The sequence below is a fragment of the Thamnophis elegans genome, chromosome 1 (assembly GCF_009769535.1).
Source record: "Thamnophis elegans isolate rThaEle1 chromosome 1, rThaEle1.pri, whole genome shotgun sequence".
Lineage (NCBI taxonomy): Eukaryota > Metazoa > Chordata > Lepidosauria > Squamata > Colubridae > Thamnophis > Thamnophis elegans.
Genome location: NC_045541.1, coordinates 89,017,214 through 89,161,392, shown reverse-complemented (window position 1 = coordinate 89,161,392; position 144,179 = coordinate 89,017,214). Strand labels below are relative to the sequence as shown.

The following is a 144,179-nucleotide window of genomic DNA, read 5'->3' as shown; positions in this document are numbered from 1 at the left end:
TGTGCTAGAGTGGACTTTTATCATCTCACTTTTCAAAATTTCCCAAGCTTGAGTTGTTTTCCCCTTGAGGATTCTCATACATGGAATCTTTCCCAAGCTCTTTCTAAGTTTATTGAAATTATCTATCTTAAGAATATGCCTCTTGTCTCTGTTGGCAGTAGCACCTGGCAGATACCTGACCTTTCAAAACCTCCATATCCTTTCCTAAATGTCCCAGAAGTTGGCAAATTTGTGGTTCATATTGTCTTTGATTTTCTTTTACAAATTGATTGTTTATTCAGCTTGGCCCCTTGGGAGGGCCAAGCTCTATTTTTGCTGGCAGAGGGTTATAGGATCCTGGCCATTCAAGCCGAAAACGGAGATTGGGAGCCCATTTTCACAGACAGAGGCACCACGGGCTGATCCTTCGTTGTTTCCAGAGTGGCCCTGCAGGCCAGATCTCCCCCCCTCCGAGCCTTGAATTTGACACCCCTCATCTAGAGGGTTAGAAGTTGAAGCTTTAGTTTGACAAGACTCTGTCCTTTAAAGTTAAAAGTAAAGGTTCCCGTCACACATAAGTGCTAGTTGTTCTGGGGGGGCAGTGCTCATCTCTGTTTCAAAGCCAAAGAGCCAGCGCTGTCTGAAGACATCTCTGTGGCCATGTGGCTGGCATGACTAAACACCAAAGGCGCACGGAACGCTATTACCTTCCCACCAAAGGTGGTCCCTATTTTTCTACTTGCATTTTTTACATGCTTTTGAACTGCTAGGTTGGGAGAAGCTGGGACAAGTAATGGGAGCTCACTCCATTAAGCTGCGCTAGGGATTCGAACCACTGAACTGCCGACCTTTCTGATTGACAAGGTCAGTGTCTTAGCCACTGAGCCACCATGTCCCACATCTCTGTCCTTTACATATAAGCAAATAAACGATTGAACTCAATTGGATCTTGCTGTCCTATCTCTGGACTTCAGCTTGACACTGGGTTAAGCTAGAGAACTTTGCTTAACAGCACTAATTGCATTAGTTACCTAGTTGGGTAATGAAATATCTGCAAGGTTGGAGAACTCCAAGGACCTTACAGTTCAACCCTGAAATACAAATATTCTCTTCTATCATTACATTAATATGTTGGGCTATCATTTTTCTTGGGGAAAAAAACCAAAAGAATTAAGGATTTATTCTGGTAGCCATCATTGGCAGTCACAGAAATGCAACACATTTTAGGGACTTTGCTAATATTCATCATAAATTTATGCGTAGTTTTTCTACACCGATTGCATCATTAATTGGTCTTATGAAGCAAGGAGTTCCCTTCAAGTAGGATCACCAATCTCAACAAGCTTTCTTCTATTCAAACATGCATCCACTTTTTTCACTTCTTCCACCCCTTTGGGCTACAGGCTGATTACTGGGGTTTCACTTTGGGATCTGTTCTTCGACAAACTATTCCAGAAATTATGAATAATCTCTTTTGTAAATTCCAAAAAAACATTTTACATGCCATCCCTGTCCTTAAGTATAATATTTTAATGAGGCATCTTTGGTCCAATAAGACATCTTTTCAGTATTGGTTCAATCTTCTCAAAGGTAAGAAATGTCCTATAGATATCTGACTATATCACAACAATCAGGAATATCTACACCAGTGGTGGGATTCAGCCAGTTCGCACCTATTCAGGAGAACCGGTTGTTAACTTTCTAAGCAGTTTGGGAGAACCGTTTGTTGGAATAAATATCCTTTTGTTTCCCCACCCCCCACACACTTTACAGGCCTAAACCTGTAAGGAAGGCAGGAAGGAAACATTCTGGTATTGTTTCTAGCCTTATCTTTATTGCCCTGCTTACAGAAACTGCCTCTCCGGTTAACCCTTATTTCATTGTAACAGCTAAGGCCAAGCGCCCGATGTGAGTCATGTTGAGTTGACCATGCCCACCCAGTCACATGACCACTGAGCCACGCCTACCCAGCTGGTCATTAGGGCAGATAACCAGTTGTTAAATAATTTGAATCCCACCACGGATCTACACATAAGTTCACACGTTGCAAGGCAAGGGGAACACATTATTTTTCGCAAGTTAACTATCTAATCACTTACATTTCTGGCTTGCAGAACAGGCATGTTCTAGTAAGTTGAATGCAGTGCAGATAGAACACTTCTGTATTAATGCAAGAAACAATATAGTCAAGAATGAATAGGTCCTGAATGGGAAGATATTTCTTTTTTTTTTTTTTTTTTTTAAGAGAACTTTTTTATTTTTCTTTAAAAAAAACAAACACAAATATGTCATCATTTGTCAATCATTAAGACATTGAAATACAATTTTTTTTTGTTGTGTGTACCCCTCCCTCCCTCCACCCCCCCCATCCCCCCTCCTCCTTCCCCCCCCGACTTCCCAGAACCCGTACACGGTATGGATTTTTAACTAACACAGTCTAAAATCTATTGAGAAAAAAGAAATAAAAAAATTAATGACAATTTTACCCCTTCATTAACTTTGCTTATTTGGAAGTTAAATGGTGATGAATCTGTTGAACGGTCTTGTTACAATGTTTACTCACTGAAACTTTTGCCAAGCCTTAAACTTCAAAATAAAAGCCTCTTTACTTAAAGCTGCATATTTAGGCAATAGAGTTTTATTAACTGCAGGCAGACAAATTTTGAAATGGCCTCAAAACCAAATATTAACTTGAAGTCGTCACCCTCTGCTTCCAGGGGCACATCCTCAGTGCCTGGTACAAAGCTGCAGCCTCCGCTTCCTACGCCCCCTGCTGGGGATGTGTTAACGAAAGAATTTTTTCTGAGTAATCTAAGCGAGGCTCTTAATGCACAGACAATTAAAATGGAAGATAAATTTAGAGATAATAGAGAGGAGAGAAAAGAGGAAATAAAAGAAATGAAAGAAGAAATTAAAAGTGAAATTAAAAGTGAAATAAAAGGACTTAAACAGGAGTTGTATGAGAAATTTGAGGCTAAGGTTGATAAAATTAGAGACGACATGCTGAGTCTTGTAACTGTATTAACAGAACATATTTCTGGAGTGGAAGATACTCTAGAGGTTCTTAATGATGCCAATGCTAACTTGACATTGAAAACAGAGGTGGTGGAACAAAAAGTGGAAAATGCTGAAAAAGAAATTATTATGATACAGTACCGACAAATGGAGTTCGCATTAAGAGTAAGGGGGCTGCGTGAGGAGAAACAGGAGAACCTGAAACAGATCCTATCGGAAGCTTTTGACCGCCTGATGGGAAGACCAGGGACCAACCAAGGCTGGCAAATTGACAAAGCTTACCGCGTTAACTCCTGGCTGGCAAAGCAGAAGCAGCTTCCTCGAGACATCGTTATATATTTTACTACAAGAGAGTTCAGAAATATGGTACTGCAAGCGTCTTATAACACTAAGCTTCAAATTGGCGGTCAAGACCTGGCTGTTTTGAAAGAGATACCACCTCAAATGTTAAGAGCCAGAAGAGACTACGCTTTTTTGGTCGAAGAACTCAGAAATCGTCAGATACAGTATAGATGGGATGCACCATTTGGCATCATATTTACATTTGATAAGCAAAGGTACCGCCTCAACTCTGTATGGAAAGCCCGAGATTTTTATTATAATATATTGAAGGCCGGACACCCTGCACCATCTGGACCTAGAGAAAGACCACAAGAAGGACAGGATAGACAGCAAACTACACAACCACCAGACAAGATGGAGCATCTCTCTTCTCTAGAAGTGCAAGGTGCTATGGAACCAAGACCTAGCCGCATGACTACTAGACGTATGGAGAAACAAGCTAAGAGGCAACAGCATCAACAATCATCGGCCATCGATCAAGGAACTACAACAACAAATCTGGAAGCAGTGGGAGGAGCTAGACCTAAGGTTAAACAGGCCGTGCAGGAAGCTCTAAAAATGCTTCAACCAACCAAAGATGACAACTAAGATTTTAACATGGAATGTCAACGGACTGAACTCTCCACAGAAGAGGAAGAAAATATTTCATTATCTTAAACAGTTTAAGAACGATGTAATTTGTTTGCAAGAAACTCATATCAAGTCAACTGATCAAAAATATTTGATCAACTCAAAACTTGGTCAACATTTTGCAGCTTCTGCTATGGAAAAGAAGAATGGTATAGTTGTATACTTAAGAAAAGATATGAAAGCTGAATTAATAGAAGCAGATCCCTTCGGAAGATATATTGCTTTAGACTTAATCTTAGAAGGGAAAAAGACATTACTTTTGGGAATTTATGCTCCCAATCAACAGCAAGATAGATTCTATAGAAATCTTCATGCTAAATTAGTACAGTGGGACTATAGTTCCTGTATACTATTGGGTGACTGGAATGGAGTGATAGACACTAAGAGAGATAAGAAGATTTCCCGCCTAAATACCAAGATGCGAGCAAAGTTACCCAAATCTTTCTTTGACATTATGGATGATTTTGAATTGAGAGATATCTGGCGAGAAAGAAATGCAGAGGAATATGACTTCACTTTCTTCTCGGACAGGCATCAATCCCTTTCAAGGATCGATTTTATTCTAACCACTAATGATTTGCTTTCTAGGGTCAAGAAAACAAAGATTGCAGCTAGAGTCCTTTCGGACCATAACCCAGTTTGGATGGAGTTGGGAAGGGTAGTGCAGGCAAGAAGGTTTTGGAGACTGAATGAAAATTTATTTAGATATGAAAACTATATTAATGATTGTAAAAAATTACTATCTGAATATTTTGTTTTGAATATGAATAAGGGTACATCTATGGAATTTGTATGGGATGCAAGCAAAGCGTATATGAGAGGAGTTTTGATGAATATAAATAAAACACATAGAAATAAGCAAGGGCTAAAACGAACAGAACTGGAAGAGGAAATTAAGAGAAAAGAGCTGGAGTTAACAAGGAAACCAGACGATACAAAGGTTAAGGAAGCTATTAATATATTAAAATCTCAATTTGACATGTTGATCTCTGACCAGGTAGCTACTAATTTATTATATGCAAAACACAATACTTTTTGTAATGCAAACAAACCTGGCAGATGGTTAGCTTATCAGATTAGGAAAAAAAGGAAAACTCGAAATATATCTAAACTGATTTACAAAGGGAAGGAGGTGTTCCAACAGGAAGAGATTCAAAAGGCTTTCTGGGAATTTTTTACAGAACTGTATAAAGGAGATAAAATTAATGGTTTAGACATAGACAAATATTTAGACAAGGAGAAAATACCTTCAGTTAGAGAAGAACACAGGCAAAAATTGAATCAACCAATAACCTCGGGGGAAATCCTGCAGGTAATTAAGCAATTAAAGCCAGGGAAAGCACCAGGTACAGATGGCTTGACAGCGGAAATGGGAAGATATTTCTTAGAGGGCATCTGCCCACATAACAGGGCATGTGTGTGACTTTTATAAGACCCAAGATAGGCTTCAGCCTCCCTGACACTGTTTCAGCAGTGGCCTGGGTAACGGGATGATGGCTTCATTGTGATGACATGACCTCAGCAAACAATGAGGTGCCTTTGCATTGGGGCAAGCAGAAGAAGTAAATGAGGCCCCTGAAAAGTTACATCAAATGTCTCCAGGTTGAGTTTTGCATTTGGTGGTTTCATGAATACATTTGCTTACCACAGTACCAAAGTAGTTTCCTATTTCCAGGATCTTTTTCAGTTTCATAATTTAGCCTATAGTCTTGGTATTCTCTGATAAGTCTCCATTCAAATCTGCTTATTTTGCTCACCCAGGGAAGGTCAGTCAGGTGCTGCCACCTGCTGAAATTATAAAGATATTATCCAATGAAATGGCATATAAAAGTATGTAATTTTTTAAGCAAAAAAAATGAGGATGCTCACCTTCTGTGGAAAAGGCAATAGGAATAGCAATTGAATTTTAGGTACAATAAGACAAACGTCTCTCTTGCATCTGCAGGCAACGTACTCATACATGCTGACAAAACAATGAATGGGCTGCAGGGCTTTGAAGAATTTGTGGTTTTGGCTGGTTATTCCTCTATGTTATATTCAAAAAATCAATATTCTTCCTACCAGGGTCTGGGCCTGAAAAGACAATTTGAGTGTAGAAGAATTCAGCTGCTGCCTACATGAACATGATTCCTTCATTTTACTTAATGGTACAATACCATTCGTGTTTGTTGAAATGTGGCATTATATTTGATCAATGCTTTCTATAAGCCTTGGACCTTTTTCTTTTCTTTTTTAAAAAAACTTTTTTATTATAACCATTTAAACACATTGACAAAAACATACACATAACTTACAAACAACACTGGAATGGAACATTCCTCCTTACAGCAGGTATCTATCAGTGCATCATTACAAATATTGTTTCCTCCAGTATATATTCTAATTTTACACTTATGGTCCTTTTATTTCTTACTCCTTTACTTAGTTGTCTGTGTTTAGTCATTTGTATCAGATGGTCCTATTACCCTTATTCTGTTGTACATCTTTTCCTACTTTTGTAAATCCTATTTTTCCTACCTTCTTATCACTGTTTCCTAATTCTTCTACAATACATTTCACATTTCCCAAATTCTTATTTCTATCATCTAACCCTTTGTACCATTTTTCCCAAACTAGATAGTACTTTGATTCCTCCTTTCCTTGAATTTCCTTGGTCAATTTATCCATCTCCGCGCATTCTAAGATCTTCTGCATTATCTCGCTTTCATTCAATACTGCGTTGTTTTTCCGTTTCTGTGCATATGCTATTCTGGCTACAGCAATACTATGTAGAATTAGGTATAGAGTCTCTTTACTGTATTTTGTTGCAGTTAAACCTAATAGAAATGTGTTCTGAACCCCCCTCCTTCTCCGTCCAGGAACGAAAGCCACAAGCAAACGTAAATCAGAATACTTTTAATCAGTTCAGACTCTTGTTGGCTGCAAGCCCAAAATAAACAGAGATAAGCATTCTGGTAGCAAGTTAGGCAGCAAATGCAAAAACAAACTCTCACAGCAAACCACTTCTCCAAGTTGGTTTCTCTGAATCATGAACGTGAATGAGAACGTTGACTCCTGCAACCAGGGCGTGGCACAAACAGTCCCTTTTATAATCAGGAGGGGATCTTAATCAGCATCAGCTGCTTGTAATCACCTCCTGTAGTTACTCCATTGTTCTTTCTGTCGAGTAGCCCTTCGTCTGTATGCATCCTGAAACAACTCCCAAATGTTTTCCTGAACATTCCCTTTGATCCAATGCTCTGCCGCCACCTGTGACCAACCAGTCTCTCCTTGCCCTGCTCGGAGTCGACACCCTGTCCAGGGTCCTCCACCTCCTCCAAGGCCGACTCATAAGACCCCTTGCTGTCGGAGTCTGGCGGCAGCTCCAACGGCTCCTGCCGGGCCACAACAGAAATGTCTATGTGGTTTCCTGTTATATCTTCCAACCAGTTTCTAATGTTAAACCATAAATTTTTGGCTGCCCTGCAGGTCCACCATGTGTGATAATAAGTCCCATAAGATTTCTCACACTTCCAGCACATCGGAGATAGATTTGAAGATATTTTTGCGAGTCTCACAGGCGGCAAGTACCATCTATAAAACATTTTGTACTGGTTTTCTTTGTATGCCGCAGACATAGGCCTTGGACCTGTTTTCATTCAATGTTTTTTTTTTAATTGCTAGGATTCTGCTAATACTGATATGATAATAAAACATTCCTAAGAATGTGCTGTACAAGTAAATGTATGCAAGTAAAGAATTAGATCAATGATAAGATAGGTAGGTAGGTAGGTAGGTAGGTAGGTAGGTAGGTAGGTAGATAGATAGATAGATAGATAGATAGATAGATAGATAGATAGATAGATAGATAGATAGATATACTTTAAAACCTCAGTACCAGAAAATGATAAAAATAAAATACTGCAAAGTAAATTGAAATAAACATCAATATAGGAAGGAGAAAGTAGGGCATCTGGAGGAAAGATTGATTTAAAATAACCGAGACAGTAAAGGGTACATTTGGATATGTAAAATACTGAGACAATATTCAAAAAGGCTGAAGTCCAGCCCTGGTTTACATACTGTGCTAAATCATGAGTCTGTCTAACCATGTACCATAAGTAATTTTGAAGAACATATTAAACCTAAATGGCTTGGGTTGTCACAGCATATTAGTCTAACCAAGAAAGCATATTGTTGCTTAGTGCCAGGTATGAATTCAGCCATACGGTTCCTGTGAAGTTATACATCATTCGCACATACAGCCATATTACATGCTACTCTCTCCAGTCAAAATGGGGGCAGTGAAACAAACCATAAATAATTCCCAAATATTTTATTAAAAAGCAAGTTGCAAAAACAATGGAGTAATGTACTTCCACCCTAAAGTGCTAGAATATAAACAAATACAATAACACACTAGATTATACAAAGTCCTGGTTGCAGTCCTTGAACCACCTGTGTTTTACTGTCACTGAATGGCCTACAAGGTTAAGGAATGCTGGTGACAAAGTAATAATCATACTGATTTAGTGAGCTAATATAGAACAGGGTTTTAGGACATGACAAAATGAAGGCAGGATCCACATCAGCAATAACAGCTGTGAATGTATCCTGCTTAAGCAATGCTAAGCATGAAAGTTATGCTGGGAAGTGTTTATGTTGAAAAGCTGAGTTTAAAGAGACTCTTCAAACCTTGGGATTGGGAAGGTCTACACATAAACTAAAACAAGGTAATAAATTACTGTAATTAGCACAATTAGTTAGCACACCGGTGACATATATTTCTTTCTGACCTACTGCTGAAAATTTGCCTTTGGACAAATATGCTACATCAAAGGACGGTCCATTTCATAACAGGAACAATAAAATTGTGATGAGTGAATGTGATTAAGGATTTCCTGATGGAAAAGTTCTGATTAATTGTATCTTACGGCTGGATATGTAGAATAGTTGTGAACAGAGTTCCCTTAAGTGCAGAACATCAAACATTAACATCTTCTACTGGGATCCGATACTATTGATACTACTTGCAATACCTGCAAAACGATTACTATATCATTTTCTGGGGCTATTGTAGACTACATAATCTCAGCCAGTCTTTCCCAGTCTGATTCCAAAATAGAAGATGGTATCAGTAATATGGGGTCAAACAACTGTCAAAAGTAAAAAAAAGAAGAAGAAGAAGGTAAAGGTTTTAAAAGGGAATATATGAAAAACAGCCCAGTGAGGTATAAAAACAGAAATACAGGTGAATGAAATAATATATTTTAAAAAGAGATCTATCTATCTATCTATCTATCTATCTATCTATCTATCTATCTATCTATCTATCTATCTATCTATCTAATCATCTGTCTATCTTTCATAGATATTACTTGTCCGTTTTATCATATATATTCTGGAGGATGTGGGGTATTTTCATATGCATTGAGCTTTTCAATAATGATTTTGTCCTATTCAAATTCATTTAATCCAAATCTTTGTTTTTATAGACTCTAACATCTGTTCCAGGTTCTGAGCTTATTTCTGGAGAACAGAGAGCAACCCACACCCCAAAAATGCAGAAGTTGTTTTGATATAGTCAAGGTTATCTATTAGTCACCTTCAAATGATAGCTTCATGGTTTGTCCTAGATCGTTGATAAGCAGATTGTCACATGAATGCTAGCAAGGTGTTATCCAAGAACTGTTGTTTGAAAGACATTTCAAGGTCCCATGCTTTCTGCAAAGCCTGCAGATGAACTGATAATTTCTGCCTAGATGTTCTGTAGATTGCTGTGACAACAGTGTATGATAATAAGCACAGAGGCATTCTCCAAGGGAATCATACCAATTCACACTTTTTGTTCAACACATAGTGTTCCTGAAATGGCAAATGCAGCCATTTTTAGCTGTTACAAAACAATTATCTAGTAATCCTGTATTGTTCAAACTGAAATACTATTTATAGGAACACTGTGAAAGTCAGGCAGTTGAAAAATATAGCATTTTATCTCAATAAAACAAACAAAATCACTCAACAGTCATGATTACATCTTTAACAATACTCAGTAACTTTTTCAGTTCCTTATTTTAATGAAGATGTCAGTTTGATGGTGCTGTGACATATCATCCCTTTCTTTTGAACTCCAACAATAAAGTAAAAGCAGAAGAATAGCTTCATGGGAATGGGCAGACTAACACCACCAGTTGACACATATGCATTTCAACTCCACAATTATCCATTAAATCAGAGGTCTCAAACCTCCGGGCCACAGATGACCCTGGTCTGTGGTCCACCAGTAACCGGGCCATGCAAGCGAGCAAAACCCTATCCATGCTATATGAGATCCAGGCAACACAAAACCACTCCCTTTCCCCAATCCATGGAAAAACTGCTCTCCACAAAACTGGTACCTGGTGCACAAAAGCTTGGGGATCACTGCATTAGATAGTCTCCCATGTTCACTACCAAAAAAAGCATCAAGAAATGCAAGTTGGTGACCAAAACTCATAATACATTCTGTGGAGTCTCTCCCCCCCCCCCCACCCAATCCCCGGTACTGTGCACAAGCACACAACTTCATTTGTTAGATGTCTGACTAACCCAAGTTTAAATTTTTAAGTGGGGAAAAAAAAGACTTGGGAGTCCTTTGCAAAAGGCTTAAACAGAGTTAGAATAGGATGTGCATGAGAATTTGAGAGAGATGGGGCCGGGGGAGGGGAAGATGAGAGAGAAAAAGGAATCACTCTTGGAGAGAATTTGCCCCCGGTGTTTTTGCAAGAAAAATAACAGAAACCTTAATGGGGAATTAGAAACAGACCATCACCCTTATATGAATGCAAATTCTCTATCCTGAAAAATCTATTGTGATACAAGATCTATAGCCCTGTTAATTGCATCTTCTGCTATGAAAACGGCTCAAGTGCGTAAGACAGGGATATCAGGTCCCACAGCCTTTTGTAGCCTGGTGTCTTCAGAATTATTAATACTCCTAATTCTGAATCAACAGGGCTTGGCAATTGGGAATTTAGGGAGCTGAAGGTCAATAAATCTGGAGAGTCATCTAGCTAGCATTTGTAAAAGAAAATAAAGTAATAGAGTGACAGAACCACTGAAGAATAGCTTGCTGTTTTTGTTTTTCTATGATGCCTGGGTATCTTTGAATAACAACAACATAGAATAAAAGGTTGTATCTTTCCCACCCATTGCGCTTTTCTAGTCTATTATATTTCGGCATATCACGAACTCCAGAAAGGCAGGGGGTGGGGAAGCCCTCTAAGAACAGAGCATAACAAATCCAAGTCGAATGGCTGGGTTTCCAAGTATTCCTATTAATGCTTTAGATAAAATTCATATGTTTAGGAAACATCTCCTTTTCTTGTTATGGTTAATTATTATGTTTCTAACCACTATCATCTCATGACCATTTACATTACTATTATAAAGCTAGAAGAATTAATTAAAAATTAAAAGGAAGCTAACGAATAAAACCATCAATAATTAAACCATGTTAAAATGTCATTTTAAGGCCTTTATAAATATTTGAAATAAGGTCAGTTCGCTCTCTAATAGGGAATGTATCTCTGAGAAAAAGACTGTTATTTTCCCTCAAAGGCACTAAGTGGCTTTTTCATTAATTACAGAGAGAAGAAAAATGGAAACGAAGAAATTGCCCTGATCTCCTATACAAATGATAAATCCAGCAAGCATGCAAACACACTGCTTATTAAAGTGCAATTGTTGAAGTATAAGTAAGAAAGAGAGTCGGCACCTAGGTAATATTTTTATGGTTTTTCAAACTCATGGAAAAGGCAATGGTGTCAGATCTAGGCTAAAAAGGTTGAATGAAAGTAGACCAGTCACATCTGGGCAGGTGAGATAGATAGGTAGGTAAAGCAGATCTAGGGACCAAAATCAAAGCATTTGAGCATAATGTAATATTTATGTTGGATGTGGCCTAGATTTCAAAAGAACCTAAGCTGAAGCTGGTTATCTGAGTGGGTTATGCAGATTCATCCAATGGACATATCAGTGCATTATACCCACCCAGAAGATTGGATTAAAAATTGAATAAATCGTGGTTAACTTGGAATTGATGTCATACAAACTACTGAATTTGTGGTTGAAGATTTTTGGACAGAAGTCATTGAGAAACAGTATCTTAGGTGGATCCAAGTGAGTTTTGAGAGCTGAATTTATTCGTGCTGAAACAATTTCTTTCTGATAACTCACTGAAGCCAAGTGAAACATGGTTAAGGAATACAATCTGTAATGTGGTCACTTTCACTTCTTGTGCTGTCTCAATAAGCCTTTGTCAATGTTGCAGTATGGAGTTTCTGGTAGAACCTTGAATCAAAGGATGATGTTATCTTCTCTGGAAAGGAAGTTCCTAAAAAATGGAAGCATCATCCTCTTCCATTATTTTTTTGTTGCACGCCAATTAGCCCAAAGATCTACAATGTGTGGATTGAGAAGTTATTTGCAACATTCCTCAGGATGTAGAGTAAATTGAATGGCAGATATAACTATCTTCTAACTTCACATAGCCACTTGATATTCCACAGCATCTGCTACTAGAGGCAGTAATCTCACTGTGCCTTAGGACAGAGGCAGGCTGAACGATAATCAGGCATGTAAATTCTGCCCTTACATATTTTTTTAATTCAGTAGTATAGGATAAAATATAACTTATGAGCTCTTCACTTGCTCTTGTGAACCAATAACTTGTATGGCATAACTATTTATTAGCATAAGTTGAGCTAATGAACAGTTATCTTTGTACCTGACAGCATGTCTTCTTGGAGTCTTGAAGATAAATGAGAAATACTCCATCATGCAAATAAATACAATTGGAAATAAGACTATATATATATGTCTTTGGATTGTGTCACATTTACAGCATCTCAGCAATGGTTTTCTGACTGCACAATGCTTTCCTGCTACTGATCACTAAGGTATGTCTCTGGGACAAATAAGATGACGTTTATCTTCATAACTTTAACTGCATTCTTCTAGGCAACTCCATCCTGCCTGGGATTCCTCTCATTGTTATGATGACATAACCAGGGCTTCAGAACTACTACGTAATGCTGTATGTAGCTCTTGAAGAGAAGGCATGAAATAGCATACAAAAGGCGGAATGATTCATATACCAACTAGTCTTCAAAATATGGCCTCTCCATGGCATGTGTACATAACCAGCACAAATAATTTGGAGTATGCAGGATCTGGAATGAGGCACTTATGAGTTGGATTCAAATACAATTCATTGCACTTTGTTCCTATTGAAATAAGTGAGACAAACCATGATAAATCACATCCTACTGATTTACCAGAGATTCACAGCTAGAATTAATAAGGCATTACATAAAAAGTATAATTTTTGGATTTTGTTGTTGGTATATTAGATTTTTTATGTTTCGAATGTAAATGGGATTCCTAGCACTTCTTGCACAGTTTATACCTTCCTTAACTACAAGCCTCCACTGAGGACAAATGATAATAAATAAAAAGATTCAAGATTGCAATATAAAGGAGAAAATCAAATATTCAGAAATAGCTATACAACAGTTTTTAAAGATGCTCATGTACTTGGTATGTGTGCTGTTGGCAATCACTTGCTGCATTCCTCATGCTGCAAGAATATCGCAGTATGTTTGAGATATATACCTGAGTAATTGCCATCTGGCAGATGGGCTGAAGTTACAAAGTCCATGGATAGGAAACTACATTCTGTCACATTTGTGCTGAGATATTAATTTATATTTTGATCTTATTCTCTGCTTGTAGGGAACTGAAATTGTCACTGATTTTTTTTTGATGAAATTATGTAAAAAGTCTTGTTTTCATACTGTAGGAAGTTATCACCCAGCCCTCTCCCAGAAAAATGAAATATCCTAGGAAATATTGAAAAGGCAGAATATTTCTCTGGATGTGAAAAAGGAAGAAACATGTTTTAAAAGACAGAATAGCTGCCTGCCGCTTCCTGACGGTTCCACCACAAAACCGCGGTAGACTAAAGCGCGTGTGACTAAAGCACGGTGACAAAACCGCACCGTCAAAACCGCGCGACAACAGCGTGCCAACAGCGCGCCAACAGAAGCGCACTGTAACATAACCCTAAAAATAACCCTAAACCTAACCCTAAACCTACCCTAAACCTACCCTAAACCTAACCCTAAACCTAACCCTAAACCTTACCTTAAGTTAAATCGCGCTTCTGTCGGCGCGCTGTTGTCGGCGCGCTGTTGTGGGCGCGCTTTTGACATTCGCGGTTATGTCATGCCACGCTTCCTGACCATCCCCCTTTGTCAATGAGCCATTAAAGCCTGAGTTAGTCCACTTTACATAATAAAGGGTTTTCTCCTTCAGCTCCAGAGTGATGGGATTAAGGCATGCTAATATTGGCCCTTTTACCCAACTCGCCACATGGCATCTGAGAACTCAACCAAACCAGGATTCAAAACGCAGCCTAGAGAGTTGCCCCTGCACGGGCCCATGGGAGTCTGACAACCAATCAGAATACAAGCTCAAGATCAAAGGCCAGAGAGGGCATAAAACCAGGGATTCTGCATCTCAGGCTTCCCTTCTCTTCTCCACCAACATTGAAGCATGTGATCACCTTTTCTGTTCAGGACTCAAGCCACATGGTCCTGTCCACCATTAAAACCATCTTTCCAAGCAGCCTCCATGTCTCCAGTGTCTTTTTCCCCACTTGGAGCTGAACCCAGAAGGACATTTCTTCCAACAATACTATAATTAGGTTTTCAGCAATGTGAAGTTCCCTCGCTTTCCATATTTTCATTGTATGCTAAATGGATACCTCTCACTAGTTTTCTTCAGGTCACCAAGCAAAGATGGTCACGGAGATGGGAGATTAACAACTAACAAAAATATAACAATATTAACAACTATCATGGTAAAAAAGCAAGACCAATTACTCCATTGAAAGAACCTCTAAAATAATCTAAGAGTGAAACAAAATAACAGAGGTTCCTTTAACCGGGGAAAGATCCTTCAGGAAATGGCTGGCCTAATTTTGGCAGAACAATTGAAAGAGGAAACAATAGAATGTTTCTTTAGAAAGTATTTGTTCAGTTAGCCTTCTTCCTTGTTTAGTGCACAAACATTGTGCCAATGTTTGGGAGCACTCTTAACACAGGTCTTATTTTAGAGTTTAAAAGTATAGTCATCTTTAGTGAACACTTGAATTGTCTAGCTGTGGTACTTACTGAGATGCTTATAAGGAGTCTTTTAGTACAAAGGTACTTGTGCAGTGTTTATGCTTCATCAAGAGGCTTCTTTTAGCTGCTAGCATAGTGAAAAAGACACCTGAGGCTGTATCATGATGATTATGCCATTGACTAGGCATGCTGCTATGGTATTTAAGAAACCACAGATCTTGTCAATCAAATGAAGATCTAAAGGTTTACTGGCTGTCTTCAGATTTCATTGTGTCAGGAGAGAAACATTCCTTAGACACTTTTAGCATTATTGTCTCAATACAACCATCCACTGTGTCACCATTTACTAGTTGCTATTTTAAGTATAATAGTGAATCTGCTAAGTATATTAGTAAATACACTTAAGCATTTGAAGAAAGCAAAGGAGCTCATCCATGAGCTGTAATCACCCTACTAATGTAGAGCTTATAGGATATCTATGAACAAATGAAAGTGTTCATAGCAAGGGAAAGCAATGGGAATGTCTGCCTTTGGAGAGATTGGTAATCCTTGTTAGCAATTTCCTTGGATAATTATCATTTCCAAATTCAACAGCGGTAATAAAGAGTAATTAAAAAAAACATTTTCTGGTCTATGAATGCCTTAAATTTCTGAGCCTGAGAACAATGTGTGCCAAAGTCAGAGTAATGTTAGCATAGCTGCACAAGAACATTTTTTTTAAAAAAGTGAGACAAGAGCAACCAGCAATCTTTGCAGGATTTCTCTTCTTTGTCATGTGATTCACTTAGCGACCATGTTTCTAACCCACCATTTCACAGAACAAATTGAGGTTGCTAAATGAGAACTACCTGTATTGATGAACTACCATCATACCCCGCTATAATACTCTGTGGTAAGTGATGAAGGGACTCGTCATTTATCAATACTTGGAAAGCCATGATTTCTTGATCTTTCAATGGCATCATCATTTTCTAAGTGCCCCAAATTAATAAGCAAAGCTTTGGGAAACTGAAAAAAGAAATAGATGCACAGCTAGCTGTATTTGATATAGTAGGAAGACAATCTAGATAAAGGTAAAGGTTCCATTCACATATACATGCTAATCGTTCCCAACTCTAGGGGGGCGGTGCTCATCTCCGTTTCAAAGCCAAAGAACCAGCATTTCCAAAGATGTCTCCATGGTCATATGGCCGGCATGACTAAACACCGAAGGTGCACAGAACACCTTCGCACCAAAGGTGGTCCCTATTTTTCTACTTGCATTTTTACATGCTTTCAAACTGCTAGGTTGGCAGAAGCTGGGACAAGTAACGGGAGCTCACTCCATTATACAGCTCTAGGGATTCGAACCGCTGAACTGCTGACCTTCTGATATACAAGCTCGGTGTCTTAGCCACTGAGCCACCAAGTCCCTTTAGGAAGGCAATCTACATCAGCACAATTGGTTCTTTCTTTTGTCACTTGGTATTGAATAGCTGCAAGTCTGTGCATCTTTCCTACAGTGCAATGGCAGCAACATTTTGTCATGCTTTGCTCTGCTGCATGTGTGAAGGTTAGTCAAGGATGCTCATTTCTTCAGTGGAAAAAGTCTTGTCAGCTCTTTCTCCTCTAGTGGGTAGCCAGCATCTTCATGCCCTATCACTATTTTTTACAAATTCCTGATGCCCGGAGCCGGTACATTCAAGAATCAAACCAATGTCATCATTACGTCTATTGTACATTTTCACATATTATTGTAGATTATAGATAAACAAACAGTGGGCTCAAAGAGATGCAATGATAAGATATACTATGCATTATCAGCTGTTTTTAATACCAAAGTGGTTTTTCTAGACACTCACAGAAATTTAAGACAAGAGATAATGATGCTGGAGGTCTCCTGATCAGGCAGCAGTTAATTAATGATTGTCACATTCAATACAAACCTTTTCTAATCATATATTCTCCATGTCCCCCCCCCCCCCATTTTTCTCATCTACTAAACATGCATTTTTGCTCCAATGGAAGAGACTGCATTTAGGCCTAAAATGTTTTCTCAAACAAGAGTCCTTTTAGGAAATAAAACATTCACGCTGAATCAATGTGTAAGAGGGAATGTCTGGAGGCTGCATTACCAAGGATGCTACTCTGTCTAACACATGTGAGTTCATTGTAGGTATCTGCAAGCAGGAAATGTTGGCCTGCAGCATCAACATAATCTGCAGCTGCGGGAGGTTCTGAATGATGGAGATTCTTTTGTATACTGAATAATGTACAAGTCTTCCTTACTGCAGGTGCATGAAATAAACACATAACTATCATAGGTGGGAGCATGTGGGCGCACATGATGTTGGGGTTACCAGTAGGAGTAATTGTTGAGAGACAGTTTGGTTTAGAGGTTAAGGCACCAGGCTAGAAACCAAAAGCCATGAGTTCTAGTCCAGCATTACTCATGAAAGCCAACTGAATGAGCTTGAACCAGTCCTCTCAGTTCAGCTCACCTCACTGGGTTGTTGTTATGGGGAAAATGGAAAGAGAAAGGTATGTTGGATATGTTCACCATCTTGAATTATTTGTAAAAACAATAAAGATGGGATATAAATAAATGTGTGGCTCTCATCTCATTCATACAGAAATGCAAGAAATAGTTGTTGCTTCTGAACGAAGTGAACATTCTGTTCATCTATCTGCATTTTTATCTTTAATATTAATGTACCTGATATGTGACTTGCATTCTATAAAATAAGGGCAAAATTTGAAAAAGCTATTCTGTTGAATGAAGAGAAAACATTGTTTTTTATATTCCCTCTAGCATAATAGGACAATTATTAGCACCATTCACAGGTAATCTATATCTTCTTTATTTATCCGGTGAATTTTACAAATAAATCATGGGTGATAGTCTTGTCCTGCTGCATTCGCTAATTTATAAGCAAATGACACAGCACCATATGAACAAAATGCCCCCCCCCCCTTTTTCCCCACGAAGCTGTAGGTATAGCTCTACAATAATCTATGCCATCTAAAACTTGCAGGAGTCTGACTGGACAAATAAAGCTTTTGAACATAAGAATTTGCTTGCAGAATTGAGACACTGACTCAAATAAGTAAATCAAGCCACCTGTTGCAGGAGAAAACAAACAAGCACAAACCTATTTTATTTTTATTTGTGGGGGAGGGCTCAGCAGTTAGTCTTTGAGGAATGCATTTTAAAAGTCCCTACAATCTTTATTAAAATTAAAATGGCAAGTACTTTTTAATGTTTTAAACATTCTACCTATTCCAAGGAAAAATTCCGTTAAAATCCCACATATCCTTATTGAGAACATTTTGTTGGGAAAAGAACAGTCCCTGGGTATATATTTGTCTGAAACAAAGTATATATCTATTAATAATTTATTTCTTTGACTACAGAAACTGAAGTTTGATATCTTCGGTCACAGCAATATCCATGTACTTAAAGTGATGCCCAATTGTGAATAATGAGCTAGATTTACAAGACTTCAAGGTTTATCTCTGATTTGTAAATTCCTGGCAATGTTAATTTTTCCAATTTTAATAACCTAAATTTAATGACACTGAATAAAGATTCCTGCAGTGGGCCACTCATGTTCTTGAACATTGGTACATCCCCCCCCCCCAATACACACACATACAAAGGTTGGTTTTTAGTCATTCCTGGATTCATTAACATTTAAAGCTGATCATTATTGCTTAATTGACATAATTTCTTTATATGCATTTTTTTCCAACCTTAAACTCAGATTCTTTAAAAGTCAAACTCTTGTGAAGTTTCCCAGGTTACTGTATTTTGCCCTAAACTTTCTTCTCTGTTCATTCAATGCCCCATTAACAAAAGCACATGATGGGTGGTACATCAAGGTCAGGGGTGTGTTCGAAAGTGACATCAACAAAAGGAGACAATAAAAGGACTCCTTAGCTACTGAGAAGTTCTATTTAAAGTTGCATTTAAGGACTCTTCTAGACCAATTAAGCAGTCTTCAAATCAACTTCTGCTTGCTGAGATTTATCTAAAAGAAGAACCAACTTAAAAAGCTATCTGGTAAGAATGCTCTATATTTTATTTTTAAAGTTAATTTTTATATATGTGTATAACATTGGATAAAAGAAATGTAGATAGGAATATGAAATATCTGAATTATATTTATGTTTAGGTTGTAGTAAAAATAATGTACAAACAGAAATTGTAAAGGACTTTACAGTTTTTCTGCTCTCCCCCGAGAAACTCAAATGGCTTTGTCAATAAAATTTCGAGTGATAATAATAGGTTTAGGATGGTATAAATGCTTTCAAGAACAGATTTTTGATGCCTACACATTTTCCGGAGGGAAAAAAATAAAACGAAATGCCTCCTACAGCTAAAATAGGAAGATTATGAAAAGGGGAAAAAAGGCGTTGCGGTATCATTTACAGCACAATGAACTTCTAAATGATGGGAGGTTTATGTTAGGGACAAAATTGGTTTGATTGCTCCCATCAAATGAATGATGCTCAGTCATTGATTCAGTGTCAATGTTTATCCAGGAAGGCAAGTTACAACCCATGGGCCAAATTTGATCATCCTACTTGATTTATGCGGTCCTTCTACTGCCAATAGCCATTTAATAGTTTAAGTGAATTTTTCATTTGAAATCAAAGTTATCTCATTCACAATACCCAAAGGTGCTTTTTCAAGAAGCAACTGGACTTTCTGGTTTTTCTTTAAAGAAGTTTCTCTTCTCATCCAAGAAGCATCTTCAGCTTCTTCAGAGCTGAAGATGCTTCTTGGATGAGAAGCGAAACGTCTTCAAAGAAAAACCAGAAACTCCACTTGTCTCTTGAAAAAGCACCTCCGGGACAACCATGAGCTGAATGACTGAGAATCTTCATAGACATTTAGTGATGTACTCAGTAATAACAGTTACTGTTCTTTTATGCCTGTCATTTTAGTTTTGACTTTGATTAAGTTATTTCACAGATAAGAGGTTACATCTGTCAAATTGTTCATTCATTGGATTGGGTTAATTTTTAAGATTAAAATTAATAGGTCTAAATGTTAGATGGGAAATGTTTCTATATATCCAAGAGTATGCATGCAATATTCAGCATATGATTTTGAACATCCTGTTCTGGATGTGTTTCCCTCACTCCCACTTTCATCCATACTGGATTAAAACATCTCAAAGCCATCTCTTAAATCTGAATTAACACAGCTGTTAAAGCAACCATATTGACTGTATCACCACATTTTAAAACCACATGATCGATTTAAGTCATGCAATCAAGAGATTCTATGAATACTAATTTTACCAAAACCCAAGATAATCTCTATTTATAAAAATATTTTTCAAAAATAAATAAATAAATAAATAAGTCTTCAATCAATGCATAACTTACGTAAAAAATTCAATAGAACAAAATGTGATATCTGCAAATTTTCAATAAGACTGAAATAATTATCTATGAAAACAATATAGAGATGTAGCAAATAAATAATGGGGAGCCTTATTAATTCCGCACTTTGTATGTTTCCTGAGAACAACTGGATGGCTGTTGTTGGAAAGAGAATGGGAGGTAAGATATATTTACGGTTTGTTACAGCAGAGTAGGGTTTATTAAAAGCATTCTGCCAATGTGACCTTCACTATATAAATAATTTCATCAACATTAGTGGGTTAGTCATCTCTTAATTAATGAATAGATGCAGAATGACTTCTCTTTTGTATGCATGATGCAGATCTGCACCAATGTAGAGCAAACTGGGATATACATAAGAGGGATTTGGGGGAGAGAAAGTCTCATCTCTCAAGTGAAAAATTGTTTGAATTGACATTTGCTATTGCTTAAATATGTGTGCATTTGCCTGGCTGATCAGGACAAGGCTTATTCTAGTTCAGCATTTTGCTCCTCACAGTAGTCAACCAAATGTCTTTGGGGCGCATGATCCGAGGAGATGGAGATGAACCCTTCTCCCACCATGGTTCCCCTGCAATTGGCATATAAAGGCACATTTCTCCCCCTCCCCCAAAACCCTTGGAAGAAATATTGCATTATCAAGATTTGTCAAGATGTAATAGTCATATTATCCATTGATTTATCCAACTCCCTTTTAGAGTAAACCAAATGGCCACCAGGTCTTGTGAGTTAATTATACACTGCACGAAGTACTTCCTTTTGTCAATTTTAAATTTATTTCTGATTAGAGACAACCTCTAATCCTAATGATTTCAGAAAACAAAGGAAAAAATATCATAAAAGAGGACGAGGGGTCACAGTCTCTTGGTTTCTAGTCTTCTAATCTTAACCATATGCTGCCAGATATGGAATTAATGAGTTAATGAAATAGTGATATTTTCTAGACTGTGGTCCTTGTCATACTTGCTGACTTCCAAATCTATTTGGATGGAGTGTTGTGAGGTGTGGAAATTATTAAACGAGTTAAAACCACTTCATATCTATTTAATGTGGATATAACAGGAGATAAAGAAAGGTAAGGAATATGATGGAGGACCATTTATATTGGCTGGATCAATCTAAATTTTTGGCAGCAATACAAATACCATATATTGTTATCTTTTAAAAAGACAGAGGCACTAAGGCAGGGGAATCTAAAGCATAACAAATATTAGACAAATATTTGTGATTAATTTAACCCCCAATTCTCTCCTTTCTTCATATTACACGAAGAAACACAATTTTCTTTTGTAATTAATTTTCCCATCGTTTCTATGATTATTTTGATTACACGATTCGGAATAATTTTATCTATGAAAATGTATTTTGACTTTTGTTTCAGTTAATATGACTTCAACCAGGGATATGACTCAATCTGCATTCATTTTATGTGCCATCTGTTTCTTCATAAATTCTGATGGAAAAGCTGTGATGTAAGTATATAACTAAGCTATACCTTTCCTGGGAGATTGACAAGTGTCAAAAAGCAACTAAAGGAAAGTTTAATCTTTGTTGTTTAGTTGCAGTAATTAGTTTAGCTAGTGCTATTTTTCATCTTTCAAGCTTTTTAAGGTGTAGTATTGGACACTGCGTTACTAGAATCAAATCTGCTTGGTCAGGCATAACAATCATTATTTTTGCTAAAATGCCTTTCTTATGAAAAGGTGGAAGGGTAGGGTGAGCAGAACACTATCTCCATCAGAACTGCCAAGCTCTTAAGTAGGTTCCTTTAGAGCAGGAGTGTCAAACTCGATTTCACTGAGAGCGGCATCAGGGTTGTGTTTGACCTCGGAGGGCTGGGGTGGGCATGGCCAGGGAGGGTGTGGCCAGCTTGATGTCACTTGTGTCAGGGGTGTCTGTGGTGGCCCATGTGCGGCTGCCCCAAGTTCTGTTTTGCAGAGGGCAGCAGAAGGCCGTCATGGCTGAAAATAGAGCCTGGGAGGGCTGCACGCAGCCCTCCCGAGCTCAGTTTTCGCTGGCAGGGGCACCGCAGGCCAGTCCTTTACTGTTTTTAGGGTGGTCCCGTGGACCAGATCTAAGCATCCCGTGGGCCGGATGCAGCCCCCTGTCCTTGAGTTTGACACCCCTGCTTTAGAGGTACACTGGACTCTCTCTTTATATTCCATAAGCCACTTTAAATTACTCATTAAACTTATGTTCATGTCAAAGCATTTATGGGTGCTCCACTTGTATATATGAAAATATATTGTTCTTTTTATTTGCTGTTGTTTCTGCATTGCTTTGTATTCATTGGTCAAAGTGTTAAATGTGAAATTATATAAACATTATAAATAAATCACATGCATAATCCCACAGTGACCCATTGGATACACTGTGAAAGTTCATGTAGAAATAAAATTTCTGTTTTCCATTATTTCTCCCTGGTAGCTAGTATTTCAAGTATGCAGCTTGCAGAATTGCCATTTTTGAAGAGACTTTCTCAGAAATCTTTTCCATTTTGTTAAGGTCTGACTAGAGCACCTTTGCCACCATACCTATCCATTTTCTGAATAACCACTCCCCCACCCCCAATTACACAGGATCACAATTACTGTAACTGTGCAGAACTAAAAGCCTAGTCTAGTCTCTTTGCTATTCCAATAGATCTTTTCTGCTCTTGCTTCATTACAGGAAGAGGTCTGTAAGTGAAGTCCAGATTATGCATGATTTGGGAGAACACTTACATTCAGCAGACCGGCAAAACTGGCTCCTTGAGAAACTGCAAACTGTGCATCATGCACCCGAGGCTATTGAAGAAATTAAGCCCCGGGAAACGAGGAGTTGGAGACTGCGCCCTGATCATGGGAAGCCAAAGATTCAGAAGAAACCAAATGATGGGAACAAAGGTCATAAAGATATCACCTTCAAAACCAAACCACAGTGAAACCTTTATCATAACCTTTCTTTCCAGTTCAGTAGTAATGAGCAATTAGGGCATTTTATTATTTATTATTTATAAAACAACAATGTCTAAGAGGATATCTGCATAATGTCACTTGTTGAAAATTGGATGTACTTATTTTGTGCATTTTATTTCTATTGCCTATACTCAGTCTTACACTGTTTCTTCCGTTGTCTATGTAGCTTACAAGACGGATTGTGAAATCACATTGAGTAATCTACATTACTAGTTATTGGGGTGTCCGAAGCTAGATGACAAAGACCTTTGCCCGGTGATTTTTTTTTTTATTGCTTTGGAAGCTTCATTTCCAGATTTAGCACATTAACATATCATAGTAACAAAGGAATGCATAAATCCTGGCAATTCTATTTAGGTTGCTCTCCAGAAGATGACAATACAAGAAAAATATGCAGTAGGAACAACTGGGACCTTGTCCTTGAAGAATCATGCCTTAATTACTTTTTAAAATCCTAACAGAATGAAAATAAATTAAGGGTTAGGGTCAAACACCTATTTTATCTCATGGGATCATATTATTTCATAATATTGAAATCTGAAACACCACTTGGATATGGAGGAACATGCAATAGTACATGCCTATCCCTTCATACTATTATAATATATAGCTATTTCAACAATGACATGATTGGGTAGTAGTTCCTCATCATTCAAACAAACCAAATGAACAACCCTATTAAAAAAAAACCAAGTTACATGAATCTGAAGTGAATCTGAAATTTTGAATATATTTCTCTAGAAAGTAATTTTTGTCAAGAAAAAAAAAATCTATGTAGAAATCTAATTTGAAACCTGTGACCAAGAACCTATTTCTTGGTCACAGATCTTAGTGGAACTAACTTTGGAATAAAGACAGTATGGATGGGCTCAAGCACACAAAGAGCCATAAAACGTGTTGGTCACTGCATTTATTCCAGGTAAACGGGGCTAGCTTTTTAAACATCAGAATCATACTCTATATTGATTTATCAAATATGGTCTCTAGAGTCCTTTCTCTTAGATATTGCATCTCAGACATTCTGCAAAAGTTGGTTAATAAATAATAAATAATAAAAAATATAATCACCATTTTTAATCTAGAAGTGAATAATCTGATAATCATTGTGCTGTATCTGCATCTGACGTTCTGGCTTCTTAAAAGCCTCTGGCAAAGTTTTTAACTGAGTCAGAATATTCTTTTGACTCTTAACTGACTTGATCTGACAACAAGGAATTACTCTAATACAGATCCTTGAATCTGCAGGAATCTACATTGCATTCAGTAGTATTTCATGGGAACAGGGTTCATATATAAAATACTGTGTGTTTATGGAAACAAAAATGCACCTTTTATTTATTCTTTTCTTGTATGTTCACATCTATCTTACACAAATTCAATTTAATTCCTTTATAATTGTATCTTGCTAATGCCTTATCAAATAAATGGACCAAAAGCTGTTGGACAGTAGTAGTTAAAAAGCAAAACTATTCAGCATTTCTGTCATTATTTATATGATTCTTCTTCTAATACAAAATAATGAAATAATTTAGCATTAACAAAGATCCTATTGCTAATTGCCTGACACACTGAAGCGCAAACAATCCAGGATTTTGGCCTAAGGTGCTCTTTAAATATGGCTTGTTATTTAATAATTTGGTGTATGCGAGAGTTTCCCAACCTTTCCGCTTTGTGGAATGGCGGGGTGGTGGTGGTGGAGTGGGTGAGAGAGGGGATGGTTCCACATGAGCGGCCGACAAGTGCATGCAGCTCCATTTGTGTGAGTGGTGGGCAAATGCCCCCGCCGCTTGCATAAATGGAGTGCAGATGCACTTACCCACTGTTCTTGCAAGTGGGGATGCGTGCATATGTGCGCTTGCTCACTGCTTCTGCGGCCTGGTTCCAAACAGCTCACGTACAACAGGGGTTGGGGACCCCTAGTCTGTGCAATCCTGAAATTTAGACTCAGTGAAACAATATTAATCATGAGTACGCATGGCATATGAAGGTAGACACCGCGCCATTCAAACTAGAAATAGCTGCCATTTTGGTCCCCGTTTACCCAAATTCTGTGATCTGTAACAAGCTCTGTAGCATTCAACAAAAAGATCTAATGTGGGAGTGTTTAACATTGGAATGTTTAACATTGGAACTAAAAACCCTGTACAATGTGTCAAGGTAGGGTGTATTACGCAAACACAACTTTAGAAAGATCTATTATAGGTACTCTTTGACTTATATATAACCACAAATGGACTGGAATTTCCATTGCTAAGGGAGGTGGTCATAAAACACATCATGTGGCAATGTCTCTTAGCAATCACAATCTTAGCACTGCCTTTTGTCATCATAACTCCAGCATGGTTGTTAAGCAGAAACTGTGGGTGTCCCAGGTAAGGAGTGGAGGTACTGCGGGAGGTGGGGAGGCTGCAAACAGGCAATGCACTAGTTGGGGGGGGGGGACCCCTGAGCCACACCCCAGCCACACAGCATAAATCTGCTGTGTCTCCAGAAAGGACCAAAGGAGTAGCACAATGCTGCCACACCCAGGAAATGCCAAATAAATGTGGCACAAAGACTCCATGTTCTAGGAAGTGCCAAGAGCATGGTGAAAAACTTTGGCCAAAAAATGCAACCCAACCCATCCACTCTCACTATCCTACAGTCCCAGTTTATCTCTGCCATCTGCTTCCTCCCACTGCTAACGAGGCTAGCTGAGCCCCAAATTTTTGTTCCTAAGTGAGACATTTGTTAGGTAAAATTTGCCCCATTATACCACCTTTCTTGCCACAATTCTTAAGTGAATAACTGCAGCTGATAAGTTAGTAACATAAGTGAATCTTTGACTTTGTCAAAAGGTCACAAAAGGCGATTACATGACCCCAGGACACTGAAACCATCATAAATACGAATCTGTTGCCAAATATCAAAATTTTGATCACGTGACCATGAGGATGCTGCAACAGTCGCTAAGTGTGAAAAATGGTCATCAGTCACTTTTTTCAATGCGATTGTAACTTTGGTCACTAAATGAACTGTTTGAAAGCTAAGGCTAGCTTGCATTATAATGCCTTATGCTAGCTTACATTTTCAAGAGAGAGAAGCTAAACTCCTTATTAGAATTGAAATAGAAATGAGTAGAGTAGAGTAGAGTAGAGTAGAGTAGAGTAGAGTAGAGTAGAGTAGAGTAGAGTAGAGCAGAATAGAATAGTTTATTAGCCAAATGTGATTGGACACACAAGGAATTTGTCTTTGGTGAATATGCTCTCAGTGTACATAAAGAAAAATAAAATAGAATACATTCATCAAGAATCATAAGCTACAACACTTAGTGATAGTCATAGGTTACTAATAAGCAATCAAATTATACTAGGAAACAAATTATTGGATTTTTAAATTATTGGATTTTCTTTTAAAGGAACCAGTATGTGCTTCCTGATTATTAAAAGTGCAAATTCAGTGTCAATGACTCCTGACTATTTAAAAAAAGATTCTATCCAAAATAAATTGAAATAAACCATTTTTAAAAATTCTATGCACAATACTTTGAAATGTATTGTGCATAGAATTTTAAAAAATGGTTTATTTCAATTTATTTTGGATAGAATCTTTTTTAAATAGTCTAAAACAATTTTAAAAAAGAATCCACACAGAATAAAACTATTTTAAAAAATCCTATGCACAATAAATAAAATATTATTTTAAAATATATTAAAAAAATAAAAGAAAAAACCCGGCTCACTTACCAGCAGGCAGAATCAGCAGAACTCCGATGCGATGGATCCTCACAGTGATGGATGGAAGCAACAGGGAGCAGGCAGGCAGAGAGGCAGCAGGAACAGGTAAGACACTGGACTGGACTGTGGAGGGACAACAAGGCTAGGGTCACTAAGCAGGTGTGGAGAGGGGGGGCGGGGGGGAAGCTAGGCCGTGGCGGCTACTGCCAGCCCGCGGCCTCGCTAGGGAAGGCCTTCCCTTGCGAAAGCTAGGTTGCCATCGCCCACCTGAAGCCTCCCGAGTCCCGCCACCAGAGTTGCTTACCTGAAGCAGCAAGAAGGCGAAGGCGAAATGGAAGACTCAAGCAGCGCGAAGCTTTTACTTAAACTTTTCTGCCCCCAGCCCGCTCACTGATTGGCTGGACTCCAGCCAATCAGTGAGTGGCAGGCTGGGCTGGCTTAGTGCGGATGGGCAGGGGAGCAAGCAAGCAAGCTGCAACGCGCCAAAAATGGGGGAGCGAGCGAGCGAGATGCAACGCGCCAAAATTAAAAATGAAAATCGGGACTTTTTAATAATGACGCGGGATGCAGGACAAATTGTAGAAAATCGTGACTGTCCCGCCAAAAGCAGGACGTCTGGTCATCTTAAGTTAGCACTGTCTTGCAGTGAGAGGAAGATGCTGGAAGTTGGCTGGGTGTAGCTGAGGGGGCATTTCTTAATGACAGCAGCTGAAATAGAGATCTGGGGACAGTTAGCACTGGCTGAGATTGCCAAGGGTCCCAAGCCTCTATTTCAATCCCTCTGCTGCCAAGTGCTGCTATGTAGGATAGCCCAAAATGGAGAAAAATGAGTGAGGGGAGCTGGAGATTCCATGTGGTTGCAAGTATGGGTGGGCAGTCAAGCACACTAATTTTGATCACATGACTGTAAGGGTATTGCAATGCTTCTAATTTGCGGATCAGTCATAACTCACTTTTTTCCATCATCATCATAACTTTGAATGGTTGCTGAATGAATGTTTGTAAATTAAAGATTACCAATATAAAACACAATGGCCAGAAATAGTTATATCTTACAATTCATGCCACCAGGGGGAGCTATAAAAACTTTTTAAAAAATAAAAGAATTTCTCTCAGAAATTTTATTTCCACTTCAGCAAGTAGCAATAGCACTTAGACTTATATACCACTTCACAGTGCTTTGCCTCTAAGCAGTTTACAGTGTCAGAATATTGCTGTCAACAATCTGGGTCCTCATCAAATGACTGGACTTAAAGGAAAGTAGCTAGCTTAATCAGAAGGAAACTGGTCCAACCTGAGAAGGGGCCCTTGGCTTTGTATCATTTTGCAGAGTTTGAAAAACAACATGAAACAAAAAAAAAAAGGATAGCCTGACAAGCTTCAAAAAATAAGATAGCTGCTCCCAAAATACGCATTGTATCCCTTGGATATTTCAGGGACTAACTCATCCTATATGCTTTAACCATTTCATTAAAGGTTCAGAATGTTATCTGAATCTAGATATTTCTGGATCAGGCTGCAAACAGCCTCAAATAATCCCAGACTGTTAGTTATCTAAGGGAGTGAGGCCTTGCTCTATTAATTTAGTACTCAGGTTTTAACTCTCCTGCTTGGGGGGACCTTAGCCATCCAGCGTCTGCGGGGAGGGGCCCCTCCTCTTGGAATGTTTCTAGCCGCTGTGATTCGGGTCGGCGCTGGGTCATCTTGTTCAGCTCCCCCTTCAGCCCCTCCAGTTTCTCCTGGATCAAACAACGTTTCTGTCTGCTTTCCTTCTGGTTCCTGGATATCGGCTTCTCTCTCCAGACCACTCTCACGGGCTCGGCGTCTCTCCCACGCCCCTTCAAAGAGTTTCATTGCTTGGGACATCATAAAGTTCTCCTCCTCAGAGTCCCGCCAGTCAGTCACTGGTCATCTGGGTCTCCTCACAGTAATTTCAGTCAAAAGTTCTTTGGGGTCCTCTTCCGTCCCACTCCCCAAGTCCATCTGGGTCGAACAGATCATTCTTCCAAGTGCAGGCCAGCCATTTGCTCCGTCTCCAAAGGGCATGCAGCTGCCCCCATATCTTCTTCTTGATCAATGCCTTGGTGGGACATCCTTCAGGTGTTGGGTGCACCCCCCTCGGAAGATGTCAGCTCCGGGATGGGTGCGAGATGAGATCCAGCTTAATGTTAAGGCTGCTTCACTTAATAGCCAAGAAAGAAACCACTCAACTCCATTTTACAGAATTAAGAGTACTTTTACTGATTATAAGTAAATAGAAGCTAAGAAAAGCTGGATCTGAGCGAAAGCGCGCGAAGCAGTTGATATCAATACATGACCCATTCCCCCCCCCTTGGTAACCCCAGTCCATATTCCAATCCAACATCTCCACAGTTATCAGGTGGGGGACATCTTCAAAAATCATCATCAGGTTGGTATGCCGGACAGTTGGCCTCGGCAGGAAACTCCCCTCCTTGCCACATGCGCAATAGATGGCAAGAACAACTCCCAATTAACAGTCCTCCGGTACAGATTATTTCCCCCTCCCAAATAGCATGCCCTCCCTCCCCGTTTCAATGGCAGCCGAAAAGCAAGCAGCAAAACAGAGGCTGACACCTAGGTTGAACAGGATTGGAACAGGGTTGCCTGAGGCACTCTTACTGAGGTTTTGGTTTAAATTTTAACAGCATTAAGGTAAAATTGAGGACAGAAGCAAAAGGTTTCTTCTTGGGATGCCTGCGTCTGACCAGACTTCATGGATTTCTAAAGTCTTTTAAAACAATTTTTTAATGATTTACGAATTTTGGAACTATTGTAACTGCAAAGGCATGTGAAATACTACACAACTTACCTACACGTTTATTTATTTTGTCAAATATGAGAGAACAGGTATAAGTATAAACATGGACATTAACACAGGAAATGGGTACGAATAAATGGGGACAATAGGACAGGGACGGTAGGTATGCAGGTGTGCTTATGCATGCCTCCTTACCAACCTTGTAGGAAAGGAGTGAGGTCCACACTAGACAGTTTAAGGTTAAAGTTATGGGGGTTTGAGGATGTACCAACAGCATTCCAGGCATTGACCACTCTGTGGCTGAAGCGATATTTTCTGCAATCCGGTTTGGAGCAGTTTACCTTGAGACTGAATCTATTGTTTGCCCGTGCATTATTGCGGTTGAAGCTGAAGTAGTTATTGACAGGTAATAACGTATGAAGGCATTATTTAAAAAATACAATATAAAACTCTTGGTTGCTTACTTGCAGACATTACATTATCCAATGAAGCAACATCAACAGGACTAGTGAGTGTGGGGTTTTCTCCCTGTTTATATACAGCAGCTTGTCCTAAGAGAGTAGGGTCTGTGTGTTTGTGTGCGTGCGCACGCGTGTGTTTCTCTTTGGCAATTCCCAGATTAGGGAATAATTCCCAGCGCGAAGAAACAAGCCGTTGCCGCGCGACCATAAAACTCCTGCTCCGCCGGCTTTGATCCGAGTCGCGCGCTATTGAGCCGGCTGATTCCCCGGGGAAATTTCGATTCGGTTTCCCCTGACTTCCCCTTTCTGGTCGAAGTATCGCGAGCGTTCGGGACGTCAGAATAGAGCAGAGTCTGCTTCTCGCGGTAACTGAGCGGACGGTTGGCCGGGCCTAGGCGTCGTACTCAACAGTGGCGGCGGTAGTCCCTCCGGTTTCTGCCGGGGGTTGAGGGTGAGGGAGACACCGCGAGTCGTTTTTGAGCCCCTGCTGACGTCGGCCGCGGCAGGTAAGGTGAAAAAGGAGGAAGGGTTTGGAGAGGGGGGGGGGCTTCGCAATTGCTTCGCGATAAAGGAATATTGGAGGTTGTCAGGTTGTCGGGAAGCCTCCCTTGACGGTTGGGAGACGGAGGTGGTGGCCATCGCCTCGGGTTCCCTTTGCCCGTGAAAAGGGAGACTTGAGTGGCGAGTGAGACTCGGAGCCACCGGAAAGATGGACGCCGGAGTTAGGGTAGTGGACTCGAGATAATAAGGGATCAGGATTTTTTTTTAAAAAAAAAACAACAAGCCAGCTTTAGGGATGACATGTGGGGTGGGGAGCCGGAGGATATTCGGCGGTGGGTCTGTTTCTTTCGCCGCAATCCAGGCGTTGTATGTCCATGGAGCCATCCAGGTCATGACTGTCCCAAAGGTGCTTTTTCCCAAGAGGCAAACTGGACTTTCTGATTTTTCTTCGAAGACGTTTCGCTTCTCCTCCAAGAATCCGAAGAAGCGAAACGTCTTCGAAGAAGAACCAGAAAGTCCAGTTGCCTCTTGGGGGGGGGGGGAAGAAGCACCCTTGAGACATTCAGTTCGTTGTGTATAAGCGCGTATGTGTGTGTGTGCGTGCGCGCACGCTTTCAATAGATGGGAAGCTCGCTGGAGCGCAGGAGAAAAAGCCCAACGGTAGGAGAAACGACAGTTTCTGAAACTGACAGTTTTGGGACTTCTTCGTAGTTTAAGGGCAGTATCGACACCAACAGGTTGTTGGCGGGGGGGGAGGCATAGCCGGTGAAGATAGGTTTCTTGAAGCGGAAACTTCGGGAGGGAGGAGTAATGAAATGTTTTTGAATATTAGTAGCTCGGGTTGGTAGTTACGTTGTTGGTTTGGGCGATTTGGTTGCAAACGTTTGGTTCCCATTGGAGGAAACACCTTCAGCGCGCTTTGGATTGTGTTTGTCTGTGTGTGTGTGTGTGTGTGTGTGTGTGTGTCTGGCGGGCGGGGGGGGGAGCACTGGCCTTTAAATAAATACCTTGCTGAGTCCTGGTCTGATTTCGGGTTGTGTGATACCTGGGAGGAGGAGTAATACCAGGGAAGGTTTTTGTAGGTCGCTAAGCTGGGCTGTGAGGAGGATGCTGGTTGGATGGCGTCGTGGGCGATGGTATCGTCCTGGTGTGCCACAACTAGAACGGCTTGCCAGGTACCCGGTGTGCGACGTAGACAAGCGTGGGAAGGATGACAGGGTATGTGGGATGGTCGCGTTGGCAAGGGAAACATTGCTGGTGGCAATGCGAGACCGGGCACTCCTTTTTTAGATGCGACGGGGGTGGCAAAGAGAGACGAGGGGAGTGATTTCCGTTGCGGCAAACGCGGAACAAGCCGTTCCCGAGGGAGAAAAAAATAGGTAATTTGACGCCCAGGATGAAGGTTTCCTGTTAAACTTCCACGCATCTGGTCACCGACGTTAGCTTTTGGAGGGCTTGTGTGCGTGGCAGTTCCTGCGAAAATTGCCCTGTCATGGCCTCACTCCTTCTGTTTTGCGCAATTCTGGACTGTGGGGCCACCGTTTGTACTTTTCCTCTTTTTTTTTAGAGTTAATGAAGTGGTGATCCCGTGTAAGAAACCGTATTAGGGAGACCAGCGTGTCACGTTTCGCCAAAAGCTTTTTGCTGTGCTGTATTGTTTCCACACTTTTTATGGAAAATTCATTGGAAATGTTGCATTTGTATTTAGATAGTTGCCCTGTGAATCGAAGGGTGACAGTTTGCCTTGTGAACATCTTGTTTGTGGTGAACATGGTGTGAACGTTTTGTTTTTGGAGTTTGGATGGCTGCTCTGAGTTAATTCCAACAGTTGGTATCCAGGGACAAGGTTTTCAATATGTTTAATATTTACCTTCATAAATTGTATATTAATAGGGTGAACCTCAGTTTATCTTAACTGTGGGACTTGCTCTATAACAAGAGTCACAAATTATATAATCCATATTAGTATTAAAAAAAATCTGTGCATTATAATGACTCTGTCATTATACTTTTTTGCATGTATTTTGGGACCCTTGAGTAACAATTTCAATTCTCTATTTCCTTAAATGTTAGTATTTTAAATATATTTAAAGCATTGGTTAGCACTCTAGTGATTCTACATTAATAGACATTTGATTAGAAGTTTCCAGTCACAAATTTTTAGTATTCCATAACCACTTTTCCCAAGGCTGCTGATCCTAAGAATGAGACAGTGTGAGAAATTTTTCATTAGACAATACCTTCCAGTGGAGAGTCATATTGGATATCTGTACTTTTGACATCATATGTACCTTTATAAAGATTTTAACTAATGTAATTCTTGTAGATTAAAAAATAGTCCTTTAGCTGGTATTGCCTACAAAAGTTGCCTATTAATCATTTATTTTCATAATACAACTGCCTTACAGGCATACAAGATTTTCCTTTTAAGTTTTTATTACTAATTCATCACTGAGTTTGCTTGATTTTTTTTAATCAGTATTTTCTTTTACTATTCCAGAGAGTCAGATTAATCATTAAAATTGTACAGTGTAAAACATAGGATTACTTTTCATGGATTAATATACAAAAATATTTTTAAAAAAATACTTAGGTACTGATGTTTCAATTCATTAAACTCATGAGCAATTCTTTGTCTTCTAAATTATAAATTACTTGTAAAATGTACAATATCATTGTAATAATGTAGAAACATTCCTTTAAATTCTGTCAGTGATTTGTGTCTCTTGTACTACTGTAATATGATCCTATTCTATTTCATACCTCTATCTTATTTTGGGTCATATTTAATGTAATTTTGTACAAATTAAAATAATGCACAATTGCTTAATAGCAAGAGGGTAGCATATAAATTTAATAAATAAAAATTATAATTATTTTCTGATAACATCTTAGATATAATATTATAATAGACATTTGCTACCTAAAGTCAGATCATTTATTTCCTGATGTGGCTTTATACTTATTTGCCTTTAATTTGTATTATTATTATTTATTTGGTAATGTGCAAAGGTTTCTAATAAGATAATTCCTAATTGCTAAGTAGCTACAACTACTGCTCTGAATGAATGCTTTATCAATTGCAATTGTAATTGTAGTATTATATGGAATATATGAACACCTAATCAGCTAAAACAGTCTTTATTCATCAGCAGAACCTATTAAAATGCAGTTTGAAGATTAAAACAGCCTCCTTTCTAAGAGCCGTGGTATTGGCCTTATGTTTGTATACATTTCACTTAATCAGAACCTAAAGTAGACCTGTTGGTATTGCCTTTATTTGATCTAAAATACATACTTATTTTACATTTGAAGTTATGTTAGGCTTGTTTGTTAATAGGCCTATATGCCTGAGTTTTGATTGGCTTACTCTGGCATTTTATCTAAGCAGGCAGACATATCTGGGCAGTTAGACAAATTTAGAAATATAGTTCCAATTCACTATTACTGTCTTGTAAGATTGCCCTTTGGACCTATGAAATTCATTCTACGAAATAAAGATAAAATCCGCAGCTTTGCTTAACAGCATAACAACCCTTTTAATTAATTGTATTTAAATTTATTTTTTTTTTTAAAAAAAACGGAATTATGTCTGAACTGCCAGGTATCAAATGCAGTCTTTATAACTTCCAGTTAGAAATAACCTTATTATGACTCATGTTTTCAAGGATATTGTTTTCTACAGTAAAGACCAACAATATGGCCAATTTGCTGTTATGGAACAAGGCATATTTCTCATGCAGACTCTGTTTCTGTTAAATAGTTGTGATGATTGAGTATAATTTTATGTATAGATAAATTTATGCTTAGATTTTTTCAAAATCCTAGTTAGATTCTGTAATAAAATAGAATGGACTATGTTTGATTTAGAACTATCTATAGCAGTGGTCTCCAACCTTGGCAACTTTAAGACCTGTGGACTTCAACTCCCAGAGTTCCTCAGCCAAAGCTGGCTGAGGAACTCTGGGAGTTGAAGTCCACTAGTCTTAAAGTTGCCAAGGTTGGAGACCACTGATCTATAGCTTATTTTAAAAACATGGTTTTCGCACCATGACTTAGTGCAGTGATGGCAAACCTTTTTCTTACGACATGCCAAAATTGCGCATCTGCTATTGCCCGTCCATTTGTACCCACTCAATTCCCTGCCCAAATGCACACGCAGCCCCCCGTGCATGCATGTACAACCCCTCTCCAGGCTCTGAGGCTTTCCTGAAGCCTGGAGAGGGCAAAAATGGCCTCCCCCGTTCCCTGGAGGCCCTTGGAAAGTCGGAAATGGATCAATTATGAACTTCCGGTTGGCCATTGGGACCGTTTTCCACCTTCCCCAGCTTCTGGAGGCTTTCCTAGACCCTGGGGAGGGTGAAAACGGCTTCCCCTGGCCCTCCAGAAGGGCGAAAAGTCAGCTAGCCTTCATGCGCATGCGCGCCAGAGCTGATGGCTGGCAGGCAACCATATATGGTGTGCCATAGGTTTGGCATCATGGGCTTAGTGCATGATATGGAACTATAGTTAATGCAAATAAAGCCCTGTTTAGAGTTAGGTGAATTCTGGTAGAAATAATTTTTAAAACAATATATTCCATTTGTAACTTCTGCTTGTAATGATCAGGTTATTAATTTTGTATTGATACTTATTGAAAACATGTTTTGTATAAATCTCTAAAGTATTTAAAACATAAGGTTTTTAACAATATTGAATTGACTTTCATTTTAATTACTGGTATATATTTGGATATTCAAAAACAATAGATCAATTTATTAGAAACGAATGGTATATTTAGTATAGAGTTACATTTTTGAAACTTGTCTTTGGTCTTTTTCCCTGTGATGGTTCTTCTGAAAACCTTGTGTTTGTGCATGAATTGCTCGAACCAGAAGACAGAATATTGTTATAATTTTTGGCTAAAATAATATGCTTAAAACTTTGATAATCTGATTAATCAAATACTTATAGCAATTTTTTTAAAATACTTGCATCATTGTAAAATATCCATAAAAGCAGCTTCCACTGGACACAAGGTCACTATCACTTTTTATTGAATGATTCACCGGTTAAATGGTTGTAATAATTGTTCACACAGCAATACCACTTCTCATAAGGTGCCAATTTGTATTTAATTAATAAAAACTGACTAAAAATGTTGGGTTACAATATGATCCGTAATCCTAGCTTGTTTATAAACATAGTCCAGCTGTATCAAATTAGGAACATTATCTTCCCACATATAGAAAATTAGATTATTAAATGAAGGATATGTTTGATGCTTCATGTTGCTTCATCTTTCCTTTAGCTTATGTGAGTTCCAGCCCTTTTTTTATTTTTAGCAAGGAATGAATAAGACTGACCACAGGTATGTGCTCATGTTCTACTTAATATGTTGTTATACGTTGTTGCTTAAGAATGGTGAAACTTGAGTGCTCTCTCTAGTGTGAAAGTCGGTACATATGATCAGGGACAATGCCCTTCCTAGTTCCTTCTAGCATTGAGTAGGTATGTCAGTAGCTGGATCCAAAAGATGGCTAAATTGCTTCTTTCTGAAAAAACATGACCCTGTCTGTGGCGGTTTGAAGAATCTCCTATATTAAAGTCTGGTTTAGCCTTGTTGGAGAATTATTGCCTTATTGCCAACTTCCCTTTCTTGGTGTTGTTATTTCTTCTTCGGGAAGTATTGGTGATTCAGGTATAAAGGACCTTTATGAAGTGGTTTATCTAAATTCTTTTCAATTTAGATTCTCCTAGGAGCCTTTGTTACTATCATGGTATCCTACTAGAATACCTTTGGGGCAAAGGGATGAAGATACCTTTCTGCAAAAGTTCCTCTCTTTTTGGATGGTTTCAGCTGGTACTGGTGAGTAAAGAGTGGTCAGAGTGGCAGTAGCTCTAGCGCATATATATGAAGCTACGGAGAAAAGTCATGTATTTCTTTGGTCCAAGGTATTTTGAGTCCACTGATGATAGTCAGCTTTTCATTGATGCCCCAAGCCTGATTGGGAATATTGTGGAACATTTCCAGCCAGTCTAACCCAGTTTATGGAGTTGTGATGGATATAAACAATCTTAGATTTAATCTCAACATAATGGATTTCTATTTTTCTAGAAACAACGTGGCTTCATGGCTGCAGTATTAGCTCTGGATAGGGTTACCAACTTTATGCAGTGTTATACCTGTAAGTTGCTTGTGTAACAATGGTTTCCATTGTTCTTCCCATGTACAATTCTGTTTATGTCCCACTCCAGAGATTCTAATAACTTTTATGCAAATGGAGGTGTGCAGAAGAGAAACATAGGTAGTCCCCATGTCCTCTTTTCTTTGGGAGAGGACATGATCACATTTATCTTGAAAAGGTAGAGGTTGAAGAAACTCCTATTGAAGAAAATCTGATCTGACTGTCTTGTTTAGAGACCATTTGCAGTTATGTTGGTAATGAAAAACTAACCTTGTAACTTCTCTTTATGTTTATGAGTTTTGTTGGTCTGAAAAGCAAAAGAAAGCTGAAATAGAATCATAAATTCATGATGCTTCACTTTGCAATCACTAAATTTAACAACCAAATTGCTGGCTCTAATTGTGGTTGTTAAATGAGGACTGCTTGTATGGCAGGTATTCTAGAAGGCACAGTGGAATACAACTCCATATATTCAAAATATTCTGAGCAATTGTGAGTGCTAAATACTCAATATTTAAATACTGTTAGGGGCTTGGGACTCCCACCTCTAGTCTTCAGCTGACATTGTTTTAACATCTTCCAGCTCTCTGCCTTCCAATGACATTAAGTAGATTAGTTCCTGTGGCCTGCTGGCCGGGGAGAAAACTGGTTTGCAGCCCCTAACCTAGTAGAACCTGTCCACCCCTATCCATGTGAGCAGATGTGGCTTTTTAATTTGCCAGCCATATTTGCCTTATTCCTTTTGCATGTTGAACTATGTCCCCTTATTTGTTTAGCATTCCTTGAAGAACTGTTTGCATCCTGAATAAAGCAGACAAATCGTAGGTATAAAAAAAGATTAGTATGGAACAGATATAAGACAGTAGTTGTGGGGCTGATCTGAAGGCTTTGATAGTTGCTGTTTAATTGGGAAATAGTCATGGTTGTTTCAATAAGTCATAGACATGTATCCCTATGTGTTGCACGGTATCTCTTCCAAATTCAGAGCTTTGCAGGTTATAATATGGATACAAACATATAGACAGCTATCATTGTGCAAATATATATTGCACATATTCTGAAAATCACACTTTCACAAACTGAATTTTGCTTGCTAGGATTAGACCAGAAACTTTTTTATTTGTTCTTTTGACTTGTTCTTTGAAATTAAAATCTTTTTTTTTTTTTGCATTAATGTAACTGAAATATTGGGAACTGAAATATTATGTTTAGAATAATTAATAATATATCTTCCTTATTTTGTACATGCAATTTCTTGACATAAATTTCTCACGGCAATTGTCTTTCTCTCCTGTGTTTTAAACAAACGGCACAGGACTTTTATTAAAAACCTTTTGCTGTGAATTCCTGTCCAGACAAATTACTATATGCTGAATGAATTCTGGTGTTTCTGCTGCAATGAAAACCTAAAGAATGAGGCATGAAAGATAGGTGACAGAAGAAACATTTCAGATGCTTTATTAGTTTATTAAAATCTGACAAGCGGGTAGGGCTAGAAATAGCTTCACAGATGGCACTTGGCAGGATACCAAGCAGCTCTTTCTTTATGCGTTCTGTACACTATCCATCAAATATGCCAGCCAATGGCAGCTTAGAAAAAAGGAAATGGTAAGCATCAATTCAGCTTACTGGAGGCTGTGAGGTTAGACGTCAGTGCTGCACTGTGCACGGCTGAGTCAGTGGCTGTGAGAAAATGAATTGAAATAATATCTTGGGGGCTTACTTCTCTGAGCACTTAATGGACTGAAAAGCTGTAATAAGAGTGTTACCCTTGAGATGGAGAAGAAAAGATGCTAGAAAGCGAGGCTAATAATGCTGTAGAATATTGAGAGGAGAATGGAAAGAACAAATATGCTGAACTTAGCAAGTAATGCCAGAGAATGCTGAACTGGCTTCTAAACCTGCAGGCTGGAGAGGAGCAGATTTCTTTTGTACTTTGTTTTCAATATTTTCTCCATGTTTTTGTGTTCCTGCCCTTTTCTACCCAAAAAGCAGGTGCGTATCTCTTAACAATCCAATACAGTTTTCAGTACTTAACTGAGGGGAATATGTAAAAGGGAGGAATAGTTCTTTGTGTAATTGATCTCTTGAAATATTTATATGATAAAAAGAAGTTTGTGACCATGAATCTAAAGTAACAGCTATAATATAAATAGAAATATTATTGAGCAAAAGCTGAATTTAGAAGAAATAGAAAATACATGAAATGATGTGTTTAAAGTTTGATTATTGTTTAGCTTTCATTAAACTATTATTTTTTCTCTATTTGTGGTCTTCTAAGGCAAACATTTATAAAGGTAATGTTTAAAGTTTCAAATCCACTCTGGTTGTATTAATAAGGAAGTAAAAAGATGATTCATAATAGTATGATGCAAGTTAGGTCATATCATCCTTACCCTTACACAAAAGTATGAAAATGAACCACATCTTTTTACAGTTTACTTTTCAATTTCTGTTAATGATTTTACACATTTTTTCAGCTGTTATTTGTGATGCTTAATTTATTGATTTGAATAGTTAGAATAAATGACAGTGTCACAATATGGGAACTGTGTACTCTCACAGAGCGCTCTAAAGTTGGCTGTGTGTTTTATCAAGATGTTTCTGCTGTATGCGATTGGCTGACTATTAAGTTCTTATCAGCAAATCGTGTTAGATTGGATCAGCTGTCACCCTGAAACAATGTGAAGAGACTGCTATATAGTAGCAACATTGTATTATAACAACAATATATAGAAGTTGAACAAGGACACCACCTATGTAGGTTGGACTTAGAAGTCAGTGCTCCATATGCCTATATATTAGAGTGTTATATAGAGGTTTATAAAGTGTTCTGCCTGGATTTATAGTTAACATGGGTTTTTTACAGGGAGGAAGTGAGAAACTGAAATCTAATCTAGCAAAATAGTTTGTTTAATAAACAAAAGCAAATGTGGCATATAATTTAACATGTTTTATAAATATCTCAAAAGTTTACTTGTCTCATTAAACAAAATGTAATTGAATTAAAATATTTGTGGAGAATGGGAAATCATAACTCAATTACTAGAATATAAATGTTCAAATAAACCAAAATATTATTTGGCAGTATTTTTTCTTGGAATGAAATGTCCTTAAACACAAATCACTTTCAGACCATACATGCTTTTTTTAAAAAGTGAGGAAAAAAATAAACACAGTAGTAGCAGTTGACTAATAGGAATTTGGCAAAAGAAAGGAATTATGCAAGATAAGATCAAAACCTAATGGGAAGGGAAAGTTGAGTAATGCAGCTGGTTGAACTTTACATTATAAAGCTGCTGTTTTAGTGTTATTTTGTAAAATTTTCCTGTGCATTTTTCATTTACCCACACCCTATAATTTTTAAAAGGTCAGGGTTATTTAATTTCCAATATAAAAGTGAAATAGATTCACTTTGAAGGTGTAGTTTACTTCTCACTTAGACAGTGAGAACGTATATTTTCATTATTATTTAAACCTTTTGGTTTTTGGAATTTTAAAAGTTAAACTGGTAACATTGAACACATTTCCCTTTCCCCTGTAAATTTCCCCAAATCTTTTCTGGGTATGTTGCCCAGAATCTTGAGTAAATTTGGAAGGAAGATTCTGCAAATGAGAAAATTTATTTCCTTAATAGTTGCCATTCAATTGGTTGATGAGAACATTGGATATAAACCTTTATACTATTGTTTTTGAGGAAATTTTTGTAGCATGATTACTATCTTGCTAGAGTTTTTATCACTTGAGTAGGAAGCATTTTATTTGAGTCATCCGGCATGCTTCCTGTAGCATGTGTTTACTGTAGATATAGTCAAGTATTAATATGCATGAACCTGCCTTGTGTTTGGACATTTCTGAAGAGGATTGTTTTTCATTATGCGGGTTTTATAAGATTGATGTGGAGCGAAATTGATCTTTCTGGAATGAGCAAAAACGGTGTGTTTCATCTAATGCTGCGGTAAGCAGATTTTTGCTCCTATAATTGTTTCCTATTTTTTTTCTTTCTGTATCACATTTCCCTGTGCTAGAGTATCTAGAACTAATTAAGTGGATAGAGGAATAAAAATAAAAACGGAAAATGCTCGCCAGCTCTTACATCAGTGGACAGCTACAAATAAATTTCATTTATGTCCAGAAATAGGTGCAAAATGTCTACTTACTTGGTGAAAATATTCTACTTCCCATGGTTAAAATGCAGGGTTTTAAAGTTATTTTTTTATTGCATGTTTTAAAGTTTGAGATTTATTTATTTCTTTTTTACCAACTAACATTTTTCCTTAAGCAGCTTATAGGTTTGGAAAATGACTTCAGAAAAGCATTTTAGCATTTAGGAAATGGATGAGAAATAATAAAATATAATACCGGCTTGAGTTTTTTCAGTATGCTTTCCCATTTTCTATTTCTTTTGGATGGAATATGGAGTGTATTTTTATAATACAAAATTTCTATGATATGATTTATTTGTGATTTGCTCATTAAAAACAAATTCTACTTTCCCAAGATTTTGTCATGCTTATTTTAGGCGTATTACATCTATCCATACAGAATATGTAAAGCCATTGGGAGGAAAATAACTTTAAAATACAGAAGCAGGAATATATACTAACTGGATAAAATTATTGCTATTTTAAAAGAAAAAAAACTTATTTTACATATGTGACAAATAAGAACTTCCTAATATATGTGTGTTCTTTGTATCTATAAAAATTATATTTATTCTTTCTAAATGGACATGATAACTTTTCCATCTTCTTTCAGCTGAATTTCCATGTTGAAACTATAACATATAGAAATATACATTATAGGTATATTCTGGTTATTGTTATATTTTAGCTTAGTTCTGTTGAAAGAAACACTTCAACTAAAATTGTAAAAATTTAAAATCATTTTAATACATTAGAAAATATATGCTTAGATGTGTTTTATTGTATGTTGAAGGAATATGTATACATGGGGGGAGGAATGCAGTCTTTATTTGAAGGAAATGGGGATACAAAAAGAGAAACTAATGTGAAATTATGTGGTTATCTACAAATTTAAAGTAACCAGTTATGGAAGTACGTAACTATATTAAACTATAACATTCCTAGTATTAAAATAACTACCTGGGAAAGAAAGAAGACAATATTACATAAATTAGGAATAGTAATTTATATAATTTTGTAATAGTCAAAAATAGCATTTAAAAAATACCATTGGTAAGTAATTGAGTTTTCCTTGCTGTTCAATATTATATGTATGTTTTCAAGTCCAAATCGTGTTTAATGGCCCCTTACTTGTGGGCTTTAGAACTGTAATGTTGGTAACATCAAGCAAAACATTGGATAATATTCATTAAAAAAATCAAATATCCCCATTTCCTTCAACTACTTAAAGTAATGCTTTAAGTAGGGTGAAGAGCGAGAGCGATTTGGAATTCACCTTGTTACCAGTGACTTTCCTCTTCCTTTCCCCTTTTAGTTGCAGAAAAATCTGTAGTTCTGGGAAGTTTGTTGCTTCCTTCAGTTGAGTCATGTTGGATTCTCACAGTGCTGGGATGAGTCCCTGCAGTTTCATTCGCAAGGTTTTTCAGAAATGGTTTGCCATTTCCTCCTTTTTAGGACAGTGTCCTAGGTTCTATTGTATGTATAGACAATTGAGACTGTAGTGATATTGATCCCAAAGTCTAATGCACTCAGTATAATTGATGTGCTCAGTAGGATAAAAATTGTGCTGCTCGTGCACTTCTATTTTTTTTTTCTAAGTGATCTACTCTTTGAATATATTCACTTTTTCAGAAGTGACTTTTTTTTGGTCCTGAATTGTATTGACTTTTAAATATTATTGTAACCAATTTCAGTATTTTTATAACATAGTGTTTGGATTAGTTTGGTTTTGCTAATCCTCAGGTCTTCCAGTTGTGGGCTTTCTGCATGTTGTAGAAGGCCATTAAAAAAAATCCTGTTGCTACTATACTGTATACATGGGGGGAGGAATGCAGTCTTTATATAAGAAGTTATATAAATTCTGAAAAATTTATAGCACCTTAATGTAAAGTTTTTTGAAATAGTCAAAAGCCTCAAATATGGAAAACAATTGATTGAATTTGCTGCTGATTTCACAGTTGCTTCAAGTGAGATTGCAGTTAGAGGTTATAGGAAAATAATGTGAACTGGAAGCCAAGTACATTTCCTTCAGTGATTGTGTATAGAAGAGGCTATTAAATTTCAAAGGCAAAGTAGTAGTGTATTTTCTGGTACCCTTTGTACTGTGTTTAGTTGGTTTAATAGAAAGCCAAATATGATTTTATTGTTCTAGTTGATTAGCATTTTACTTTGATATTAAGCAACTAGTAAAAATTTCAGTTTGATGTAGCCTGAAATATTCATCTGGTTTTGATTTTTTTTCCAAATAGAGGAGTTTGAGATTTCTGTGGAAAAGGGAAGAATATGAATTCCAAACTTTGAATTAAACTTGACATGCTTCATAATGTCAAATGTATTTACATTTCACGATTTAGCCAAAAAACTAACTGTGGCTTACCTATTCATTTATAACATTATTTAAAAATCACAAAATAGTTAAAAGTTAATAAACATAGTTGATAATATATGATAACAAAATATGACCACAATTAATATTTGAAAGACTGGAGAAAGAGGGAGAGCTGTTCATATAAGGATGATATCAGGTTTCATAGGAAAGACAATTTTTTTGATCCCTCAACCCTTAACTTAATAAGGGTTGAAAAGACAAAACATGCAATCACAATTCAAATGTTAGGACAGATTCTACTTGGAACATACCATCTTATAGGTAATAATCAGCATTTGACTTATTCTCAGAAACCTATTAGCAGCCAGTATACTGGTTAAATTTGGGTTACTATTTTGTGAAAGAGTTTTCATCTGTTTGTACATGGTCTAACACTTTGTACAAACTTAAGAATCTTATCAGGCAACTCCATGACCCAGGATGTTGCAATCATTGAGATGTGATGCAGCATGAGTTTCTGATAGCCTTCAGGCATTCGATCCAGACATACATTGCATTTCTGGCTTGGCTCATTTTGTTTCCAAGGCATTTCCCAACTCCTTATGTACATGTTGTCAGGATGTCATGAAAAGGTGAAAATCTTGTCATATAAATATGACTTTCCCACAAACAATGTGCCTCTTTCTAAACTCTTCAGGAAAGAGGTTAATATTAGATTACTATTGAAATTGAAAAAAAAAATAAAAACTCACAATATAAGATCTATTTTATATTGACTGCTATTTAAAAATTCTAAATACTATCTCATGTTCATTTATCTTCTAGTACTTCATCTCGTCTTGTTAAGGGTGATTGCCGCAAAATGAGTCTTCATGGGGCTAGTGGTGGGCATGAAAGATCAAGAGACAGAAGAAGGTCAAGTGATAGATCACGTGATTCATCCCATGAACGTCTTGAATCCCAGCTCACTCCATGCATCAGAAATGTTACTTCACCAACAAGACAACATCAAGGAGGTATATCATGAGAAATCCGTATCTGTTTTACATATTTACTCTCTAGCTTTTATTAGAAAGTACATATCTTTATCAAACATAACATCTTTTCACTTGGTTTCTTGTGTCACAAACCTAAAATATGAAAGCTCCAAAATTAACATGATGAAGAATCTCATTGGAAATTTTTATTAAATATATTCACTGCCCATGTCACAAAGCACTGGGTGGCTTACGATCTGGTAAAATAATAGAAAAGATTAAAATGGTAAAAGAATAAATACATTACAAATAAGGATATATCTAAGATAGTGGAGAGTATACAAGAGAGTGAAGAAGGAATCGTTTAATGCAGTAACTGCCTCCAGGATGGAAGAAATATATCGTATTTTTCAGAATATAAGAGGCACCTTTTTCCCTCAAAAAAGAGGCTGAAAATCTGGGTGTGTCTTATACACAATACAGCATTTTTTGCCTCCCAAACCACGCTCCCTTCACCAAAATGGCTATACAGAACCTGAAGAAGGCGGAGCTCCTGGGGGTTGGTGAAGGCAGAAATGAGTGAAAAATGGGCCGTTGCTCAATTTTGCCCCTCCCCCAGCTCCCAGGAGTACTCTATAAGCCTCCACCAGGCTATGCATGCAATTTTTTGACAAAAAAGTTCTCGTTTTCATGAAAAATGGGTCATTTTTTGCTCGTTTTGGGGGGGACCCACCACCCAGGAGCACTGTGCAAGCTCCCTAAAGGCTATTCATGCCTTTTTTGGAAAAAAACACGGGCCCATTTTTGCGAAAAATGGGCTGTTTTTGGGAGGTCTGCAGAGAACAAAAACTTTTTAATTTGCCTCTTCAAAACATTGGAGCGTCTTATACTCTGAAAAATGCGGTAAATACTGATCACCATTTAATATTTATAGTTTGTGTCAAACTAAAAATTACCAAGAAAATTATTTAAGCCTCAATTACATAAATGTTTAGGTACAATGTTACATCTGTATGTTCAGTTTGATATGCTGAATTGAGGCTGAAGCATGTAAACTGGTTGTGTGGCATTTTTCTTCAATCTATCCCCTTCCACTTGTTTTGGATGCTGGCAACCTTTTGTGATGGAATATGTAATCCAAACTATCTGGAGAGCACCACATTAACTGGTCTATGAAACCTCAGATTTTAAAATAATTTAAAGTCTTATAATCCTGTTGCTGGATTATTTTTTAATTAGTTTTTTCCCCTACAATTATTACTTTTTAAGTAGCAAACATATTTAATGCTAGTGCCAGGAGACTGCCTCTTTTCTCTGACACATCATGAGATAGTACCCTGAGTTACTACTGGCACCAAACCAAAATCCAAAAATAAGTTTGGCTTAATGTGGAAAAACTGTTGCCTTTGTAAATATGTTTTTGAGATATAATATGTTCTGATACCGCAACTCAGTTTTAAATACTTGTATTACTTTTCATTGCAGAACGTGAGAAGGATCATAGCTCATCTCGACCAAGCAGCCCTCGTCCTCAGAAAGCTTCTCCGAATGGTTCCAGTAGCAGTCTAGTAAACAGTAGAAACAACAGCCAGTCAAGTTCGGATGGGAGTTGCAAGAATGCTGGAGAAATGGTTTTTGTGTATGAGAATGCAAAAGAAGGAGCACGGAACATAAGAATGTCAGAGAGAGTAACACTTATAGTGGACAATACTCGATTTGTTGTAGATCCTTCAGTTTTTACTGCACAGCCAAATACAATGCTGGGCAGGTTGGTGTGGCTTTTTATTGCATATATACCATCAGATATCCCTGTAAATCATGGCAAAACACAAATGTCGTCTTATTGCGAAATATTTTTGATCTCATTATTTGCTGCTTCTGTCAAAGAGCCCTAGTAGCGCAGTGGTTAGAATGCAGCACTGCAGACTAATTCTGCCGACTGCCAGAAGTTCAGTTCTCATTGGCTCAAGGTTGACTTAGTGTTCCATCCTTCCGAGGTCAGTAAAATGAGGATCCAGATTGTTGGGGGGCAAAATGCTGAGTCTGTAAACCGCTTAGAGAAGGCTGTAAATTACTGGGAAATGATACATAAATCTAGGTGCTATTGCTATTTCTGTCAAATACTTGAGTGTAACATTTCAGGTGTAGTTTAGTCTCCTTTAATTTGTATTACTGTATTTTTCATGAAGTATAATTTAGCTGTTGTGTGGTTTCTTTTTAAACCAGTCTATTCTTCCTGGAAATAAGACACTTCATGACTGAATAATTACTTTTAAAATAGCACTCTTGTTATTTTGAACTTACCTAATGTAAAGTGTCAAATTCATTCTGGAGTAGAGTGTGTGATAATGAGGATGCATACAATGCCATTTATCTATAGTAAGAACCTTTTTTTAAATACCAAGAGCCATAGTTGGCCTTTTAATGATACGTGATGGGCCTGATTGAAAAAGTAATAGGGGCAGACAAGGGGAAAGCAAAAAGTAATTAAACAAAACAGCTGATTTAATTTATATTTAAACTTAAGTAAAATGTAATACTGCTATTATTGTTACCTATTTAATTATATTCTCTCAGGTTAAACATAACAGTTGGGCAACTTCAGAGAGGCTCTTGTGGCTAAGGCCAAAGTTTGGGGAAAGAGTGGTGCTGAACAAGATATGAAGCTTAACGTAATACATGTTCAGTATATGCTAACTTACTATTTTGAAACATGTCAATTCAACATTAATTGCAAATTTGCCAAAAAGCAGATTGGTTGGCTGTCTAAATGTGGGGAACTTTTTTTAAATTTACTGTTTCAGCTTTAGTTTACTTAAATACTACTAGATACTACTCATGTGGAGATCAGTGTTTTTTCTTACTCATCCATTTCCACACATATATTATTAAAAATTGCAAAACACTTCTATTTTAAACTTTGAAGTTCAGAATGTTTTTGAATTAATTCATATTTTGCATGGATTAAAATTAACATTTCCAAAAAATGTTTTCCTTTGGATATATGAACATAATGTAATCTCTTGTAAAGTCTGCAAGTCCCTTAACAGTGCATATTCTGAATTTCCTATAATTCCTTCTAAAGTTTTACCAAATTGAATTCAAATACTAGTGAACTATTTGCGCTGTGTGGATTTTGAATAACATGTTTTTTCCCCTCTTCTATATATAGGATGTTTGGTTCCGGAAGGGAACATAACTTCACACGGCCCAATGAAAAAGGAGAATATGAAGTGGCTGAAGGAATTGGTTCCACCGTGTTTCGTGCTATCTTGGTGAGATTTCATAAGATACTATGTTTCCCACCCTTTCACATTTATGAAATTTTTAAAAATGGAACATCATTCCTATAAAAGCTTATCATGAACTTCTATAATTTATTTAAACAATATTCTCAGTACTATTAGTTCATATTGCAATTTTACAAAAACTTGGAAAATTCAGGAATAAAGAATTTAGATATAGGTCTGTGACTTACTGTCTTTTTTGGAGTATAAAATGCTCCAAAGTATAAGACACACCTAGCTTTTAAGGAGGAAAACAAGGGAAAAATATCTGCCTCTGCCTCCCAGCAATTTGCCTTCTTGCAACAAACAGCAAACAGTGCAGACAATATACACTGTAGTGTTACATTTCAGACTATACTTGTACAGATGCTGTTAAAATTGATGTGATTTCTGGAAGTATAGTTATTTTCTGCTATTTAAAAGAAGATACAATAGCACTGGGCCTTTTCAGATCGAGCATTTATTTTAAAAAAACTTCATTTTGTTAAGCTGTCTAGAACAATAATAAAGCAGTCTTTAAAAAATAAGTCTAATAATTTGAACATTCTATAGGCATTTATAGTTATTGAATTACCTCCTTGCAGCAAACAGCCTGATTAGCACAAGAAAAAATATCTACCTCTGCCTCCCAGCAATTTGCCTCCTGCAGCAAACAGCAAGTTTCACTTTCAGTTTCTCCCGATCATCAGCTGTTTCAGGCTGCAGAGATTGCTAGAGGCTCCACAAGCCCCCATTTGCTGCAAGGAGGTAAATTGCTGGGAGGCAGAGGCCAAAAGGTTGGGGCTGGTGGGTGGGACTACATTCAGTGTATAAGACGCACCCAAATTTTCACCCTCTTTTAGGGGGAAAAAAGGTGTGTCTTATACTCTGACAAATATGGTACTCTGTTTAGACATCTCATTAATATATCTGAATGTTAAAGGATTCTCAGTTTAGTTAAGATACTGGCCATTCCTTTTGGACTTACCATCTATGTACCATCTTCTGGAATATGGCAGTGCATTGTTGGGAAAAGGCAGCAATAGTGAGCAAGCTATTTTTCATAAAATGTGCTTATGATTACTAATATATTAATTAAAAAGACTTTGCCCACGAAAACACCAGAGTTCCTCAACTCCTCAACTATGCTATTTGTAAGCAAGGAAGTAGACGACTGAAGTTGAGAAACAGAATGAAGACATTAACATCTTTGTATGATAACATTTCTGAGGGGAGATATTTCCTAAGATTCATTAAACATAATGTTGTTAGCCAAGCAATTTGAATTGCTCTCAGAATTTAATTGTTGTTCTAGTTCTTTGGGGTCTCTTTTCAGTCTCCATATGACAGGAAGGAGATTGCTTCATTCCGTTACCACTGGACACCCAATTTGTTTGCAGTAGCAGCAAAACATATTAGAAAAATGAAAAGTTATTCTGTACAAATTAAATGTTTTCTCACAAGTCTGCTTTTTTCTTTTTTAATTTAAGGATTATTACAAGACTGGGATGATACGTTGTCCAGATGGAATATCTATTCCTGAACTACGAGAAGCGTGTGACTATCTATGTATTTCTTTTGATTATAGTACTATCAAATGTAGAGACCTCAGTAAGTATAATATTGCTGTTAACCTCATATACCCATATGTACATTTTTAAGATGCTGTTTTCTACCCATAAACTACTTCAAGTAATATTTCAGCATCTACCAATTTTAACATCCTAAAATAGATTATAGATTGGGTTGATGATTGGGTTTAGTAATATATACTGTAGTACCCATTAAGTGCATAGAGATTTTATATATAAAATTTTATTTCGCTCATAAGCAGCAGCATATAGCACATAACAATGCAACTTATAACCAACAACTCCATATATATATATGGACTGTAGAATGGAAGAAATATTTAAAGTATTAGCATTACTATTACAAATTTCTAACATTAAATAGTTTTACAATTATATAGAAAGAAGATGCAATATAAATATATTTTAAAATATGAATAGATTACAGAACCACAAAATGTGTTACTGAACATAATCTATCTAAGCTGTGGAACATAGAGATAAAACTTTGCATTAATAGCCAAAAACTATGAACATCGTAACTCTAAAAACTACATGCAGGAATCATAAATAATATTAAAATGACTAACCTGTTATAAATGGATTCTAGCCTAATAAGCAGGCATAGCTTGAACTGTTACCTGTAAACTTTTCAATTATGAAGAGGTTGGAGTATTTCTAATGTATATGTATATGTTGAAGGAGAATCTGCTCAGTAGATTCAGCTTCCCTAAGCTTTCAGAGACCTAAATGTTCCAAGTATAGTATTTTTCTTTCCAAACAGTCAAAGTAGTGTCCCTTCTACATTTTGGATGCTTTTAATTGAATAAGCTATGCTGCAGGTGCTACTGTATGTCTGTGCTGTCAATATTAGGGAGAATTGGAGCACTACTTAGATCAGACTTTATAACTATTAATATTATTATATGAGTAATGTGTAATTGGATTGAGAGTTATTATTATGTATGTGTGTATTATCAGATCAAGATGGCTATCATACTAATTACTTCCTTGTTTTTCCCACAACAACAACTCCATGAGATGTGTTGCGGTGTGAGAGAGAGACTGATCCAAAGTCTCCCAGCTAATTTTCATACCTAAGTGTGGGTTGGTCTCCTGATTTCTAGCAGCACTTTAACTAATACATCACATTAGCTTTCAATATTTGCTGGTTCAGCACCGACCTGGCTTGATCAAATCTCAAGAATAGTAAATAAGGAATGAGAGAATTCTAGGCAACTTTATTTATCTAACAGGGAATTACTTCCAAACAGACTGGAATTCAACGTCCATAGTTAAAAGGGACTGAAACCAGAAGACAAAAATATATTTTAGCTAATAGTTTAATATTAATATTTTAGCCTCTATTCACAGCATCCTCTAAAGGTAGTGTACATTTAGTGAGACAGTAGAGGGCCTGGATTACTGAGTTTAAACCTTTAGATTAGACTTTCTGTAAAAATCCAAATTGAAATATGGCCTGAAGGTTCCCCATAAAATGTTGATGCCAGTATTTTTGCTCAATGTAGCAGGTAAATTACTAACCCCTTTTATTTGCTATATTAAGGTTGGCAAATACAACCCATTTGAGTTCTTTGAGTAATATAGGAAACATGAGACTTCCTTCTACTAGAACAATGAAAAATATTTAAAGGATGTTACATGCTCAAATAACTATCTTGAATATTTGAAAGGAATAATTTTTAGGGGCCTGCAAAACTTTAATGATTTTGATGTGTTGATTAATTCTCAAGTTACACTATTTTGATCCAGCTTATTTAGCTTTATATGCAAGTCAGAGATACCTTGTAAACAGCAATTACTATTCTAAGCCCAGAAACTAGGAAGTGCAAGGTAACATATTGAAAATCTTTGAGCATCATTTAGCAATTACGAGAACTATGAGAAGTTGCACCTCTGTTGTGCCAAAAGTAATATTTTTATTGAAGCAATTAATAATGGATCATCTAACATTCAGCTAAGTATTCTTATGTGCAGAGAGTAATGAATTTGATTGCTTTCATTTCAGGTGCTCTCATGCATGAATTATCAAATGATGGTGCTCGGAAACAGTTTGAATTTTACCTTGAAGAAATGATACTGCCACTGATGGTAGCCAGTGCTCAGAGTGGGGAAAGAGAGTGTCATATTGTAGTGCTCACTGATGATGATGTTGTTGATTGGGATGAAGAATATCCACCTCAAATGGGAGAAGAATATTCTCAAAGTAAGTCAATTGGCATTCCGGTTGAATTTGGCTCATTCCCTTTTCTATATAATTAATTGTATATAAATTGTTTAAATATATGCACTACAATACGTCTGATCACTCTGAATTGTGCAGACCTGCATCATTTAGTAGACATAATTTTTATGGCAATTCAGCACATTGATTGTGTAATGTGTCCTGTCAAATCTGTCATTTGGAGAACTATAGCTATATCTGGCTTACGATCACCTTGTTCCATGTGTGTGTACAAGGTCATAATGTAGTCTGTGCAGGGGCATATTACCATGTCGGATCACTCTTCAATCTAGTAATACATGGATTCTTAGATGATATAAATAATACTATGCATATTTTTAAGTTGTTTCCAAATGCATTAGTTTGGGGTTTTTTATACTGACTGAATGTATATACAGTTTATTGATTTCATGAAATGTATTTTTCCCCACAGTTATTTATAGCACAAAGTTATATAGGTTCTTCAAGTATATTGAGAACAGAGATGTGGCCAAATCAGTACTGAAGGAAAGGGGTCTTAAGAAGATTCGATTAGGTATAGAAGGTAAGATAATTTAATCTTACTGTCTAATCTAACATGCAGTGAAAAACTAGGATGTAGACACTTATGATCTAAAACCACAGTGAAATAAGTGGGAGTACAGGTAGTTGTTAACTACAACAGTTGCGGCCACCTTCTGGCTTCCCTGTTTTGCTTATCAGAAGCTGGCCATGAAGGTTGCAAATAGCAGTCATACAAATGTAGGGATGCTGCAACAGCCAGAACCTTGGGGAGAAGGTGTAAGTACCCTAATTCAATGCTGTCATAAGATCTAACAGTCACTGAACAAGTGATTCTTAAACGAGGACCACATAATACTGCAATTTGGTGACTTCAAAAAAAGAGATAAGCAGTCACTGTGTTGTCCTTTCTTCAGTACCATGTCTTAATTCAGGTAGACAGTTGTTCTGCTTAAGTTTAAGCTTTATTCTTATACGGAAACATAGCTTGAAATTTCAACTTAGAATGAATAATTTATCGTGAAGTGAATCTTAATTACAAAAAGTATTAAAAGTAGAGTGCCAATTAAACTGCAGTGAAAAGCTAGATGATGGATTTACAAAATGATATGCCTTAAATATGCCGAATAAATAGCATATTTTGTTGAATAAAATGCTGTATTCTACCTCAGAGTCCTCAAATGTTGAGTGAAATAAAATTTATAAATGTTATTGATAATTTTTTTTAGGTTATCCCACATACAAAGAAAAAGTTAAGAAGCGACCTGGTGGGAGACCAGAAGTAATCTATAATTACGTCCAAAGACCTTTCATAAGGATGTCATGGGAGAAGGAAGAAGGGAAAAGTCGCCATGTTGACTTCCAGTGTGTGAAAAGTAAATCGATTACCAACCTAGCAGCAGCTGCAGCAGACATTCCCCAGGACCAGCTAGTGGTGATGCACCCCACTCCCCAGGTGGATGAGCTAGATATTCTACCAATTCATCCTCAACCCAGCAACAGTGACACAGATCCTGAAGGACAGAACTTGCCACTCTGATCCAAACTGTGGGTTAAACAAAAGCATGCTATTATTAAAAAAAAATTGAAGATGCTGTAATGAGCTCATACTGCACTGCAATTCCAGCTTCTCTCCATTGTGTAATGAACATAAAATGTTTCAGGATATTGCAGTATGGACTTCACAAAGACCAAAGTGGGATCTGATTATGGTTTGTAGGAGTACATATGTAACATCATGAGGTTCAGTTGCATACCTGCATTTGTTTCCCAGTAAGTAGCTTTTGTGGTATTGGTTGTATGGTGGACTGTTACTAGCCTCAAACTCTTGTCAAAAACAGCAGGATTTGGAAGCTATGGTTTCTTCAGTATTTTGGTACACAGTGAGCAAAATGAAGACTTAAAATTGATAGTGGCACTTTACAAATGGTGGACAAAAATATTCTCAAAGCCATTTTTATAGTCTGGGTGCACGTTGTTGATTCTAACAGTGCTGCTTTCAGAGATTCTCTATTCAGCGAAATGTAAATAGTTTGTTCTGAATAGGGGTAATAGGTTAATTAACTTGTTCTCTAATGAATGAGCACAACATTCTTGCCACTGGGACATTTGGGTTGTGATCCAACAGCCTACTTTTTTCAGAATTATCCAGTGAAATTTTTTTTTCACGTTTTGATGTGAGCCATGTTGAAGGGTCAGGAACAACTGATATGGGCTTTATCTTTAAAAAAATGCCTTATCTTAAATATGTTCACAGAAATATTTATTTACTGAGAGGTTTTTCATATGTGTCATAGAATAGAAAAATGCAAATTGTTCACTCTTCACTTAATAACGGATTGTAAACTCAAGTTTTTCATTCAAATAAAATTTCCATTATTTTAATATTAGCAGTAATATAATTTATTCATTCTTCTGAAATTGATGAATAACAGTCTACATTTTACAGAAAAAAATCATCAGGTCATCTTTCCTATTATTTAATATGGAGTGGCTTGCTTTTTCTATGATTCCCCATTTTTTGGATTTTTCCTCTAAAAACAAGGCAAAATGGGACAATTCATGAGAGTTTGGAAATTCTCATGATATAGTTGACTAACTGCTTTTGACTAGAATTGACTTCAATCTTTTGTAGAATTAGACTAATACCTTTGGATTTGTTGACAGGGTCAATTGACCTTTCTTGATATTTGTGTAGCATATTCATGTCATCTTCATTGACCAATTAAATTTGTTGGGAACAGGGGTATTGTTTTTAATGAGGAATAAATTGAGCTGGCAGAATTTGTCTAATTTTGGCACAATGTAAAACCACTTATATTCTTTTGAATAATAAGTTCAGGCTTAAAGGTATATTTAAAGTATGAATGGGAAACTTAAGTGCCTTTCCATAATGTCTGTAAGGTATTTCTGAAATAAGTTGGAAATGATGCTTCAGAGCATGCGTAATCATGAATATAGCTTATGCCTGCAACACCTTAAAGCAACCATAGAACCCTGGGAATAGAAGTGATTGTTTTGAGTCATTGATAGATGCCATGGTGAAGTGTTGCATAGCTCTGTCATACACACTTCCTGTAATTTATAATCATTAGGTAATTAGTATTCAGAATGACAGAAAATAGCATTCATGTGCACATAATTAAAAGTTCCATTTAAGCAACACAAAAGGAAAAACATGCATTCTGTTTTGTCTAACTGATGTCTGATACTTTGTACTTCCTGAATTTTTCTATTCAGAATGAATGTTATTCTGGCAATTTGACTATATATTATCAACATGATTCATTGTTCCCAAATTTGATAATTGACATTTGAAACCATGATGATCAGTGGTTTTCTACATGGATATGTAAAAGCATAGCACTGGAAGGGATCTTGAAGGAAATCAACTTTATTTATTTAATTTATATTTATATCCTGCCTTTATTTTGTATAAATAACTCAAGGCAATAAACACACACAGTACTCCTTCCTCCTCATGTTTTCTTCACAACAATAACCCTATGAAGTGAGTTGGGCTGAGTGTGAGTTACTTACCAAAAGCCATGCAGCTGGCTTTCATGCCTAAGGGAGAACTAGAATTTACTGTCTTTTAGCTTCTAGTCTAGTGCCTTAATCACTAGACCTCACTGCTCAGTGAAAAAAATTTTGGAACATCTCTGAGAACCATATAACCATATCTGAATATGCCTAAAGGAGAACTTAACATTTTATGGCAGCTCATTCCACTGATCAACATTTCATACAGTCAAAACGTTCCTCCTGAAGTTTAAATGTCTCTTTTTAGCTTTAATCCATTGGTTCTGGCTGTGTCTTCTGTGACAATATAGATTAAGTCCCCTCTTGTACAATAATTCTTTACATATTGAAAGATTACCATATTCTAGTTTTTTCTTATAGATCCTTTAATCAGAATCAGGGGTGACATTCAATTTTTTCCCTAACAGTTCTGTGGGCATGGCTTGGTGAGGAGGGGTCCCATGACTGAGTGGGTGTGGCCAACTCAATGTCACTCATGGCAACACCCCACTCAGTCACATGACCCACCACCACCAAGCCACGTCCATAGAACCTGGTTGGAAAAAAATGTGTGTATGAGCACGAGAAGGGCTCATAGTGAATGCTGCGGCAGAGAGAATCCAAATGATTCTCCCTCCATTCCCAGCAGAGCTGCTGCAGCCTGTCCCTTTAAGATAGTCCCCAGGAGGAAGGGGGCTGGGGGGATCTCTGCTGTGAATAGAGGGAGAAACATTCAGATTCTCTCTGCTGCATTTAATGTTGAATTATGTTGCAGAGAATCCAAATGTTTCTCCCTCCGTGGAGTTGCTGCTCCCTTTATGGTCTCCCCCAGGCCCTCTCCCTCCCGGAGACTATCTTAAAGGGATAGGCTGCAGCAGCTCTGCTGCGAATGGAGGGAGAAATGTTTGGATTGGTTGGGCGGGTTGAGCGGCTGGAAGAGGTGAGCGGTGACATGGCAACCAGATGAGGAGGCAGGCGTGGGTTGGGCCACCAGGGATTTTTGCCACCAGTTCAGCCGAACCGGGAGGATTTCACCCCTGAACAGGATCCTTAATCCTTTAATCATTTCTCTTAGAGCCTGGTTAGTAAAGAGCTTAGTTCCCAGGTTCTTCACCATCTTAGTAGCTTCTTCTGAATTTTTCACTGTGCTTTCAACTTTGTTCTCTAGAATTCGCCACAAAGGGTCTTACTAGGACAGAGGAAAATGGAATAAATACTTCCCATCACCTGGATTCTGGATTCCTATTAATGTACAAGATAGCATGTGCTATTCTAGCAGTTACATCACATCGCGAACTTTTGTTTAATTGTAGTTGATAAAAATGCCCAGATTCTTTACATATGTACTACTAGTTAAGACTACATTTGTGTTTTACATTTTTTTCTTCCAAATGCAGGGTTTTAATTTATTCATTAAAAATCTATTCAACTCTTACCAGTTCATTGCCGAATCCTATTTTTTTTACTCTAAAGTAGATGCATCTCAGCGCTATATCCTCTGCAGATTTGTTAAAAAGTCTCTCATCAACTTCCTCATCCAAGTCATTGATAAAAATATTGAAGAGCTCTGAAGAGGCCCACTTTATATTGTCCTCAAACTAAAGTAGAATAACTAATGAGCACTGTTTGGGTGTGGTCATTCAGTCAATTATAAGTCCATGTAACATTTATCCATGGTTACAATTTTAAGAATATTTATGTAATTCTAAGCTAGTTTATCAAAGAAAAAAAAATTGTCATGATTTGTGAGAAACCCATCCTTTTAAATGTAGCATGCCTGTCCAAATGCTCACTGATATGCTGCTTGATGATCTATTTTAGATCCTTGCCCAGTTAGACATCAAGGTCTGTAGTTATCATATTCCTTAAAAATGAAGGTTACAATTGCTCTAGTATTCCTTAAAGAGACTGAGTGTGATTCTATAATAATTTCTGCTTGTTCCTTGAGTATTCTGGGACATAATTCAATTGACTCTGGAGAATCACATTCATGTAAATTAGCTAAAGGTTCTTATCTTTTTCTCCCCAGTGGCATAATGATGACCAGCTAAGTTTTATCTTTTTTTAACCTTATAAGAGGGCAGAAGCCCAATAGAAATTACTAAGCTGCTTTCTGTTTCTCTCCCATTACCAACATCATCTCTTGTAAGCTTCAGTACTTTTTGAACTTTAGCTTTTCTGAAAGGTTCCTGCAGCTTTTGGGTACTACCTTGTATTCGAGTTGTTTTCTTCCTCCTGCTACCTGTAAATATCCTTTTCAGTATTTGTGAGATCATGCTGGTCTCTTAAAGTTCTTTTCCTTGTGGAGATTGTGGTTGCGTTCAATATAGAACCTTGTTTCACATTCCATTCAAAATTGGAGTTCATCAAAATCTGCTTTTCTGCAATGCAGGATACAAGCTTGACTCTTCCCCAAAACAACTCTGGATAGCACAAATTCAAGGGACAATGTGTTCAGTTTCTCCAGTTTTCTTCAGTTCAATAAATTGCTATTACTGGGGTTGGGGGTACAAGATACTAGACTCCCTTGTTCTTTTTAATACTTTCTTGCAAATGATTAGGCTGCAAACTGGGCGGTACCTATAAATTTGACATAACTTCCTTCTTAAGGAACCTCTGAGGTTTCTTCAGCCCATGGGGCTCCCAAGTTTTTTTTTTAAATAATGGTCATGTTTTTAAAAAAAATATGTTGGGAGCACTTTCAAATTGTAGACATATAACATTTAATATTGAGCAAATAAAATCAATGATTTGGATTAGCGGACAAATGGGGAACTCATCAAATTTGCAGATGACAACAAGCTGGCATGAATAGCCAACACTCCAGAAGACAGGCTTAAGATACAGAAGGATCTTGACAAACTTGAACATTGGGCACTACCTAAAAAATGAAATTCAATGGTGAAAAAAGGTTCTACATTTAGCAAGAAAAACAAAATGCATAGGTACAGTATAGGTGGTACCTTGCTCAATAGTAATAACTGTGAGAGGGATCTTGGAATCCTAGTGGACAACCATTTAAATACGAGCCAGCAGTGTGCAGCAGCTGCCAAAAAAGTCAACACAGTTCTAGGCTGCATAAACAGAGGGATAGAATAAAGATCACGTGAAGTGTTAATACCACTTTATAATGCCTTGATAAGGCCACACATGGAATACTGCATCCAGTTTTGGTCACCACGATGTAGAAAAGATGTGGAAACTCTAGAAAGAGTGCAGAGAAGAGCAACAAAGATAATTAGGTGGACTGGAGACTAAAACATATGAAGAACAGCTGCAGGAACTGAATATGTCTAGTTTTATGAAAAGGATTAGGGGAGACATGATAGGAGTGTTCCAATATCTCAGGGGTTGCCACAAAGAAGAGGGAGTCAAACTATTCTCCAAAGCACCTGAGGGTAGAAATGGGTGGAAGCTAATCAAGGAGAGAAGCAGCTTAGAACTGAGGAGAAATTCTCCTGTGCGCTGCTTGGAGAGTCCAAGCATGGGTTAATTCTGTCTGACTGCCCTGGACTGAATTGAAAGATCTTTAGCCATGCCTCCGCTGCTGCCACCTAAGATTTTTTCAATTCAGTCTAGCCCAGTGGACATATCCTAACGTGGTTCCTAGGAAAACCAGTTACTTGGATTCTCCAAATCAATAATTTTGTGTGTTTCTTTCCTTCTTACCTCAATTCCCTTCACAGAGAGCAGATTGGTGAGCTTTTAGAAGTTTTTCTCTTCTTTCCATCTCACCGAGCCGTTGCTAACGTATCCTATGCTCTGCTCGGGCAAGCACAGCTGTCGGGCGGCCAGGAGGCGCTGCAAGAGGGTTGGAGTGCTGATGCCCTCGTGATTAGCGGTAATCCGAGTGCAGTGGTCAGCGGTGTGAGGACCCAGGCGCTTACAATACAATACAATAGCAGAGTTGGAAGGACCTTGGAGGTTTTCTAGTCCAACTCCCTGCCTAGGCAGGAAACCCTATACCGTTTCAGACAAATGGCTATCCAACATCTTAAAGACTTCCAGTGTTGGGGTATTCACAACTTCTGGAGGCAAGTTGTTCCACTGATTAATTGTTCTAACTGTCAGGAAATTTCTCCTCAGTTCTAAGTTGCTTCTCTCCTTGATTAGTTTCCACCCATTGCTTCTAGTTCTACCCTCAGGTGCCTTGGAGAATAGTTTGACTCCCTCTTCTTTGTGGCAACCCCTGAGATATTGGAACACTGCTATCATGTCTCCTCTAGTCCTTCTTTCTATTAAACTAGACATATCCAGTTCCTCTAATCGTTCTTTATGTTTTAGCCTCCAGTCCCCTAATCATCTTTGTTGCTCTTCTCTGCACTCTTTCTAGAGTTTCCACATCTTTTCTACATCGTGGCGATCAAAATTGAATGCAGTATTCCAAGTGTGGCCTTACCAAGGCATTATAAAGTGGTATTAACACTTCACATGATCTTGATTCTATCCCTCTTGTTTACGCAGCCTAGAACTGTGTTGGCTTTTTTGGGAGTTGCTGCACACTGCTGGCTCATATTTAAATGGTTGTCCACTAGGATTCCAAGATCCATCTCACAGTTACTATATTGATCAAGGTACCACCTATACTGTACCTATGCATTTTGTTTTTCTTGCCTAAATGTAGAACCTTACATTTTTCACCATTGAATTTCATTTTTTAGATAGTGCCCAATGTTCAAGTTTGTCAAGATCCTTCTATATCCTAAGCCTATCTTCTGGAGTGTTGGCTATTTCTGCCAGCTTGGTGTCATCTGCAAATTTAATGAGTTCCCCATTTATCTGCTCATCCAAATCATTGATTTTACTTGCTCAATGTTAAATGTTATAGGTCTACAATTTAAAAGTGAAAAATGGGTCATTTTTTGCTTGTTTTGGGGGGGGGACCCACCCCCCAGGAACACTCTGGAAGCCCCCTAAAGGTTATTCATGCCTTTTTTTTGGAGAGAAGAAAAAGGGGCCCATTTTCACGAAAAATGGGCCGTTTTTGGGAGGTTTGCAGAGTACAAAAACTTTTTTTTTAATTTGCCTCTTCAAAACCTTGGAGCATCTTATACTTTGGTGAATCTTATACTCCGAAAAATGCGGTAAATACTGATCACCATTTAATATTTATAGTTTGTGTCAAACTAAAAATTACCAAGGAAACTATTTAAGCCTCAATTACATAAATGTTTAGGTACAATGTTACATGTGTATGTTCTGTTTGATATGCTGAATTGAGGCCGAAGCATGTAAACTGGTTGTGTGGCATTTTTCTTCAATCTATCCTCTTCCACTTATTTTGGATGCTGGCAAGCCTTTTGTGATGGAATATGTAATCCAAACTATCTGGAGAGCACCACATTAGGGAAAACTGGTCTATGAAACCTCAGATTTTAAAATAATTTAAAGTCTTATAATCCTGTTGCTGGATTATTTTTTAATTAGTTTTTTCCCCTACAATTATTACTTTTTAAGTAGCAGCAAACATATTTAATTCCACAAGGAGTGCCGCATCCACAGCAACCTGGGCAACCCAAGCGCCCATAGAAGAAATCTGCAGAGTGGCAACGTGGGCATCGCCGTCTCAGTTTGTGCGAAATTATAAATTAGACAAGTTTGCGTCAGCGGAAGCAGCATTCGGGAGACGAGTCCTTCAGGGTATTCATTCCACTGGAGATACCATTAACTAGCTTACTCCCTGCCCTAGTGACATTTAACTTGGGTATGTCTCATGCTTGGACTCTCCAAGCAGCGCACAGGAACAGCGTTGGCTTACCTGAATGGTCTTCTCTGTGTGCTGCGGGAGAGTCCAACCCCACCCTAGGGTCTCTTGCTGCCGCCAGCTTTATAGATGTGAACTATTTTTGAAGTACGACTTGTATGATCTAAATTTGACTTTACGCCAGACAATGAAACCACGGCTGAATAGACTTACAGGTCCACGCCTTCATCGAAAAAATCTGAAGTGCCAGCAGCGGAGGCATGGCTAAATATGTTTCAGTTCAGTCCAGGTCAATCAGACAGAATTAACCCATGCTTAGACTCTCCCACAGCACACAAAGACCATTCAGGTAAGTCAACGCTCCTTTCCTGACTGAACAATTCATCAGTGGAACAATTTGCCTCCAGAAGTTTTGAATGCTCCAACACTGGAAGTCTTTAAGAAGATTTGTCTGAAGTGGTGTAGGGTTTCCTGCCTAGGCAGGGGGGTAGGCTAGAAGACTTCAAAGGTCCCTTCCAATTCTGCTATTCTATTCTATTCTATGTATAAAACAGGTCATAGAATGTAGCATGTGTAAAAAGTATGTTACATAAGATTAATAGTAAATGATATTTACCCAATATCGGGCCACATCGACAGCACTTTCTCTTTCTAGTATGAGGTCGTCCTCTGTATGGGTTCAGTGATATGATTTGCCCAGGTGACTATTAATACTCCTCTAGGAGAGCTTGGCACCAGTGATTCTTTTATTTTACATCACATTCTTCCATGTACTTGCTTGTACCAGAGAGGTTCTCTCCCTCACCAATTGGTATTTATTCCAATACATTCCTTTTGGAGAGTTTCAAGAATAGTCGGAGAGTAGTCAAGAAACTTATATTATTTCTGATCCATTGCAGATTTACAACTTTTTTCTTTAGCAACCCCGCCCTTTTTTTTTCTAATAAAGGGAGCACGTTAGCAGGAATACACTCTGGATGTTTGTAGACAGGAACAGAAACACTACATATTATTTATGAATTACAATGATGCTTCCCTCACTTGTTGCTTGGAGCCTTCTCTGTCACCTTCCTTAGCTGAACACAAGATTACCTACTGTACTACTGATGGAAAAAAATAGAAGAGAAAAAGCAGATATCTCCCTGTACCTTCCTCTTATCTTGATGTGCTCAAATTCCTTTTTTTCCTTGCTTGTTGATCTTGTTTTTTGGAAACTGGGTTGTTTATATATTCCACTGGAGCTGCCCTAGGTAAGTTAGCAAGAACAAGACTCTAATAAGGCATAGTCATTATCTCCAGAAATGATTGGCAATCATTCAGTCAATACTCTGGAAACTATCTGCATCAGCAAACAGTCCACAGTCTCCCGCTCCTATCTGATTCAACTTCCTTTACTCTCCTTCCATTTCAAAAAGGAAACTATTGAACTATGAATATTAACTAATACTATAATAACTGAGTATTAACTAGGCTGTGTTTCGGTATGAGCCCACTCCAAAAAATCATGTTTGATGTATGCCTCTGGTATTCTGTTGGTTTCTAGTAGGATAGTTTATCTTCTAGGATGAGAAGGTTCAAGGAACAATCTTCATTTTCCAAATACCACCACACTTAAGCGTCATTGTTCTGTGACTTACTCTCATACTCTTATTTTGCCAGATGTAGAAAGAAAGGAGCAAAGCAACCGAGACAAGGTTCAAGGTCTTGCATATATTGGGTTGAAGGAAGGAAGAAAATTTTCCCGTTTTAAAGTTTACCCAATTTAAGTATTTCAAGTATTCCTATGGTGTTACAAAATCTGTGGATCGAATACAATATACCCACCCAAATTGCAGTTGATAGGTTACATCGCAAATAGTAAAGCTATATTCATCCTGGATTTGGCTTATTAGGTAAGTCAACCAAGTTGCATAAAACAGCTGAAGCCTGAGTACCCTACTTTACAAAGTAACTCCAATTTAGAACAAAGAAAACATTTTATTTTAAAAATATTTAACTGTCTAATACATTACACTTCAACAATATTTATAGTAAAGGATCTTACAAGAAACAGCTTTGATATATTAGTATAAGAAATATTCCTTATCCACATAGGGATTTTCTCTGTAGTGTAAAAACACCAAATAGCTGAAATGACATTTGCATATAAAAGCTACCAGTGATGCTAGTGCTTAATTTGCACAGTGATTTTTTTTTTAAAAAAAAGTCAACACAAAAACAATACCCAAAATATACAATTAATGCAAGCTATACACAGCTAACAAAAATGATAGGAACACCATTGCAAATTCATCTCCACTTGGTCAAAAAGTACACACGGGAGAAATATGACTGTTCTCTGATATGGCTTATCAAATTAAAACACCAAAGCAATTCAGCAAGCTTCACAGATTGGAGAACTCCACCAATAATGCACTTTGATATATTCTGTTGTCAAAGCTTATGGGCAGCATTTATAAGGGCCATGGTAAGTCACTAAAATCAACTGGGCCACCAAGCCCTGCATCTGCTTCCAAAAGGCTCATGATGACTGCCATCGCTGCCTCATCATTGCTGGGGCTGCTGGATCCTTGGTCATTGTCTATCATATCAATGCCTATATGGGGGTTTTCCCCTGGAAAGAGAATAGGAAAAATTAAATGTTACAATAATTCTATTCCTAAGTTAATTATTATACTTAGAAAAGTATACAGTATAAAGGTAAAGGTTCCCCTCACACATATGTGCTAGTCATTCCCGACTCAAGGGGGCAGTGCTCATCTCTGTTTCAAAGCTGAAGAGCCAGCACTGTTCGAAGATGTCTCCGTGGTCATGTGGCTGGACACCAAAAGAGCACATGGAACGCTGTTACCTTCCCACCAAAAGTGGTCCCTATTTTTCTACTTCCATTTTACATGCTTTCAAACTCCTAGGTTGGTAGCTGGACAAGTAACAGGAGCTCACTCCGTTATGCAACGCTAGGGATTCAAACTGCTGAACTGCCAACCTTTCTGATCGACAAGCTCATGTCTTAGCCACTGAGCCACTGCATCCCTCTATATAGTATAATTGAGAGCAATGTTAAGAGCAACTGCATATAGTATGAACTCTCTTATTTCATAGCTGATTTTATCTCTGTCAACTGTACAAAGAAATGAAACATCCATATAGTATTGTGTAACTGATGACATTATAGTAGAAATAATTAAAATTTGGATAAAATACTACTAGTTAGTGTTTAGACTATCTTAAGAATTTTTCCGGGGGATGAGGTAGATTAAAATTGAAAAAAGAACCTAATTTTAGTAAGATTTATTAAAAATCAATATAAAATATTCTAAATAGTAATATTTAAGATATTAATCTTACATTTTATCATAGTAACTTGTAAAATTACTAATATGGTACCAAAGTTGTAGAATTTCTTTTAAGAAATAATGTTGGAGCTAAACTAAAAACATCTTCCAACAAAATTATCTTCCAAAACTCTAGAGCTTTATTAATACAATATTACGTTCTACAATATGCTCATCTTTTAATTTTCTATATATTTTCTTAGAAATTCTATTCATTTATGTAGGGCAGGATTCATCCTTAAGGATTTCACCTAGCTCCACAATGAAAGGACTCTACTCTCCTATTCCTCATTTTAATCTTCTAACTTTCATGAATTGGCTTACCAAGAATGGAGTTGTTGTCAGAATATGGATAGACTGCATTGTCTTGTATCTGGCCAGGCAATATACTGGCAGGAGGAATATCTTGTGTTCCACCATTCAAAACCTGAAAGAAAATGAAAACAAAATGTCAGTTGGTCTTACCTTAACTGCATGTCTCGAAGGATGGCGTGGGAGCAGTTACAGCTGGGTATTGTCACGGCCGATCTGCCCGGAGACTGAGGTAAATCTTGAGGGCACTCCCTCTACTCCTCCTCTGACTCTCCAGATTAATTGATGGTCCAGTCAAGGTGAATCTAGAAGGAAGGGAACAGAGCAAACCCCCCATTCCCCCCGATCCCTGACTGACTGGTAACTATCTGAACTCAGGCCCACCCTCCGCGGGGCGCACTATGGGTGGGAAGTGACTGCTCCCACGCCATCCTTCAAGACATGCAGTTCAGGTAAGACCAACTGACAGTCTCCAAAGTGGGGCGTGGGAGGAGTCACAGCTGGGACATACCAAAGCTAGGTGTCCCTGGGAGGGGCCATGGGACCTGAGTCTCCCCGAGTGTCTAGCACTCTCTGGAGAACTCTCCTCCCAAAGGATGCTTCCGCGAAAGCATCCAACCGATAGTGTCTGATGAATGGAGAGGGCGAAGCCCATGCTGCCGCCCTACATATGTTCTCGATGGGGGCCTGGGTGGCCCAGGCCGCCAAGGTGGCTGCACTCCTGGTGGAGTATGCGGTGATGCCCTCAAGCACCTCACGCCTCATAGGCCTTGGAGATGGCTATTCTGATCCATCTACTTATGGTGGCTGGGGAGACCTTCGCTCCTCTGGTTGCAGGGTGAAAGGAAATGAAGAGGGCCTCTGACCACCTAATGGCCGACATGCACTTCAGATAGATGCGCAGCACCCTCCTCAAGGCGATGCCAGGATCTCTTCCTTCCTCTGGAGGGAGATGGACAAAAATCTGGGAGAACAATCTCCTGAGCCCTGTGAAAGGGGGAATTAATCTTGGGCATGAAGGCTGGGTCGAGCCTGAGTACAACCCTGTTGCTGTGGAATATGCAGAGATCCGCCCTAGCCGACAGCGCGTTGATCTCTGACACCCTCCTGGCAGAGGTGATGGCTACGAGGAACACCACCTTGAGGGTAAGAAGCTGAAGACTCAACTCCTCAGAGGCTCGAATGGTGCTTCTAGGAGTGCCTGAAGCACTGTGGGTAGGTCCCAAGAGGGAAAACTGGATTACTGGGGGCCGGAGGTTGGTTGCTCCTCTGAGGAATCGCTTAATGATGGGAAGTTGTGTACCCACTCTCCCCAGGATGGTGGCCAGGGCTGAGACCTGCCTTCTGAGGGTGCTAGGGGCCAGACCTTCCTCCAGTCCATTCTGGAGGAAATCCAGTATCTGCGGGACTGTGGCCGATGCCAGTTCTACCTGAGCAGACTGGCACCAGGACGCAAAGGAGACCCAGGTCGCATTGTAGATACGAGTGGTGGATCTCCTCCTGGAAGCCTCGATGGTCCCGATGACCTTGGTGAAAATCTGAGCCTCCCTTAATTGTTCCTGCTCAATCGCCAGACGGTTAGTTGGAGCCAGTCTGGGTCTGGGTGGACCATGCTCCCCTGGAGAAAGGACACCTCCCCCCGAGGCATCTTCCAATAGAGAGAGGTTTTTCTATCCGATCTGTGAACCAGGGACGTCAGGGCCAATAGGGAGCCACCAGGATGACCTCTGCCTTCTCTAGTACTAGCTTCCAGGAAGGAGAGGGAGGAAAGGAGTAGAGAAGTCCTGATGGCCAACTGAAGCACAGGGAGTCGTTGTCCATTGCTCCCTGTATCGGGAACCATGACATGAACCTCGGAAGCTCGGTGTTCAATGGGGAGGCAAAGAGATCCACTGCCGGCCAGCCGAATCTCTGGCAGATCCGGTCAAAGATGCTGGGGTGAAGTTGCCACTCTCTGTGGTCTACTGTCTCCCTGCTTAGCCAGTCCGCCTGATGATTCTCCTCCCAGAGATATGTTCTGCTCGGATTGATAGAAGATTCCATTCTGCCCAGTTCCCCAATCTCATCGCCTCGTCATGAAGTGCCATGGAGTGGGTGCCCCCTTGCTTGTTCACATGCACCTTGGCCGCCACATTGTCCGTCAGCACCAGAACGTGCTTTCCTGATACCGTCGCCTTGAAGCGCCAGAGAGCCAGGTGGATCGCTCTGAGCTCCAGCCAGTTCTTGGAGGAGGAAAAGACCTGGAGTCTATTTGCGGGTTGGGAGCAAAACTCCAAGCGTAACCAAGCCTGACTGTCCGTAGCACCCATGCATCCATGGTGATGCAATCCCAATGATCCACGAACAAAGTAAGGCAGCCACCGATGGGGTGATTCGATCCTGAATCACTTGTTTCTGCGGAAGGGGCGGCTGCCCCCCCCCCTCGAAAGGGACGCTTGCTAGGCTGTTGAAACCTGTATCTGTCCCTAAAGAACTGTCTATCCCCCTGCCTGGAGAATCTGGGAGCAGATTACCTTGGCTGTTGGAAGTCCTGTTCAGGTGCTCGATAATTGGATCTTCTGGGGTAGGGTGCCAAGTGGTGATCAGATCGCTTGGATGTAGATGGGGAGACCTTTCACTTTTTCTTGTCCTCAACGAGGATGGGGTCCAGAGATGGACTGAACAGCTTTCCCCCCGTGTATTCTGTGCCTGCCAAATGCCATTTTTCCCGGAACTCTGCCTGCCAGTTGCGCAGCCACAGCAAGTGTCTCGAATGCCACTGAAGAGAATAGGGTCCTGGAAGAGTACCTTACCGCATCCAGGGTGGCATCCGCCGAGAACTGGGTGGCCACCATCACCTTCGTAATGTCCTGCAGGAGTCTAACGTCCAACGCTGGAGTTCCGTCTTGGAGTTGTCCCAGCCATAACAGGGTGGTCCTGTTGAAAAAAGAGGCTGCTATGGCAGCCCTAATCGCCCATGATACCGCCTGGAACATCCTGCGCATAACCAACTCCACCTTTCTGTCCTCCGCCTTCAGGCAGTTGGAAATGTCTCCCGTCACCACACAGTCCAAACACGTGAGCCAACTCCGACTGAGTCGCTCTCCTCATTCCTGGGTCCTGCGATCTCTGCGGTGAGCCCGGGATCGCTTGCAGCCGCAGTTGTGTACGGGGCCTGGGGCTCCCCCCCGTGCCACCGGACCATGGCTCGGGAGCCTCTCAGTAGCACTGACCGCTTCTGTGTACAGGCTGATTACAGAGCGCACGAGAGGAGGTAAACTTAGATGAAGCAAGCTAAGCTGAGAAATTCAAAGGTAAAATCTCGTACCAAGGAGAGCCAGCTAATTTAGCTCCTTCTGGGACGAAGACTGAGGTTAATCTGGAGAGTCAGAGGAGGAGTAGAGGGAGTGGCCTCAAGATTTACCTTTCTCTGGGCAGATGGGCCATGACAATACCCAGCTGTGATTCCTCCCACGCCCCACCTCGGAGACTAAAAAGGCTTTATATTCAGCCTATTTTACACATTTGATCTTCCTGGAAGTTATAAAAGTCTAGCATAAAATTAACTCTTCAATGAAATTTATAAATAGTAATATTTCTATACATAAAATTTCATCTACATTATATAGCCATGTAGCCTCCTCAGTAATTTGCTTTGTACAATCACCTGTCAACTTAGTGACAAAGAAGTCCTACTCAGGCAGAATACATGCTTTCCTATGTAGTTCATTACTGCTATAATTACAATCATTCTAGAGCAGGGGTGTCAAACGCACATCACGGCAGCATCACGTGAAGTATCAGGACTTCCCCCCTACTCGGTAAATGGGGCGTGGGCATAACACACATCCATTCCACAGCCATGGCCCAGGAGTTTGACAGCCCTGTCCTAGAGATTTCTAACTTGGGAACCAAATTTTGGTGAACTTTAGCTACACCCTATGTTTCACAGTTAGTTAAAAATCCTATGTGGTTATTTTCCTTATCAAACCTTGTGTTGAGAAATAAAATTGATTCATTATGTTACAAAGCTTCATATGCACATGCGTTCTGTAATATCATACTTCAAAAACAATGCTGTCACCAATATTACCCTTACACGTGTCCCAAGTGATGACACTACATTCCAGATGATGCTCTATGTAGACAAAGTGAAACTAGGTGTAATTATACCACTTATAAAAATCAAATGTGACTGCATAAGATAGTGTGCCCTATCTCTTTAATTTCTGGGAAGTTGGAATCTTATCAGGGCTACATTGTTTTAAATGGAAGAATGGATTAATTCTTCATATATAATGGCTACACCACACTCTTTTATACTACTAGATAACCCATGACATGTTTGATCATTTCAGAGATATTGCCTTACATAATCAAGGAAGGATGATCAAGGGTAAAAAAACCATGTAAGTGGGAGCAACTTCTGACTTCTTGCGAGCTTGACTTGGCTCACTGCCCTTTGGCAGCTGATGGTGGGAATGGTCTACCTGGTCTCTTGAGGACTAGGATGGGACTGGCCTACATGATTTCTAGTGGGCAAAGGAGGGGCCAGTCTATCTGGCCTTCAGATGGCCAGAAGGCTAGGGCAGGACCAGTTTACTAAACCTCCAGCTAGCAGCCCAGCAACACTGAGACCACAAATTTTTCAAATTTCAATTCACTTTGGACGAGAGGGGAGAGATCACATTCAACCAGACAAAGAAAGAGAATGACAATCTGAGAAAGAATGTCAGTTACCTTAGTGGTAAAGTAATTATAAAATATGAGGTAGAAATAGCATATAAGATTATCACTAGCCATATTTAGCAAACATATAGGACTGCACACCTAGCAATGTAGATTTCACCAGAGGGAGAAAGCTTTATTTTGCTAGTACTGCAGAGAATGGCAGTTGGTCTTACCTGAACTGCTATTTTCAGGGCTCGGACAGGAGGCTCCAGTGGATGGTATTGACACACCCATTTGGCCACGAGACTGGGATGAAGCTGAAGACACGCCTCTGTGCTCCACCCTTTCTTCTCCAGTTCATCGAAGTGAGCTCCCCTCAGACCTGAAAACAAGGCACAAGGAGAACTCCCACCACCACAGCTATCCTACTACCTAGGACGGGAACTGGAGCCTCTTGTCCGAGCCCCGCAAATAGCAGTTCAGGTAAGACCAACTGCCATTTTCCAGAGGGACAGGAGGCTCCAGTGGATGGGACCTACCAAAGGTAAGTCCCATGGGCAGGGAACTCCTGCTCTGCTAACCTGCTGTAGCACCCTGCGCCCAAACGCTGCATCAGCCAATACAAACGTGTCCAACACGTAATGTCGGATAAACAGCGATGGGGATGCCCATGTAGCCGCTCTGCAAATGTCTTCTATGGGGGCCTGGGAGGCCCAAGCTGCCGAGATGGCAGGGCAACCTCTGGGATTCGTATGCTAGGAAGATGGCTAAGCGGATCCACCGGCTAATGGTGGAAGGCGTTACCCTCCTACCCAGAGACGACAGTTGGAAAGATAGGAAGAGTGCCTCTGACCTCCAGACGCTGTCTGCTTCAGGTAAATATGCAGGGCCCATCTGATGTCCAAACAGTGCCACTGCTGTTCCCGTTCCCTAGCTGGATTAGGGCAGAAATCGGGGAGAACACGTTCCTGGGAACGGTTGAATATGGAATTCACCTTAGGAAGGAAGGCTGGGTCCAATCTCAACACGACCCTGTTGTTGTGGAACATGCACAAGTCCTCCCTAGAAGAGAGTGCTCCTAGCTCTGACACCCTTCTAGCCGAAGTGATGGCAACTAGGAATACCATCTTAAGGGTTAGGTGTTTCAGGCTAACTGTTCTCAATGGCTCAAAGGGCTCCTCCATGAGAGCCCATAACACAGTGGGAAGATTCCACGGGGGGGATCTATGCACCACTGGGGGTTACAGGTTGGAGACCCTCCCCCGAAGGAACTTCTTCACAACAGGAAGTTTGGTGCTCAAAGGCTCAAAGGCCCTTGCCCAAGAGGGCAAGGGCAGCTAGTTGCCTGTTCACAGTCCCCTGGGCAAGACCCTTGTCTAGGCCAGCCTGGATGAATTCTAGGACCTGCGGTACCGAGGCCCTGGTGGGCTCAATCCATTTTGCCTGGCACCAGGAAATGAAAGCCACCCATGTAGCATCGAGGTGGCATTTCTGCGAGAGGCCTCTATGGTTCTAATCACCTGCAGAGAAAATTGAGCTCCATTTAGGCGCTCTCGCTCAATCTCTACATGGCTAGTTGTAGCTAATGTGGTTTCGGGTGCATCAGCTTTCCTTGGTGCTGCTCTATTTCCCCCTCCGGTATCTGCCATGGGGGCTGGACTGACAGGATCTTGAGGTCCGCGAACTAAGGTCTCCTCGGCCAGTGAGGAGCCACCAGGATCAGCTCTGCCTGCTTCCTGACGAGCTTCTGAACTACCCCGGGAAGGAGGGGGAGGGGAGGAAAAGCGTACAGAAGTCCCCTTGGCCACCTTGCACGAAGGGCGTCAACTCCTTCCGTTCCCTGAACTGGGAATCCAGAGAAGAACCGCGGACGCTGGATGTTGTCCGGAGTGGCAAAGAGGTCCACTTCTGGCCGTCCGAACCTCCGGCAGATGCTCTGGAATAGCTCCTGGGACAGGCTCCACTCTCCGTTGTCCACCCTCTCAACTGAGCCATTTGGCCTGATGGTTGTTGATCCCCGTGATGTGTTCCGCCCGGATCGACTGCAGATGTCCCTCTGCCCAGGTGCCCAGAGACATCGCTTCAGTGTGCAGTGCCTTGTAACACATGCCGACCTGCCGACTGATGTGGGCTTTGGCCACCATGTTGTCGGTGAGAACCAGGATGTGATGACCCTCAATAGCGGTCCAGAAATATCGAAGCTCCAGATAGATCACCCGGAGTTCCAGCCAATTGATGTTATGTCGTAGGACCATTGGCCCTGCACCAACTGGTCACCCCCCAGTCAAACAGGCTGGCGTCCATGGTGAGAATGAGGGGTTCCTGGTCTCTGAACTTGCATCCCTTGAGCAAGGCTGGGGACAGCCACCACTTGAGGGAAATCCGTATCTGAGGGGTGGCCTCGACCTTGGCCAGTGAGCTGCTGGTGTTGGCTCTCTGGAAGAGTAGGAGTCGCCACTGCAGATCATCTACATCCAGGCAAGCCCAGTCAGAATTCTCTGGTTCCTGAGCTACCCCAGATTGGGGAGCTAGAATGGACCTGGGCAGGGCCTGATCCTCCCTAGGATACTTGTGGGCGCAGGAATCTTCCAGGTCCAAATCCTGGTCCTCCAGGGAAAGGGGAGAAGGAGACCTTTCCCCAAAAAATCTCCCTGGGGAATCTGGAGAGAGTCCAGGCTGGAACTCACCCCCCAATGGGGATCTGGAATGGGGGGGGAGGCACTAAGCCTACCTTGCAAGGCCCTCAGTTTTTCAGCCCTGGAAAAGGTCTTTGAGAGAGCCTTGTGCCTCCTCAGTTCATCCCTCTCGGTGGCACGAGAGGGGCGGGGGTTTGCAGCCTTAAGGGCCCTGGGATAAGCAGTGGGTTGCTGCCTGTTTGAAGGTCCTTCCCCAGGAGAGCATGGGGGAGAAGGAGACCAGCCCACTTCCTCCGCCATCTTGACCACGTGGGGGAATAAGGAAAATAAAGAAAAAACTACTCACCCTCCTTGTGAAGCCTCCTGGCTCTCCCTCTCTTCTGCTGCAACAGTTAAGGAGAAAACAAACTGCTTTCTCCCCTTCTGGGCAGTCCCTGCCTCAGCACCGAGAATGGTGTGTTTGGGGACTGCTGCCGAGGCTTGCCTCGGCCCGGGTCGCTTTGCGTGCTCCCCTCCGCTCCGCAGTGTCCTCACAGTTCAAAAAAACTTGTTCACGCTCTTCCCAGTGCTCCATGCTCTCCGCGGTTCGATTCCAACCACCGAAGCCGTTTCCAGTAGATTGGTGCGATGGGGGGCCCTCTGGGCTGGGAATCCCTAGCCTCTAGCCTCCCGATTGCATAAAAAACCCCAGGATCAGCACCATGTGCTTGGCAAAACCGGAAATGGCTGCTGCGACCTCAGCGCTCTCTCCGATCCCAAGATACAAAGTAACACTCCCTGGTGGTTAGAAAGGAAAACCACATAGAGCTACTTACAGGCTAGAGCAGAGAGCTAGCTACGGTGGCTGCAGAGGGAAGGAGGTTCCAGTAGAGATAGAAATCGCAGGAGACATTAAAAATATGACTCGTCTTTAGCCGGACTGAGATGAAGTGGAGAAGAAAGGGTGGAGCACAGAGGCGTGTCTTCAGCTTCATCCCAGTTTCGTGGCCAAATAGGCATGTCAATACCATCCACTGGAACCTCCTGTCCCTTGCTCCGAAAAAAAAAATATTCAAAAAATTCTGTTTTGTCATTTCTAACTTACAGGATTTATTATTTTGTTGTTGCCAAATACAGGGAGGTGGGAGGCGAGAAATGAGTACTGTAAAGGAATGCAACTTAAAAATGAAATTGTTTTCTGCTTTTTATGGTAGCAGAAAAGAGGGGGGAAAGTCACAAAAAGTGTTAGGTGATGTTTGTATCTTGAAAACCCCAGGAGCCCATAATTCAATGTACTTCTGGTCCCAATTTTTTAATTATCAGAGCATTCCAACATCACACATCACATTTTTGTAAAACCCCTCTAATGTTTAGTGAGAAGACTACTTTCCTAGCCAGAATTCCCCAACTCTAGCAATAACAATAGACCACAAACCCACAGTCACATTTCACCAGGAATTATCCAGAACCAAAGACATAATGCAGAAGGATGAAAGAAACAATGTAATTTACAAAATCAATTTTAACAATCACAATCAATTCTTCTGGGACAAGCATCACTTCAACTTAAAACTAGAATCCATACACATCAGCTGGCAGTCAATTGCTGCGATCCCAAATCCCTGGCATTCCACAAGCAATTCTATCAACAGACATATCTACCTACAATCAACTTACAAGAACCCCCCAGAATTAAAGTCAACTACACAACCAACCAGTGATAGCTCTAACCCTTAACCAACCCCCGCAACTCCCCCAACTAGCACTACACCTCCCAAGGACTCTCACCTGATGTAACCTCCCCATGACAAGACCCTCATCTGATGGAACCCTCCATTACAAGATCTAATGACTACACAAAGCCTTTATAAACTGAAGAACATCAACACTGACTTTCCCTAAATTCCACTGAAAATGTTAATTAGCCTGGTAACAAAATGTTCAGAAACCAACCCTCAAGCTTGGAGAATGAACTTCTAGCCTCATCTTACCCTTGAGTTACAGATATTCACCATTATCACTATTTCCCTCTTCTAAAATGACATATTAATCATCTGCATGACTAATACACACAGTTCAGCAGTTTGAATCTCACCAGTTCAAGATGGACTCAGCCTTCCATGCTTCCAAGGTCAGTAAAATGAGTATCCAGATTGTTGAAGGCAATATGTTGACACTGTAAACCACTTAGAGAGGACTGTAAAGCACTGTGAAGCTGTGTATAAGTCTAAGTGCTATTGCTACTTAAAATCTAATATCCCTCCCCATTTTGAAATAATCCGAGAAATTCACGTTAAAAAATTCTATATAATCTATTGAATGACATCAATGTCATAAGACATCCAAGTTGTTGTTCTCAAGGCACAAAATAAAAAATAACAAAATATCAGTATGTTGAAAAAGCTTGGTGTCTTTGTTTTAGAAGAATTGTATGGATATGTATTAAGATATTATTTTAATCATATTATTAAAAAACTACCATTTAATAATATGGTTTTAATTAATAACTGTTTTTATAGTACTGCAGGTAGTCCTTGACTTACAACCATTCGTGTAGTGACTGAAGTTACAATGGTGATGAAAAAAGTGACATGATCATTTTTCACACTTAACAACCGTTGCAGCATCTCCATAGTCACGTAATCAAAACTCAGACACTTGGCAATTTAATCATTTATGATGGTTGCAGCATCCCAGGGTCTTGTGATCACCTTTTGTGACCTGCCAAGCAAAAGCAATCGGGAAGCCAGATTAACTTAACAACTGTGTTACTCGGGTGAGTTCCGGCAGCCATTACTGCCGGTTCGCTTTGTGGTTGCGCAGCACGTGCACATGATGTACGCTGCATATACATACACAGTACTATAAAAATGTACATGTGCAAAAGCCAAAAACAAGATGGCGGCACCTATGGCGCTATCGGGAGAACCGGTTCAAAGGCATGGCAGGTCTATTTTGCTGCTGGTTCCAGCGACCCAGGCTGCCAAACCACTACCAGTTTGGCCGAACCAGCCCAAACCAGTAGGAACCCACCACTGGTGTTACTAATTTAACAACTGCAGTGATTTACTTTACAACTATGGTAAGAAAAGTCGTAAAATGGAGCAAAACTCACTTAACAACTGTCATGCTTAGCAACAGAAATGTTGGGCTCAATTGTGGTCATAAGTAAAGGACTACCTATATTTTATAGATTTTTTTATTGTACACTGCCCAGTGTCATATTTCGTGAAATGGATGACCATAGAAACAAGAAAATTAAATGCAGTTAGGTGATAGAAAGTGATAAACTTTGTTATATTTTGTCCTTCCTTTTTTTACTTTAGATCCCATTTAATGCAGGGATACACTGAGATATATTGGTAAATTTTTGATGATAAGATACAAGTAGCTTTATATTCATAATTCAAACATAATCACACAGCAATGAGCAATAACTGAAAAACCTATTTTACAATGTTAGGCACCCTGGTTCATAGGCATCCTATATACTATAAATATATCTGGCTCCATTGAAGATTTAATAAGACTCTGACAGATATACAGCTCCAGTTTTCTGGATCTCTGCCACACAAACTTGAGGCTTTTTTAATGATACCCACAAAGAAAATACTGTAACATGATCAATAGTTACATATTGTTCCTACTTAGAGCCAGGATACCATTAACCACAATATACTTAGGATCCTACCTCAAGTGTATTTAATAAGCTCTTCAAATTAGTGCATGGATACTTGTCATCATAAATCAGTTTAATGGTTCTCAAATTTGTTACCTATTAACTAATGGAAACACTGGTCAATAAGGGAAACATTATTTATATGATAAGCATGTATTAATATTAACTTATATTAATATTAAAAATATTAACATATTTTTATATGAAAGTAGTTTTGATTCTTTTGAACAATGAAGATCAAATTTTTGCTATAGCTTGAATTCTGAAGCTTTCATTCGTAGGGCAAATTATGTTCGTATTTTGTGTTTGTACTTTAAAATCCTTTAAACAACTTTTTAAAAACTCCACTTGGAATTATTATATTATTATGCCAGTCTATCGTCTATTTCAACAGACTGCAAATGCTGCGATACATTCATTTTACAGATTTGTTACAACAGTTAAAATTAATTTATATGGTGAAGTCTGACAATATAGCTTTTTTTAAAAACTCTTTAAAATTCTCCCATCTCACCTTTTTTCCTCCTGGTGATGAAGTATCAGGGGGAGGCGTGCTGGTCATGTTCAATGGGCTAGAGCCACAACTTGAAGGGGAAGATCCTCGTATCCTGTTACACCAACGACAGCCAAATTACAAAAGGCATAAAAAAAAAATAAAGTCATTTTTTTTTAGGATGACATATTATCAACAACCCAAAATTATAATATGAAACCCTATATGTGTGCTTATTTTTGGAATGTAAACACAACTAAGGAATTATTTTTAGTAAATTATATTGATAAAATATTCCAGTAAATCATAATCTCTGTTCTTAAGACTGCATGGTTCTTCCTCACATTGTTTATGGAGATTCTCAGTCATCCAGGTCATGGTTGTCCCAAAGGTGCTTTTTCAGGAGGCAACTGGACTTTCTGGTTTTTCTTCTCTTTGAAGACGTTTCACTTCTCATCCAAGAAGCTTCTTCAGCTCTGACTGGATGGTGGGGAATAGAAGGATTCATACTCCTTACTGACAGCTGGTCATTTGCATTCTTTTAGTGACAGCTGTCTGCAAAGAGTATAAATCCTTTTATTTTCCACCATTCAATCAGAGCTGAAGAAGCTTCTTAGATGAGGACCGAAAAGTCTTCAAAGAAAAAGAAAAAGCAGAAAATCCAGTTGCCTCTTTAAAAAGCACCTTTGGGGTTCCTCACATGGTGTTCATTGTGAGACAGTCACAGCATTCTTGTCATGTTTTATGATTTAAGTTTTTGATTTTTATCTCCTAAGGAATATGCTCCAATTTGCTATTGTACTATATATGCCTGGATATGGCAAAAGGAAAATAAAATTGGCAAACAAACTACATTTCTACAAGTTTAGTCTATTTTGCCTCTCTGCCATTACTATGATTTGGAAGACTATATGTTGAATATTGCTCATCATAATCTTGGAAGTTACATTGGGTTATTTTATTAAACTTCTTTCACAGTTACTGCTTACTTATTGTAGATAAACCATGCTAAAATACTTCACTGTACTAAGAAACATACAAGCGGGTTATGCTTGTTTTGTCTTGAAAGGAAACAACTGACCAGCCTATTTAGAAATCAATTTATTGGATTTATATCCCATGTTTCTGTGAAAGATTTAAAAATAGGAATGAAATAGAACTTTTCCTAACAAATTAAGAAACATATACTTAATAATTTTAAAATATGAGCTTTTCCTTACCTATGGATCTCCATTATTTCTTCAGCAATCATCCTGCCAATTTTACCAGCACCGGCTCTCGTTCCACCTGGAATACCAGGAACTGTGGGAAGGGCCCTTTTTGGACCACCTTAAAAAGATTTTCAAAAGAAGAAGAAGAAAGGAAATGAAATTAAATGAAAGGGAAAGAAAAAGGGCACACAAGCTAATATATACCTGCAATCTACACATTTATTCTGAATATAGGTACTGGTAGTTCTCGATTTATGACCACAATTAAGTTCAAAATTTCCACTGTTAAAATGTCAAGGGAGCTTTGTCCCATTTTACGAACTTTCTTGCCACAGTTGTTAAATGAATCTGACTTTGTTTGCCAGGTTGCAAAAGATGATCACATGACTCCAGGACACTGCAGCCATCATAAACGGATGCCAGTTGCCAAGCAGTTGAATTTTGATCCCATGTCCACTGGGATGCAGCAATGGTCGTAAATGTGAAAAACAACCATAAATCACTCTTTTCAATGCTATTTTAATTTTGAACGATCACTAAACAAATAGTTGTAAGCTGAGGATTACCTGCACTTGCACCTCTGCACTTAACATACCCTTTGCAATTGTTATAATTCTATTATAATTTCTTTTTTGTTTCCTTTCAATCTCATCTTATTTCACTAAACATTCATTTCAATGCAGTAAAGTTGCTCTAACATTACACGAAGAGCAAGGCACTGTATGTTTTACTACCTACAATGTGATTTTAATATATTTCATGGTCACTGGCATGCATTACTGCCTGACCCTATTAATCCTGATTTTTGAGAGCTGCTGAATGCATTTTTATGTATGACCTTTTTCATCATAGGAGAAATCTTTCAAAACTCAGATTATGTTTTTTCCAGGGATAAAAGTTCTTCTGCCTGTTGAAAAGAAGTAATTTCTATTTCCTGCTACAACTCTTATGTTAACAGTATTCAATTTTCATTAAATGGCAAAGAAATGAATTTTTTTAAGCTACCACTTTTTGTAGGTAGCCCCTGGTGTACTTATGAGAGGTTAAGTGCCCGTTAAAAAAAATAGCTTTGCTACATGGGATTTAAAAGACTGCCCTGGGATATAAAGTCATTTAATGGGCTTTTCTAGTCAAGTTTATTGCATTTCACAATGAGTTTAAAGGGTATTGCAAGCCTCTCACAGGAGGAAATCATTGAAGACGGAGAACTTTCAGCATCTCTATTGTTAAGATAGATACAATATGCCTTGTATGAGAAATGCAAGCTTACAATTACAATTACAAAGTTAAAATCTCCTTCAAAACACAATTTTCTTCTCTATGTTTCACATACCTAACATACTAGGTACACATACTCCTTAAATTCTTTAGCAACGCCAAATGGCTGGGTTACATTTGGGAAAAATGTCTGCTCCTCTTTCAATATGATGTTGTAGAGGCTACTTCACTTGATTCCAAATCATCATACAGGTGAATACATATATATATGTGTTTGTGTGTGTGTGTGTATGTATATGTATATTATATATATATATATATATATAATATATATATATATATATATAATATATATATATATATATATATATATATATATATATATATAAATAATATATATATATATATATATATATATATATATATATATATATATATATATATATATATATATATATATATATAATATATTATATATATATATATATATATATATATATATATATATATATATATATATATATATATAAAAATAAAATCAGTGATGGCGAACCTATGGCACGCGTGCAGCCATATCTGCAGGCAAACGAGTTGTCAGCTCCAGCGCACATGTGTGTGCCGGCTAGCTGGTTTTCGGCCTTCTGGGATATAAAGCGCACCGGAGTATAAGAGGCACCAGTTTTGAAGAGGCAATTTTTTAAAAAAAAAAGTTTTGCACTCTGCAAACCTCCCAAAAACGGCCCGTTTTTCGTGAACCCCCCCCCCTTTTTAAAAAAGGGCATGAATAGCCTTTAGGAAGCTTGTAGAGTGCTCCTGGGGGGGGGGCAAAAATGAACAAAAAAGCCCAATTTTTTGCAAAAAACGGCCTGTTCTTTGTCAAAAAAAGGCCATGGATAGCCTTTAGGAAGCTTATAGAGTGCTCCTGGGGACTGGGACGGCAAACTTGAGCAAAAAACGACAATTTATCGCTCATTTCTGCCCTCCCTAGCCCTCAGGAGCTCTCTGAAAGCCTCCTAAAAGCTGTGCACAGCCATTTTGGTGAAGGGGGCGGGGTTTCAGGAGGCAGAAAATGCTGTAGTCAGTGTATAAGACGCACCCAGATTTTCAGCCTCTTTTTTGAGGGAAAATGTTGCATCTTATACTCCGAAAAATACAATATATCTAAACATGCCCTGCAATTTTATATAAGCAAGTACAAAATGGACAAGGTTATGTTTTAGAATACTATAATTCAGTTGCCTGAAACAGCAGATAATCCATAATTACTATTAAAAATATGCTTTGAATCTCAAGTGTTTTTTGCTGCTATCAACGAACTGCTAATTTAAGACAGTACTTCCTAGGAGACTACAGAACTGAATGCTTGGGTCAGATTGAGAAACAGAAATCATCTGAATTACTATGTATTAGACTTAACACAGAAACATAAATTTATGAGCTCTTAACAATATTAGTACTGTTTGACAACACAAAGGCAGCCTCTTGGACAGAGGCTTAAAACATCTCTGGGTTCCTAGCTAGCTTCTTACACTGAAACTTCCTTGATTATTAAAGGAACAATAATTATTGGTCCATTTAAGGATCTTATCATGGAAAGGAAAGAAGAGAGAACTATTTCCATTATCTGTTGTTAGTATACTGTTGAAGGTTACAGTTAGGGAGACAAAAATATCCTACGATAGGTTTTTCAATATTCACAAATGATTCTGGGCCAGGGAGACATTTCAACACAGAATCTAGAATATTGCTGAATCCAGAGAGAGAGAATTCTTGCTAATCTGTATCTCTGTTTATCCGTAGGGAAGGACGCATGTATGTTTTTCCTTCTGTCAAAGGTTTGTAGTGAAGTTTGGTATTAGTTACCAAAGACACCACCTAGGGGTGGGTTGCTACCTGCATTACTGCTGGTTCAGCACACAAAAAATTTTGTGCATGCATGCATGCCAAACATGTTCCACATGTATGCGCATTTGCAGCTAAAAAGGTCTGTGCATGTGCAGAACATTAGAAAAGAAAAAAAATACATTTTTGCAATAAAGATTGTTCTGGCATGTGCAGAACCCAAAAACAAGATACACTGCCGACAATAGAACCAGTTTGGGGGCACAGCAGGCTGATTTACTACCTATTCAGCCAAACCGGTCCAAACCAGTAGGAACCCACCTCTGGCACCACCCTAAAAACTGAGAGACTGTAAGTTCTCATCCTGCCTTAGAAACTTTGGGCCAATCATTCTCTCTCAGACCAGCCAACCTCACAAGACTGTTGGTGTGGTGGTAATAGGAAGAGGAAGGAGTGTTATATATGTTTATCACCTTGAATTATTTACAAAAAATTATAAAACTAGAATATAAATAAAAATTAATATAGATCTAAAATAATGGTTCTATCTACCATGCATTTAATTTCATCATGTGAGGAGGGAAAGGAGAGGAGGAAGGAAGGAAGGAGAGAAGAAAGAGAAGAAAGGGGGGTAGGAAGAAGGGAGGAAAGGAGGGAGGGAAGCAAGGAGGGAAGGAAGGAGGGAAGGAAGGAGAGAAGGAGAGAAGAAAGGGAAGGAAGGAGGGAATGTAGGAGAGAAGGAAGGGGGGAAGGAAGGAGGAAAGGAAGGGGGAAAGGAAGGAGAGAAGGAGAAAAGAAAGGAGGGAAGGAAGGAAGGAAGGGGGGAAGGAAGGAGGGAAGGAGAGAAGGAGGGAAGGGGAGGGAGGGAGGGAAGGAAGGAGGGAAGGAAGGGGAGTAGGAGAAAAGAAACGAGGGAAAGAAAGAGGGAGGGAGGGAAGAAGAAGTAAAACCGTTGTAAGATAAGATGGATCTATGGGATGTTAAGAAAGCAATCTTCAAGTATATTGTCAATTGTAAGGAAAAATTGTTATAAATACATATTATTAATAACAGTTATGAGATCATATAATTGTGAATGTATATATGAAATTGATAAAATAAAAAAAATAAAAAAAAATAATTTCATCATGTGCTAAAGGAAATGGATATTATACAAATATAGCATGGGGATTTTGGTGGGAAACACCCAGTATCCTGACATTTTGCTTTATACTCCAAATTTGTTATGTTTATTTTTGGATTAGTGATTAATTTGGGCTGTCATCCTCACTGATCAATGTTCTTGACATTTCTTAGCTCTTTAAATTTTCACCTCCTTGACATTTCTTCAGCTTCTTGAGTGGGATATAGAAGGAACATGCCGTTACAGGCTTTAGATATTAAGCATTTTAAATTGCACTATGTTCAATAAAACAAATTCGAAGAAGTTTGTTATAGTCTTCTAATTACCTTCTCCTGCTTGAAGTACACTATCCATGCTGTGAGGTGAAGCTGCTAGTTGTGGAAAAGACGTATCTCCACCATCAAGCGTATTAGCACTGGGGATTCAGAAGAAACATAAATGTATCATTTTATGTAACTAATTATTTAGCATAGCAAAATACTTAATTTTTTTACCGTCAACTTCATTACTGTGCAACATATGAATTGTTGTGGATTCTTACCAAATTTAACAAACTAATATTTGATGTATCCCTTCTTTGATACATGGAAGGCAGTCAACTGTATTTTTTTCCCCACAAGAAAAGAAAAAAACTTACGAAACCACTGTGTTTGTTGAGACAATATATTCTACTTCTTTGGTCCAAGGGTTCATGAAACTGAACCAACAACTCCTCAGCGTAAGAAAAGATCCATCTTTGACTTTAAACTTGTAACAATTAGTACTGATTTTCTCTCTTGACTGTAAAACTGAAAAGAGACAGAAAGGATTAGGCTTGTACAATTTTCGTGTGTGTAGTACGTACATGTACAATGGTAATGGTAATTTTTTTTCAAGGTTCCTAGATCATTTTTCTACCCCGGAGGGGGGGGAGGGGGGGCAAAAAATCCGAATCATTTGGCTACTCCACAGATAACATTTTACCTTGTCGATGACATTCTGCTAGATGTCCTATATCATCTTGATGAAAATATTCATAACATGATGTGCCTAGAAGCTCCTGTGGTAAATATGCCAAAATTGCAGTTGCCCTAAAACAGACAAATGCTTCAGTGTTTCTAATTAATTACTTAGAAATTAGTGTAAAAGTAGAAAGAAAATCACTTTTTTTAAAAAAAATATCCTGTATTTTTAAGAGACACATAATTACAGAAATCAGGATGCGACTTCTTCAAAAATATCCATTGGACAATGTTCACAAATTAGACTGATATTGTTATGCTATAGTCCATAAGGAAATCAAAAATTCTTTAATATACCCAATTTGTTATGACCCATCATGGTCATAAATTATTATGACAGTCATGGCTGAAGAAAATCAAAGTGCAACTAGAAGATAAAAATCAAAATACAACTAACATCTCACTATTTTTGAAACAAAAACTCAAATTGGGAGTTCAATTATAAAGAACTCAAATTCTTCTCTATAAACAAAAGAATTGATGGTGCTTACAGCTCAAATTGAGAACCATTTCAGATAACACAAAAAAGTAGTTAAAAACTAAGCTACATAACTAGACTCACAAACATAAAATGTGCCCTAATACAGATGTGATGGAATATGTACAAAACTTAAAATATATTCAAATATTAACTGCAGATTGGGGTTTGGTTATTGACAAAGTTAAAATTATCAAGATAATCCATGTAACATAATGTGAATGTGTGTCAGTGTGTGCATAAAATACATCTGTGTGTGTGTGTATGTGTTTGTGTGTGTGTGTGTGTTTGTGTTGCATTTGTGCAGATAAATAAATAATCTGGGCATACCAGGGGTTGTGACATAACACATGACATAACACACACACACACACGTATGTATGTATGTATGTATGTATGTATGTATGTATGTACGTACGTACGTACACTTAATAGTGCTATCCTCAGCATTGTACATATGCATGAAATGTGTTTCCCCATTTTTAATTTGCATGCTGTATTTTGCTATTAGTAATAATGTCTTCTTTGTTGCCATTATATTGGACATTTTTATAAGCAAATATTATTTTGGCAGGAATATTCTATGACTAAAACTTTAGATATCAATTTTTAGCAACTATATTTCAGAGCATTCAAATAAATGTTACCAAGTATTTTTACCCTAGCTGTCATCCTTAAAAAAAAGAGATTACTTATATAATTATATAAATTTTAAATAAACATTTGTTTTCTATTAAACTTGCACAATATTAGCTTCTTATTTAGTGGTATAAGAGACCACATCCCGGTAGATACATATAAACAATATGATAAATAGATATATTCCTTTAAAAAAATACCTTATCACATATAAGATTTATATAGTTGAAAATATTAATAGCCTAAAATTCGCCCACCAATTCTGCAGTGTACATAAAATTGAAAATGCAATGTAATACAAGGAATTCTTACACAAGAATACATGAGTTATGAGAGGAAGAGCTCCAAAATGAACTACATTCAATGCTTACATCATTTCAGGATGAAAGAGCTATGTACGAGTTTTAAATAGAATTTTATGACAACATTTAAAAGAATTTTAAACTTAAACTAGTAGTTTATACACAGAAATTTATCTAAGGTGTATTTTTATTATGTTATGACAATACACCAAGTCATTCATAGCAAATACATAAACAGTTATATCCCACTACACAACTGTAGCTGTGGAAATGACAATATGATAAAAGCATACGCATAAAGTAGGTCATAATTGGATTCCATCTTGAAAAACCTGACTATGCAAAATTGGTTTTTTCATTCCTCTACACATAACCATTTCATTATAATCTGATAGAACTAATCTGCAACTTTATCATTCAATAAGGGGTCATCAGGAAGATTTTCTAATTTGCTGATTTGATCTAGGAGTATTTTGCTTGACTGGAGAAAGCTAATAGTGGCTTCGGCTTACCCTCCATATTCTAAAAGCTGAGAAAAGTTCAACAGGTATTAGGACAGAAAGGTCTGTCTAGCAACAGCTAAGCAGAAAATACCAATAATCTGTAAGCATTCTCTGAGCAATGAATAGTGCACATTGGCCTAAATCCAAGTAACTGGTTTAGCTAGGGTGACTACATTGATTTTAACTGGAATTCCTTGGATATGAGAACGCACGTTGGTCCTTACCTGAACGTCTCTTCTCTGTAGTGTAGGTGGGAGGGGCTACAGCAGGGTTTGATACAGCCTGATTGGTCCAGAGACTCAGGGATTTTTCTTTAACATTTCCTCCTTTCCCTCCTGGCTCCCAGTTTCATGAGGTCAAATGGAACAGCTGATAGCATTATGTAAGGAAAACAATATTCCAAACGAAGGACAACAAGAACAGAAACACAACCAAAAATTTTCCGACCACTCCAACCCCTTCTAACTACCTAGGGTGGGAACATAGCCCCTCCCACCTACACTACAGAGAAGAGACATTCAGGTAAGGACCAAGGTTCTTTCTCCTGTAGTTCCGGTGGGAGGGGCTACAACAGGGACATACCCAAGCTAAGTCCCAGGGCGGGAAGATGACCCCGGAGGAGGGGGGTCATCACTTGTTGGAGCACCCTACGACCAAAGGGCGCATCCGCCGAAGCGAAGCAGTCAAGGTGGTAGTGTCAAATAAAGGGAGAAAGGGAGGCCTAGGTGGCTGCCTGACAAATATCCTCCAGTGGGGCCCTAGTAGTCCAGGCAGCCATGGTGGTCGCACTCCTGGTGGAGTGGGCGGTGATGCCCTGTGGAGGTACCTAGTAGACGGCTTGGTAAGCCTCCATGATGGCTTGCCTCACCCACCTGCCAATGGTGGCGGAGGACACCTGGCCCCCAATGACCTATCTTGAAAGGACAGGAACAAAGCCTCTTACCACCTAAATGTGGATGTACGTTTGAGGTAGATGCGTAGGGCACGGCGTACATCCAAACGGTGCCAGAGAACCTCCCTCTCATGATAAGGAGAGGGACAGAAATTGGGAAGGATAACCTTCTGCGACCTATGGAAAAGGGAATTCACCTTCAGGAGAAAGGTGGGGTCAAGCCTCAGGACAACCCTATCCTGATGGAACTGACACAAATCTTCCTTAGACGACAGGGCACCCAATTCAGAAATGCGTCTGGCTGAAGTGACAGCCACTATAAAAATGACCTTCAGGGTTAGGAACCTGAGGTGGACCATCCTCAGCGGCTTGAATGGAGCCCCTGTAAGAGCCCTAAGCACCAGGGGAAGGTCCCACGAGGGGAACCTGTGCACCAGAGGAGGACATAGGTTCGCCGCCCCTTTCAGGAAGCATTTAACCAAGGGCGACTGTGCTAACGATCCAGTACTCTCTCCTGCTAAGACCGAGGAAAGGGCAGCCGCCTGCCTCCACAAGGTATTATGGAAGAGCCCACGGTCCAGACTGTGCTGTAAAAACTCGAGGACCTGGGCAACCGAGGTGGAGGCCGGCGGGATTTGGAACCTTTCACACCAGGACGCGAACGCCGACCACATCGAATTGTAAATTCAAGTGGTAGAGGGACGCCTGGCAGCCTCGATGGTGGAAATGACCTTGGCCAAGAGACTGGCGTCTGCTTAAGTGCCAGACAGTCAGTTGGAGCTACTGGGGCTCCAGATGGACCAGGACCCCCTGACACAAGGCGACATCCTCCTGGGGAATTCTCCAGGGGGGGAGAAGCCCTTAAAACCTGGCTGTGCCGACAGGCCTGGGGCTGACAAGTTCCCATCCCCGCTCGAGCTGTGTGGCTGTTGATTGTTTTTAAATTCTTTCTGTAGTTGTTTGTTGTGCTGTCTTTTTTTCCCTTGTCTGTATTTCCCTCCCTTTGAATTGTGAGCCGCCCTGAGTCCCTCCGGGAATAGGGCGGCATATAAATGCAATAAATTCAATTCAATTCAATTCAATATGGACAGCTGGACCAGGTCCGCAAATCAAGGCCGCCTCGGCCAAAAGGGGGCTATCAGGATGATGTGGGCCCCCTCCAACACTATTTTCCTCAGGGTTCCCTGGATGAGAGGAATGGGGGGGAAAGCATAGAGAAGACCGGGAGGCCACGGGCTCCGGAGAGCATCTGTGCCTTCCGCGTTGCGTGCAGGAAAGCGGGAATAGAAGTGGGGAAGCTGGGCGCTGCTTAGGCTGGCAAACAAGTCCACTCGTGGATCACCGAATCGGAGGCACATCCTGTGGAAGATCTCTGGGTCCAGCTGCCACTCGCCATGATCCACTGTCATCCGGCTCAACCAGTCGGTCTGGTGATTGGCTACACCTGAGATATGTTCCGAGAGGATGGATGACAACTTCCTCTCCACCCATAGCCCGAGTCTGCAAGCCTCCTGCCACAGGCTCCTGGAATGGGTCCCCCCCTGGTGATTTATGTGGACCTTGGCCGCCACGTCTGTCAAGAGGAGGACATGTCGGTTGAGGATGGAGTCCCGAAAGTGTAGTAAGGCTAGGCAGGCTGCCTTCAACTCCAGCCAATTGATATTGTGGCGCAAGTCAAACTTTGACCATCGACCCTGTACCAGGCTGGTCCCCATCACCGCCCCCCAACCGAAAAGGCTGGCGTCCGTCGTGATGGGGATGCGGTCCGGCTCCCAGAACTCGGCCCCGTGGTTCAAGGACAGGGACAACCACCACTTCAGGGACCAGTGGAGTTTTGGCGAGAGATGGATGAAGTGCGGGGAGTTGCTCATACGCCCCCGCTGGAACGGGGTGAGAGTCCACTGTAGCGTCCTGGAATGCAGATGGACCCATGGGACAATCCCTATGCATGACAACATCTTGCCAGGCAGCTGTGCCAACATCAGGATGGAAGCTGACCGACTTGTGCGGACATGTCGTGCCAATACCTGTAGGCTTGAGAGAAGTTCTGGTGAGAGATGAACCAGTCCCGTTATCGAATCTATGACTGTGCCCAAGTGCAGGATCCTCGTTGAAGGGGAGAGGTGACTCTTGGGAAAGTTGATGGAAAACCCCAGGGACTGCAATGACCGGATGGTGATCTGTAGGTCCAAGGTTGCCTGCGTGCAGGACTGGGCCAGGACGAGCACGTCATCTAGGTTACAATGGAGTCTCACCGGCCGGGAGCGCAGGTGAGCCCACATGACCTTCGTGAACGTTCAGGGGGCTGAAGCTAGACCAAATGGGACAGCCCTGTACTGGAAGTGACGACTCCCGTGTGAGAAATGGAGAAATTTGCGGTGTAACTGCCGGATTGGGATGTGTAGGTATGCGTCTGCCAAGTCTATGGACACCATGAAGTCCCCCCGTTTGATCCCCAACAGGATGGACTTGAGGGATGACATCTTGAATTGCCTATAAACCAAGTAGGAATTCAGGTGTTTCAAGTCCAAGACAGCCCTCCATCCCCCGGAGCTCTTGGGAACGACAAATAGGTTCGAGTAGACACCTTGTCCCTGCTCCTCCATAGGAACCGGTTTGACTGCCTGAATGTCCAGCAGGTGTTGGATTGCTAGGAGCATAAGGCACCACTTTTCCGGATTCCTGGAGGATGGGAACGTCCAAAAGAGCGTTGGGGGAGGGGAGAGGAACTCCAGCCGGAGATCGTCTCTGACCGTCGACCTGACCCATGCATCTGTTATCTGATCCCACTGGTTCCTAAAGGATGCCAGGTGGCCACTTATGGTGAGACCCGGTTCGAGTCATTTCCTCCTGCGGAAGGAGTGGCCGCCGCCCCTGCGAAAGGGCCTCTTGAGCTGACCCTGGTATCTATTCCTATCCTGGTAGAATGGCCGTTGGTTCTGCCTATCGTACCTAAAGGCAGGGGGAGGAAAGAAAGGCAGGGGTTCAGAAGGGGCTGCATCCTCGTCCTATGAGAACCCCAGGTCTGGGTGTGTGGCCTCCCCCAAGATGGATCCCTCGCTGACCACTGAGTGGGAGGGCGGCCTAGCAATCTCGTGTCTGCTGGTGGAAGAGAAGGACCTCCACCTGGCCTCTGCTGTGGGTCTAGATGCCCCATGGATGTTATCTCTCTGAGCCAGGCCCGAGGAAATGCCCCTCGATATTGCAACAGAAATGAGCCTCCTGATACTATCTGGTAACTGATCCAGGTCCTCTAGCTCCTCATCTGATGGGCAACGTGAGGGAGGTCCCTGGGGAGCCAGTTGTGAAGCTGGTAAGAAGTCTCGGGATCCCCCCTCCCCCGGATCCTCCAGCCTCCGCCTATAAGCTCTGTGCGAGATGGAGGGAGAAGGGGAAGTCACCTCCCTTCGGTTCCTGGCAGGGGAGATGGAGGGAGAGGAGGGGCTGAACCCCTGGTGGGGGAACCAGAAGCTTGGGACCTGGCTTCGATGGGAGATCTGGATCTGCTGGGGGATTCAGGCCTAGAGACCTGAGCCAATCTCTCTGCCCTGGCCAGCTGCTTCTCCAGGGCCTTCTTCTTCTAGATTCATCCCTGGTTGTAGCCCTAGAAGGGCATTGGTTGGCTGTGGGCCTGGAGGCCGCTGCTCTGGACCTAAGCCCGCCCTGGGCCTCCTCTACCAGATTCCTTGGACTCTTTCAGGATTTGTTGAGGCCATGTCTCACTCACGTGTCTTCAGGCCTCTGTGCCTCTTTGTTGCATGGAGACCTCACTTGATGTGGCTCTGCAGGAAGCGCAGGTAATTTTCAAGCCCACAAGGTTGTTCCAAAATGGCCGCTGCGCCTCCTGGGGATGATTAGGCCTGCGGATTAATGGCTCTGAGGGGTTAGCCTTGCGACGAGCCTTCGTCCTCTGACCCTCAGAACTCATGGGCGTTCTGAGGCCACACCTCACAGAGACACTTCTCTCGGCTTCTCCCGGGCTCCATAGGCCCCGACGCTGAAAATAAAAGGCGGCGTGCGTTCCTCGCGCCGCCCAAACTTTTCCAAACTGCTGGGCTGGCTGGCGGCTGCTGCTGCACTGCAGATTGCTGCTGGGCGCTGCGCTTGAGCCGCAGATGATCCAAGAATGCTGGGAAATGGCCTCCGCTTAGCATGGAGGGAAACAACCCTCTCCGGAGGTTGTGGAGCCGCGAGGCACACCTTGGTCTCCCGGGAGACCCACTTCCCCCTCTAGCTGAGCGCCAAGTCAATAAACCAAAATTTCAGAATTTTACCGTGTCCAATTTAATCTAATCAATTCAATTTAATTTCAATGTATTCTAATTCCACTCTAGACAACTAAACCTTGCTTGGAGCCAAATGATTGGACCAAAAGACTGAGGGAAACTGGAAGCCAGGTGGGAAAAGAAGAGATGTTAAAGAAAAATCCCTCAGTCTGTGGACCAATCAGGCTGTATCAAACCCTGCTGTAGCCCCTCCCACCGGAACTACAGGAGAATGTTACTTTCTTTCGTTCTCCTCGGCTCCCCTTACCTCAAGAAAACTTTTATTTATTGTGGATTGGTTTAACACTGGAATTTCATTGGTTTTAATAAAAATAATGCTAATTAAAAGCTTCCTCATGAGAATGCAGCATAGTTATTCATAGCTATCCCTTGTGTTTTGTATTTTGTGAATTTTGGGTGGGGCAATCCAAAACATCTTCCCCTCTGCTTTTCCCCCTCATGGCTGCATTGGAAAGAGAAGTTCTCAGAGAAAGAGCTCAGAATTTCAGCCTGAATGATTACAACCTATTGTAATTAATTATTGGAGACTTTTGAAATAAGGGTTCTTGTCAGTGAGGTTTTAAATTATCTTCCCTCCAAATACACACACACACACACAAACACCTTTCTTCAAAATAACCTCAACTTCTGCCAATCTAGAGTTAGGTTGCATATACTGACATATATTTTTATTTTGCATTTTTATAGATACATAAAATACCAGTTCCAATGCTCTCAGCAATACATCTGGCATTGGCTTAATACAGCTATTGGTTGGCTTAATATAACTATTGAAAATTAATTATAGCTGATACTGAACACATTCAGTAGCCCTCTGCATTTTGTTTAATTTCCTCTGCTTGCCCCTTTAGAAAAGTAAAATAAGCTCATTCATAGAACCTTTTACTCCCTCCTACATAATTATAGAGCAACAGATATCAGAGGAACCATTTTTAAAAAAAATCTATCAAGTGTATTTTTACAATCCAATTGAGGACTGTGTATTTGTATCTCTAGGCAGAGACCTCTTGTGACTCCTGTGATCAGGCCTATGTCAGTTGATGCTGCTCTGTGAAATTATATCCTCACATTGGCTTCTTGTGCTATGTTGGGAGTTGGGCAAGGGTAGGTAGTTCAAAGTTCACTTCAGCACAGCAAGGAAAAAAATGTGGATTGTGTCAGTATTTCCATTCAGCCATTTGTCAATATCCTTAAGCATTTTTTTCAGGTTTGCATTTTATGTTACAAAGAGTAAAACAATTAGGATACTCAGTTCATTTATATTTGTAAGAGCTGAAGTGTTTTGCTATTTGTTCATCATTATACAAACATTCTTCGAACAAGCCACCTCCAACCATCTCAAAAGAATAAGAACTATTATCCTCAAAGCAAGAATTAAATGCTGTTCTTACCTCTGATCTACAAATACAAATTTGCCATCAATTGCATGCCGAGAAACATATTCTGTTGGCTTAACCCTGATTTCTCCATTTAATGGTTGAGGAACTACGTGAGGATGCAAACGTCCTATTGCAACAAGGCAACTTAAGTTACAGCCTTCATTATCAGGCTCGTTGTCTTCATCTAGTCCCATTTTTGTTGGTGGCCAGCTTTTTAAATATCCTGTGCTGTGGATGGTGCAAAAGCTTTTGCGATCTGCTACAAAACAAAATAAAGTTAAATAAATAAGCAAACAACTACATTCACAGATTGGAATCAAGAGAAACTGCAATGTTGTAAGCCAGCAACTGGAGACAAAGATGGAGTCTATAGGAAGAGAATCTTGCTACGAAAATTGCAGGAACTAGTTCAGGCAGTCACCAAAAGTCAACACTAACTCGAAGGCACCAGAAAGATAGATACAAACAAAATAAAATGAAATCAGCACTGCCCTTGATTCGGTGGCCACAGACATGCTATATTGTTCTGAAGCCAGGAATAAACCATGATAGTTGACTGATTGCCCTAGGAAATCAATTGCTAAAATTGAATGGGGAGGACTTCTTGATTGTGTCCAGAACCACAGAATGTCATATTCTCATTATTTGTTATCAGGCATTCTCAGCATACTGCCTTCACTTTGGAAAGCATTCCCTACATGATTGTGAGTTACCAACAGCAATATTTTTAGATGCCTGTTGAAAACCTATCTCTTCATCATTCTCTATAATGAAGATGTAGTAACGGGCTTTGTATTCCATATACTTTAAATTGAATCCTATTTCTGTATCATTTCCACTTGCTTTGCATTTTGGCTTTTAATTGACATTATTTTACTTAAAAAACAAACTACAAGTTATATCTATTCTTAAATTCAGTGTGTGGATTTATTTAAACTGAGGTAATTTTAAGTTCCATTCATAAACCTAGTTATTTTTAAACCAGATCAGCAAGGAAAACTTATTATCCTGCCACTCAAATAAACATTACAGAGTTATAGTTATATTTTGTTTTTAAATTTTTAGTTAAGTTGGTATTTTACTCTTAATAAATATCATTTGAAAGATGTTTTCCAAGGACACTAAGGAAAACCATTTTTCCCAAGAACTTTTCTTCATTCAATATGCAAGCTTGCATAAATCACAACAAGAAGTTAATTCCCATTTTCTATATAACACCAAACAATTTTGATTTTTCTGAATTCAGTGGTCTGAAAAGTTGTTGTCTGAGTCTGTAAAAAATAGCTTTTTATCCTACTTTGTATACAACTTTGCATCACCTAATGCTAGTTAAATCTTCATAATACCTTTCTTTTTAGAACAGGTGGAAGGAAAGTCTTTGTCTTCTACTTTCACTGAGGGTCTGTTGCATTTCATCCTACAAAAGAATGACCGTCTTGCTCCAGAACACAATCGTGATGGCCCAGGTGTAATATCTGTTTTGACTGGAAGTCCAGCTGCATGGAGAGAAAAAGCATTAATTCCAAACTGTTGAGTTTGTCTCATCCAAGCTTTAAGCTTGTCTGACGGTTCTAGCTGGGCAGCACAGCTCTCAAACAGCCTTGACTAAAAAAACGAAACCCTCCTCTTATTCAAGATTGCTTGGATCTCTCATCAAGAGCACAGTGGGAGGGACACACATGGAGCAGTGAGAGAGGAAGGGGAGATCCTCCTAGCCAGCCAGAATAGCCAAGTAAATCCTGGTGATCAAGGGGGTGATAGAAGTTTCAGTTAGATCAACCACACATCCGATAACAAATATCAACTCAAAAACTATAGGTAGTATAATATAATATTGATATATTAAATGACCATATACAGTCTTTTGTAATTCTCAGGGTTTTTTTTTTTAAATAGATATTTACTGTTATAAAGCATTTTATTCTTGGCTATTCCAAAAGAAAATAAAAATAAAAGTTGGATAAACTCCTCAAGTACTCACTTTTTGCATCTATGAGCCTTTCCCGTGGGGCAGTATCTGAAGAAGAGAGTTGTTCCTTAACTTTGGCAATATCTTTAGGATGCAGGTAATCAAACAGGCTTTGGCCAATCAGATCATTCTATCAATAGAAAATACATACAACTAGTAAAGTCATTATAATCGGCTATGAAGCTTTCAGCAAAGAAAAGCATTGATTTCACTGTTTATTGATATTCAAAGTAGTGGGAAAATAAAACACGATTGCTTAATATATTTCGTACCAAGAATAGGCTGATTTATTTACCTGATTTTTATTCTTTCAAATTTGAGGGCCATAGTGATGAAAAGAAAACAGAATATATCAAGAAGAAAAGACAGCTGACAAAAAAATGACATCAACAAAAAACAAAAGCCAACCAACTAATAATCAACCAAAGGGAAGCATCTGAAGAACAACCTAGTCTTAAGTTTGCTAAAAGCCCTTCCAACCATAAAATAGAGATAATCATGATTCTTTAAGCACATATTTGATTATATGCACCATTAAATTTAGAGTCATATTCCAAATGTTGCTAAATTATAACTTTCAACATTTGTCCAGATAGATAGATAGACCTTCCATCCCACCATAGTGACTAGTTCAACAATATTTTCCATTTCTGATTTTTTTCAAATATATTATTTCTGCTTCATCTTCTATGTTTTTCTCCCAAATCATAAAATAAGCAAAATAAATAAATAAATAAAAAATACCTGACTATAATTGAGGATTTTGAAGACTGATTCTGAAACAAAGAGTATCTTCCCTCTGTCACAACCCACAACGAAGAGAAAGCCATCTGCTGCCTAATGGTATGCAAAAAATAATGGTCATGCCTCATTTACATATTTTTGAAATTAATTGCAACTTTGTGCAACTGAATTACATTGTGTTTTCTCTGAAGATAACAAGATTAACACATAATAAAATGCTAAAGTAGATCCACACACTTTTTTACTGTCTCAGCAGCGCTAAAAACAAAAAAGCAGTATCACATGTCATAGCTAAATATCTAATTAAATATATATATAATTCAGTGACAATAAACTATATTGTTTTAAATTGTTTTTCTGTCTTTTTCAATAGCAATAGACTTAGACTTATATACCGCTTCATAGGCCTTTCAGGCCTCTCTAAGCGGTTTACAGAGAGTCAGCATATTGCCCCCAACAATCTGGGTCCTCATTTTACCCACCTTGGAAGGATGGAAGGCTGAGTCAACCCTGAGCCAGTGAGATTTGAACCGCTGAACTGCTGATCTAGCAGTAGCCTGCAGTGCTGCATTTAACCACTGCACCACCTTGGAACCTTTTTAAGGTTCCCATGGGTAAATGTTTTTGTTATTGTCTTTATAAGAGGATGATTAGGCATTCTGCATGTTTTGGAAGACATTATATACCATAATCACAGAACAAAAGCACAACAATGCAACTGTGGCTTCAAGTAAACCTAAAGTCTGTACTCTTTGGGCTTGCTGCTGGGGGATTTACTGAACTTTTTCCAACCTAGCCCTTTCCATATTTGTTGTATTTTAATACAATAAAAGTCAGCAAAGTCATTGAGCTGACTGGCTAAGGAATATGATAGTTCAACAGATCATCTCAAGGATATCCTTTTAGGAAGATCTGACGAAGCTTCCATTACAGAGTGAAAGGTGCTTACCCCTTTAGAAAAAAAAGACAAACAAAATACAGGTAATTCTCAATTTAGGGCTGTAAATTAAGCCTGGAATTAGGGTTGCAAGTTATGCTTGCCATTAAGTGAATCACCATGATGATAACCTGATTTTATGGCCTTTTTTGCTGCAGTTGTTGAATGAATCACCACGGTCATTATGCAAATCTATTGTCCACAATGGCTGTTTTTTTGCTAGAAATTGGAGGTAAATGCCAGTTTCCAGTAAAAATCATTGTAACTCATGGTCACATGACTACAAGATGCTGCAAACATCTATAAATGCAGGCTAACTGCCAAGTGCCCAAAATATGATCATATGACTGTTGGGTGGGAACATGGCCATTAGAATTTCGAATCTATTATTAAATATAACCAATTTTTATTTAGAACATGCTATAAAGACGTAATGTTACTGGATGATATTGGGAAGAGCTAATGGAATGCCATTATATGGTTTTGCTTTAAATCTGGAATATTTTATATAAAAGGACGTAAAAACAATTATAGTCAAATGAAGAATGAGGTATGATGATAGTAATATATATAAATATATTTGATTTAAAATATATGATTTGATATTAATTGTAGGTGATGACTGTGGAAGGGATGCATGGAAGTTTTTGTAACTAATCGACACATTTTCTACAATTTGTAATGGAAGATAGTTTTGTGTTTTTCGTTTTTTTGTGTCTGCGTTTTGTCTGTTTGTGTTTATTCAAAAATAAAACAAAATTCTTTATAAAAAAAAAAGAACCTCGAATCCAGTTTGTTAGTAGCCCTGAAGAAATCCATCGTAACTTTGAACGGTCATAAGTAAAGGATTATCTATAAAATGCAATCAATGTATTATTAGTGTTAGGTCAATTCAAGGATCCAATATGACCTCTGTGTGTTTGGCTGCCTTAATCTTTGAGAATGGCTGCTGTGCACCTTTGTTTATGATGTTAAAAAAAAAACAACTATATTTACACTGACATGCTATAACAAGAGCACTGAAGATTTTACAGTAATGTGGGACTTTAAATTAGTAGCCAATAAAATAACTTGGAAATAGAACATTGATACACACTTTGAAAAAGGGTTCAAAGCGGTGTTTTGGAACTAGGGCAAGTGCAGCATCTATTCTACTACACATCAAAGTATTTAAGATTCCTTGTTAATGAGTAGAGAAGAGGTGCTGTATTATCATCTGTTCTAAAGCACTCATTTCAAATCATTTGAAGATGTGTACAGCACAGCAGAGATTAAAAAGCATCAAATAATTCAGAATCTGTTAAATTTAACTGACACAGCACTTCAAATAGGATTACTTTGCTTGCCCCAGTGAGCAATTCGAAAACCAATTCTAAATAATTTGCCCTGACAAGACAACCAGTAAAAAGGGGACCAAGGTTTGGAAATATCAAAGGACTGGCCTGTGGGGATTCTGCCGGCTAAAACGGTCCATATGCAGCCTCTGCACAGTCCAATTTTAGCCTCCTGCAGCACTCTGCCAGCCAAAAAACAGGCTATGTGGAGGCCTCCCAAAGCCCGTCTTTGTCCAGCAGAGTGCTGCTGGAGGCCGGGGAGACCAAAAAACAGCCTGTTTCCAGCCGGCAGAGTGCTTCAGGAGGCTATGGAGAGCGAAAACAAAGCACGAGGGAGGCACCTCTTTTTGGCCAGCAAAGTGCTGCAGGGGGCTGTTCCGGCCAAAAACAGGGCTGAGAGGGCCGCCTGCATCCCGTTTTGGCCAGCAGGGTGCTGCAGGAGGTGTCCATCCCATCTTTCCCCCCACCCCCCAGGCCAGCGGAGAACGACAATGCTGATCTGGCCCTCGAGTAAATCCAGTTTGATACCCCTGGCTTAGAGCATCCACCTGTTACTTTAAAAGAAACTGCAGTCAGTGTGTCTGGTAAAAGAAAACCTTCTCTTTCATCACCCCTTATACAAATTCATGTAGCTGAAGCTTATACATACCCTAAGAATCAGATGCTTTAATTCATCGTCTGAGAGAAAAGTGGGTTTGTAGTTTGCCTCAGTGTATGGATTTGTAGCACCTTAAGGCAAAGGAAAAATATTTTAAGTAAACAATCTATCGTATTATGTGGAACATGAGTTAAACTCCTGTGCATACAGCTATTTTCAGTATCCTCTGCTTGAAATTCTAAAATAAATTTGATGTTTTTTTCAGAAAACACCAAGTTATATTTTAATATGTTTAGTTTGAAACCACGTATACAATACCATGATCAACTGTCATATTTATTTTGTACCTTTCAGCAATAGAAAACTATTACTAGCTAATCTGAAACGGGGGGGGGGGGGGGACAGCAGCTAAGAATATTTTCTCAGTCACAAACTATCTTTTGCTATCTTTAGGCGTGCCACCATTCTCCCAGAAGATTTTTACAAGAGGGAAGACTAATGCTGACTCTCCTTGCTGTAAATACTATCCAAAGTGCTTTGATTACACAAAAGCACTCACAAATTTCTCAATACCTAAAATCCATATATGGAATCATTCTATTTAAACATTTATTTCAAATTTACCTCGTAAAGTCTTCATGTGCTGAACCGCCATTCTCAGAACAGTAAGTTTATCTAGCTTTCTGGACATAGCGTTGCATGTTGGCACTAAAGAAGCCAATTCATCAATAAAGCTGTTCATCTTGTCACGCCGCCGTTTTTCAATCTGACTGTGAGCCTCTCTAAGCAATTATGAAATAAAAATCATGACACTTTCAGTACCCCCACTGTTATAATTCAACTCTTATCTATAGCATTTGCAGGACATGATTATGAATAGCTGCAGTCTTTTATACATAAATATTTAATTTATTAGCTGCCCATTGGAGTTGAGAAGCTAATACAAATAAATAAATAAATAAATAAATAAATAAATAACATTGGGCTCAAAAGTTTCATCAAGTCTGAAACAAATTACATAGGGAAAAATAAGCCTTGGATAACTCTGGTTTCCCACAACATTCTCAACTAATCAGGAGCAGATAGTATATACTGCAAGAGGAACATTAATGGCAAATTGTGGCCACCATTATTTGTATAAATCACATTTTTAAACAGTGACTTATTTTTCATGGTTAATTTAATTGTTATTTCAGATTAAAAAAAAATATTTTAAAACTGCCATCTAATGATTAGACACAATTCAGGGGACTAGTTGCAAAATAGATTGCCAATGCAAGCTAATTTAAGATCTGATGACTGAAGACTGTTGTGCCCAATACGTAAATGCAAATAGAGTGGGGGTTTCCCCCCCTAAATAGAGTAATATAGTTTCATATTGTCTAAAAATATAAATTAGTACTGATGAATGTAAAAATGTTGCAATAAAAAAAAGCATGCAACTCCATTTAGGAATACATCTAAAAGATCTGCATTTATCGCAACCGATAACTATAAAGATTGTTATTACCTTACCTTGCATTTTTTATTCTGCCCTGTTGGTCTGTATATTCCAACCTAGTGGAAGCAAAGGGACAGAAGTTAGATTTGATAGTAGCCCTCTATTTATAATGCAGCAGGAGAAAGAAGGCATCAAAGAAAGTGATACCCAAAGCCTCACTGAGTACGTGGCAGTATGCAATGTCACTGATGTTCTTTCAGTTTCAGAAGGATCACTATGTGTATTCTCTCATCAACATTACCATTTCTTTCTCATTGGGTATTCTATTAGGATCTGACACTCCAGTAATATTAATCCATTTGTGGTCCCTTGAACATTCCTAGATTCCCAGAGATCCTAACTATAGTCCACATGGAGCAGAACCATCCTTTTATCTCTTGCTTCAGAATAATCAAAACGTTATACTTTTGGAAAAGTTTTTTTTAAAGGAAAAAAAAAGGTTTTCCAAAAATCCAATCAATTTGTCAATGGTGAACAAATAAATACCTTCCATGTTGATCATCCTTATCTGTATCCATGCTTTCGCTATAAAATCAAAACAAAAGAAAAATGAAGTAAAAATTGTAACTTTTTATACCATGTTGGTAAAACACAAACATTCATATCATTGGAATCAAATGTTATGATACAGTGAATATATAAATTGTACTGGGAAATAAACAGTTGAGATGCCACATATAGCCTTTTATTCCCAAAATAGCTTAACCTTCCCATACCGTTTAATACTCTTGATGCATTCTTTTTATTAATTAAAAGAAGGAGAAACCATGTTTAGCAGAAGAGATCAATGAAGATCAAATAAATGTTAACACTGATGGTTGCCACAAAAGCCAGCAGGTTTAGTTTTAGCTCTATCTGGGTGGTGTCTTTTTGTTTTGCAACAAGGTAATACTTCTTGCTTCTGCTGACATCGACAATCATCAGTGTTGGTTGGATACACCAATAAGAGGAGGAGTGGGAAACAGAAGGGAGAAGAAAGATGGGAAGAGAAGGATAGGAGAGAGGGTAAGGGGGGAAGATGAGAAGGATAAGGAAGAGTGGATTGTAGAGAGAGGAGCAGTAGAAAGGAAGGGAAAGTAGAGTAGGAAAGGATGATGGAGGGAAGATAGAAAGTTGGAGGGTGGTAGAAGAAAGAGGTGTATGGAGAGCAGAAGAGCTATAATGGGTTTTTATTTTTCTGGGCATTGTTGACAAGAGGAACTGATGTAATTATTATTTAATACTATATGATACGGGCTATGTATAGTATACATGTGAGTGTATGTTATGAAAATGGAAATAAAAAAATATTTAAAAAAATCATCAGTGTTGGATTGGTATACATGAATCAAAGTAAGGGGGTTTATATTTCCCCTCAAAAATATAACAATCAGGTATACACTCCATTACTATTTGAAGCAGCAGATGCATTCAGCAAAACAGAATTGATGCATACACCAATATATAGTACTCATTCAGTTAAGAATAAGTACTGTACGTACTATACGTGTAGTGTAGTACTTTCTGATCTCTAATTTGTAAAACTGTATTTCAACATTTAAGTTTTCCATTGGTAGTTCATTTTAAAAAAAAATCCAAGGTAACCATGTTGATCCAAATGATAAAACAGGGACAGTCCAAAACTGAGTAAGACTTTATATAAAAGGTATGGCTAAACATGAGAAAACACAGAAATAAAATGAGAAAAATTTAGGTAGGTTTTCCTCTCCTTACTTCTTCAGTAAGAAGAAGTGAAAACTAAGAAGTGGAAATTTCCCCTCATATTGGTAGTTTTGGCATGCCTAGTGTGATTTTATATTATTACTAGAGTATGAAATTCATGTGGAGTGCACATTGTATATTGCTAGAAGAAAACAATTTTCATAATCCCTATAGGTTTAGCTATTAAATTTTCTGGTCCCAGGGGAAATATATAATATGATTTTTTGTTTGTTTTAATAACAGTTTTTATAGACGTTTATCTTTCTCTCTTGTCAATATACTGGGATGTTAAGAAGCACAATAACAACTGTGTGTAAAGTCTTAGTCATATTATAACCCTATGAATTAAACTGCCACTAATCATTTCTAGTTTTTCAGGATCCAATATGGGTTGGTCACCAGCACTAGAGATTTAGTCTTCCAAGCTTTTGGACTCGTGCTGGAGCCCATCCTCAGGGAACTTCTCTCACACCAGAAATGTATGCTATGGCTATTCTATGTGTAGGATTTATGTAGTGCCTGGCTATAGGGCTTTCTATTAATCGATTGGGGTGTTAATGGGTGTTGATTTATATTTTATCATTTATTATAATAGTCATTTTAATATATTACTGAAATATAAAAATTGTTTTGAAATGCTGAATTGTTTATTCTTTTCAATTCAATACTGCTCACCAACCCCCAAGATTACAACAATATAAACCTGTTTTTTTGAAATACCTTATTTATTAAATTATATTCCCTCTACAACATGTGTCAAACTTACAGAGTCACGTTGCCATCATGTGACATTTCGTGATGCATTCCACATTTGCGGAGCTAGGTTGGGCGTGGCCTACAGAGACTGCCAGTTTGACACCCCTGTTCTACCACACTTCAAAGTATGATTTGAATCAAAGTATGAATTTGAATTAAAAACTAAATATGGTTCTCAGTCTGGAAAAGTCTGCATACCTCCGGTATGCCCAAGTATTAGAAAACTGGGATGGTAGTAGCAGGTGGCAAAATAAAGCAACAATTCTAGTTTTTTAAAAACAATTTGGCTTTGGCATGACTGTGGAAAACAGAATGGGGGTCAAATGGATGAAAGGAAGTCTAGAACAGAAATTAAATACATGGATAAATGTTCTGCTCTCAACATTGGATTATCTATCCACAATAATTTATTAACCTCTTTTGTTTAACCCTAAATCTTTTAGAAAACTATTCAGAACATAAGAAAAAGAGAAAAACTCATTTCCTAGATATTGATAGAAGAAATGTGAATGAAACACTGGAGGTTACATTAAAAGTTATGTGTGTGATTCCCCAAGTTGCAGGTGCAGCATTTTCTAAACTAGGATTTAGAAACTATTAGGAGCACAAAGCTAACAATTTAACTGCAATCTACATTTGCTTAAACGGAAACTTTTCCTATTTGTTGCGTATGCTCCCAAGTATTTGCTTTTTAAATCAGGATTGTATAATTTAGTGCTACTGAATCTATTTCACATTGTTCTTATTTGAGATACTTTGAAATAGTCAATTCTATAACAAGATTCCCTCATCATTACCCAAGGTTTATACTTACTCAAAAGAAAACCCATCGAGCCTGAAAAGAGACAAATTGTACATTGTACTATTAGTAAAAAAAATGTCTACCTGTATACTGTCCATTTATTTTAATTTCCACTGTTAGCTGAGAAACTGCACTCTGAAGACATTTATTAAGAAATCCTAGCTAGATTCATATGCATTAGTAGTCATTGTATTGTGAAAATACTTTATTTTTGCTACATTTGTTCCAACTGTGAAAATAGTACAACTGCAATAGTGAAGACACTTTGAATCTACTTTTAACAATCTTCAACATATACGTTTGATACACTAGTTGAGGTATCAAGCTAGAAACCCAAAGAGTTCTAATCCCACTTTAGGCACAAAGCCAGCTTGATGACCTTGGGTTAGTCACTTTCTGACTAACTATATTCTCAGAATATATATATATTCTGATGAGTAATATTTTTCATATGTTTTGTTCTTTAGTACAGACATTTGAGATTGGGGCTTCTTATACGAGGTCTGCAAAGCAAACTGCTTATACATGACCGCATATTTACTTTGTATATTTTGGATTATGCTAGCACTTTATACAGCTTGAAGAAGATCTAAATGTTTTTGCTGAAAGTAAGGTGCAAATCCCAAAACCGAAGTGCAGTAGCAAGCCAAGGCACAGTTGAAGTGGGATATGAGTTGGAAACACTTACTGGTAATCGGTAGAACTTCCTTTCCTTTTTCTGTTACAATCCATTCCTGAAGAGCTAAGAGAACTAGAGATCAAATCAGTGGGACCAGGTGACATAAAATCACTGATGGTAGAGGAAATGTCCATCCTTTGGTCAGCCATTGGATTGCCTGGAATTATTAAGAGGGGAAAAAGAAACTGAAGGATTATATTAAAAAGTCAATTGTTTCTATAGTTACATAGTCTTTTATACCCCAATGCTCAGTTGATTTATTATTTCATTCCTTAGCATTCCTCTGCATCAAACAGGAAAGTAACCTGCTACAACAAAACTTCCCAAGCCTGGGTAAATTACCCAAAATGGGGTAAAAGTGTTTTTTCTTTAGGTAATGACACACAAAAACATTACTCAATCACAACAGGGATATTTAAATTGATTTAAAGTGTTTGACCTACATGGGTAGAAAGGACTTTCTGATAAGCAGTTTGGGGTAACAAAGGAGCAAATGGAGAAGCTCTGTGCTAGAAGGAACAGTTAAGAAAAAGTCCCATGCTATATCATGCTCTCCTATATGCTTTTGGGGAGCTCACAAACAAGAGACTATTTATGTCCCAAAGGCTCTAACTATTGACATTGATTATATCTGCTAATGATAGATCTCTTTTTTAAAGAGTGTAATGCCAATAGATAGTTGGTTGAGTCAGGGGCCATTCATGTTTCAAAACTGACCTTGGAAAGCACATATATCATTTAAATCAAAATCAAATTCTCATGCCCTTGGGACAAATGCTGAACACTGATGTACTTTGTAAAATAAAAACAAAAATTAGGTGAACTTGATAAGACTTGTGCTATTCTTTCTATGCAATATTTTAGCTGTCACAAGATTCTTTGTTAATGTTATTCCTATCATAACACAGTATTATGTGATCTAGGATGGTGTCAAGGCTAAAGGTGCCGGACTAGAAACCAGATGATTGTGTGTTCTAATTCTGATTTAGTCATGGAAGCCAGCTGGATGACCTTGAATCAGTCCCTTTCTCTAACCCTAGGAAGAATCCTAGAAAAGAAAGATTTATGAAAAATATTGCCAACAAAAAGGGTGTGGGATGCACCATTTGGTATTATATTTACATTTGACAGGCAAAGATATCGTCTCAACTCCGTATGGAAAGCTCGAGATTTTTATCACAATATTCTGAAGGCGGAACACTCTGCACCATCTGGATCTGGAGAAAGACCACAAGAAGGACAAGACAGACAGCAAACCACACAACTACCAGACAAGATGTACCATCTCCCCTCCCCGGAAGGGCAAGGTGTTATGGAACAAAGACCTAGCCATATGACTACCAGACGAATGGAAAAATAAGCTAAAAGGCAACAACCTCAACAAGTATTGGCCATCGATCAAGGAGTTACAGCAACAAGCTCAGAAGCCGTGGGAGGAGCTAGGCCAAAGGTTAATCAGGCCATGCAGGAGGCTCTAAAAAAGCTTCAGGTAACCAAAGATGACAACTAAGATTCTAACATGGAATGTCAATGGACTGAATTCCCCACAGAAGAGAAAGAAAATATTTCACTATCTTAAACAGTTTAAGAATGATATAATTTGTTTGCAAGAAACTCATATCAAATCAACTGATCAAAAATATTTGCTTAACCCAAAACTTGGTCAATATTTTGTAACTTCTGCTATGGAAAAGAAAAATGGTATAGTCGTATACTTAAGAAAAGACATCAAAGCTGAGCTAATTGAAGCAGATCCCTTTGGAAGATATATCACGTTAGATCTAATCTTAGAAGGGAAAAAGACATTACTTTTGGGAATTTATGCTCCTAATCAACAGCAAGACGGATTCTATAGAAATCTTCATGCTAAATTAGTACAATGGGACTATAGGTCTTGTATACTATTGGGTGACTGGAACGGTGTGATAGACACTAAAAGAGATAAGAAGACCTCTCGCCCAAATACTAAAATGCGAGCTAAGCTACCCAAACCTTTTTTTGACATGATGGACGACTTTGAATTGAGAGATATTTGGCGAGAAAGAAACGCAGAGGAATATGATTTCACTTTCTTTTCTGATAGACATCAATCCCTTTCAAGGATTGATTTTATACTAATCACTAATGATTTGCTTTCTAGGGTGAAGAAGACAAAGATTGCAGCTAGGGTCCTTTCGGACCATAACCCAGTTTGGATGGAATTGGGAAGGGCAGTGCAGGCAAGAAGGTCTTGGAGACTGAATGAAAACTTATTCAGATATGAAAAGTACATTAATGATTGCAAAAAATTGTTATCTGAATACTTTGTTTTGAATATGAATAAGGGTACACCTATGGAATTCGTATGGGATGCAAGCAAAACGTATATGAGAGGAGTGCTGATGAATATAAATAAAACACATAGACATAAACAAGGGCTAAAACGAACAGAATTGGAAGAGGAAATTAAGAGGAAAGAGTTGGAGTTAACAATGAATCCAGGCGATTCAAAGATTAAGGAAGCAATTACCATATTAAAATCTCAATTTGACATGTTGATCTCTGACCAGGTAGCCACTAGTTTATTATATGCAAAACACAATACTTTTTGTAACGCAAACAAACCTGGCAGATGGTTAGCTTATCAGATTAGGAAAAAAAGGAAAACTCGAAATATATCTAAACTGATTTATAGAGGGAAGGAGGTGTTTCAACAGGAGGAGATTCAAAAGGCATTTTGGGAATTTTTTACAGAATTGTATAAAGGGGATAAAATTAATGGTTTAGATATAGACAAATACTTAGATAAAGAGAAAATACCCTGTTAGAGAAGAGCACAGGCAAAAATTGAACCAACCAATAACCGTGGGGGAAATTTTGCAGGTAATTAAGCAATTAAAGTTAGGGAAAGCACCAGGTACAGATGGTTTGACAGCGGTTTACTATAAAAACTTACAGTTAGAAATGGTAGAACCTCTTAGAGAATTATTTAATAAGATTCAAACGGAAGGTAAGGTGCCTCCATCTTGGAAGACAGCGTTTATATCTTTGATACCCAAAGAAGATCAAGATAAAAATTTTACTAAAATACTAGCAAATAGGTTAATGCTGGTTATTCAACAATTGATACACACCGACCAAACAGGTTTTATACAGGGGAAACAGATGAAAAGTAATGTTAATTATTAATGCATTAGAATTTTTGGGAAAGAACAACCAAATTCCTGCTGCGTTCATATTTTTGGATGCTGAGAAGGCCTTTGATCGAGTTAACTGGCAATTTCTGTTGAAGATATTGCAAAAAATGCAGATAGGAGATAGCTTTTTACAGTCAATTAAAGCAATATACCAACAGCAAACAGCACAAATCCTAGTCAATGGAAGTTTAACAGACTCTTTTCAAATTGGAAAAGGTACAAGACAGGGCTGTCCTTTGTTCCCACTATTGTTTATTATAACTTTGGAAGTATTGTTGAATAAAATATGGGGCTTGGATGGTCTAAAAGGGATCGAGATTAGGCAGCAAGAATACAGAGTCCGCGCTTTTGCGGATGATTTGGTCATAATATTGGAACAACCGCAGGAATCCAGTATGGTTTTAATGAATATGATTAATCAATATGGTCAAGTGTCTGGTTTTAAAATAAATTTAGGAAAAACAAAAATATTAGCTATAAATATGAACACTAAACAAAAGGAAGAACTAGGAGGGATGCTAGGATGTGAGGTAGTCAAAAAAGTCAAATATCTTGCAGTTAATATTTTAACCTCAAACGGGAAATTATATAAGCATAATTATGAACCACTTTGGCATAGTATACAGATAGAGATGAAAAAATGGGAGAAATTGCACTTATCTTTGCTGGGTAGGATAGCGGCAGTGAAAATGAACATCTTAGCAAAATTTTTATTTCTCTTCCAAATGTTACCTATACTTTAAAAAGATGCGAATCCTTTAGAGTGGCAGAAGGGTATCAACAAATTTGTATGGGCAGGAAAGAAGCCGAGGGTAAAGATGAAAATAATGCAAGATGTACGCGAGAGAGGAGGCTTGAAATTACCTAACCTAAAACTATATTATGATGCAGTGGCGCTATCTGTAATTAGTGATTGGACTCATTTAACTAATGACAGAATACTGAATATCGAGGGACACGATCTGGTATATGGTTGGCATGCTTACCTGTTATTCAACAAAAAATTGGATAAGAATTTTAAAAGTCGTATCTTAAGAAATGCTTTACTGCGGGTCTGGAAAAAATACCAATATAAATTAAATGACAAGATACCCATGTGGGCAATTTGTAGACATGCAATTGAAATTATGAATATAGCACAACTACCTACAGACAGCTTCTCATTTTGGAAAGGGGGGTACTACAACTAAAATCTTTAGAGGTATTAAAAGAGGAGATGGTAGTTCAAACATGGTTCCAGTATGGGCAATTACAGGCCAGGTGGAAAATAGATCAAAAAATTGGTTTTATCCAAGTTGAGGATAACTTGTTTAAACAAATAAGAGATCAAAGTTTAATGCATATAAAGAGGATATATAATGTATTAATACAGATGGATTCGGAAACAGAATTAGTTAAAGATTGTATGATAAAGTGGGCTCAAAATATTGAAGAAGCAATAATGTTGGATACATGGGAAAGAATATGGGTAAGAAATGTGAAATTTACACAAGCTCAAAACCTGAGAGAAAATTTTTATAAGATGTTCTATAGATGGCATTTAGATCCTAAAAAGCTGGCTTCTATGTATACGAATGTACAGCCTAAATGTTGGAGGTGTGGTTTTCTCGATGCTACATATTTTCATATATGGTGGACCTGCCAAAAGGTTAAGGCATTTTGGATAAAAATATGGTGGATTATGCAAAATATTTTTAAAAGAAGGATAAAGTTTACTCCTCAGTTATTTTTATTAGGTATATGTACTGACTTTACAGTGGTAGAGACTAACTTGATTCTGCACCTAATAACGGCGGCAAGACTGTTGGTGGCGCAATACTGGTAGAAGAAAGACTTGCCTACAAATCAAGAATGGACATTGAAAGTTACAAACTTAGCCGAGATGGCTAAAATATCGGCATATCTTAAAGATCATTCAAATGAGAGATATAAACGAGACTGGAAAAAATGGATTGACTATATACAAAACAAATACGGGACTAAGAAATTTCAGATAGCCTATGCTTAAGATCAGGAATGATTTAAACTGTTCAAAGTTAGTGTAGCAGGAAGAAGCTAAGATCAATGTAGAGATGTTTGCAACCTTTTTTTTAATTTCTTTTTTTCTCAATATAGTTTAGACTGTGTTTGTTAAAAATCTATACCGTGTACGGGCTCTGGGAAGTTGGGGGGGGAGGGAGGTGGGGTGTTGGGGGGAGGGTGGGGGGAGGGGGGATATATACTATGTGTTAGATTTCAATGTAATGCGACTTCACATGTATACTGTTTCTCTTTAATTTCTCTGTAAAAATAGGACAAGTTGAGTACATTGACATATAGTAGAAATACACCAAGGGGAGGAGGAGTGGGATAGAAGAAAGATGGGTAGAGAGGGTGGGAGAGAGGGTGGGAGAGAGGGTGAGAAGGAAGGGAGGGAGTGGACTGGGAGAGAGGAGTGGTAGAGGGGGAGGGGAAGTAGGGTAGAGGGGAATGATGGAGGGAAGATAGAAAGTTGGAGGGGGGGCGGAAGAAAGAGGTGTATGGAGAGTGGAAGAGGTATATTGGGTTTCTATTTTGGGGGGTATTGTTGACAAGAGGAATTGTTGTGATTATTGTTTAATGTGGTATGGCCCCGGCTATGCACAGTATATATGTGAGTGTATGAAAATGAAAAATGAAAAATAAAAACATTTTAATGAAAAAAAAGGGGTGTGGATTTTATCTATAGAGTTGCCAAGAGTCAAATCTGACTGAAATATAAATTAAATAATTAGGTTAAAAAGTTCAGTTGATACACTGAAGCTAGGGTAACAGGATTATGATATGAAACACTTCAGGATTTCAGCTCCTTATGAATTTATCACACTTGAAATAGCATAACATGCTCATATTCCTAAGAAGTCTGCCTAAAGCTCTTGGAATGCACTGAGTAATTATTTGATGTCTCTAATTAAGAAATAAAAAAGACAAAACAACAACACATGATTTGTAAGAGAAAGCCAAAGAGGGGGAAAAAACTTTTAAAATTCTAAATAAATTTAAACAGAGAAAAAGTGGGGCAATACAATAAATTGGGACATTTAGGATTCTTTTTTTTGTGAAAGAAAATATGATTACATAGCAGCCGTTAAGTTTGTGGCTTTGCTTTTACCTGTAAGCTTGATCTCTTTAATCCTTGAATCACTTTGCAAAGATGTGCCGGTTCTACCGTTGCCAACGGCAAAGCAATCCAGTTACCTTAACTGTCCTTTCATTTCCTCCAGTCTTGCTCGTCAACACTTTCAAGGTGTCTCTGTGCTAAGAAAACAAATATCATGCTGTCAATTTACTACCGCCAAATCACTGGCTACAGTCTTTGACCTTTAAACAAATAAACAAACAAACTAGAATTTCTCTCCATAAATTAAAGCAATCCATATGGTCAAAAGTACAAGACCACCTTTGCTCCAGTTAAAATGAGCCTCAGTTAAGAATCTAATTTTATATGAGTTTCACAGATCCGTGTTAAATTACAGTTGCTTACATATTGATTGCTTTTGCTGACTTGAAACTATGCCAATAAAATCTATTAACTCACTACTAATCTCTAGCTGGGTATTTTCCACATCCAGAAAAAGAAAGAAAAGATATAGAACTATCATGTTTACAAAACCTGTTCATGAAGGAGATTTTGTTTTGCATTACAGAGGAGAGCCTGGGCATAGGAGAACCTTTATCAAATTTAGGTTGGTATTTTCAGGATCTTTCTGCTCGTATTGGAGTTACATGACATAACTCACTGCATGGAGTTAAAGGTGCAATAGGCAGAGCTGAGGTCTTCCATTCATGCAAACAGCTTTTCTTCTCTATTGCTTCCTACACTTAATCTGCACCAAGGAAAAGACTGTTCTGGGAAAATTGCAAAAGGAATCTCCTTCTTCCTGACCATCGACAGAAGAAAATAATCCAAGACAACCAAGTGTTTCGCAAAGTAGATGCATATATTCAAACAATCAGATATATGTTTAGGCCAGGGGTGTCAAACTCAAGGCCTGTGGGCTGAATCCTGGCTTAGATCTGATCTGGGGGCCACCCTGGAAACAGTGAAGGACCAGCCTGCAGTGCCACTGCCAGCAAAAACAGAGATCCCGAGCTCCATTTTCAGCTGCGACGGCCTCCTGCAATCCTCTGCCAATGAAAATGGAGCTCCATTTTCACAAGCAGAACACTTGGGCCACCACAGGCGCCGACATGAGTGATGTTGAGCTGGCCACGCCCCCACCTTCCTGAGGTCAAACACAACCGTGATGCAGCCCCCAGTGAAATCAAGTTACTTCTCTTACTGAGAAGCAACAGATCCATGCCTTTTTTTCCTAAAGGATGCTTTCAAGCACTTCTTTTTTCTCATATTCTAGTGTGTTTAGCGTATTTGATATGCATAGTGTATCTTGATGCCACATAATCAATCAATATATTTGATATACATACAAACTATATGAAAAGTTGCATGCAATTCATTTTAAGGCAAAACAAAATTGCAATGTCAGATTAACTTATTTTTGTTGTCTTAGATCTGTACAAACATGAGATATTTATAAACTTGTATATTTAATGGATTTATAAGGCCACCCAAATGAAACAATGTGATTCCAGGTTGCCCACAACAAAAATAAACAATAAACAGAAGATATAGTAAAATCTTTGCTAGGAAATCCCTGTTTCTCCTCCTCCAGTTTTGTTGAGAATTGTTTTTAAAAGATAAAGGCAGGATTACTAAAATTTCCAAATTAAATGTTTCCCATTACTACCTGGGAGTTCTTCTGAATGCCATAAACACTTACATGAATTATTTTTAGAAGTAACCTTGGGCACTAGTTTTAAAGAGTTTAGCATTCCGTGCCTTGCATAATGCATATTTTAGAGAGATACACCCTGGCAGCTCAATAATTTCATATGGATTTTGCAAACAAACCTGCAAAGCTAACTAACTGCATTCCATAATTACATACTGATACAAAATCTAAAGAACATTCCATTAAAATATGATCTAGCCTTGCTGCCAACATTATTTTCCACTACTCATACTACATTTAAACACAGTTAATTCTAACCCTTCATTAGATTTTATTATATTGGATTTTAAAATAAGTATGATTACTGCCAACAAATACAAATTGAGCCTCCAAGCCTGACATTCTTACTTAAGCTTTACCACTTGTTTATTTGATACACCAATAAAGTAATTTATAGATATTGAATTGAATCCAATCTTTTTGTTCCGGGAAAGAAAAAAAGGGCTCTAATCTGCTTAACTAAGCCTAACACCGAAGTTCCTCTAATCAATTATTTTCAAATACTGAACAGAAAGAACAATTTATTTCTATTTCCTTTTCCCCTGTAGGACCCTAAAACATAATGTCCTGTTAAGTTGCTCAGTATGAACCCTCATTCAGTACCGGTTCAAAATTATGACAGCACTGAATGAATGGTAATTATGTGCGGTCTCCAAAGTTACAGCAATTGCAGCATCCCCATGGTTGTGATCAAAAGTCATGTTCTTGGCAATCTGCCCACACATAAGACCAGAGGTACTTCAATTCTCCCCCAGCTGCTTAACTCTCCTTCCCATCTCTGCCCTTTTGCCCCACTTCCCCCCTGCACTCTGCCATCTTTGCTGGTCCAGCTACACCGCACACCACTGGCCCTGCTGCTTCAAGCCTAGCAAGAAGGCTCCATGCAATCAGGACAAGGCCTCATGGGAAGAAGGTTAGTAATGGGAGGAAGAAGCAAAGGATAGCTAGGGGCAGCAGGATTTGCAGAGTCACCAGAGTGTAGGGGGGGCAGGGAGTGGAGCAGGGGTGGGTTCCGGCTGTCACTACTGCCATTTCACTCGTGTGCACGCTTTGTGTGTGCACGCTTGATGCACATGCTTGATGCGCATGCATGCACAGTGCAATTAAAATTGTTCTGGGCGTGCACAGAACTGAAAGGTGCCGACAGATCGGGGGCATGGCAAGCCTGGGTCACTGCCAGTTCCAGCAACCCAAGCCACCAAACCACTACCGGTTCAGCTGAACCAGTCTGAACTGGTAGGAACCCACCACTGGAGTGGAGCACACGGGCAGCTATGTGGCAGAGCAAACAGAGTGCAGGGCAGTCAAAGGGAAAGAGATGGGGAGGAGGTAGGCAGGTTGAAGAGTTAAAGGAGGCAATTCCTACTGAGGAGGAAAGCGTTGAAGAGGAGGCAGTTCCTACTGAAGCTTGAGGCTGGGAAGGAATCAAGCCAGAAATGGTTTGGATTGGGATGGGTCATTGCCTAATGTTAGAGTGGGATTCAGTTAATGAGACCAACCAGGACTGTTGGGATTGCAGTCACTAAGCAATGTGATCACTTGATATCATATTTTACGACCACATTACTTAGCGAAATAACTTCTGGTCTCAATGACGGATGTTAAAGAAGGAATTCTATGACTGAAGAAACAAGGAATGATACAATCTGTTTAGAGCTAGCCTAGCAAGGAGGAGTTAAAGCTCAAATGAAAGATGATATTAACTTTTTTAAAAGTTTATTTTAGAATGTTTTTGTTAAAGATTTATACCCTGTATTGGTTCTGGAAAGTCGGGGGGGGGGAGGGTGGGGGGAGGGAAGTAAATATTTGTAAAAGTTTTTTTTTCAAAATTCTCAATTAAAAAAAAAAGAAGGAATTCTATTTGAGAGTATAGGTAATCCTTCTTTAACGTCCGTAATTGGGACCATAATTTCTTTCGTTAAGTAATGTGGTCGTAAAATATGACATGTTGCTTAGTGACTGCAAACCCAGCAGTGTCATTATTAAGGAATGAAGTTAAAGAAGATTGCATCAATGAAAATTACTCTCCTTCATCCCCACTGTGTAAGAAATGTCTAGCCTCCAGAGCTTATTCAACTATGGCTCTCACTTATTATTATTCACAGATTTAACTCAAACATCCCATTATCCCATTTTCTCTTTAAAAATTCCCTACAAACCTCAAGTATATATCATGGATTTTAGCTATAATTCCAAGATTTCATGTAAATTCTCCCACAGCACATTTTCACAGTTCCAAGGTTTCTTCTTTCCGCCATTGTACTGAAGCAATCTATGACATGCATTGAGTACATTGAGCTTTGGCCAAGGCCACACTATAGATCAGGGGTCTCCAACCTTGGCAACTTTAAGCCTGGTGGACTTCAACTCCCAGAATTCCCCAGCCACTTGAAGTCCGCCAGGCTTAAAGTTGCCAAGGTTGGAGACCCCTGCTATAGATGATCAGAGATTTGAATTTTTTTTCCTACAACTCCCAGAATTCCTAGTCATCATTACAGGAAAAATCTATACCAACATGTAATTATTTTATTGTCACTTAAAGTGAAAAATTATATATTTTCCTGTTCTGTCCCCCCCTCCCCTTCACAGCTCGTTAACAAACACAGGCAGGCAACTTAAAAGGAAGTCTTTCTTTATCAGTTTTCAGTTCAAACTGGCTTCGAGCCCAGAAATAACATAAATACAAGTCTCCGAAACAAAAGACTCTTACAAGCACTTCACTTCTTCCACAGTCTTCACGGATCAGGTTTACATGAAACACCAAAGCACTTATCCAAGTGTAACAGGCATAAATCACGATTAATAAGCAAGCAATGTTGTACAAACCAAGGCATGCACGAAGGAACGACGTTGACTCCAGCAACTGGGGCGTGGCAGCATCCGTCCTTTTATCTCCAAACCTGCCTCCCACAAGCCCAGCTGCATTCTGAATTTTGTATCCCGAAAAGACTATCAGTAGAACTGCTGAATCACAACATTTTCCCAAATCCAGTTTCAGGTAACCTTAAAAAGTATTATTTCCATGATTTGTAACTTGATAATTTGTTTATAATCTCTGCTGTTTTATTTTAAATGAGGAGGCAACAGTTGTCCATTTTATTGTACTGTAATTAGATGAGATGCTGTGAATAGATTTTTATTCCTCTTGTTTATTGAAGCACTATAAAAATACTCTGAAATGAGGCAACATTTGCCTGCTGTAATAGACTGCAAAAACACCCTTAATGTTCTTCATGTTGTGACCAAAGCTTGTTGCCAAGATACTTCCAAGGACATGAGAACACTGCTATTCTCTCCTCAATGCTTCATCTTAAATGTTACACCTTTTTTGAGAAAGAAATAGATAAAGGGCCAAGAAATATATATGTTGTCTTCCTCCTCCTTCCTTCCCCACATAGAAGGCAGCCAGTGGTTTGATTTGGAGCTTCTCTTTAGAGATGGCTTCTTTTCACAGAATCAGTTTAATCATGCAGCAAATCAGATCATAAACACCACAAGCATCAAAACTGGAGCCGCCCAAGGTTCAATTCAAGATGGGCAGCTATATAAGTGTTTTAAATAAATAAAATAAACATCCACTGAGCAAATCAATCATAACCATAAAAAGCCTAGCAAGACCCCTTCTAAGTAGTAGAATTTCAACAGGTGATGTATAAACTTCCCCTTCTGGCTACGAGAACATTCATTGTCCGCATCCAATAAGACCAAATTCTCAAGCCCCACTAACCATGAAAACAGTTATTTGTTAAATACTGTACCAGCAATGTCTGCAGGACAACCTTTCAGACAAGGAATTCAGCAGCAATGAAATATATGCAGGGTTTCACTGTATGCACTGACATGAAGATGAAAAGTTGCATATACTGTATATACTCGAGTATAAGCCTAGTTTTTCAGCCCACTTTTTGGGCTGAAAAAAGCCGCCTCGGCTTATACTCGAGTCAGTGAAAAATTTGCCCGAAATGGAGGAGAAAAAGGGGTGGGGCCATGCCGCTGGGTGACACTCGTGAATGGCCCAGTGCCCCTGTGAGTTTCCCCTCCCTCTGTGTCAGTTTGCCGCGCAGCGCGCACCGCACCATCCCCCCTTCTCACGTTCTAATGTAATGCAGGGCTGTCTTACGATTCCCCTTCCTCCCCCTCCTGCCGCTCTGCAACGATGTCCCACCTCCTCCTTGTTATGGCAAGCAGCCACATAGCGATGTCCCACCTCCTCTGGTACAGTGATCCAATGATAGGAATCACTGTGCCGTGTGTCATAGGAGGCGGGACATCGCTCCCGCGGCTGCACGGGACATCATCATCACAGCGGGACATCAGCATCATGAGGTGAGTGAAGTATTTCATTGAATACACCGCTAGTTTACTGTTTTTCTTTGAAATAAATATTCAAAAACATTATTGGTATCTATTTTTATTTTTGAAATTTACCGGTAGCTGCTGCATTTCCCACCCTAGGCTTATACTCGAGTCAATAACTTTTCCAGGTTTTTTTGTGGTAAAATTAGGTGCCTCGGCTTATATTCGGGTCGGCCTATACTCGAGTATATACGGTATATATAATGCGGATTTTTGTTTTCAACATGTTTGAAAGTGTTGCCTAAGTTGAAAATTGCTACGAGAAAATTTTCTGGGTCAGAGACCAGAGACATGATGGGCTACCATATATCATATTGTAAAGGTAGTTCTTACATAACCACAGTAATTGGGACTAAAATTTCTGTCTCTAAATGATATGGTCAAGCACGAAATCACATTACCGTTTTGCTTAGTGACAGCAACCCTGGCAGTCCTCATTACCATCAACTTTAAGTGACAATTGTGGCTCACTAACCGAAGACCTCACTGACTGTGACTTGCAACTTCCTGCTGTCTTTCCATAAGCAAAGGCAAAGGGGAAACAGCTGGAATATTTAAATACTGGGCAGCACCTGGGTGTGTTGTAGTGCAATATAAGTGTATAAAGGCTAGGGAAAGGGGTGCTACTGTTGAAATTCTACTTTGTAGAGCATGGACTACAAAGATCACTACTAGATCCCTGCAATATCAAGGCGAGCGCCCTGGGGGGAAAAAAGCAGGAGGAGTAACTTGCAACTTTCCTTCTGGATTCCTCATAGACTCTGCCAGGGAATGATGGTAATCACATGATTGCAGGATGTTGCAACCATCATGTAGGAGCCAGTTGCCGAGTGCCCAGATGCAATCACATGAGGGAGATATGATGGATGGAACTTCAAGAGCCCATCCTATGTATCATTCATTCAGCACAGTCACAATTTAGAATGATCACTAAATTAATGGTTAATAATTGACGGCTACCTGTATAGGAAATAGCAAATAGGACTGAAAGGTAAGTGTCTCTCCTACTAATTTCCAATTTACTATTCAAATGTCTAGCCAGAAATCTCCACAGAATCAAAGGCTTTTGTCAAAATGAGGAAAGCAGCAGCAATTCCCTGCAATGCAAGCTTCATCCCTCCTGGATATGTGTGCAATATTATGAATCACATACAAAAAAGGCAGAACATTTGCATTGTGATGACATGATGCTGTTTTTGTCACTTATGCCCCCTCCTAGCTTCTGTATATAGCATATGGCCACCATGAATAACAGCTATTCCACTACTATTGTTTAGGGAGGTACTATACAAACAGACTGCTATTATTTTCATTTCAAGCCTGTTTTTGAAACGATATTTCCCCCCCTCCAGTATGGCTGTTTTAAAACAATTCAACTCCAAGGAAAGATACTAAGCAGGATGGAAATACCTTCTTCCACAGTGAGAGTAAAACCCTGATAGAAATCATTGGAGCAAGCCTATATATAGTGAGAAACCATCGTGTAATTTCCACATTTTATGAAAAAATTCCCATATCATAGAGAAACTTTGAAGAAAAATCATAGTATGATTTAACATATGCAAACTTCCAGCCATTAATGATAGATTGATGGGCGGACAGATGCAAGCAAAATCTTTGGAAAAAAATTAGTAAATGTCAGCTTTACTGGCTGTCAGTCATTTTTTAACATTTTTCCTACATTAAATCCAACACATATATATTTAATTTTTTTCAAGAAGGTAAAATTATTAAGTATCCAAATAAAATAAGAAAAAGAAAGAGAAAGAAAAGAGAAAGAAAAACATAGTTATGTGTTCTGACCCCCCTCTACGCTCGTTCACAAATGACAGTCAGGCAGAACTTCAAAGTAAATATCTTTATCAGTCCTGGCTCAAGCTGGCTGCGAGCCCAAAAATAAACGTAGATAAAGTCTCTGGCAAAAAGTTTCACAGCAAAAGCAAAAACAAAAAGCTCTTACAGCAAACCAGGTTTACAGAAAGCAAATCACTTATCCAAGTGCCTCTTTGAATCGCGAAACGATGAACTACACACGACGAACGACGAACCACGAACGTTGACTTCTGCAACTAAGGCGTGGCACCATCCGTCTTTTATCTGCAGAAGACGACCCTAACGAGCAACAGCTGCTCATTATTCCTGTATCCCGACGCAACTCACAGCAAGCTGCTGCTGAGTCACAACAGTTATGCTTGCCACACTTTTATTGGATAATTATTCTTTTCCTCTTTGGCCCTTTTTAATCCCAAAATCCAGAAACCATCAATTCAGTCTTTTCTTCTTTGAACAAAAACTCTAGATAGGGTTTCCAGATTTTCAAAAAAGCCTTGATCTCTCTCCCCCCCCCCCCCCCGGGCATCTTGACCGGACCGATCAGTTTCTCCATTTCTGCAGGTTTAGTTAATTTTACAATCGTCCACTTTAGTGATTTCCTTACTTTTCTATCTTTTGGCACACAATGCTCTTGCCCACATTATTTGGAATATTTTATATTTTGTTAATTATATTTCAACATGTAAGAATTGTCATTATTTTTTTTTTACTTAAAATATTTTATTCATATTTCTGACTTGTTCTTGTACTTCATTCTGCTTAACTTTATATCTTTGTACAGCAGTATAGATTTATGAAGGCTATCTAAAACTCAGTCGAGAAAGAGGGAACACAAACTGATACATTCAGTCCAAATTTGGAAGAATAGAAATATTTGAAGCAGACAATACTGCTTATTTAGTGGCCAAGGATGATTACATGCTCTATTAATCCCAAAAGAAGACAGTTCTGAATTTAAGACAATCTTCTCTCCAGAGGAAGATTAAAGGTTAAAAATACATACAAAACCGCTGTGTACTGTCTACTTTTACTTCTTTGTCATCTAAAACTACCAATCTACACTAAAACCAATTCTGAAGTCCCCCCAACCCCCAAATAATAAATGGATAGATGGATAGATGACTGATTGATAGACAGACATACTCTGTATCAAGTCCATAGGCTGGACCACAGTATATATTCTGATAAATATATAATGGTGTTGGGAATAGTTATTTAGCCCAGTTTTCTCCAGATAAGAACTGAGGGGAAAAGTTTGTAATACTGAGTAGTTTCTGTTTTACACAAGGAAACAAGTTGCTGGAGGTTAGACTGCAACACAAGAAACTTTTGTATGTGTAATCTGTAGTAAGTCTGATTTAGTAGGTCTGATTCTAATTTTAGGGACTCTTACTATGTTCAACATTTCTAATTCAGTTCAGACAATGTGCTAAGTTTATTTGCTTCTCCTTTTCCTTTTCAGAGAAAGAATCACATTATCTTTTCTCTCTTCTTCTACCTCGACTTCAACTGTTTATTTGCATCTCCCATCCATTCTCCAACTTTCAACAGTATTTTCCAGCAAAAGTAGGAAAATAGCCCTTCTCTCAATTTACAAAACTGGGGGAAACTCGATCTTTCTTGTGGGGAAATAGAATGGTAACCCTGATTCAGAATTTCCCAATTTTAGGTTTCCAAATATTGTTGAATCATAGTACTTGTGTTCCAGGGGTGGGTTCCTGCCAGTTCTAACCTCTTCTATAGAAGAAGTTCCACAAATTTACAGTGCCGTTTAGAACCAGTTCCAACTCCCCCCCCTGCCCATCCGCACATCATCAAGATGAAGAGCGAGAAGAGGAATTCTGGGAGTTGAAGTCCACAAGTCTTAAAACTGTCAAGTTTGAACACCCCTGGGGGTTGTTTTCATAAAGGGTTAGGGCTGCAAAGGTCTTGTAACTTGACAGCTTTAAGACTTGCATGCTTCAAATGCCAGAATTTCTGAGCCAACATTTTGGTTGTTAAGCAAGAGCGTTGTTAAGTGAGTTTCACCACATTTTACAAGTTGGCCATGCCCACCCAGTCACATGATTACCAAGCCACTCCCACTCGGTCACATGGCTGGCAAGCCACTCCCACAAAGCAGGCCACACCTACAGAAGAGGTTCTAAAAAAATTTGAAACCCACCACTGTAATGTGTTCACTAGGAAAGAATTGTTATCTGAATAAACTGGGAATGACAGATTAAGTCCTTTATATTCTAAGATGTTTTCGTCAAGGGCATTCCTCTAATGGCCAATACTCTTCAACTAATAGACTTAATTCTAACCGAAAGCCTTCAAACTATTCTGACTTCTTGTCACATTTAATTGAGAACAAAATACTGGCACATTAAACACTGGTATATTAAAATGATATGCCACACTTTGGGAAAGATATGAACAAGACTAAATGCATGTTGGTATGGTTAAAGGACACAATCGTGAAATATATGCAAGTCAAGACGTCTATACTCATCTTTGTTTCAGAATAACCAAATTATGACCCCAGAACATGCTTATAGCAAAATGTCAAGCCATTATTATTTAATGATCAATTCCAGATGTACTTTCCTAGTTCTAGTACAGTATAGCAGCATGATTTTGATGATTTGTTTTCATTCTACCTTACCTATGCAAACCCAACACTAAAGTTGGTAGGAGAATTGCTGTTGCCTCTTTCTTAGGCTAGTACATTTAGCAATAGCACTTGAACTTATGTATCACTTACTAGTGCTTTGCAGCCTTCTCTAAGCTGTAGCTAACAGAATTAGCATATTGCCGCCAACAATCTGGGTCCTCATTTTATTGACCTCAGAAGGATGGAAGGCTGAGTCAACCTTGAGCTGGTCAGAATTAAACTACTGGCAGTGGGCAGAGTCAGCCTATAATATTGGATTCTAATCACTGTACCACCACGGCTCATTTAAGAACTCAGAAAATATGTAGAAAAGATGGATTTGTGAAAGTAGAAACGTGCATAGCCAATTACCTTAAATAATAAATATATTTAACTATTTTTCTGCTTGACTGTAAGTATTGTTAAGTAGCAAGGCCTGAATGAATGCTGCTTTCTCCCCTTCTGGGCAGCCCCTACCTCAACACAGAGAATAGTGTGTTTGGGGGCTGCCACCGAGGCTTGCCTCGGCCTGGGTCGCTCCGTGTGCTCCGCTCCGCGGCGTGCTCACAGTTCAAAAAAACCTCTTTGCGCTCTTCTCAGCACTCCGTACTCTCCACGGCTCGAATCCAGCCACCAAAGCTGTTTGAAAGTTGATTGTTGCGATGGGGGGGGAGGGCTCTGGGCTGGGAATCCCTAGCCTCTGGCCTCCCGATGGCAGGAAAACCCCAGAAATCGGCGCCACGTGCTTGGCTAAGCTGAAAATGGCCGCCGTGACCTCAGCGCTCTCGCCGATCCCTAGGACACAAAGTAACACCCCCTGGTGGTTAGAAAAAAACCCACATAGAGCTACTTACAGGCTAGAGCAGAGAGCTGGTTTCAGAGGCTGCAGATGCAAGGAGGTTCCAGTAGAGATAGAAATTGCAGGAAAGGTTAAAAATATGACTCATTCTTTGGCCGGACTGAGATGAATTGGAGAAGAAAGGGTGGAGCACAGAGGCATGTCTTCAGCTTCATCCCAGTGTCGTGGTCCAATGGGCGTGTCAATTCCATCCACTGGAGCCTCCTGTCCCTCGCTCCGGAAAGAACATTGGTCTTACCTGAACGTGTCTTTTCAGGGAAAGAGAGGGAGTGGTCACATATGGATATTCTCAAAGCCTAATTGGTCCAAAGACTGAGAGTAAACTTCTTAAATACTCCTTCCTTCCATTCTTGCCCAGTTTCCTCGAAGGCGAACAACGATACTGAAATAGATACAACCAAAACAAACAAAAAAAAAACCCAGGAAACCCCCGGCCCTCCCCTTGGCCCCAACCTAGGAAGGGTGGGTCGTGACCACTCCCTCTCTTCCCCTGAAAAGACACGTTCAGATAAGACCAACGTTCTTTTTCCAATGGAAGAGAGGGAGTGGTTACGTGTGGGACATACCCAAACTTAGTCCCAGGGAGAGAAAAACAACAACTATGGCGCAAGGGAAGTATCAGCTGCCACCCTCTACAGGACCCTCCGACCAAAAGAAGCATTCGCCGAGGCGAATGCATCCAGATGATAATGTCGGATGAAAGGCGTCGGTGATGCCCAAGTGGTTGCCCGACAAATGTCCTCAAAGGGAGCCCTAGTGGCCCATGCCGCTGTGGTTGCAGCATTCCTAGTGGAATGGGCTGTAATTCCCGATGGGACAGGATGCCCCGCCGCCCCGTGGAGGGGATGACAAAGACGCCCCACAGGGGCCCCTCCCAACCACCGGAGGCAGAAGGGACTGTCCCCTGGGCCACAGCTGCAAATAGAAATTTAGTGAATTTAAAGTGTCCAATTAAGCCGAATATAAGAAACAGATTGAACAAAGAACAACACTTTCCTACCTACTCACAACTCAAACAATGCTTGGACCAAGAGACTGAGAGGAAACTGGGCAAGAATGGAAGGAAGGAGTATTTAAGAAGTTTACTCTCAGTCTTTGGACCAATCAGGCTTTGAGAATACCCCCACGTGACCACTCCCTCTCTTCCACTGGAAAAAAATGTTTTTTACAGATCTACTTGTGCATGATAATATCTCAATTGCCATATTAAAAAGTTCTTTTGGGACAATCTAGTAGATGACCAATTAAATAGGAAAGAGCAATACCATACTAATCCTCTAAAATAGTTTCAAAAGTTGGGACACTTTCCACAGCAGTTTTTAGGAAAACAAAAATAGGAGAAAGAAACTGTACATAAACTAGATTTAGTTCAAACTATGTCAGTTCCCTTTAAAGAGCTGGGTTTTAATAAGCAAACTTCAAAAGAAATCTAGAAGACTAATAACACTGCCCAATTGACCAATCACTTCCTAAAGGGCAGCTCTAACAAATTCTAGAATATTAACAACAAACCAAGACAAGATACAGTGAATAAAGTCTAAATTGAGATTGTATGATCTAAATTTTCAAAAATTACATAAGTAAAGAAACAAGATGGCCAATTGTCCAGATATAATGCAAAACCTCTAGAGTACCAGTTGTTTTGGTTTTCCCCATTTATCTACATTCCAACATTTATTGTCTTTAAAAATGACGCATTCTAGTTATGTATCATGACTCTTTGTAAATATCAAAACAGTAGAAAGCTTTCGCTAGAAAGCTTCCTGAAATAAAGGGAGTGTAAAAAATATTTTCTTTCAAACACACACACACACAAATTTGAAAAAGCCCTGTTTGAGCACAAAACCATTGAGTGGTTTCACCCATTTGGAAGTGGTTTGAGCCAGAAGTTTGACACTTCAAACAGTTTGAAAGTTTTGTGCACTCCAATTTGAAACATGCCTATTTAAAAAGTAATGCAACATTTGACAGTGATAATAATATAATTGCAAATGTTCTATTTCTCAATATTTTGCTACTGTACATGACTTTTAAAGTGCCAACTCTGTTTATTCAAAGATACAGTCCTTCATGCTGCTTTCAATTCTGGCCTGGAAGAGTTTCCACAGCATACTTTGAGGCATGACTGGAAGTTACAATTACCAAAGGAGCCAAAAGTGTGGCAGAAAAGAAGATTGCAAAATTATGCTCATTTATTTTGAAGAAAGAACCACATACTGATGTTTGCTTTTGAGCAGACAGTCATAGAATTGCAGTCTTATGAGACAATATTTTTATGTGGGCTTATATTAAAGTCAGCAACCTGTTAGCCAGTTTTAATTTTCCTTTCTTGAAAGTTTTTAACAAAAGCAGATATATGATAACATTCTTTTCTCTAAGTAGGAATTTTTTTGGAAATCCTTTGTCCAAATATTTATAAACCTATTACAAATTATTCTTGATAAATCACTACCTCTTATTCCATTGCAATGTTAAATAAAAATAATCCTTGAGCATAAGCAGTAGTACCAATGAAAATGCATCTTCAGAATGGCCCATTTCTATACTGTAATCAACCTTCTGAATTTATACTAGTGTGCATACTAGTCTAATAGTTCCTGTTCTGTACATTTAAGATAAGTTTGTCCATCTCCTATTATGACTGATTATAATGGAGAGTCTTTATTATCCAGTGAAGGATTTTTAGAATGTCAGATAATGTGAGGCATTGCTGAGAGTTGTTTTAGTGACTAAGAAACTTGTAAATTTAAAGGGACCAAACACAGAAAAAGTTAGGGTGCCCCACATTGTAACTCTCTGTAAAACAGTGATTTGGGAAGTTTCTTCCTCTAAATCTAACTTCCGCTGTCATGGCTGCATCTCTCCTATCTAAGCTTCATGATTTGACAGCCTGACATTAGCCATGGAGGCGGGGCGTATAGGGAAAGACTGGAATGTAAGGAAGAAGCTGGGGATGGAAGCTCAGCTGCGCCCTGTGAGAAGCTTCAGCCAGCCAGGCAAGATTGATCTGCAGAGTTGGGAACCGAGAACCTGTTTCCTAAACAATATACAAGCACCTACTTTGACATTTACAGGTAGTTTGGAGGGGGGGAGGGAAAGAAAATTAACTTCGTACTGCTTGCATGGGAAAACCTCAGATTCAGCTTACACTACTTCTGTAACCACTTAAGCTTCAGTAAAGTACAGATAGTCCTTAACTTATTATCACAATTGAGCCGAACATTTCTGTTGTTAAGTGAGACATTTGTTAAGTGAAGTTTGTCCCATTTTACAACATTTCTTGCCACAATTGTTAAATGACTCACTGAAGTTGATAAGACAGGAACCCAGGGTTGTTGAGTGAATCCGGCTTCCTTGGTTGTAAAAAGGGATCACATGACCCTGGGACACAGCAGCAGTCATAAATATGACCATTTGCCAAACATCGGAATTTTAATCACATGACCATGGAGATGCTGCAAAGGTCGTAATTCTGAAAAATGATCATAAGTCACTTTTTTCAGTGCCATTGTAACATTGAACAGTCACTAAATGTCACTAAATGTTGTAAGTTGAGGACTACCTACATAGGTTCCACCACAAATGCGCGAACGACAAAAGCACGCCTGACTAAACCGCAGTGACAAAACCGCACCGACAAAACTGCGCTGACGAATGAGCGCTGAAGCGCGCCAACAGCGCGCCGACAGAAGCGCGCTGTAACCCTAAACCAAACCCTAACCCTAACCCTAACCTTAACTTAAATCTCGCTTCTGTCGGCGCGCTGTTGTCGGCGCGCTTTTGACATCGCGGTTTTAGCGCCGCGGTTTTGTCGGCGCGCTTTTGATGTTTGCGCATTTGTCGGGTCACGACCTACATACTCTGGGAAAATCAAACGTCCAGGAGTCTTTGTTTGCTACATGACTGAGTGTGATTGTTCACATCTACGCAGCAAACCACAACTGTGATATTTACCTATACCTCTAAACAGACTACCTATTAGCTGCCATATATTGTGGTATACAATCTAACGACATATAAACAAACAAGAGATAAGGCATGGGCTGTTAATCATTATTACTACTTACTATCTTCAAAAGCGATATAAGGCAGTGGTCTGCTGTACACACATTATCAAGTTAGCAAGCTATGCATAATAATTATGGCATAAAATCACAAAATAGCTTAGAATAGTGATAATTTAAACAAACAGTAGAAAGGAATGATTTGTACAGCAGATTTCCAGATCCAGCACTCTACACAAAATTATATGCATATAAATATATAAAATATTAGTGGCTTAACAGCAAGCACATTTTTTTATCATTCTTTTTTTCTCCACCGTTCAGAAACTTTGCAAACACTAGTTACTACTACTGCCAAGTTTATTGCAATTTCTTCCTCAGCCTTTTTCTGTTTGTTTTTAACTGCCCTATTTACATGCTTCTTTATAAAAACAGCAACGTCTCCACTTGGCTCTTACCCAGATTGGTTTTTAAAATAGATCTACTATTTTGCCTCAAATATTCCAAAGCCTATGAATTCAGCTCAGCTTAAACTGCTCTTTTATTTGCCTTATTTGTTGCTTCTTTCTAAAAATCCTCAATCAACTTTGTTTGACCTGACCCCTAATCAGCATGCTTCCTCAATATCTAACACTTTCCACAGCTATTTCCTTCTTATGCTCGTATCTTCCCTGTGCTGCTTTCTAAATACCCCTCTGAAGAAAGCACAATGAGAATATCAACTATAGCAGAGAAGTCACTGCATTGCCAGAACAGCACCAAAATAAATCCACAAGGAGAAAGAGTTTGGTTTATTTTCTACTTCAGCAAGTTGTCATAAACATTCCATATTTCACACTTAATCCATGTTCCATGTTGAATTACTTATAAAAACAGATTATGAGGACAAGAAAAAGAGAGATAAAACCAAAGCTGTAGTGTACTACAAGAAACTGTAGTACACTTCCAACAGCTAGGCTGTTATGTACTAAGATCAAACATTACAACTGATAAATGGCCTTGACATCTTTATTTTTATTGGCTTAAGCAAAACAAGAATGACATTTTTTTTTAACTTTTGTAATATGTGTTTTTTTTTAATGTTGTACGCCATCCTAAGTCCTTTGGGAGAAGAGTGGCATATAAATCCAATAAACAAACAAACAAACAAGAGGCAAAGCAACATTTATTGCATACAGATTATGCTTATCAAGTAGTCAATAAAATACCAAGTAAGCTGTAACAAATTGGAATAATAATTCATACGTGCCTCATAGCAACTGCTTCCAAAGCAAAATAAAAATCAAGGAATTATTTCTACTTTTTCAACCCTATTTTAGCATTCCAGTACACACAAAGTACACTTCAATACGTTTTTAAAAAATGCTGTCACTTTTAAAAGTTTTGATAAATAAAGAATTTGATTTAGAATATATTAGGCCCATTTAATGAAGCTTCCTAAATCATCTTTCTAAACCCAGTAGAATTCATACACACGGGCAAATCTATTTTATCCATTACATTGTGGCACATTCCTAATTTTACTTTGGAGAATAAATAAAATTTTGGGGCAGTTTCTGTCTTTCAGTCCTTACTGGGACTGAAAATATAACATGGCAAACTCCACACATCTACTTTCCTCTAAGGCGGGATATAAATCAAGTGGATATCACTGAATGTTTGTCTTTAAAGAGGTTTTAAACTTGAATATATATTGAGATTTAAAAAAAGTAATTCCTGGAGGATTTTTGAAACATATATTCTCTGAACCAAAAGCACATGGAAAAGAAAGCTAGGCAAATGCTTTATTTTTCTGCCACATTAGATATGGTGCTTTGTTTGATATTTCCTTCAAAGAGCTCAAAGCTGCATTTTAAACTAAATAATGATCATTTTCTATTGCCAGAATTTTACAAGCCTTCCACTGCAGCCTTGTCACATGATGCATTTTAAGTAATTGGAACCAAATTTCTTATTACTGTATTGCAAGCCAGGATAAACATTGTTCAGTGGGAATAATGAGACTTGTAGTAATCTTCAAAAAAAGTCATAAGATCTACTTGAGGTCAGTTCCAGTTCCAGCTGACCTGAAGATTTTCTTCTGACTAGATAATCTGACTTGTATAATTTATTTAAGTTTTGTCTCTGAGTAAGCTTCACTGAATTGTGACTGAAGTTACAAGAATTTTAGAACTGTTAATGCCACTCATTGATAATATTGTTTGCTTCAGGATAAGCGTAATGGCATAGTTCCTACTAGAAATCAATTAGAACACTACAGCATGGCATCAAACCAATATCACAAGTTGTTCCAGCTTGTACAGCTGACTTGGAAACATCTTAGGGCTGTTGAAATTCTTAATACCAAGCTTCTCAAATAGCATGAGGTTGAAAAGGTTATAGCGTTCATGTACAGCATCTAAAAATTATTGAGGCTGTTATGTGAAAAAAAAGATCAACTGGAAGTGACTTGTTTCAATGTAAAAAACAAAACAAAAAAACCCCCACCCCTTGGTTACGGTCAGGTCACAAAAACAATAACACACAACTGCTCATTCAGCAAATCTTTTTCTCCAGGTGTATAATCCAAATAAACTAGAAGTTATTCTTTGAATATTATCTCACCTTTTTGAAATGCCATGGACTGTCATAATATTAAGCTGGGCAAAAAAAATCAGGAAAAAATAATGGCAAAAGCTTTGTCAACACATTTATGTAAATCAAGTTAATGAATTATCAAGATGAATGCTCCTGCAGTTAATGGTTCTCCATGACAAATCAAGATATAAGCACTATACTGTCACTATCCAATGATATTTTAAGAGGCAACTCCTGAAGAAGGAAGCACAGCTGGAATTCCTGACAATGAGAAACAATTAGTTTTTGGAATTCTGTACATAAAAAAGAGATGTGCAGTCAGTGACAGCTTAATCATACTAAGTATGTACCTACAGATATTTCGCTTCAGGGGGTGTGAGAAATTACTGATTTTTCCACGAATTTACCTCAGTAAGCGATTAACTTTTCCTCTCATTTGTGAATGTGGAGGAGGAATTTTTTTGATCTTTTCAAACATGCCCATTTATATATTGTATTCTCTTTAGTTCCAAGGAGAATCTGAACTATGCCAGGGACTGTTCTCTATAGTGTGTTGTGTAAGAGAATAAGGTCACTAATGCAGTACTTTTTTCCTATTCTCTTCACATAATAGCCATAACGTACTGGTTGTTAGCAGAATAGATGAAATTACTGTCAAAATATATAACTACATTCAAGTAAAGAGAATTCTTTTCACGCTCAGCAATCAGATATATTTGTATTCAAAAGTAGAATTTATTTTTATTTAAGTAGGTAAACATTGTAGCCTCAATCACTACTATATATAATCTACCACTTCTGTTATCTGACAGGACCTAACATATAGGCCCACCCCAGGCGACTGATGGACCATTTTGGGTCTCAGAAGGAGCTTGGGTTTTTTATCAAGACAGTTTGGCTGAGACCTTGGGTTTAGCCTGGCATAGGCATGTGACAGACACCTTAGATCAGACTGCTCCTATGCAACCTCTTTCTATCCACCAATCAGAGAGTCGCCCTTGGTTTTCTGAGGAGTTTCAGGAGGTGATATGCTAGTGATGCCTAGAATAATGTGTGAGAAAGTCAAAGAGTGTATCCAACAAAACAGAAGTGGGAGTCTACATTGTAAGGATAGTGAGAAGTTGCTACTCCTCCATCCTGTTTTATCTCCTGACAGCTGTCCAATGGCCTTGTTTCGGGTAAGCTGTTCAGGGGGTGGGGAATGCATGGAATTATCTGCAAAGCCACACTGAGGAACATTCCTACAAAACCACTCAGACAAAATCGCTCAGTTAGATTCCAACGAGGCATGTCCAAAAGACGATCTTGTGATGCTATCTGGACTGAATTTGATTCTGCTGTATCCAAGGAAATGGATATGGTTTTTCTGTTTATTAGTTCAGCCACCTGTTTGTTAAATGCTGGCTCTCCTGGGTTATTAAAGAAATCTGGGAGATGACCACATGGTGGGTTCATGCACTGGTTTCAGCCTCTTTGAGAGAGGGGATGTTCTTATCAGACCTTGAAGGAAGCAATGGTACACTCTCCACTTCAAGAGGTCATCACTGAACCCTTCCCAGTTCAACAATTATTAGCCAATTTCCATTCTTCTCTTCTTGAGGAAGTTTGTAAAAAAGCTGGCCAGATGAGTTACAAAGGTTCTTGGAGGAAAGAGATTATCTCGACCATTTCAGTCTGATTTCAGGCCAGGATCCTGTACAGAGACAGCACAGTTCACACTTGTTGATGACTTTTGGCAGAGCAGCATGAGGATGATGCATTAATTGATGCATCCTTCCTAGTGCGTCTTGATCTTGGAGTGGCTTTCAATACTGTTGACCATAGTATCCTTCTGTCCTGGCTGTAGTTTAGGAATGGGAGGCAGTGCGTTCCAGTGATTCACATTCTTCCTCAGTGGTTGGTGGTACAGGGAAAAGAGATCACGGCTATGAGGCATTCTTATGTGGAATGCTTCAAGTCTCAACACTTTCCCCTCTCCTGTTCAACACCATTGGATGAGATCTTTTACTAGTGTGAAGTTCTGTATTATCAGTATAGTGATGATACCTAGCTCTACGCCGCAACCCTGAGCCTCACAGGTGAATCTGTCAATATACAGATCCAGTATCTGGAGGCTATTTCGGTCTGGGTGGAGCAAAGCAGACCTCAGCTCTCTCCTAAAATGGCTGAGTTACTGTTGCTGTTGGACCCTTCAAGGTTTGGGATGTTACCACTGGTGGTCTTTGATGGGACTGTACTTCTCCTTTCATGACCAGTGGATAATTTGGGGGGGGGGGGCTTCTTGTCTTGCAATTACTGCTCAAAAACAGTTTTGAGAATGTCTAGTAAAATATATTAGTTACATTCCAACTCTTGTTGTATTTTCATTAAAAGAATTCTTAGCCATCATAATTTGGGCTCAACATATTTCCATCTTTCTCATACAGTTGACAAAGTTGACCAAAACTATCTTAAACCTAGATTACTTCAGTGCATATTTTCAACAATCATTCCTATTCCAACCATGAACATTTTATGAAGCAATGCAAAATTTTAGATAAACTAAAAGTTAGTTTAAGTAATTACATTGCACTTATTTGCTGTACTATATTCTAATTTATAAATCCAGAGTTTGAGCAGGTATTCATAGTAATTAAATCTGTTGTTTGGAAGTAATATGGCTACAACAGATAATGTTAGGCATAATGTCAAGGTTATCTTTTTTTATTTGGACATAGTCTTGGACATACTTCTTTGTAAGTAATTAACACTAATTTTAATACAGGTACCTCTCTAATTATGAGTTTATACCAGAAGCCTATGCATCAAAAATTATCATATGAGATTCAGTTAAAGCAGTGTTTTAATTGCAGAAATATTGTATTTTCTTAGCATTGAAATCAAAATACTTTGTTGCTATGAAAATGTTTTTAATCTGAACAAGCATATTCAGGATCCTATTATGTGGGAAGTGGATGCACAGTTCATCCTCAGGTCCTTATTTGGTATTATTGTCAGTGAGAACAGTAATGAAACCAACACACGTGACCCCCAACTACAATAGTTTTGAAATACATGTGGTGTTTCTCTTTAAAAAAATACCCACCCACTAATTTGCTTGTCATATGGCTGGCATTTTAAAAACTATATTTTGTGGGTCATTATCTGCAACCGAGTTGTATAAAAAAATAAATTTTGTTAAATTCACTGGGGGATGAATTGTGTATAGAGCTACAATAATGGTATCCTTGTCTGATATCTATCATATAACACTATGGTATATATTAAAGCTCTGTGTTTAACCTTTAACTGAGCAAAATGGTACTTTATGAGACAAGTTTTGAACCAAGGTACCCCAAATAGGCTAACTTATAGAATGCATCCAAAATTAGGAACCTGTAACCCTTACTGAAATAAAATTGGCCAAATTTTATAAAACATTTCCTGTGGTCAACTCTGGATATTGACTGTGCTATACAGTTCAACATGGGCTATTTTTAAGATAGATGCTTCTCTGAATATTTCCCGTGTTTTTAAAGAACTTCTCTTGTGAAGACAATATATGAGAACCTCTGCCATTGTTGAATTAATTGAGGAATCTGGCAAGGAAATATTTCTGAAACAATGGCCCCATTGGGTCAAAGGTTTTCTGATACGGTATAAAGCAAAAACTAAAGCAACCAACTTATTAATAATCACTGAATCGTGGCATAATTACTTCCACTGAAAGGAAAACTCCCTGCATTATGTGGACCAAGGATATCATATATCTCATTAACTTGATTTTGTGCTTAGAAAGGACCTTGCTTACAAATGAATTCCTAACCACATATTGAGGTGTATTTGCATTTGAGGCTCCTCCTAATATTCTTTGTCTGAGCAAGATAGCCAAGGGCATATTTTGTGATGTCTGTTTCCAAAACTCCCATTATTATACATTTTGCCCCAGAAATGAAGCTCTTAAGTATGGCATATTAACAATCAAAAGAACTTCTTGGACTGAATTATATTCTAGTCCCACAATGCTAGTGAGCATGGGGTTTGCTCCCTATTTAATTACAATGCCAGTGTTCATGGAAGTATGGCTTTCTCCTTGGCATTTCTTGATTCATGTACTGTTTGTCCAGTGTTAATTCCCACTTATCTGGAGGTTGGTTGCTGGAGAGGATGTGTTTTTATCTTTTTCTTTCCTTCTTAGCATATTGTTTCTTTTGAATGGTGTGTAAAAGTGATTTATCTTTATATATCTATTGATGACTGGTGGCAGGGGAGGAAAGCTACTGTATATAAACAGGAAACAAATCAACACTCACTAGCAGTGATGATGCTACCTAGTTGGCAAGCAAACAACCAAGCTTAGAGAGCACCTCTGAGACTCCACAATGAAGACTTTATTTACAGTTGCCCTGAGTATTTGTGTATGTGGAAGAAAATTAATCTAAAAGAATTCTAACAGTTCAGAGAAAAGAGGAAGGAGGGAGGGAGGGAGGGAAGGAGAGAGAGAGAGAGAGAGATGGATGCAAGAAAACACTTAGAAAGAGTATTTCAAAACAAGGGAAACAAAGAGGAAATGGATGTTTCTATGTTATCACTTTTAAAAGGGATACTGGTCCTTCAGAGCTTTTGGGGGGAGGGGGAGTCCAAACTATGATGTTACTCAGTTGGGTATGAAACACTTGTACAAGCAACCATGCTCAGGAGAGCACCAATTACTTCAAAGTTCAAACCATTCAGACACCAAGATTAGATTTCAAATTATTATGTTAACCTTTAAAAGCTCATCTTGCCAATAAATTTCAGGAAGCAATGCTTAATAAGGTCTCCTTAAACACAGCAGGAATTCTTCCAAATACATAAAAGAATACATTGTTAGGCTTATGATGGAAATTTCATAAATAGTAACGCAATAATTTTCTTTCCATTCTAGACATTTTAATGCCCTCATTTTTAAAAATAATTTAACCGCTTGTTTGGGGCTTTACTTTTTAAACCAAGCTCACTCAGGCTTTATTTTATCATGAGGCTGAAATGAGGTAAACTTATGCTCAGTGATACCGTGAAACATATATAATTATGCATCAAGTTCTGCATTAAAGAAATGATGGAATATTGCCTGATGTGTCAAGTTTTTTAAAAAGAAAATGTGGTTGCGATAGGCATGCACCAAAAGCAAGAACCACATACATGCGGTCTTCATTAAACTGTTAGTAGTTCAGAGAAATATTTTATCTATTATAACATCATGAGATTTACTTATAAATCTAAACCAGAGAAGACTCCATTAACACATAGCTGAAATCTCTTTTCATAGGAAAAAAAATTAAAGCACCAGAATCCAGAAAAGTGACTCATGTTCAATTACCAGAAAGTTACGTCCAGATGAATATCACCAGGACTTCACTCCCAATTTCATAAACAGGTTTCCTTCTTAGGGAAACCGAGCCCGTTCTCTCTTTCCTCTTTTTCTCTCTCCTCGACTCCCCGCGTATCTGTCTTTTCACACGCTTACGAATGAACGCCTAACGTTTGCCGTAATTTCCACTCCGAAACATTAAAAGGTCAAATAGAGCTTTCCTAGAAGCTGAGTTTTCAGCAAGTCCGGTTCCCAAAATAAAGAGGGAAAAGAGAGAAGGGAGTAAACCGGGACGGGGGGGGGGGGGTTGACATGTTCCGACGTCAAATTCCACCCCAGGTATATCGGATCGGATTTTGGTTTGAAACAAAAAGAGAGAGAGAGAGAGAGAGAAACAACAACCCGGCACGGAGCTGCCACTGCAAGGCTACAGGTTTTTTAAGGACAACCCTATGTAAATAAACGCTGTTTCCTGCTCTCCAATCAAGAGGAAGAGCATCTAATTTCACTTCCACATCTCTCCAGAGCAAATGCCCCGCGATAGAAGCCAGAGGGAAAAGGGACCCTTCTTTTTCTACCTAAGCATGGATTCCTCCCCCTACCTACCCCCGTTCCCCGTTCCCCTCCCCACGCCTTTCCCGAGGGGGTCGCCCCGATCATGCCTCCGGAGACACCCGCCCCCCAAGGAGGAAACGTCTTCCCCGTCGTGCCCAAGACCGGGGAAGCCACGGGAAACACCACCGCCACCCCTCTCTCCTCCCCCAAAAGACTCGCCGCACCTGAAACCTTATCCTGAAAACTTCCCCTGCCCTCGGTTCTCCCGTCCGTGGGCTCCCACCCAAAAAACAACGTGCTCATTACAAACCTGCGCTGCCTCGCTTCCTCCGCCCACCTGTCCAAGGGAGAGAAGACCGAAGCAGAATGCAGCCGGCACGGGAACCCCCTCGGCAGAAGTCCCCCTCCCGTCCCCAACCTGCCCGGGAACGTTCCAAACGAGGAATCCCCTTGGTCGCGCGCGGGCACCAAAGGGGAATCTCCTCCACCGCCTCGCCTCTCCTTCAACGCCGCCGCCCCGATCCCTTCTTGCCAGCCCGGCTGCAGGTAGCAGCAGCCCTCCGCCCCCTCCTGGTCTTCACCGTGCTTAGAAGGAGAAGGAGGGGGGGGTCTCGTCCGTGGCCACTTCTCGCAGCGCCTTGCCGGCGTAGCCCAGGCAAACGACGGCCGGCACCAGCAACCCCTCTACCTGACCTACTTTCCGCCTGGCTTGCCGCTGAACGTCGCACCACTAACCTACTTTCCAGCCAATGGCTTCTCCCCCCGCATCAAGCCCCTGCCCGACTCTTGGCCAATCGCGGGACGAGGTTTGCGCCTGCCGCCCAATAGTCCGCCAAAAGAGGGTTCTTAGAGCCCGCCTTCGACCCGGTCGACCAATCCGAACCGTGCGGCTGAAGAGTAAACGAGTCAGAACGAGGATAACACTTCTGCTCGTGCCCGCCCGATTAAACGATTGTAACTTGCGAGAGAAGGGAGGGGGGAGCGAGAGAAGACTGTCGCGCGTGCGTGCGTGCGCGCACGCTCGCTCTCGCGCTCCCTCCCGCCCTGCGAGGAATTGCGTAAATAGCTGCTTGGAACGGGTGAGACCCGGATGTTAAGGTCCTGGGAGCCGATGGGGATCCCCGTTTGCCTGGCGATTCTCCCTCCGGCTATGCCGAGCAACCTACGTCTGCTTCTGCAGTGTATTTGCTCCTTGCGGAGTGCGGACCGATAACCCGCTGTTTCCATCCATCCAGCCTTTGAGCATTACCTCGTAGGGCAGCTACTTTCTGTCCCCAAATAACATTTAACCTGTGACAGATCCTAACACCTGTATTGTTAAATGCGGGTAGCAGCGCTTAATAATTGCTCGGCTGATCTCGGAAAACAAGCAGTGTCAGATCTGGCTAGTAACTGGATGGGAAACCACGAGGAAATCACTGGGTAGTGAAACATGTTCCAAAAGAACACAGGAAAATAAGGAAACAATTTGGCATTGCTACCAAAAATTTCACATTTTAGACTCCAAGAATAGACTAACTTGAAAGAGACTCGTTTTTTTCAAAGCTTTGGGGTAGATAATGGTAGGGGAAAATCAGTGGTATTTAGAGCTGCTCTGAATACTAGTAGACCAGCGAATGGTTTCTGACTCATCTGTTTTTTAACTATAAAACCAATAGAAAGTTACCCTCCCAAATCATATTTCTGAAACAAAAACATCTTGGGATATTAAGTGTTCTTTAATATATTTTGCATCAATCTCTGGTTAGTTGATATCAGTGCTCTAATTTTTTAAAAAAAGAGATAGTCTTACAGACCAAAAGTCTTCCTATCTCTGAATTAAGGAATCCTTATGAAACCCAAGTTTTACAGTCTTTTACGTGAAGCCTGCTCATTCATTTAGTTTTCTTTCCAAGTATGTGCTATGGAACAATATTTCCAGTATACCTAGCGGTGGGATTCAGCTAGTTCACACCACTTCGGGAGAACTGGTTGTTAACGTTCTGAGCAGTTTGGTGAACTGCTTATTGGAAGAAATAATTAGGGCAGAGAACCGGTTGTTAAATTATTTGAATCCCACCAATGATATATCTCATTTCTGTGTTGATAAATCATAGGCCAGTGATGGCAAACCTTTTAGAAACAGAGTGCCCAAACTTCAAGCCAAAACCCACTTATTTATCGCAAAGTACCAATACGGCAATTTAACCTGAATACTGAGGTTTTACCTCATTATTAATGATAATATGATTAATGATAATAAAATAATGATAAACAAGGGAGAATTCAGCTAATTGTTCTAAGAAAAACGTGATAAATGTACTTTTATGCCCCTTCATTTTCCCCCTATTTTTTAAATATTACGTTTAGCAATAATAAAAAAGAAAAAGTTTTGTAATAAAATTTCTCTCCCACCCTCTCTCTTCCCCCCCCCCTCTCTTTCCCTCTCTCCCTCTCTCCACCGATGGAGCTGGGCTGGGGTGATAGTACACATACCATGGCATGTGCCCACAGAGAGGGCTCTGAGTGCCACCTCTGGCACAAGTGCTATAGGCTTGTCACCACTGTCCTAGGCCTACTTGAAGAAACCTACAGGGGGAAAAATGTATCTAGAAAGAGTGACACTTAATAAAATGACTTTCTTCATCGCTGATCTCCAATGCAAAGATATTTCCATTTGCTATCAGACTGACTGCCATTCGACTGTTCCTGGCAAAGAACACGCCCCACCAGTCTCCAAAAAAAGGGGGGGTAGAGCATGCCTAGCCCAGCTTTGTAATAACACAGACAAAAGAATGCTTTAATGTGAAAAAATGTGAACTGTGAAAAGTCTTGCTTATTTCATTCTTGATAAAATTATGCTCAGTTGCCTCATTGATTGTATGGAATTATCCTCATTTTGCTGTTTAACTACAATTTATCAAGTAAAACAGTCTCTTAAACTGAAGTCCTGCTGGTTGACTCTCATACTGTCCTTTATAAATTATTTTTCCCAACAATATACTTCCCAATTCCTCTTCAATATTAAAATTTTCTCATGTGTTCAGATGACAACCCCATAAATTTACAAAGATATGCTGCCTAGTTATTTGCATGCTGAAATACTCAATAAACAGTGTATATTCAAATAAACTGGTTGCCATATGTCAATGAGGAGAGTCACCTGGAGGGGGAAAATGTATTTGATAATCTAATACATTATAGGGAACATTAAAAGTACATGACACAAGTTATATGCATTTTCATGTGATTTGAATGTCCCAGTTAAGATTTAATATAAGAGAGAAGCTAAAGGAATTAATCTTTCAGATAATAATCAGAAACCATCAGTTAAAAGCTGAACCTAAAATAATCTGTGACTTCCCAAGTGTCCATGCCTAGAATTTTATTTTATTTTTTTACAATTTATTAAATGTCAACATCAAAGATTAAAATACGAACCAATATAAAAGGGAAAGGGAATAACAAAGCAAATGGAAAGTGACCAAAAATAAAAACCTCTATCAAACTAATTTATAAGATGACCTCTGGCTTTCTTTTAGTACAAAGATAACAATAAGACTATCTCTCTTAATTTTAAACAACATAAAGTATCTTAAAATACTAATAATTAATCTTACTAAAATGAATATTCATGCAATATTCTCTTAATTTTATTTTACACACAATTTTAAAGTTTTGCACTCCCCTTTGATCATCGCACTGAATTCCAAAAGAACGTTGGCCATGGGCTTTCTCATAATTTTGACACCTGAAAACTGTAGGGGGGGACTTTATTATTATTCCATGCAAAAGAGAGGAACAAATAGAAAAAGGCCAGTCTCACATATATGAAGTAATCTGCCCATTCCATACATATTACTGTCTGCCCTTTGTAGAAATGTGAAGTAGAATCCCTTATTCAATGCTCCTTTGCTACTGTAGTTAATGAAATTTCTGCAAAATAATGTAATTTTGTCAAAGTAAAGAAATGTTTGGTGATCATTTAGCGTTTTAAGGAAACAAGGAATAAAACAAGAGGATGCTATTATGAAGAATGTAACTGTAAACGGTTCCACCACAAATGCGCGAACGACAAAAGGGCGCCTGACTAAACCGCAGTGACAAAACCGCGCCGACAAAACCGTGCGACGAATGAGCGACGAATGAGCCCTGAAGCGCGCCGACAACAGCGCGCCGACAGAAGCACGCTGTAACCTAACCCTAACCCTAAACCTAAACCTAACCCTAACCCTAACCCTAAACCTAACCCTAACCCTAACCCTAAACCTAACCCTAAACCTAACCCTAAACCTTACCTTAACTTAAATCGCGCTTCTGTCGGCGCGCTGTTGTCGACGTGCTTTTGACATTGCGGTTTTAGTGCCGCGGTTTTGTCGGCGCGCTTATGACGTTCCTGCTTTTGTCGGGTCATGACTGTAAACTGGATAAGTTTCACTATTGTTACTTTATCACTTTGGAATTGATGAAAACGTGTTGTAATTTCTATTTTATTTTATTTATTTTTGGCCTAAAGCTTCTCTATCTTAAAACACTCTCTGCTACTCTACATTTCTATTCTTCTTTATTATTTTAAGTGAATTCAGCAATGATGACTGTACTGGATGTCAAAAGAACTTTTCTAAAGCATAGCAAAATAACAGGAAATTGGAGGTATTACATTTACACAATTGGGACTTGCAATAAAATGCATAATGCAGTGTTCCTGTTCAATGATGCAGTCAGCTGTGGCCTTTCTTTTTCCTCCCCACTGAGCATAAATCAGTCCTAATTCATATATTTTGCGTTTGTTTGGTTCTCTCTTTAAAAGTTAACAGAGTTAACTCTGTTCTTCCCTCCAATCCTTTAATTGTGACAATCTCCTCCTTCAACCAGTCCACGCACCTTTATTTTGGATTGTGCCATTATAACTATATAATCTTGTCCAGCAGCAAATTTGTACTTGGAGGATGATTGAGAACATTGTGGTATACACACATCTCTTTCAATGCTGTTCTTCTGCCATCTGATGATTTTTGACATCACAAGTCTATGCGTCTAATAGTGTCCTATGTTTTTTTAGGGTGCTTTAAAGACAACAGTTTTCTTCTGCAATCATCTCTGATTTCATAGAATTATATGATGAGGTGAGCCTTTTCTTATTAAAGCAAAAAAGAGGCTAGGGAGACAGCATAGCTGTGGGATGCCTATAAATTGGTAATTCTAGGAGCTTTGTATCTTCAAGGGTTCCGTGGCAGCCTATCTCTGGTTCTTCATCATAGCAAAATGCTGTAAGATTTTTCCCAAAGTCAATGTCACTGCTACAATAGTAACTGCATCCACCCCCTCACACTTCCAGAGTTGCAACTTGAGTTGCCACGGCAACATCAACCCCCACAAAATGCCTTAGAATAAGTACTGCAATGCCTAAAAATGACATCATGCTGTCCAACTGTACCATCAAGTAGGGAAGGCACCAAAAGGCATGGCTGACAAAACAACACATTGACTGTAAAACAGTTGTGAATGATATATCAGCAAGAGAATGCCTACATGATGTCTAATTCTTTTTCCTTTGAAATCATTATCTCTAATGGTTGCCCTATCTTTTCCTGACATTGACATTTCTACAACTTCATTGTTGCACTCTCTACCAACATTATCCGACAGGACTGATAGTCTATTTTGTTAAATATCCCTGTACGTTGCTGCAACATAATTAGTTAGCATTATTACTTTTATAAAACATTCTGATTCTGTATTTCCGTACATGATGATGTTGTGCATCATTAATTAAGGGCCTACCAGTGTTTGTAGGTGACATTGCCTGGATGATCTTGGCTGATCTCAAAAAGACTAAAGAGGATTTGGCTGTTTAGGGCTCGGAGGAAAGAGCTCCAGGGCAATAGGTTAAGTGTCAGGAAAAAACATTGGGAGAAGTCATATGATGCATGGACCCAGCCAAATAATGCTTAGTCAACAAACACTTTGCTATTTAAACCGCGGCTTAATGTAATGTGTGAATAAGGTCACCCAGTGATCTATATAATTTAATTTTAATTCAATTGTCCCAAGACCAAGTTGACAGTTCTGTTCACATCTGTTCAGATATGCTTTGTAATGGGGAAAAATGGACATATAGGAATAGGAGTCCCCAACTCCCGGGTTGTGGCCCACTATCTGCCCAGGATCTATTTGCAACTGGGCCGCATGAGCGGTAGGCTGGCGTGCACACTGAGCTTTACTTGCACAAGCAGTAAGCTGGCACCTGTGCACACACATGCGGAGCTCAATTTGCACAAGTTGAGCTGTGGGTACATGTATGTGTGCACCAGCCCACCACTCTCTCAAGTTGAATCTGTGTGCATGTCCATGGCCTAGTTCCCCTCTCCCCCAGGCCACCAAGCCACAAAAATTGGGCACCATAGGGGTAGGTGATCAAGCCACCTATGGCCCATATGCTATAGTGAGAAATATCTTGATATTCAATATATTGGTCTATTTGACACACAAGAAATTGCCCCATATAATTCATTGCCAGGGAAAACTGTATTCAGAACATTCTCTGCTTTGTGTTTTGGAGATATAAGTAAATCCAGTCCCTGCATTCTCAGTTGTCTAAATTACTACAAGGAAGTGGCATACATAAATATTCTGTCAACAGACTCCTCCAGAAAACCTATACTGCAATCATGAAATACCTTGAGGGGGAAATGTGAACACAGTTCAGAAACAAATGGAATATACATCATCCTGTGGCTAAAAAGAAAAAAAATAGATAATGTAAGTCTGTCTTTCCATCCCAGAAGTTAGTTGTCTCTCAATTGTTAGGGTTAAAGTTTTAGAAAATAGAGATGATTGCTACAAAATTGTGGAAATTGAACCCTATGAATCAGAAATGCCGCTGTGAACGTTGTCTTGACCTGTGTTACAAGAATACTATAAAATAAATAAATCCACCCATTAATTATAGAGAGAGGTTTTCTTTTTTAGACAAAATGTAAAGTATTTGGTTGGAATATTTACAGTCAGTTGTCATACAATTACCATAGTGCTTTCTTCACTATGGGTGCTGTTTCTTTACTATTCTTCTTTTTTCTCATTATTATTTTGGGAGACAAAAATTCAAAACAGAAATAAACCTTTAGGGATATGGATGCAGCATAAATTAAATTCAAATGTTTATGCTGTTATTAAGTCAATGGGATTCAAAATGTCTGGATTGTATCCCAATTGTTCTAAGTAACATACCAGGTTATGTAGTCCCACTCTACCATTCTATGTTTGCGTGTTTAATAACTGGCTAATGCAAAACAAAGAAGCACCATGTATTTATCCGCCTTACATGGAGACGGATAGGAAGTACTTGGAAAAGCATTCCAGGGGGGATTATTCATCCCTATTGGTGAATCAGACTGTAGTTAAGAAGGGAGTTTCCAAAAAGTGTTGAACAATCCTTTGCAGCTTGATCTCACCCATATGAGCAGCAGAGTCATTCATCCTGAAAAACTTGGTCAGCCTCCTTAGGTATCATGCAGATGCTCAGGAAATGAATTATTTCAAGCTTCTTTTACAACTTATTTCGCACTTTTAAAAATTAAATTTCATTTAAAGTTTGATTTTTAGAAAAGGGGCTAGAAGAAAATGTGTGAAATATTCTCTGTACAGAATTCTAGCGGCTCTTTTATGTTTTTAAAATATTTATTGAGCCATACATTTTGGCTGTTCATGTGCCCAGAAGCATTTGGCATATGCATTCTGTGTCTCACCTATTGGCCTCAAGGTTATTTTCCCTAATCGTGTGTGTGTATGTGTGTGTGTGTTTGTGCATGTACATGGTCTATATATTTCCTCTCAAATCAACTGCTATGATATTCTTGTTAGTAGGCAGTTCTATTTTAACTTTATAAGAGCCAAGACTGACAAGAGTTGAAATCACTATTCTACAGAGGAATTATTGAGTCTGTCATCTGCACCTCCATAACTACCTGGTTTGGCTTTGCAACCAAACAAGAAAACAAAGACTTCTATGGATAATTAGAATTGCAGGAAAAAACCCCACTGTAAATAATTTACTAAGAAAGTATTACTATTATTCTTCTCATCCTTCCTAGTATCTATCTCTCCCCAGTTAAGACTATAACTATGTTGCTTATATCTCTCAATTTATATTGTTTTATTGCTTTCTAGTAGAATTTGATAGCTTATTTGTAACCTTGACTATCACTAAGTGTTGTATCTTTTTATTCTTCATGAATGTATTTTTTATTTTCCTTATGTACACTGAGAGCATATGCACCAAAGACAAATTCCTTGTGGGTCCAATCACACTTGGCCAATAAAGAATTCTATTCTATTCTATTCCATTCTATTGACATGGATGAGAAAATATTATTTCGTTATTATTTCATAACATGTCAATGACAAGAACTACAGCTTTATGATGACTTTTCCCCATCTTTTATTGCTATACTACAAATGGCAACAGTTTATGGTTGAAGAATGGAGAACACAACCAGCCCAAAATACCCAACTTTCTAAATATCATTACAAAACTTAGCATTCACAACCTAGCATTTACAATTTCATACTTGAAATAGAACAATAAATCAGCACCATAAGCAGAATATTATGAACTGACTGACATTTCAGATTCCTGATAATTTCTTCCTGTGGGTGTAATTTCCTGAATAGGAGCATAAATACAGTAAAATAAATAATCATATTGTTTTAATGGCATAAAAGAGAGATTGTTAACTTAAAAACCTACTCTTGACCTTTTTGTGAGTCAAGTTCTTTGATAAAATTTAAATAATAATTTCCAGTTCTACAATGTGATTTCATATAGAAATCATGCTTCATCTGAAGATTTGTGCATATTTCTTGACTTTAAAAAAAACATTCCCGTTAGATGCAAATTTCATATTTAGTATTTATAAATCAATCAATCAACTTAGGTTATCTATTAGATTTTTCAGTTGCAATTGTTCTCAAAAATCCATTACAAATAATTATGTTATTTATAAAAATGGTCTATGTATATGTATATAAGGAAAAGAAAAGAAAAAAGAAAGGAAAGGAAAGAAAGAAAGAAAGAAAGAAAGAAGGAAAGAAAGAAGGAAGGAAAAAAAGAAAAAAGAGAAAGAAAGAAAGAAAGGAAGGAAGGAAGGAAGGAAGGAAGGAAGAAAAGAAAGAAAGAAAGAAAGAAAGAAAGAAAGAAAGAGGCACATTTTAAATGTGGGGCCACCTGGTCCTATTGTTTATTTTGGGGTTGTGAGCTTCCCATGGTTTTGAGTCAAGATGGGCAGCGATATAAATGTTTTAAATATAAATAAATAAATATTATATATACCCCACAGAGATTTGTGCTGAAAGTATTGCACGACTAGCCCAATACATTTTCTTGCCTGTACAAAGGAAAAAAATGGAATTTCTTCCCTTTCTCCACCATGTCTAACTCACACCATTCAGACAGGAAACTGAGGCTCCAATCAGCACCAGTGATAAACCAGTATCTCCCATCCCATCCAAAGAGAGTGGGTTTGCTGAGAGGAAACGTGGTAGGCCAGTCACATGTCTCTGATAACCAATCTTGTCCCTCTCTGCCAATAGCTCAGTTGGGTCTGCGTGTTTGCCTTTCTTTTTTCTTTCAACATGGATTATGTTTATACAAAGTAGCTGTAAATGGCAGGGTGGTTGTGATGCTAAGCATTCTGATCAACTATTGTATAAATAGGCAGATAGAAAGCTTATATATCAGATGCCAACAGCTCCACCTTCTCTAGACACAAGAAGAGTATAGTGTTCATATGAAATAGTCGATTGGAATGGAGGTGAATGTTTAAATTATCAGATTTCTATGTCATAAACACAGAAGCAAGGGCCAAGTCCTTTTTGTCTCCAGTTTTGATCAGCCTTTGTTATGGGAAAAACACAATCCGTTAAATGTTAAATGAATCATTCACAGTACTGTATATGTATGGAATAACTCATCCCAGATTAGTCAAAGTAACTCCCAATAGTAATTAACATTATTAAAACTTCCATCAGCAGTACTGGGTTGGTAGCATAACAAAGCATGTTGTAGCTTAACAAAGCATTTTGCTGAATTCCAGATAAAGCTTTTACAGTATTGTTTGAGTGAACTCGCTTCACGCAAGTAATTTTAAGGAAGGAAATGAGGTTCAGATGCTTTTCTTTCCTCTCCCCTGTCATGACATGGAGCTCTAATTCTTTTGCTTAGCGCAGAAAATCCATTTGGGAAGAAAGGATGAAGCGCTGCACAAGACCTTTGTGTAAGGTTGACTTTGGCAAGGTGGCCACCTGCAGCTCCCAGACTAGAGAGGACTTACGAAAGTATCTCTAAGTGTCCAAGGGCTTGCACCACCAAATCTCCACTACCTTGGAATGGTAGGAGGAAAAAGCTTGAGGCAACATTTCTGTTCTGACCCAGCTCCTCAAACACGACAAACCTTCTGAAGGTAACTCAAAGATTTCTTTCTTAGGAGTACCAGCAGCCCCGGAAAAAAGTTTCTCTGTCACCACAGGCTAACAAGTCCATCCGGCCGAGAGATGAATAGTTGCCTGCCACATCTATTCATCTCAGCCCCATGCCTTTTATCCCCAGAGCTAGGGTGGGGCTTCTCTGGCAGCAACGGCCTTTCCTTCCCAAAGATCGGCCCACAGATTTCCACTGCTCTCCTCTGCCTTCTTTTTTTAAGCAAGTTTTTTATTTATCCATATCAATGTGTGAATGATGTGATACTTGGGTACCATACATTTCAATACAAATAAGCATAATATTATTACTCATGATTATTACATTTCATTTTCATTACTTCATATTGTTTACACATACCCTTACTACCACCCTTCAATTTCTAAACCTCCTTCTTATTCTTTCATATATCTTAATATGTGTACACACACACACACACACACAATTATTCCCCTCTTATTTCTATCTATATTTTAACTCTTTTTCCCACCATACCACTATAATATTCAAAGACATTTCTTTTCTATTTCCCATCTTCCACTGTTTTATTATTCATATTCCTCTTATTTAGCTCTTCACATCTATTTATGTTAGTTTCATCTTTCCTTCTTTCATTACTCAATGTGTCAATGTACACTTCTAATACAAATCAAAATCATTATAAGCATTTAAAGTACAACTATTTTTTTCAATCCTCTAATTTGTGTAGGTCTATTAATACACATGTTTACATTAAAATACATACTTTCATTTTCTAATTGTTCATTGTTTAATTTTATCATTTCACTGTTAATCATATTTTATATGTTTAATAATACATCGTTCAAGCTCTAATTTTCCAATTGATGCTTAATTCTTATTCATATTTTTTCATAATTCCCCTATTTCACTCTTCATATTTATTTATATTAAAATGTTTATCCTAATGTCTATTGTACTACATACAATATGTGCATACAATCTGTGCATCTGCATGTCAGGCACTGGATCCAGCTCTTCCTTCCGCATCAGCTATCTTCAGACCTGGCGGCTGTTGACTCTCTATCTGAGGGCTGATGGACAGCCCAGGCTCCACCTCTGTCTGTCTGTCTGTCTGTCTGTTTCTCCCTCCCCCCTCTCTCTTTCTTTCTCCCCCAGCTCCATTCCATCTCCCCCCCGCAGAGGTCTCAGGTTGCCTTGATGCTGATCCTGAGTCCCATGCCTCCTTTTCCTCTGATTCGGTTGCTGGAGGGGCCAGTGGCCAACATATCACAACAGTTTCCTAAATGTTAAAATAATCACCTAGTATCTGATATACTGTACCATGGTCAAATTATATAGCCTGCCCAATAAGCCCATAGGTCAACCTATCTGTCAAAAACAATCTTTTTCCTTAGTTCTAGACCCATCATGTATTATCCCTATCCACAGGAAATCTACCTACCCTGTTTCTCCCAAAATAAGAGCTCCCTGGATAATAAGCCCAATCGAGCTTTTGAGCACATGCATTAAAATAAGCCCTCCCCCCAAAATAAGCCCTCCCTGAAAATATTGCAACACAGTAGCAGCCATGAGGTGACCACACTCAATGTCTCCTGCACCTCAAAAATAATAAGACCCCCCCCCCAAAATAAGGCCAAGTGCTTATTTCAGGGATCAAAAGAAAATAAGACCCTGTCTTATTTTCGGGAAAACATGGTATTGCTTTCTTTAATGTATTCCACATCAAGCTGGAAGAACAATATCACTTGCTGACTCTGTCACTAGAGCAAATGAGAGC

At 38.9% G+C, this 144,179-nt stretch overlaps 3 protein-coding genes across 7 annotated transcripts; 2 read left to right on the top strand and 1 right to left on the bottom strand.

Moving 5' to 3' along the window:
- The first annotated feature begins 21,893 nt into the window (after nucleotides 1–21,893).
- On the top strand, nucleotides 21,894–23,430 carry PTH (parathyroid hormone). Its single transcript, XM_032210592.1, has 2 exons — nucleotides 21,894–21,979; nucleotides 23,178–23,430. The coding sequence occupies exons 1-2, from the start codon at nucleotides 21,894–21,896 to the stop codon at nucleotides 23,428–23,430; spliced, it is 339 nt and encodes a 112-aa protein (XP_032066483.1).
- A 7,226-nt stretch (nucleotides 23,431–30,656) lies between these two features.
- BTBD10 (BTB domain containing 10) lies at nucleotides 30,657–54,773 on the top strand. 3 transcript variants are annotated; one of them, XM_032228696.1, is made up of 9 exons: nucleotides 30,768–30,926; nucleotides 36,651–36,769; nucleotides 44,388–44,578; nucleotides 46,025–46,307; nucleotides 47,712–47,814; nucleotides 49,296–49,416; nucleotides 51,406–51,603; nucleotides 52,055–52,165; nucleotides 52,851–54,773. In XM_032228696.1, exons 3-9 carry the CDS (start codon nucleotides 44,425–44,427, stop codon nucleotides 53,159–53,161), a joined length of 1,281 nt encoding a protein of 426 aa, XP_032084587.1. In that variant the 5' UTR covers nucleotides 30,768–30,926; nucleotides 36,651–36,769; nucleotides 44,388–44,424; the 3' UTR covers nucleotides 53,162–54,773. The 3 variants fall into 3 exon arrangements, with proteins under 3 accessions (XP_032084586.1, XP_032084587.1, XP_032084583.1); XM_032228695.1 differs by lacking the exon at nucleotides 36,651–36,769 and having other exon boundaries at nucleotides 30,657–30,926; XM_032228692.1 differs by lacking the exons at nucleotides 30,768–30,926; nucleotides 36,651–36,769 and adding an exon at nucleotides 31,964–32,096.
- Nucleotides 54,774–62,804: 8,031 nt separating this feature from the next.
- ARNTL (aryl hydrocarbon receptor nuclear translocator like) lies at nucleotides 62,805–132,704 on the bottom strand. 3 transcript variants are annotated; one of them, XM_032223697.1, is made up of 19 exons: nucleotides 132,275–132,704; nucleotides 108,133–108,278; nucleotides 101,836–101,983; nucleotides 101,160–101,180; nucleotides 98,375–98,413; nucleotides 97,903–97,944; nucleotides 97,012–97,169; nucleotides 96,439–96,518; nucleotides 93,519–93,611; nucleotides 92,787–92,904; nucleotides 92,152–92,301; nucleotides 90,818–91,064; nucleotides 82,289–82,395; nucleotides 81,963–82,113; nucleotides 81,652–81,740; nucleotides 77,152–77,260; nucleotides 75,953–76,046; nucleotides 64,507–64,609; nucleotides 62,805–63,461 (listed from the first exon to the last, which is right to left on the bottom strand). In XM_032223697.1, the coding sequence occupies exons 3-19, from the start codon at nucleotides 101,973–101,975 to the stop codon at nucleotides 63,301–63,303; spliced, it is 1,902 nt and encodes a 633-aa protein (XP_032079588.1). In that variant the 5' UTR covers nucleotides 101,976–101,983; nucleotides 108,133–108,278; nucleotides 132,275–132,704; the 3' UTR covers nucleotides 62,805–63,300. The 3 variants fall into 3 exon arrangements, with proteins under 3 accessions (XP_032079588.1, XP_032079604.1, XP_032079596.1); XM_032223713.1 differs by having other exon boundaries at nucleotides 90,818–91,061; XM_032223705.1 differs by having other exon boundaries at nucleotides 132,546–132,704.
- Between the last annotated feature and the right edge of the window lie 11,475 nt (nucleotides 132,705–144,179).

Bases quoted from the DNA above. Each gene is read 5' to 3' on its own strand.
- PTH (XM_032210592.1), top strand. From the start codon at position 21,894: ATGACTTCAACCAGGGATATGACTCAATCTGCATTCATTTTATGTGCC. The intron at 21,980-23,177 runs GTAAGTATATAA...GCTTCATTACAG, and splicing joins TCTGATGGAAAAGCTGTGAT to GAAGAGGTCTGTAAGTGAAG.
- BTBD10 (XM_032228692.1), top strand. From the start codon at position 32,029: ATGCTGGTTGGATGGCGTCGTGGGCGATGGTATCGTCCTGGTGTGCCA. The intron at 44,579-46,024 runs GTATATCATGAG...TTTTCATTGCAG, and splicing joins AACAAGACAACATCAAGGAG to AACGTGAGAAGGATCATAGC. The intron at 52,166-52,850 runs GTAAGATAATTT...AATTTTTTTTAG, and splicing joins GATTCGATTAGGTATAGAAG to GTTATCCCACATACAAAGAA.
- ARNTL (XM_032223697.1), bottom strand. From the start codon at position 101,975: ATGGCTGACCAAAGGATGGACATTTCCTCTACCATCAGTGATTTTATG. The intron at 92,905-93,518 runs GTATTTTTTATT...TTCTATTGATAG, and splicing joins AAATCCTCAATTATAGTCAG to AATGATCTGATTGGCCAAAG. The intron at 64,610-75,952 runs GTGAGATGGGAG...ATTTTCTTTCAG, and splicing joins CATCACCAGGAGGAAAAAAG to GTTTTGAATGGTGGAACACA.